Raw genomic sequence first — 144,179 nt, 5'->3', positions numbered from 1 at the left:
CCATCCACTGATTTTTTTCTAACCCCTACAAAAATGGCCAAGAGACATTGAAGATTGAATTAAGGGTTGAACATCCACCAGAAATAAAAGACAGATTTACCACCTAAAAACCACTTGGCAGGTGCCCAGGTGTATTGGTACACAGCAATAATACTATGTACTCCCCAGGCAAGGCAGGAGGCTTATTGGGGCCCCTGGCAATGGAACTGACTTTGTTTCCTAAAGAGCAGGACATGGGGTGGGATGAGAATATGGTTCAGTGGTAGAGCGCTTGGAGAGCATGCAGAAGGCCCCAGTTCAATTCCTAATACCAACAACAACAAAAAGCTGGACTTGAGCAGAGCAGTGGCAGCTCAGGCCTTTAATCCCAGCACTTGGGAGGCTGAGGCAGGTGGATCTCTGTGTGTTCGAGGCCAGTCTGGTTTACAGGATGAGTTCCAATTTAACACCCAGCTTCTGTACAAACGTGGGGTGATAAAGTATGTCTCCTAAAACCTGGCTTGCCAGCTGCGGTGTTTCTGCTCTGTGATCCAGCATTGAAAAGACTGAAACTCACCTCTCAGGGTCAGCCTGGTTTACATAGCAAGTCCCACACCAGCCTAGATTGCTCATCCGAAGCCTTGAGTCAGTAACAGAAATAAAGAGAAAAACCGCAGTGGCACTGGTAACAGCGTTGCTAATGTTTTCTGTGGACAGGATCTGGCTGTCCTCCTTAGGCTGCCTCACTGCGCAGTATCTTTGTTGTTTTGAAGTGGCCAAAGAATCCTGCAGGAATGATGTCAGGTATACACTAGTCATTTCTGAGACTGGGTCTCATGTAGCCTAGGTTGGACTGTTAGTGTGTAGCTTGGTCGGCCCTGGATTCTCTTTCCTCTATGTAGCAAAGAATTCTGTCACTGTGCCTGTAGGTTTTTCCTTTTCTTTTTTTTTTCTTGCTTTTTCAAGACTGGGTTTTTTTGTGTAATAGCTGTCCTGGAACTTACTTTGTAGACCAGGCTGGCCTTAAACTCACTGGGATCCACCTTCATCTGCCTGAATTAAAGACAACCACCACCACTGTTTTTCTGCGTACTTTTTCTTTTCTCTTTCTTTCTTTCTTTCTTTCTTTCTTTCTTTCTTTCTTTCTTTTTTAACTTTTATTATTTATTTATTTATTTTTGGTTTTTCGAGACAGGGTTTTGCTGCAGTTTTAAGACTGTCCTGGAACTAGCTTTTCTAGACAGGCTGGCCTTGATCTCACAGAGATCCGCCTACCTCTGCCTCCAGAGTGCCTGTATTAAAGGCCTGTACCACCACCTCCAGGCTTCCATCTTAATTCTTTACCTTGGGTATCACAGATAAGGTTCAAACAGTGCCTGTGCCTTTTCTCACCTATGCGCATGTGCAATGCTTGTTCACAGAGCTCCTCCTGCCTCTTATTCCTGAGTACAGAGATTAAAGGTGGGTACCGTCCTGCCCCCTCCCTCCTTTTTATTAAAGACAGGGTTTCATCTAGGAGGCCTGGCTGGACCCTGGAAGCCAATATTTAGTTAGAGCAGGCAGGTGTCAAAGTCGCAGATACCCCCAGCCTTGGGCTCTGATGTTAAAAAGGTGTTCTGCCAGCCAGGCGTTGGTGGCACACGCCTTTAATCCCAGCACTCGGGAGGCAGAGGCAGGCAGATCTTTGTGAGTTCGAGGCCAGCCTGGTGTACATAGCTAGTTCTATTCTATTTGTAACAGGCTCCAAGGCTTCAGAGAAACCTTGTCTCAAACAAACAAACAAAAAAATAAGGTGTTCTGCCACAGCTGGCTATAGACATCAGTTCTTTGGGGATAAATCAAATTCAGATGAAGTGGGTGGAGACTAAAATAGCCAATCAAGTGGCCGTTTGTAATGCAGTCTGAGCTTGCTTAGGGGGGTGTGGAATCGAATGCTGCGGGAGCTACTTCTGCTACTTCAACCAATAGACTTTGAGGTACCAGCCCACTGGGGGTGTGGTGTCTTTTACTTTAAACATAAGTGGCGGCAGCCCTCTCTCTCTCTCTCTCTCTCTCTCTCTCTCTCTCTCTCTCTCTCTCTCTCTCTCTCTCCTACTTCGGATTCCACTTCTGACTATCAGACGCTTTTCCTGTTCCTGCAGGAGGCTGTTGTCTAGGACGGTGATCTGTAAGTTTTTCCTTTTAAATAAATAACCCTTTTATTAACCTTAATTCCGAGTTTGCGTGGGATTTTGTTTTGTGACTTACTCCATCAATCGAATGTTCTGTCTAAATATCAGCAGCCCATGGAGTGCCCGAGGTTGGTGGGCAGGTCGCTGTGAGTTTGAAGATAGCCTTGACTACGTACTGAGTTTCCAGCCACCAGGTCAACAGAGGAATCAAAGCAAACAGACCTCGAGGCAGGAGTCACTTCTTTGCCCTGCTGTGGACCTCTCTCTTCTGGCCAACTCTGGTAAATTACTTTAGCCCGGCAGTGGCGATCACGCCTTTAATCCCAGAAATCGGGAGGCTGAGGCAGACAAGTTTTGGTGAGTTCGAGGCCAGCCTGGTACACAGTTAGTTCCAGGACAGCTAGAGCAGTCACAGAAAAAACGCTGTCTCGAAACCCGACAAAACAGAAAATGAAAAGAACTTAGTGGTAGCAGACCATGGTTTCACCCACTCACTTGTACCATCACACTGGGTAGCCTGGAAGTCTTGTAGATCCCACTACCCCAGCTTTATGAGTGTTTGGGTGAGGGTGTGAAGCTTCACTCTGGACTTTCAAGAAACATTTTGCTCCACAGAAATTCAATCCTTGGCATTTAACATACTAGTTGGAGTCCGGTGGTGGTGGTGACACACCTTAAATCTCAGCACTCAGGCAGAGAGCCAGATAGGTCTGTGTGAATTGGAGGCCAGCCTGGTCTACACATTAAGTTTTTTTTTTAAAGACATTCATTTTATGCATGAGTGTTTTGCCTGCATGCGTGTGTTTATATGCGGCTCATGCGTGTTTGGTGCTCTGAAGTGGGCATCAGAACTTCATAACTGGAATTATGGATGGGGTGAGGCACCAGGTGGTGCTGGGAAGCTGAGCCCAGACCCTCTAGAAGAACAACATGTTCTCTTCTACACTGAGCCAGCTGTCCAGCCTAAATAGTGAGTTGAGGCCAGCCAAGGCTGCATAGGAAGGCCTTGCTTCAAAACAGAAGCAAAAATTCTGATGCTGACATCCAACTGCCAGTGTGGATGCGGTAGTTGCATTTTAGGATACTGATGCCATTGAAGTAAGGAGTTCTCAGCCTGCATCATTCATTGCCAGCAGCCCCCAGGGTGTCTGAGCATAGGCACCAGGGAAGGTGAATGTTCCCTGAAACAGAGTATGGATTTATAATGCTTTATGTTTAGGATTTGAGATAAGGAAGTTTTTTGTTTGTTTGTTTGTTTGTTTTGAGACAGGATTTCTTTGTACAGCTTTAGAGCCTGTGTTAGAACTCTCTCTGTAGATCAGGCTGGCTTCAAACTCACAGAGATCCACCTGCCTCTGCCCTCCCAAGGGCATGGATTAAAGATGTGTGACACCACCTCCCAGCCCTGGCTGATATTTTTTATTTAAGACTGGATCTGATGTAAACTGAGCTAACGTCCTATTTTCTATGTAGCTGGGGATGGCCTCAAACCCTTGATCCTTCTGCCTTCCAAGGGCTGACAGGCCTGTCACAACTCTCAGTTAGTACCACGCCTTCCTTCTAAGTTATTGCTACCCCCCTCTTCCCTGCCTCCTGACTTCAGGGATGGCACCTGCATGCCAGCACTCCTGGCCGACAAGGGTATTGAATGACACACATTTCCCTGAAGCTCCAGTTTAGCTTCTAAGACGTGCAGGACTCACTTCCCACTGGACATGAAATTCAGTGCACAACCTGGAAATGGGTAGTAATGAGATGAGCTGTGGCCATGGATGCTTGAGAGACCATTCTCCTGGGACCAGCAGCAAGTTCGAAGGCTGTGTGGTCCATTGGAGCATTGAGTGGAGTGAGCTAAATTGAAGTCTCTGCCACTTTCAGAGCAGTGACTGTCCCTGGGTTGGCTCCCCTCATGGATGAGAATAGTGTCTCAGCACTCATTTGATAGGATGGGTTTCTTTCTTTTTTTTTTTTGGTATTTCAAGGCAGGGTTTCTCTGTAGCTTTGGAACTTGTCCTGGAACTGGCTCTGTAAACCAGGATGGTCTCAAAATATCTGTCTGTCTCTGCTTCCTGAGTGTTGCGATTAAAGGAGGTGTGTGCCACCACCACCTGACTGAAAGAGTATCTTTCTAATGTTGCTCCAGGAACCTTCTTACTGAAGATTCATCAGGATGAGCTTGAAGCCCCCACTCACACTCCAGGAGCTGGCGGAGAACAGCCTCCTGAGGAACAAGACCGTGGCAATCTCTAATCTGGACAATATACCCTCAGTTTTTTTTTTTCCCATCACTGTTCAAAAAGGCCTGAAGAAAGAGAAAAACTAGCATTGTGAAGGCAATGGTGCAGGCCTGGCCCTTCCCCTGCCTCCCACTGGGAGCCATGATCAGGAGGGATGATTCCTACAGGACAATCTTAGAGACTATCCTGTTTGGGCTTGATGGCATGCTGTGCCAGGAGGTTCCTCACAGGTGAGTACACCCTGATGCCCTGAAGGAAGGCCTTGGGAATTAAAAAACAGAGACAGCTGGGGACAGGTAGAATCAGGTGAGAGAGTGGACATAGAATGGGGTGGAGGTTTTGGGGGGACCAACTTGGAGAACTCCATCGCTGAGCCCTCTGGGAAAGGGCTGTTGCTTATGCAGGACTCATGAATCAGCAGAGACTGAAGGACCCAGTCACTGCTCCCACAGACACTAGAGTGGACTGGCTGGACTTAAGGAGAAGCTGTGGGAAGAGGGCAGTGGTTAATGCCTCCATGCTGATGCTCTTCCCTGCTCTACCCCAGGAGGTGCAGACTGAAAATGCTGGATCTACGGATTCTGCCTTTGAGGATGTGGGACCAGTGGTCTGTGTTCAAGGCTCCTGACTGGAGTGAGAACCAAACAGTGGTGGGTCTTTCAGAAAAGGAGGTGAAGCCACGGGTGAAGGTGGCTATAAACCTGGTCCTGCAGGAACGCCCATTAAATTCCTTGGAGTACTTTGTCATTAAGTGGGTGGCTCAGAAAGAAGGTCTGAGTCTGTGCTGTAACAAGCTAGAGATCTGGTCCGTGGCCACTTATTATCACAAAGATGTCTTGGAGACATTGGACTTGAACTGTGTTCAGCACCTGGGTTTGTATAACATGAATGATCTTACCTGTCTGCTTAACTTGTCCCCTTACCTGGGTCGAATGAGGCACCTGCGCAGTCTCCTCCTCTACTGCTTCTGGCTGTTTGCCTGTCTCACGCCAGTGGAGAAGCAGCTGTTTATGACTCACTTCACCTTGAAGTTTCTCAAACTGAAGCACCTCCAGGCCCTGATTCTGGATAATGTCTTCTTCCTAGAGGATCACCTAGACCAGCTCTTCTGGTAAGGAGGGGTGTCAGGCAAAGCCTTCTTCCTTTAGACATTAGCGACCACCTGCTCTCTATAGCCCTGGTAGATTAACCTTGTCAGAGCATGAGACTATCAGGGCATTGTTCTACATCTGCTGTTCTGGAGCAGGGTCTCACATAGGTAATAATCCAAAGGAGTAGGGCCTAGCTGGGTTTGGTGGTTTAGAAAGAGAATCCATGCTAGGAAGCCTCTCAGGGATGAGATCTAGTAAGGATGGGGTCTGATTTCTTTCTTAGCAAGTGTCTAAGGGGAACAGGAAAAAGGAAAAGGAGGAAGGCCGTGTAGTGGGGAGCACTGTACATTGAGCACGCTCAGCTTGCTTCCAGCTCTCTATCTAGGACAGGCTGGGTTTGGAGATGAGGTGTATGTGGTCCAGATGGGGAACAGGGTTGGCCGGTACTCTCCCGAACCCTCCTCTTGTCTCAGCACCCTAGGAGTAGCACAGGTGTGGACCACCGTACCCAGCTTTGTTTGGACCTCAGAGGGTGAGGAGATGAGAAGCGTGAAGTCAGAGTTGAGAATCGGGGTCATGGTGATGCTCTGTGAAGAGGCAGGTCTGTGAACCCATAGGCAGATCCTGCCTGCCTTGGTCCTCCCTATGTGAACTGGAATTGCAGTCTTGGGTTGAGCTGATCCTACCATGATGGTGAAATGCCTCAGTACAGGTTAGAATGAGCAGACTCTGTCATGGCGCATGGTGGCTACTGGCTTTTATCGTGTGATTAAAAGGATCTTGGACCACATGCATGTTCCCAAAACTGTCTTCTTGTTTTTTTTTTGTTTTTTTTTTTTTTTTTGTAGGTGGCTAAAGACTCCCTTAGAGACCCTGTCTCTGACTAACTGCTTGCTCTCAAACTCAGACTGGGCCCATATGGCTGAATTCCCGTGCACATGCAAGCTAAAACATCTGAGTTTGAAAAGGGTCAAACTGACTCATGTTAGCCTAGAGACCCTGCAAACTGTGCTGCGAAAATCTGCGTCTACTTTGCTAACTCTGGACTTGGAATCCTGTCATTTGCTGGACGGCCACTTTGGTGCCATCCTGTCCTTCTTGAGGGACTGTACCCAGCTTATCTCGTTTGTAAGAGTCTGCTCTTCCCAATGGATACCCACACCCGGTTCAGGCTGCGCGCTTTCCCGAACTCGGGCCCACGAGAATGGACGATTGTCCTGAGCGTTGGAAAAGAGACACACACACAAAAGAGACCTTTGCTCATTTACCAGAGTAAATGGCAACTTTATTAAACTCAAGTCAAGTATTTATACCAGTGGGCTAGAAGGATGAAAACGCAAGGCCTCCTCCCATCCAGGAGCAGGAGAAGAAGATTAAAGCTTCCCGGCCCCTCCAGCAGGGTCAGCTAGGGGAGGCAGGCTATCGGCCCACTGCTAAGACCTTGAATACAAGTGGAATCACCATAACAAAGAGAACCAGGTTCTTGCTAGGTTATCTTCTCAAGTCAGAGCTAGTGCAGAGTCTCCAGGGAGCCGGAGGTCACACGGCCCTGCGAATCGCCAGGAGAGAAGGGAAAAACCTTGGCAGCTACACTCGTTTAACTTCTCTGGAAACCATTTCTCAGGGAATTTCTTGAGGGAGTTGAGAGATCACGAGATAACCTTAAGATCTGAAGGGTCAACGGTAGTCATCATGCCTAGGTGTGATGATCTGTCACCAGAACTTTGAGGTGGTTGTCCAGCCTTGTTTTGAGTGTATAGATAAGGGGAGAACTGTTGAACAACCAGTGCATTGTCTTCCAGCTTTGAAGGATGTGTGTTGTGATGTGCACATGATGTGCTGGAACTTGTTGGGCATATCAAGCACATATTAAGCTTGCTGCACATATCAAGCTCTCCTGTGGACACTTGGGAGGAAAAGGCAATACACAGTTGTCAGAGAAAATACATAGCACATGGCTTGAGACTGCAACCATCAGTTAGTTCTCCCTGGAGGATTAACCTGTTTTCTACCTTTAATCTAATACAGTCCTATGACTTTGGGTTGTCCTGCCTTTACCTTCTTAGTGCTGAGAATAGGCTTGTACCGCCAGACCTGGTTATCTGTCTTTTAATCGATTCTGTGGCTGTGCCTTGCTATATAAAATAGTAACTTTTTATATAGCAGCTGTTGTGGGGGCTGGAGAGTTGGCTCATCCGCTTAGAGCACTTGCTGTTCTTGCAGAGAACCTGGTTTGATTTCCCACATGCCTCTGATGTGGGAATCATTCATAACTCTAGTTATAGAGGTCAGATGCCTTCTTCTGGCCACCGGGGCATGAGACATACATGTGGTGCATAGACACACATGTAGGAAAAATTCCTTATAACATATAGACATAAAAGAATTTAACAATTGGTTTGTACTGCTGAGGCTGGATGACTGTCTTGTCTATGAGTCAACCGCCACACAGCATTACTGTGACATACATGGTAAATCATGTATTTACACTCCTAAGAAACTGTCACCTATAAGTTTATGAATGGAAGCAAGGCAAGTAGATGTTAACCCTAGTAGGTTTTTTTTTTCCCGGGGGGGGGGGGAAGAAACCCATAATTTTTCATTTCCATAGTGTGTGTTTACATGTACAATGGTTAGTGTTGATGTGTTTGAGGGTTTGAACCAATTTTTATGAGTTAGTTGTATAGGGACCTAGAATTGATCTTGGTTGTCAGTGTCTACCTAGTAAACCAATTCCGTGGCCTGAACTTATAGCTTTCTGCTTACCAGGCAAGCAATCTACATTCTACTCACCAAGCTACATCGACAGCCTGCCTCTTTAATTTTGTAGCCATTGGTGTTTGAGATTGTCTTTTTTGGTAGCCCTGTAACCTGGTATGCAACCAGGCTGCACTCAAGTTACAGAAAACCATGGCCTGCCTCTGCCTCTCAGTGCTGGAAGTAAGGCCTGCCCCACCAAGCCTGGCATCTTCAATTCTTCACCCTTAGCTACACTGTAGCCTGCATTTCATTGTCTGAAGTGTAATGCGCGATTAAGCTTGGAACAATTTTTGGATTTTTAGTGGCTATGATTCTCAAGTGACATCATAGTACTTAGTGAATTGTAGACAACAAAATTGTTGTAGTATGCAGATTCATTGTTATTTAATAAATTCTGATGTGTTCTAAAGATGGTGTGTATCTGTTTCTGAAAAGTATGTTCACTGCACTTGAGTGTTTTACCTGCTTGTCGTGTACCATGTCCATGCAGTACCTGCGAAATCAGAAAAGGGTGTCATTCCCTCGAACTGAAGTTACATGTGGTTGTGAGCTTCTGAGTGGGTGCTGGGAATCAAATCCTGGTCCTCTGCAAGAACACAAGCTCCCTTAACCACTGAGCCATCTTATAGTTGTTAGCCAGGCACAGTGGTGCACTCCTTTCAAATAAAGGCTATAACTGGAGTCTCTTCAGCTTTCTGTTGAGAGTGCTCCAGAACTTATTCCATATTCCAGGCAGGCCTTGAACTTGCGATCCTCCTGCCTCAGCTTCCTTCCTATATTACAGCCTGTCTCTCTGAGTCCTGCTCTCATTAACATTCACTTGTGTTGTGAATGAACCAGTAGGTTCATGGGCAAGAGACTCATGCCTGGGGACCATCCCTATGGGGCCAAATCTGAAAAGGTACCAAGTAGTGGCCACTATAGTGCCAGGGATACATTCCTTGCCTTGCTTCCCTCCAACACTCCAAATTGCTGCAGCTGGCACTCTCCAGAGCTTTCAAGGCTTGGACATAATTCGCTTCCCAAAGGAGTCATGATGCTCTCTGTTCATGAGCCCCGTGGTTTCATCTTCCAAGGGATGTCCGCTGAGCTTAAAGTGTCTGTAACTTTCCTCTACTTTCTAGGGAAACCAAGGTTGTATTCTCTTTCTGACACAAGGACAGAAGGCTACAGCAATTCTACTTCAGTCTTTTGAATGACCACTGCAGAGTTTTGAAATTTTTTTTTGTCATGGCCTCTATATAACCCTGGCCATCCTGGAACTCAGTATGTAAAGAATACTGACTTGGAAGTCAGAGTTCTCCCAGTCTCTGACTTCCTAGTGCAAGTATTAAAGGTGTGCACCACCACCACCCAGCAAATGATTAGTTGGTTATGTTTTGAGTGAGAGCTTCCCTTCTGCTTTGAAACTGATGAGCTTATAGGTGGTAGCCAATCAAAGATCTTGAATTGGGGTTTGTTATTTATGTCATGGCGGTTTTTATTTGTTGGTTTTTTGTTTCTCTGTAGTTTTGGAGCCTGTCCTGGAACTAACTCTTGTAGATCAGGCTATCTCTAATTCACAGACGTCTGCCTGTCTCTGCCTCCCGAGTGCTGGGATGAAAGACAGGGTAGTAGGGTCTTGGTTCTTTGATTTTTTTGAAACTGGGTCTCACTATCTAGGCTAGACTTGCATCTAGCTCTCAAATCTACTGCCACAGCATCAAAACTGTTGGGATTCTTGACAACACCACCTGCTACTTTATTCCATAAAGTCTGCTGCAGTGTCCACGAGTCCAGCCCCTGCAGTTTCGATCACTTATTGATAGAACAGGATGGCGTCTACAAATGTAAGTAATTACCCAACATCCATTCATTTCTTATTCAATATTACAGATGTAATGGTTAAGGCTGATTGTCAAATTGACAAGATGTGAAACCAGAGATATGATGTGGGAGGGGGGAGAAGGGGGAAGGAGGAGGAAGAGTCAGGAAAGAAAGAAGGAAGAAAGGAAGGAGAGAGACATATGGTGGGATAGCAGGCTAGATGGTATCAGCTTGTAGTACTAACTACTTGGGAGCCTAGGATAGGAGGGCCATAAATTTCTTGGTCTACAAAGTTCAAATCATCCTTTAGGAAACCTATAGAGAGCCTTCTCTGTTTGTTTGTTTGTTTGCTTGTTTGTTTGTTTGTTTGTTTTTAGCTACAAAGAGGGTGTTGCCCCGGAAACTGAGTTAGAGATGATTTCCGGCTGCCATCTGGGTGTTCCAAGCAAACCTGGATCCTTCTGCAAGAGCAGCTAGTGCTCTTAACCATTTCTACAGCCCACAGCTTTCCTTTTCAACTACTACCTTCCAGTCCCAGGGATGACTGACCACACTCCTGAATCCCCACCCAGCACATCCTCATGGGGTCCTGGATGGTTCAAGGAACTGTTTGTATCAAACGCGCCATCCTGAAATGGCAGAAGTTAGGGATGCGGTGAAATCTGAAGCTCATTCATGACCTACTTCACAAGCATTGGTGCTGACCAGAGACCACATCATCCTGGACCCTGGGGGTCTGCTAAACTCACTGATCTCTGCGTCACTTCAGCCTTTGTCCCTGTTTATAATGCTTTTCTGTACTGTCCCTCACCAAGATCAGTGTCTCTCATTTCCCATGAACAGAAAACAGCCTTTGACCCATAGAGAATTCCTCCGGCTGGTGCTTATACACACAAGCCCTGGCCACAGTGCAGGTGAGAGACCCCCTTTCTTCAGTGTCCCCATTCCTTTCCTGTTTCTATCCTTTAGCTCAGACACACTTCCTGTGGAGGAAAACACGACCCAGCCTCTTTCAATCTGGCCCACCTACCTGGTTGTCTAGCATGGCAGTGCTGCACTCATCCCCTACCCCAGTTCAGCCCTCAGCTTCCTGAGTGGACGTCTGAGACCTCAATTCAGGGAGAGTGAAAACAAGACTGTGCATCTGGAAAGATCCATTCTCAGCAGGAGATGCTGATGTATGTGTGACACAGGACATTTTCTGTGCTACATCGGGGTCCGGAAAAAAGAAAGAGGAGGAAAAACTGTGGCTATACTTTTCAATTATTTGTTTTTTGAGATGGCAAACACCAAAACAAACAAACAAAAAAGAATAACAACATTGGTTAAAGACACTTGCTCTTGCAGAGGACCCAGGTTTGAATCCCAGCACCCACAAACATTAATAAGTTCACTTCCAGGGAAGCTGACATGCTCTTCTGACTTCCAAGGGCACCAGACAAGCATGGGGTCATGTACAAACATGCAGGTAAAACATTATCTACATAAAATGAAATATATTTTTACTTTATTTTTAGTTTTTGGGTTTTAAAACCCTTTATTTAATGTGTATGGATGTTTTTGTCTGTGTTCATGTCCAATGTCAACAGAGACCAAAAAGAACTTGGAACTGGTATTTCATATGGTTGTTAGCTGCTATGTCTGTGCTGAGAATTGAACTCAGTTCCTATGGAAGAGCAATCAAGTGTTCTTAGTAATGGACCATCTCCCCAGCTCCCACCCCAGGTTGTTTTCGTTCATTTGTTTTCTTGTTTTTTGTTTCTGAGACAGGATCTTATTATGTCCTGTCCTGGAACTAACTTTGTAGACCTGGCTGGCCTCTAGCTTACAGAGATCCTCCTGAATCTGGCTCTGGAATACTGGGTTTAAAGACCTACACCACTATGCCTTTTCAAACAAACAAAAATACAATCAAAAAACAAAAGAAACACAATAATAAAGTGACTGGAGAGATGTTCAGGTTTTAAGATTACTGGCTATTCTTTAAAGGACCTGGGTCAACTCGCAGTATCCATATGATGGCTCATGCCTGTATGTTTCCAGTTACTGACCCTCTTCTGACCTCTATGGGAGGTCAGGAATGCACGTGGAACACAAAAATACATGTAGGCAAAAAAACACATAGCTTATTTTTTTTTATATTAAAAAAATAAGGTAAGTTTTATCTATGTAGCTTTGGCTGTCCTGAATCTTGCTCTGTAGACCAGACTGGTCTCAAACTCACAGAGGTCAGCCCACTTCTGTCTCCTCAGTGCTGGGATTTGTTGTAGGAGGCCACTAGTTAGTTCCCAACCCCTTCGCCCTGAAATAATCACACAGAAACTGTATTATTTAAATCACTGCTTGGCTCATTATTTCTAGCTTCTTATTGGATAATTCTTACATATAAATTAGCTCATTTCCATTAATCTGTGTATCGCCCGTGACTGTCGCTTACTGACTAAGGTTCTGGCATCCCTCCATGGAGGGGCTACATGTCTTCTCTCTGACTACTCCTAAGTCCTCCCAGCATTCAGTTTAGTGTTCCCTACCTCCCTAACTTCTGCCCTGCTATAGGTCCAAAGCAGTTTTTTTATTAACCAGTGATATTCACAGCATACAGAGGGGAATCCCACATCAGGGATTAAAGGTGTTCCCCATCACTGCATGGTAGTTTTGTTTTTTAAAAGGTGATTTAAAAAAAGAGAAGAACCCACAATATTTTTTAAAGATTATTTTAAGTGGAAATAAACAAAAGTACAACTCAGTAGTTGATGTTGTTCATGCCAGCTACTAGGAAGTTAAAGTAGGAAATCCAAGGCCACCATGGCTACATAATGAGACCCTGTCTCAAAAACTACACAAAAAATAATAAATTGATATGAACCCAGGCATGGCAGCACCCACTGATAAGCCCAGCACTCAGGAGGGTGACACAGGGGGATCTTGTGTTTGAGTCTAGCCTGAACTACATGACCAGTTCTAGGCCAGCCTGGGCAACACAGGAAGACTCTATCTCAAACAAAACAACAAATTCCCAAGTGGAAAGAATGGATTTTTGAGATAATGACCAAGATGCACTTGGGGTCAGCCCAGAATCCTCAATCTGCACATTTGAAGATAGAGAAGTCAGAGTTCCCTGTGCTGTCTCAGATCTAATGTCCCCTGAATCCCTGACTAGGCTGGTCAAGATGGGGTGTTCTGATGAAAGTGAGGTACTTAGTGGAGATGGACAGTGGTGACGGGGCTCCTATTCAAAGCAGGAAATATGGATATGATAGCTAATTCTCTGGACCACACAAAACATGGATGTGGACTATTCTCAAAATGCATACTTACCACAAAATGTTATATAAATGCATTATTACGCGTAGTTGACAAAAGCTAAAACCTAATTTGAAAAGCTTTACTATTTGTTTTTATTGTATATGTAGTTGTGCTTTGTTTGCATGTTTATCTGTGACCCACATGTGTACTTGCTGCTCAAGGAGTCATAAAAGTGTGGTGTGTTGTAATTGAAAAAGTGCTGCACAAGAGAAAGACGCCATGGAACACAACTCACATGCAGGGTTTTTTTTTTTGTTGTTGTTGTTTTTAAATTAGGTAAAATGGAACCTAAAAAGGCAGGGGAGAGTCTGGCCTCTGGGGACAGGAACAGTAAAAGAGAAGCGAGAGCGAGAGTGAGAGCAAAAGCAAGAGAGAGAAAGAGAGAGAGAGAGAGAGAGAGAGAGAGAGAGAGAGAGAGAGAGAGAGAGAGAGAGAGAGATAGGTGGGCAAGGCCCACCTGTTAAAAGGGAATGTACCCCAGCGCTGGTGGTGCACATCTTTAATCCAAGCACTTGGGAGACAGAGACAGGTGGATCTCTGTTAGTTCGAGGCCAGCGTGTTCTACAGGGTAAGTTCCAGGAAGGCTCCAAAGCTCCAGAGAAACCCTGTCGTGGGTGGTGAGGAAGGAACGTAGTGAATGTGCACATGAGGTGCTCTTAGTGGCTGCAGCTGAGGATGTATCCTGTCAGGACCCCGAGGGCATGCCAGTGCAGATGCCTGAATACTAATGTGGTGAATTCTGCAGAACTACAGTTTAGAATGGTAGTGAGTCACTAGGTGCTGAGAATTGAACCCCTGTCCTTTACAAGAGCACCCAGTGTCCTTAACTACTGAACCATCCCTCCAGCTCCAAATTAGAGAAACTTAAAAATGAGAAAGCAAGCTGAGGGTTCTCGATCTCAGTAGCTGGGAACAGAAGCAGTTTTTTATGTTCACTCTTGCAAACAAAAACACTGCACTGGTGTTGCCATCTCCAGAGTTCGTTCCCGGAGAGGAAATGATCAGAGAGTTGTTGGCCTTCTGAATTTAGCTCTCAGTGTTTCGGGTGGAAGCAAAAAGCGCCTCAGCTTAAAGCTTAGGAAAAGCCAAGAGCAGAAATCCCCTCTGTGTCTCAGACATGTTCAGCATCGTGATTCTGAAACCGGGTGTTGCCCACTAAAGTGTCGTGGAATACCAAGGATTGAGCGAGGTGTAGGGGCCCACTCTTTTCATCCCAGCACTGGGGACACAGAGGCAGAGGAATCTCTCCTTATGGAAGGCCAGTCTGGTCGACATAAACCACCACAATCCAACTCCTTTTCCGTTGTTGTTTTTTGTTTGTTTGTTTAATCAGTTTTAACCTGTGTCGTCTGGAGTTGATTCTTTTAGATTTGATTGTTTTGTTTTCAGACAGGGTGTCACCTAGACAGTCCTGGCTCTTTTGGAACTCCAACTGTGGACCGGACTGGCCTTGAACTCATAGAGATCCACCTGCCTCTGCCACCTGAGAGCTGCAATTAAAGACACAGCACCACACATACCTTAAACTTGGGTTTTTATATTTATTAGTAGACGAGCTTTTGTGAGTAATACTGAGACAAAGATGGGATGTTACAGGTTTGAAAGTCTCAATGGCTTTGACTGTAGTTCTCTACACCTCTATGATTCACTTAGTGAATGTACATCAAGATTCAGAGCAGGAATTGAGTCTTACTCAGAGCTACCTATGTTAACAGCGACACAAAACCCTCTCTTTGCTCTCTCTGCCCATGTAAGATATTTTTGTTATTGCTTTAGCCAGTTCTCACGCTCTGAACTCTGATCCTTCCTTTAGCTCATCAAACATATAGTTAGTTGTCTGAGGGGTGTGATTGCAGGTGAGAAAAACAATGAAGTGAGAGATATAACTAAAACAGGTTCTAACTAACAGATTTCTAGGGACAGTTTTGATGACTCCTTTCTTCACTTTGCAGGTCTGTTTCATCACTGTGTTCCAAATACGACATCCACATAATCTTAAGAGACTAAGGAAACAGAAGTATATTACCCACTGTAAGGAGATCTGTTATCATATGAAATATTTTCATGTATTGATGATTGATAAAAATCAGAACCATTGAATGAAGCTTCAGTGAGCACCATGGTGAACATGCTAAGTGAGGTGACCTTTACAGTACTTCACCTTACAAAGTAATAAATTGAGATACTTCTGGTGGCACAAGCCTGTAATCCCAGAACACAGGATGCTAAAACACGAAGATTATGAACTTTACACCACTGTAAGCTCCAAAATAAAATCTTATTTCAAAAGTACATAAATTAATGAAAATAAATACAGGAAGTCAACAAATGAAGCGGCTAACTGATCGATGGGATGAATTACAAATGAGAGAAAAACTTGTGAACTATTCATCTGACAGAGGGTTGAATCAGTACACAGTAAAATAATCAAGCAAAAATTGAGCTGTGGAACTCAACAGAGAGCTCTCAAAAGAAGAAATGCAAATGGCCGATAAATACAGTATTGAACCTTATTAATTGTTAACAAAATGGAAGTTAATCTAATTTGGTACTTCAGCTCACCCCATTCAGAATACTATCATCACATAATCAAATGACAGCAAATGCTGATAAAGAAGTAGGGAGTCTTCATTCACCCTGGGTAGAAGGATAAACTGATGTAACAACTATGAAAATCAGTATGAAGCATTCTCAGAAATCTAAATGGGTATGTCATATATGTTCCAACTATGTAATTCCTAGATATATTTCTGGAGGACACTTTATCCAGCTACAGAGATAATTGCTCAACCATGTTTGTTGCTGTTCTAGTCAAAATTTCTAGGAAATTAAGCCAGCCTATATATTCATCAAAAAAATAATGAGTAATGACATTCTGGTGAGAATATATATATATATATATATATATATATATATATATATATATATGTCAAAGAATGGCATGCATTTTGTTGGCTGGATTGTGCTTGGACATGATTTCCTGCCTACTCTGTTAAATATTTACACTCAGTTTATAAGGCATGTTTGCATCTTATATAGCTATAGAACCCAGTCTGGTCAGTGTACCTTGAATGAATCAGGACATGGGCTTCTACCTTTTATTTTTCCCAGTATAATCTATAGCACATGCCAGGAAATTGTGTTTAAATAGGTCTGTACTGAGAACATTCTGGGAAAGGACTGCCCTGTTAATATTTACTAGGGGTTTACAGATGTTCTCTTAGATGTTTTTCTTTCATGTTTTCCTGACCTCAAACAACCTTGATTTGATCATTGCTTTCTTTGTTATGTTTTTATATAAAAGTAAAATGAAACTGAAGTAAGGTAGTCTATGTCATTAGACTACAGTCCAACCTATTCTTTCCAGTCCTCTAACCCCAGGTCCAACAGACCAGATCTGCACAGGTTGGCTGGAAAGGCATATACATACATATGAAAAGTATTCACCAATTAAGAAAAATGAAATTAAAAATGAGATGATAAAATTTGCATGAAATTGGATGCAGTAGGAAAATACTATAGTGAGTTATCCTACTTTCAGAAACAAACACATGCAAATCCTAACTTGCACATTTTATTAGTATGTACTCATGTGACTCCGAGTATGTATAGATGCCGGAAAGCTAGACAGCTGCCCACAGAAGGGAAAAGACATTAGGAAAGATGAGGGTGAAGATTATAGAACACGTTATATGAAAGTAGTAGGAGTGGTACTGGGAGCTAGAAGGTTTCAATAAGAATGGGGACTAGAGAGGTGGTGGAGAGGATTAGCTTGTGCCAGGCTCAACCAAAAGTATATATATTAGAAACTGCAACAGAGAAAGGGGGTACTTTATAAGCAAGTTTTTCAAAATTAGAAAATAAATATTTTAATGGAAAGATTTCAAAAAGCAAGCAAGTCACAATGCTATAGAGGTGGTGGTGGTCTTTATGACATGACATGAGGTGAGTCTCAAGGCCATGTGCATGTCTTCCATCTCAACAAGGCAGGCACATAAAGAGTGTGTACATTGTTGTAGAACCATCAACATCAGAGAAGTGAAAAGTGGAAAATGCTTCAGTCAAATCAGTAGTGTGTCTTTCCATTTAGGATCTGTTATTTTCAAAATGTCAAAATCCTTTCCTGTTGGAATATGGGTGTGGGTTCGTGCAGACCTGTGGGATGAAGACACAGCTCACCTTTAGGATGTCTCTAGTCTTTCAGGTGCAGGAGGAATCAGCAACTCCAGGGACTGAGTCACCTTTCCTAAGCCAAGGGTGTTTTTCTTCTTCTCCATATTTACTCCTAAGCAAGTTGATTTCCATATCCTCAAAGCAACCTGACTTAACCCCCAAAGGGACAATGCCAAATACAAATACATGATATAGGAATATTACCATTTCCCAGATTTTTTCCAAACTAGTTTTGCATATGTCTTGTCCCCCTGGGAAGGGCTCAGAGAAGATTCACATAGAGGACAACAAAAGAAAGAAAAGGTAATCTAGAAAAAGAGATGGATTAGAGCACTCTGGAGCCGGACCAGGTGTAGCCCAGTGAGAGTTCTCCCACACTTTCCCAATCAATCAAGCCCTCTCTACTCTTGCTCTTAATTACCATTGCTTAAAGGATTGAAAGAGAACTTTGCACCCTGTGGTCTGTGCTCTAACTCAGGTCTTGACACGTCCCACTAAGTTTGGGTGCAGGTTGCAGGTGCCTGGGGAGCACTGTGTGTTCCCTGCACAGAGGTAGACAGCTGAGTCACTGGGCTGGGAGTCTCTGATGTGCAAGGAAATATGCAGGTTGTCTTTGCTGAGCTGAACTGTGAATCTGCCTTCTTTCTTTTCACCACTGGAGGAGATGGACATCAGCAAAGTGGGGCCTTTCCTGGGATGCTGTCTGTACCACCAGAAGTACAGAAAATTACGATCACTGAAAGTACAGTTGAGAGAGGTCATGGCTCCCTCTGAGACACTGAGGGATTCTGGGTTCTGTTGCACCTTCTGCTGGCTGTTCACTCCTACGCAGAGAGACAAAGGTCAGACAAACAGGACTGGATGCCTATGGATGCTAAAACCCCAGAATGACTTTTCCAAGGGCCTCCCACCTGCTTTTTTTCAGCATGAGAACATTAGTACTTCTAACCTCCCATCTAATATATGTGAGGCAATGCTCTCCCATATTGTATCATCTCATAGGAATGGTCATACTCACCCTTCAGTTGAAGCCAGAGTACCACTAGTGAAACACTTAAGGGATGCATTATTGTTTTCACTGAAGATTCACACTTCAACCATAACAAAAGGACTGACACTTAGGGAGTTCAAATTCTTCTGCTATAAGATGCATGAAAAAGAAAACCCCAAACTGTTCACCCAATCAGAAAGAAGGTTCTAGTTTCCACTGCTACCTCAGAATCTCTCCTCCTCCCTCTAACCACCCCACAACACACAGACACAAAGGACCATGTGAGAAATTGCCTCTGAGTCTCTGAGAAGATGCTGCCCTCCTGTGGATTCACCTTAGTGTCAAAAATATTTTAACTGCAGACTCTTCTTATGTGACCTATTAAAACAAGCAATAGTTTAGTCAGATGAGAAGTTTGAGACATTTGTTCAAGTTCAAGCAAACACTTTTCACCAAATGACAACTTGTTTTCTGCAAATGGCAAATGAAAGTTATTCCACTCGTCACTTTGCTGTGATGTTTCTGAAGAATCTCTCACACTCAAGTAACAGTTTATGTTCTTTATGTCTTCTCAGGATCAGCTCATACACCTTTATATTGTTCCTTCATCATCAATGTTTATATAAATTCTCTACAAACAAAAATATCAGTTTAAAATAAAATAGATTTAAATGTGACTTTACATATATGGTTCCAGTTCACAGCCTAGTTATATTTATTTATGTGTTTGTCTATTTATTCATTTATTTATTTTTGTACAAGTTATGTATGTGTATGTGTGAGTGTATGAAAGGTGAGAACACATCAGTGCAGGTGATTTACATGTTGAAAAGATCAGAGGTTGTCCTTGGTTACTCTTCACCTTATTTTTATCATTTAACATACACTAAAAAAAATTAGAAAAAACTGTTCTAGATTTCACTGCTATGTCAACAAGCCTTTTCCTCCTCCCTGCCCATCCTCTCTCACACAGACACAAGGGGATACCTGAGAAACTGCCTCTGGGTCTCTTACTAAACCCAGCTGATCATCCCAGGCTGCCGTGTCAGTGAACTCCATGGACTGGACAGGCAATGTCCTCACCAGTGCTAGGGATGCACATGTGGGTGAAGTACTAGATAGTACATGTCTGGGGAGCTGGACACAGTTCTTTATGCTGGTGAGATGGCACTTCCCTGATTAAGCCTTCTCTCCAGTACCTATTTATTTTGTTAGTAGTAATAACTACATATTGTTATAAAAATATTAACAAAATATTATAATATTTTAATGCACATATATCATATATGTTACTCATATTCACTTCCCATTTCCACCTTTTGTATGCAGTGATGGACAGTTGAGCTAATTCCATAATTTGGTTAATGTGAATAGTACCAAAATAGCATGCTGTGCACATATCCTTATTGTCTACTGAGTTTGATTCCTTCAGGCATGCAGCTACGAGTGCTAAAGCTGGATTATGTGGAATCTTTGTTTTTTATTTTATTAATTTTTAAGTGTTTTTGGCAAGAAAATATTGCACTAAATTTCATAATGGTTATACTAATTTATATCCTGATAAACTACATATAAGGGTTTATTTCTCATCGTGTTCACAATATCATTGCCTTTTGTTTTATGATGATATTAATCATTTTGGGTATAAGATGGATTCTCAGCATAGAATTTATTTGGTCAGCTGTTTGTTTACTCTGATGGTACTAGAAGTGCTTGAAAATTCAGGAACAAACATCCATGACAGAGATACTGGGGATTATCTAGAGCAGTACTGTGCTCCATCCATAAGACGGATAAAGAACAGAACATCCTAGAAAGACAGAAGATGGAACTATGAAGAAAGCAAAAGTATAACCCTTATCTGTTGGAATGGGGAGACTTGTAAATCTAACATAATTGGGATTTGCCTAGGGGGTTTTACTGAGCCCATGTGTCTTCTCCTTTCTACTATTCATCTTGTTAGGGTACCACCCATGCCTTCTCACCAGTTCAACTCAAATTGTCTTCTAGGAAAAAGGAGTTGCCATCTCAAGGAGCTTAGTTTTTCTTTCCCATCTGTCTGTAATCCTATAACACTTTCTCAGTCCTACCCTCTCAGAGATCAATCGCAACTGCTGTCAAGGATGGAACCTTGATTGCTCTAGATAGTTAATTAGGAGATGACCTGGAACTTAGGAGAAATCACACTGGGTCTGGTTCACACTTTAATTTGGCTTAGGAGTAGCATCATAAGCCTCTGTCCTGCATCTCCAGGAGAAATTCTCTGCAGTTATTTGAGATCAAAGCATTCTGCTCCATGGCAGCCCAATCCTCTACTCTCCTTATTTCCAGTGATGATAGGGTCTCACTGCATCTCATGATGGTAGCCATGGTCAAGGGATGGGAACTTTCACTTGTAAGTGGACTCAGAGTGCTGGATGATCACAGTCATTTCCAAGTCCTTCTCTGTTATTTTTAGTCAAGTAGAATTTTTCTCTCATACCAGATGAAAATCTCAAAGAAATAAAATGGGTATGCTGTCATTCACCAAGGGGATCACCTTTGTCACTGGGATGGACAAAGAGCTGAGCATCCTGGACAGACAGAAGACCAAGCTGTGAAGAAATCCAATATCCCTTAGGGATATGAGGAATACTAAGACTAGGAGGCCACTTAATGTTCTAGGAACTTGACAAGAGATTTGATGCTATATTTCAGGAGGGGGGAGTAAAGCCCTCTTAGAGAAGGCACACAGCTCTCCCTTGCAAGGCCATTCCCCTCAGCCCTCCTGCCCCCTTGGTTTGTGTGCAGCTTCCTCTGCAGACTCCCTCACTGTGTCACTCACAGCACAATAGTACAGCACAGAGTCCGACAGCTGCACTGAGGACTTCTGCAGGTGGAAGGAGCTGCTGCTCTTATGGAGAGTGGCGTGGAACCCTTGTTGCTCTGTCCTCTTGTTGTCTGTGATGCTCCTCAGGAGTAGATGAGGGGCTTTGACATATTGCACATACCAGAAAAGAACAGGAGCGGAAACAGTGGTCTGAAAGGTGCAGTTCAACTTCACAGGCAATCCCTCTGTGACAGTAACCAGGCCTTCTGTCTGGGTCACTGAGTCTCCAGTGACCTTTCCTAAAAATCAAACAGTCATCAATCAATCAATATGGAGGAATCACTTTACTATGTGACAAAGAAGCTAAAGATGTTCACAGCTGTAAGAAAATGATGTCATCACCACTTAGGGTAAATGTACTTACTGAGAATTAACAGGAGCCCCAGGACTGAGCAGGTGTCAGGAAGCATCTTTATAGAAGCCAATGTTCAATGACACTTGGCTCTTGAGTTCACCAAACTCACAGGACAAATCTCCTCGGGACCTTACTGAAACTCCTCACTCATAAACAAGGACCTTTTTATGCACAATGACAGTCTGTCATGTGAAGCCACCAACTGGATGCAGACCTTAACCACATCTGCAGAGGCAGTGCCCTCTGCTGATTTTCCTTCAAACTGCACCATAGATGTCTGCACAACATATTGTGAATAAACTTGAAACCTCACCCAAATGAGGAAGGTCTCCAGTTGATAGTGAAATTCTCCAGTTCAGGGTAATTGAACTATATGTATCCTATGATATCTAGTGTGATGAATGCAAATTTAATAATATACACATGCCTCTGATAAAATTTATCTACTCTTTGCCATTCTATTAGTTCGTAGAGAATGCTATACAATTAATTTGGATTATATTCACCTGCCCCCTCACCCTGCCAGATCCTTACACTTTTCTAATCAATGCAGTTTTGCGCCCCCTGTCCCCAACTTAAAAATAAAATCAGGTTTGCATTAGAATTTGTACAGCCCATATATTCTTGGATGTGTGGCCTTCATTGGAGGTTTATCTATGTACCAGGAACTGCACAAATAAAGAAACCGAATCCTCTTCCCAGCAGTTACCAACTTCTTCTCACTCCTTGACTAGGTGTGGTAATGCCCACATTCTCTCTACATGCTGGAATTATGTTTGCCATGATCCTTTGCAAGTCTTATGTGTGCTGTCAACCCCTGTGAGCTCATGTGTGCAGCTGTCCTGCTATGTCCAGAAAACAATGTCTTCTTATAGCCACCCCCCACAATGGCTCTCACATTATTTCCACCCGCTCTGTCTCACTGACCTCTCTGGGAGAAGGGTGTGTGATGATGATGTCCCACTAGGGGCTGAAAGTTCTGGAGTCTCTTCATCTCTACAGCATCGTGAGTTCTGGTTTACTGTGACAATCACCATTTACTGCAAACAAGGAAAGGAATGACAAAATTGTATTTCAATTTTTGGAATAATTTTTTAAAAAAAGAAGGAAGGAGAAAACTGTCTAAAATGATTTTGAATGAGTTAAAGCTAACTTTTCTTATTTTATATTTTTAATTTCTACACTATAGTTGGTACTTGCCAACTAACTACTGGCATATTCTGCAATGGAATGCCTATTAGGAAGGATGTTGATGGGGTACAGGTCCTGTGGCAGGATTAAGGAGAGGCTTCAGGTGTGTGGGGAGCAGTGTGCCCTTGCAGCACAGAAGTACATGGCAAAGTCTCCATGCTGGGTGTCTGTGATGTGCAGCGAGAAGTGTTTGGTTTTCTTATCCAGGAGAAGTATTAGTCTTTTACCACTCTTTTGTTTCCATATATGAATGAATATCAACAATGAGCTTAAGATGCTCTCCAGATTTTTGTTTATACCAAGGGAAGTAGGACAAGGCACTGTCTACGTATGTGCAGTTGATGACAGTGCTGTCTCCCTTCTGGACTCTCAGGCTAGAAGGATGCTGCTACATCAGCTCACTGTGGATCATCCCAATGCAGAGAGATGAAAAGAAAAGAGAAGTGTTGTCAGTTCATCACTATCCAGGATTCTCTTTTTCTAAAGTCAGTAGAGAAAAGCTTGATGGAGGAGGGTTAACTGTTTATGTGTTACTTTCATTGGTTAATAAAGAAACTGCCTTGGCCTTTTTGATAGGCCAGCCCTTAGGTGGGTGGAGTAGACAGAACAGAGTTGTAGGAGAAAGAAAGCAGAGGCAGTCAGTTGCCATAACTCTCCTCTCCGAGACAGCCACAGGTTAGAATCCTCCTGGTAAGCCACCACCTCGTAGTGCTACACAGATTATTAAAAATGGGTTAATCAAGATGTGAGAGTTAACCAATAAGAGGCTAAAACTAATGTGCCAAGCAGTGTTTAAAAAATACAGTTTCCGTATAATTTTTTCGGGGGTAAGCTAGCTGAATCCGGGTGGGAACACAGCCCACCTTTCCATATTACTACAAAAGCTGAATAAAATAGAGTTCCTCTTAGATACCTCATAAATACTCACAGAATATTATGTGGCCCTAGAATGTTAACTCACCATATAGCTGCAACCAAACAAATATGAATTAATGTGTCTTCATTGTTCTTCCAATTAAATGAAGATCCAGGATGCAATCGTGATGACTAGCAAGGCAGCTGAAGCTGGCAGGGTGTTTTTCTTTATCAGTAACAATTCTACCTCTTGTCATCTACTCAATCACTGAGAAAAAGGCTGTGCTTCTGCCCTATGCCTGCACAGTCAGCATGCACAGAAGTGAATCTTCTGCATAGGCCCCAGCAACCGAGGTCTACCACCACCTTGTGGTTGCATTCTTAATCAGTGAGGCCTCTGCTTAAATGTTCTCTGACCTGTGAGGGACTCAGACACACAAAACAGCAACACGTTATATCGAGTGTATCCTAATACTGAGAGATCAAGGATGGTATTTGTACACACCAGTGACCTCTTTCCTACCTTTATAGCTAAAAGAGCATATATATCATTCTTCTTATTTAAATGTATATGCAATGTGTTCACATACAAATATATATGTGATGTGTTCATGTGTATGTAACATCATTTCTTCTGTTAAAAACTCTATTTACTAATACACTCCCATGTTCCAGAATGTTCAGATCATTCATTAAGCAACTATTCCTTTCCTTGGAGACAGAATCTTAGGTCAGCACTTGTCCTTGAGAGTTATGGCACTCAGTAAAGATATCCAGGTCTCGCATGGGCTTTGAGTTGCAAGAGAACATTGTTCTTTCTATTTTAAGTGAGTTCTTGTTGATAATACAGAGATGATGTTTCCATATCATTATTTCCAGAATAGTTGGCCAGGAATCAAAATTATACATAGCTACCCTTTGGAAAGTTCTAAGAAAACATTTGATCTTGAGGATAACAACGTCCATTTCACTCACTCCCACAGCATCTACACTGAATTACTGTTATAAGAGCTGTGCTGGATTCCATGAAGAATCTGTCAAACCTTGCAACAAACCTATCTGTCTTCCTTCCTACGAACCCTCCTGTCTCTCACCTGTTTCCCTTTCTTTGGGTCAACTGTAAACAGTTATAAACTTTCTATCTGAGAATCCAGTGTACCCCCAGACTTGGGGATCATCCAGGCCAGATTCATTGTCCTTCAGGTTCCTCACTACAATCCCCAGTCCTGTAGCAGGCCACCTGCCTGTCCCCTCACACTTGCTCCACTCACTGAGGACTCAGCAGAACCTTGCTGCATTTCCTTTCCTTCCTCACTGCCACTGCTTGGTGTCCAAAGCCAGTAGAAACACTCCTTGTGGCAATGTGGTGGCCATACATTCCTGGGAAGCAGGTAGTCCGTCTTCAGTACCCTTCCTGTCCTACACTGCAATGCCCCCAGTTTTATCCCCAGACTATAGCAGGCTATCTGCAGAGTCCTGTTCTTGACCTCTGTTTCCATTCCCCAGGGACATCATCACACCTTGCATAGGGCCCAGCTTCCATTGTTACCATCAACACCCCCTCCAGTCCATCTCTTTTCTTTCTTGTTACCCTGCAGTACATAAAAACATATTCTACCATAGTGACCACACTGGTAGCAACTCACACAAATTGCTCACACTATCCTTTTTGTCTTGTTTTACCATCTCTCATTCTCATGCTCACCCTGGTAACAGCTTGCTTACAGGTCCCTTCCTCAACTCTATTCACTGGACACTTCAGCTCTTGGTTCAGACCCAGGATCCCTGGCCCTTCCAATCCCACCTCTCCACTTAATTCCTTGCCTTACTGCAACCTAATTCAGGATTCTCTCTTCCCACCACACCGCAACTCCCTATGGATCCCACCTCTAGGTGTGAATAGGATTTCCTTAGCTTATTACTGAAGCATCTTTCAGCCTTTTCTCCTAGCTCACACCTGCCACACGTTGGCCAAACTCACTCCCATGCCATAACAGCCATACTTTAGTCAGTTCCAGAGAGTTCAGCAGAAACCAGGGAAGGAAATACCCATTGAGGAAGGACAGTAGAGATAGAAAATCAATCATCCTAATCCCAGACACCAAAGTGAAACTTAATAGCTAATCATTAATAGCCAAGACAATATGTCTCCACCAGAACCCAGTAACTCTAGTAGAATATGCCTAGAAAAAGTGACATAGCTGATGCACAAGACAAAGACATCAAAGCAGATATTATGTATTTGTCCAGGGAGCTTTAAAGAGGATATGAATAAATTCCTTAATGACATCTGTTAAGATATAATAAAACAGTAGGATAAAATGTTGAAAATAGTCCAAAACATGAAAGTAAAAATAAAATAACTTAAAAAGCAACAAAGATAAAACTAGAAATTAACAATTTAGGAAGTCAAATCAAATCCTCAGAGGTATATTTCACCAACATAGGAGAGGACATAGAAGAGGGAATCTTGGGCTTTGAAAACAAGGTACCAAGAATGGACAACCCAGTCAAAAATGATTAAAACAAAAAAGAAATCAGAAAAAAATAGGAAAACAGCACCCATGACAATAGCTCCAAAGAAAAATAAATACCTTTGATAACCTCTAACCGTGCAAGTGAAAATCTTGTAGAATAATTTTATAACACCAAAGGAAAACTAGAAGGCATTAGAAAAATGAAGACTCGCATGTGCATGATTGATAGATTAATACAGTGAATGCAGCGACCTTCCCAATAGCAATTGACAGGTTCAGTGAAAGCTCTGTTAATTCCAACACAATTTCATACAGTAACAGAAAGTTAGAAAACAAAATTTCAGCTTCATATGGAGACACAATCAACTTAGGATATCTAAAACAGCTTTGAATAATGAAAGGACTGATTAATGTATCACCACCCACCTCAGATTTCAAGCTGCACTACAGAATAATAGAAAAACAGAAATGTCAATCAGTGGAATAGAACTGAAGACTCAGACATAAGTCCACACATCTATGAACATCTCATTTGATAAAGAAGCCCAAAATACACGCACAAAAAAGACAACATCTTCAACATATGTTTCTGGTCAAGCTGAATGGCTTCGTATAATAGAATGCAAACGGAATAATTTTTATCACCCTTTACAAAACTGAAGTCAGAATGGATCAAGGACAACAATATTCATCCAGATACTCTGAATCTAATAAGGAGAAATGTGGGATAATCTTAAACTCATTGACACAGGAAAAGACTTTCTTTTTTAATGTTTATTTATTATGTATACAGGGTTCTGTCTGTCTGTATGCCTGCAGGCCAGAAGAAGGCAGATGGTTGTGAGTCACCATGTGGTTGCTGGGAATTGAACTCAGGACCTCTGGAATAGTAGCCAGTGCTCTTAACTGCTGAGCCATCTCTCCAGACCCCCAGAAATATACGTTCTTAATAGAACAGTAATCCCATAGTCTCTGTCCATCAGAGCATAGAAAGATAGAGTAAGCCTTTTCTTAAATTCCAGAATTTGACTTAATTTGAGTAACCAGTTCTATGAAGATTCTGATAGAAGAAAATTCTTCAAATGAGTGCAATGTGTGCTTTGGAATAAATAAACTTTCTTGAAATCAGTAGATCAACATTTGAAAAGAAAAATTTCCAATAAAATTTCTGTTTGTTGAAACAATCAGGTTATGCATACTGAAGTCACCCTAATTCATTTTCTACCTCTATCATTTTTTCTCCAGTCCTTCCCTGCATCCTGCAGACCCACACATAGATGGTTAAGTTCAATGGTGATCTCTATATTTTCTGCATCTGTTTGTTTGCCTTATTACTTTTCTTTTTCTCAACTAATTACTCTTATTTGTCTTTGTCTCAGAGACAGTAAAAATTTGGCTATCACTGGTGTTGGAAAAAATCTGGAGATTTTCATATTAAAAATTTAAAACTTGAAGTCATGAAGTTAGATGTTTATTATTGAGCTTCAGACCTCATGTTGACCAGTAGAGAACTCTTTCCTTGTGTCTTCTCAAGAAATCATACTCATGGTGTATTTCCAGGTCTCTCAAGTTTTAAAGATCCACAGAAAAGCCAAGCTAACGACCAGAAATAAACTTTGCTATATGAGACTGATAGCTTCACATATTCTCTAATCTCCTAACTGCCCAACCCTTAAGTCATTTCTGGGAAGCCTGCAGTGCCTGTAGAGAACCAACACCATCAACAGAGGTGACTTCAGACCTTCACAGGAAACCAGCCCCCTTTACTGCTTTAGTTCCTGATAGATGAAATGCAAGATGGTCAGAAGACATGTTAGTCTAGATGGAATGGGGGTTAAAGTGAACCACTTAAAAAGTGATTAATCATGAAGATTAAACTTCTAAATAAGCCTATATTTCTTATCATGTATTATGTATTAGTTTTTTTATAATTTGGTTCAAAATAAATTTAGAAGCACTGATAAAAGTTTTAGTGAAAATGACTAGTAAGAACACATAAAAGGGAGGAGACACTGGTTTACACAGTAATGAACAAGACTAAAATACATGAGCTTGAATAAAAGAAACAGCATCAGAGCAGAGCAAAACCAAAATTGTGTGATCCTAGAAACTACAGGCAAGTAAAGATGTGTGAGTCAGAGAAATAGTATTCCCAAAAGAATAGGGCAACAATAGGTTATCTAATACTATATGTTCAGCCCTGAAAACATACATGCATGTAGTATTATATAAACTGAGAATGTTATATTTAGAAATACACACACACACATGTACAACAGATCTAAGCAGCTTCACGTTACCTCACATACATGCATTTAAAGTCTGTCAATGTGTCTCTGAGAGCTGATCTGTGTAGGACTTTGTTCTCTAAGACAAATCCCACTGGTGTCTAGAACACTTTGAGGTACTTTCTACAGCTAAAAGAGTCCTGTAGTTATTCTTTACTCTATTTCCAGGTTTGGGAGCATCTATTGTTTTCACTTATGCCCCCACCTCCATATACACCAAGATTCAGGACAGGAATTGATTTTAATATAACAGCAATACAAACGTTTTATTTGATCTCTCTGCCCATGTACATTTTGTTCTTGTTTCAGCCAGTCCTCACACCCTGACTCTATCCTCCATTCAATCCATAATCCAGACAGTTGTTTAATGTAGGAGTGTGGCTGCAGCTGAGAAAAGCAATGCAGTGAGAGGTATAACTGAAACAGTTTCCAACAACTTTCTCAAGATGCTTCTGATATCTCCTTTCTTTCCTTTGCAGATCTGTTTTCTTTTTTTTTTTTGAAAGTAATTTTATTAAATTATAAAAGTTTCCATTTACGCCCCTCTTCCCAACACCCTCCCACTCTCCCCTCCCTCTCCTCCTCCCTCTTTGTCCCTAAGGGCAGTCAGAGTTTCCAGCCCTGTGGGAAGTTCAAGTTCCTCCCCCCTCCCTCCAGGTCCAGGAAGGTGAGTATCCAAACAGACTGGATCCCAAAAATCCAGTATATGCAGAGGAAACGAGGAAACTAGACGGAGACCCACATTGGAGCACCGGACTGAGCCCCCCAAGGTCCAAATGAGGAGCAGAAGGACGAAGAAAATGACGAAGGACTGCGAGGGATGCTATCACCCACTGATACAAGGGGTCGGATCTAATGAGAGTTTACCAAGGGCAGTGGACTGCGACTGAAGGAGCACGTGATCCAACCAGATTCTCTGAATGGAGCCGGATTCTCTGAATGGAGCCGGATTTTCTGAATGTGGCTGGCCCGGAGTCTTTCTGAGAAGCCATTGACAATGACACTGGGACTAGTTTCCTCTGCCGATCTGTTTTCACATTACAGTTAAAATGTGACACCCAAACGTCTTGAGGGACTAAGGAGAAATAAGTATAATACTAATTCTAAAGAATGTCTGTTTATATATAAATTATTTTCAGGTATTGATGCATGGTAAATATTAGAATAATTTAAAAAAACTTGTGGGAAGGCTTCCGTGAGCACCAGAGTGAATATGCTAAGTGACAGGACCTTCTCAGCCTTCAACACAAAAGTAGGAAGTGGAGATACTTCTGGTAGCACAAACCTGTAACCCCAGAACTCAGGTTGCTGAAGCAGGAGGATCATGAATTTTAGACCATCTTAAGTCCCAAAATAAAATCCTGTCTCAAAAAGAAATGAGTAAATAGAAATAAATGCAGGAAGGCAGTGAATAAGGCCAATAACTGAGCAAAGAGACAAACTACAAGTGAGAAAATCTTGTGAGTTGTTCATCTGATAGGGGGTTGAAACACTAAACAAAAACAATCAACCAAAACTGAGCTATGGAGCTGAACAGAGAGTTCTCAAAAAAAAAAAAAAAAAAGAAATACAAATGGCCCATAAATGAAGCATTGGACATTCTTAGTCATCAGGGAAATAGAAGTTAAACTAATTAAATACTTTATCTCTCTGATTCATAATAGCTATCATCAAGTAATCAAATGACAGCAAATGCTGGTGAAGATGTTGGGAAGCAGGGAACCTTCATTCAACATGTGTGGAAGCACAAACTGATGTAACAACTACAGAAATCAGTTGAAGCATCTGAGTAACCTAAAAGAGGAAGTGTCATAGGGTCCAGCTATGTACTCCCAGGATATGTATCTGAGGAACTCTGTATCCCACTACAGAGATAACTGCCCAGTCATGTTTATTGCTTCTCTAGTCAAAATTTCTAGAAAATGAAGCCAGCCTAGATAGATGTTTATCAGCAAAAGAATGGGAGATGAAATTTTGGTGGAGATTTTATACATACATGGAAGACAGCCAAGAGAATGACACTTGGTGAACAATGCCTTGAGGAACAGTGAGAGAGGATCCAGGGGAAAAGGCAGAGGACATTTTACCTCAGGTGCATCTTGTCATTAGATTGTTCTTAGACATGATTTTGTGCCTCCTATTTTAAACATTTTTATACATTTTAAGAGACATTCGTGTTTTATAGCTATGATATGGATGTCAGATCATAGCTGGAGAACACAACCTGGTCAGTGTACATAGAACCTGGATATGGCTTCTGTCTTGCTTTGGTATTTCTGAGAAATAATCTGTAATACATGTCAAGCAATTGTGTTTAAATAGGTCTGTGCTGAGAAAATTCTGGGAAAAGACTGCAATACTAGTATTTAGTATGTGGTTATTGGCATTATTTACATATTTTTCTCAATTCAAACAACATCACTTGGATTATTGCTTTCTATGATACATTTGTAAATGAAACTGAAATAAAGTTGTCTACAGCATTAGACTGTAACTCACCCCATTTTTACAGGTCCTCAGTTCCCAAGTCCAAAAGACAAAATCTGCACAAGTTGGCCAAAAAGTGAACAATATACATATATATAAAAATATTATTCGTCAGTAAAGAAAAATGAAATGATAGAATGTTCATGAAAATGGAATTATGAAAATATTGGAATCATAAAATACTGTGGGAAATGAGTTATCCCAGCCTCAGAGAGACAAACAAATGCAAATCTTAGCTTCTACATTTGGTTTGTATGTACTCTTGTGACTGAATTTGTGTAGAAGTCAGGAAGCTAGACAACTGACCCAAGTGTTAAAACGAATCATTCATAAAGATGAGTGGGAAGGTAATAGATCACAGGCTGTGGAGGTGGAAGAAGTGATACTGGGAGAAAGAAGGTTTCAGTAAGAATGCAGACGAAGAAGACTGTCGATGGGTATGCTTGGGGAAGGGTCAACAACAATAAAAATATATATTAAATTGCCAAAGAGAAATGAGCTACTTCATGAGCTCATTTTTCAAAATTAAAAAACAAATATTAATTTAATTGATGACTTTAAAAAGTCATCAAGTCACAGTGCTATAAAGGTGATAGTGTTATTTATGACATAGTATGAGGCGATTTTCATGGCCACATACGTATTGTCCAGCTCACCAAGACAGGTTCAGGAAGAGTGTGTACATTGTTGTATAACCATCAACTTAAAGAAGAATGGAAAATACTTCAGTCAAAAAATAGTGTACCTTTCCCTTTAGGACTGGCTATTTTCAAATTGTGAAAACACTTTCCCAAACAGACAGCCCTCTCTACTTTTGCTCTTATTTCCCATTGCATAAAGAATAGAAACAGGATTTCTCCACCCTGTGTTCTGTACTCTTTCTAAGTCCAAGTCAAGGTACAGTAGATTTGCATGCAGGCTTCAGGTACCTGGGGAGCACTGTGATTTCACTGTATACAGGAAGACAGCTGAGTCTGAGTCACTGGGCTGAGAGTCTCTGATGTGCAGGGAAACATGCAGGTTGGCTTTATTGAGGTCAACTGTGAATCTGTCTTCTTTCTTGTCACCACTGGAGAAGATGGACATCAGAGCCTTGGGGCTTTACCCAGGATGCTGTCTGTACCACCAGAAATTCTGAGTAGCACTATCACTGAAAGTGCCTTTGAGAGGCCATGCCTCTGTCAGAGACACTGAGGGATTATGGGATCTGCTGCACCTTCTGCTGCTCACCCCTGTTCAGAGAGGTAAATATCAGACAAACAGGACTAGGTGCATATGGATGTTAACACCCCAGAATGGCTGTTCATAGACCTCTCATTCCATAACAAGAGATTAAATCATCTGTATTTCTACTATTAGACTGGATGAGCAACAACTTTACATATAACATGTGTATCCCTAAGAATATCCCAAACTTACAGTCTAACTGAAACCACAGAACCACTAGGGAAACACTCAAGGATTTCATTCTCTCTTCCCCATCTTCACTAAGGATTCAGTTCTCAACTCTAAACTCACATTCAAAAGGGTCCACACATCCTGCTTAAGGAAACATGTAAAGAAGCAGCTTTGTTAGCAATCAGAAAAGTGACTCCTTTCCCCACCTCAGCAGCATCAAACCTGTCCTCTCCCCCTTCTCCTCTCCCTTTCCTCCCTTCTTCTTCCTACTCTCCCACTTGATAACTTTGCTCAGGAGCCCTGAGAAAATACTGCTCCTTTGTGGGCTCATAATAGTGACCAAAGAAATGTTCAAACTGCAAACTCTTCTGGCCTAACAATTAAAGGGTAAAGAACTTGAAAAGTCAGTAAGCATTTTTAACAGACCCGTAGTGCAGGTCACGTGAGAGAGAGGTGAGCACGACTGTGCACACACAGCACATGCTGTCTTCTTTCTCAGTAATAATAGGTCTCACATACAGCACTTTTCTGCGTTACTGTGAACCTGAAACAGAGCATCATGTGTGGCTCATGGGTAAGATGAGCAATAAGCAACAGTGTTAGTGTCCCAAAGTAAACAACAGAGCCAGAAGAAATCCAAAATCATTAAACTTAAACTATAAAAGAAAATAAATGAGGATACTGACATTGAGTGCTGCTAACACAATAGGGGAGGAGAGACTTCCCTTGATTGAGCCTAAAACAAAAGTCTCAGTGAGACTCACAGAAGTACAATCTTACTTTCCACAAAATATAACTTCAGAAGAAAGATCTGTGACACTTCTAGCAAGCATTAACTGTACAATAGTGCCATGGTGGGGATTCTTCTTTTAAAAGGTTTACTATTGATATTTAACCTCAACACTTAGACCAGTTCTTATGCACCCACACAGCACACTGAGTGTGCCCAACACTTTCTGTACCTTCCCTAATCTCCAGACCTACCCCATACCCAAAAACAGGGACATAGTTGTTACTGCTGAGTCTCACTTGTGGAGATTGAGAAATAAACCTCTGAAATATGCAGAATTTGCCTGTTTCATCCAGCAAGCTCAGTTTAATGTATGTTCAAATGACTCACAACCAATAAAAGAAATCAACAGGCCCAAGTCTAATCGCAAAACACAAGCAATGTAAGACAGTATGCTACCCATCCCCCAAATATAGAATTGCCTAAATAAACCTCAGAACATGGACAGTAAAAAAACTCTCATAAACTTCATTAAATAATGCAAGGAGTTTAATGATGACACAGTTCAGTGAGTTTAAATAAAATGCTCTTAAACAAGAGAAATGCTTGAGTGATGTCCACGAAAACAAAGCATAAACCTGAACGAATTGATGAGAACAATATAGGATTTGAAAACCCAAAGCAATGAGACATAGAAATATTGATGAGAACTCAAGCTGAAATGAAGATGGAATTAAAGCTTAACAGTCCAATGAGAAAACTCTGGAGGAAGCCTTACAATTAGAACACATGAAAAGAAGATAGAATATCGGGGCTCAAGGATAAAGCAAAATATATTAAAAAATGTTCAAACTCAAGAAAGGAACACACAAGGATAGCAGTACACCATAGAAAGGGCACATTTTGAAGGGTGTAAAGATGGCTTTATGGTTAAGAGTATTAACAGCTCTTCCCTATGATCTTGGTTCAATTGCAAGCACCCTTATCATGGCTCACAACTATCTGTAACTCCAGTTTTAGGGGATGGAAAAACCTTCAAGGACCTCTTCTGATATCAGACGTGTATGTGATATACAGACACACATACAGCTACAATACATACATAATAGTAATACAGATAATAATAATGATAACAATAATAATAAGCTTTAAAAAATCTATGCAAATTATAGGCATAGATGAAAAAGAATCCCGAGTCAAAGGTGCAGAAAGGCCCTTAAAATGATTATAGAAGAAAACTTCCCTAAACTAAGAAGAGGCACATCCCTATAGAAGAGGAACCACATTGAAGGAGTACGTCACAGACAATCCCACACCAGTTTGGAATTAGGATTAATAGAATGGTTATTTATTCAAAGGGGAAAAAACTTACAGATTACCGTCCCAGACAACAGCCCCTCTGCGTGAACAGGAAAGGAATCTAGGAGCCGGAAGCAGAGCCAGAAGCCAGAGAGGGAGAGGAGGACAACCGCTGCTTTTTTTTTAAAGAGAGAGAGACCAGGCCCCAGTGGGCTGGTAAATCAGCGGCGATTGGCTGAAGGAGTGGAAGGAGCTCCCACAGCACCACATAAATACCAAATAAATAAGAAAATTAAAAGAAATTCCACCTAGAATATCACAGTTAAAACACAAAACATACAGAACAAAGGAAGAACATGGGATCCTGAAAATAAAGAAAATAAACACGTTATATATAAAAGAAAATCAATCATAATAGCACATGATTTCTCTTGGAAACTTTGAAAACTATCAGAGACCGGAACAATGTATGCCAAATTCTAAAATATTCTACATGATAACCTAGACTACAGTACCTAGCAAAACTATCTGCCATAGATTAAGAATAAAGAAACATGATTCATGATATACATAGATTAAAAGACTTCAAGACCATGAGGCCATTCATACAGAGGATTCTAGAAGCAATACTTTAGGCTGAAGAGATGTATAAATATGGCCAAGAAATATAGAAAATAATGAAGGGATAATCACTGAAGTGCAAAATATGCCTAAGAACACAAATGGTTAAATACAACAAAATGACTGAAGCCAATACATACCCTTCAATGACAACTCTCATCCAGAAAGACAAATGTCACATGTTCTTTCTCACGTTGTTTCTATCAAAATCAACAGGTGTGAGTTAAAAACTGAAGAAAGAAAACAGTGTGGTATTGGCACTAAAACAGAAATGTTGACCAATGGAATCAAATCGAAGACCCAGATATTAATCCACAAACCTATGAACACCTGATTTTCGACAAAGAAGCTAAAATTATACAATGGAAGAAAGAAATCATCTTTAACAAATGGTGCTGACATAACTGGATATCAACCTGCAGAAGAATGAAAATAAATCCATATCTATCACCATGCACAAAACTCAAGTCCAAATGGATTAAAGACCTCAATATAAATCTGACTACACTGAACCTGAGAGAAGAGAAAGTGGGAACTAGTCTGCAACACATGGGCAAAGGAGAGGACTTCCTACATAGAACCCCGGTAGCACAGTCAATAAGAGCAACAATGAATAAATGGGACCTTCTGAAACTGAGAAGCTTCTGTAAGCAAAGGAGACTGTCATTAAGACAAAAAGGCAACCTAAAGAATGGGAGAAGATCTTCACCAACCGCACATCAGACAAAGGTCTGATCTGAAAAATATATAAAGAACTTAAGGAACTAGACATTAAAACTCTAATTAACCCAATTAAAAAATGGGGTACTAAAGTGAACAGAGATTTCTCAACAGAAAAAGTTCAAATGGCCAAAAGACACTTAAGTTCATGCTCAACCTTCTTAGCGATCAGGGAAATGCAAATCAAAACAACATTGAGATACCATCTTATGTCTGTCAGAATAGCTAAAATCAAAAACACCAATGATAGCCTATACTGGAGAGGATTGCCTTAAGGGGATCATTCATCCATTGTTGGTACAACCACTTTGGAAATCAGTGTTGCGATTTCTCAGGAAACTGGGAGTCAACCTACCTCAGGACACAACAGTTCCACTCTTGGAAATATACCCAAGAGATGCCCAATCAAACTACAAAAGCATTTATTAAACTCTGTTCATAGCAGCATTATTTGTAATAGCCAGAACCTGGAAACAACCTAGGTGACCCTCAAGAGAAGAATGGTTAAAGAAGGTGGGGCACATGTACACATTAGAGTTTTACTCAGCAGGAAAAAAAAAAACAATGACATCTTGAATTTTGCATGCAAATTGATGGAAATAGAAAACACTTTACTGAGTGAGATAACCCAGACCCCAAAAGATGAATATGGTATGTACTCTCTCGTAAGTGGATTCTACCCATAAATAAAGGACATTGAGCGAGTATTTCGTGATCCTAGAGAAGCTAAAAAAGAAGGTGAACCCAAAGGAAAACATATAGTTATCCTCCTGGATATTGGAAGAAGACAAGATTGTCAGGCATATGTTGGGAGCACAGGTGTGGGTTTGAGGTGGGGGTAAGGGGAGATGGGGAAAGAGAAGGGAAAAGGGGAGGATTGGGGAAGCTTGGGGGAATGGGATGGTTGAGATGGAGGAAGGGCAGATATGGGAGCAGGAAAGTAGATATCTTAATTAAGGGAGCCATTTTAGAGTTGGCGAGAGACTTGACTCTAGAGGGGTTCCCAGGTGTCCAAGAAGATGTCCCCAGCTTGTTCCATGGGCAGCAGAGGAGAGGGTGCCTGAACTCTCCTTATCCCATAGCCACACTAATGAATATCTTTCATATCACCATAGAACTTTCATCTGGCGATGGATGCAGATAGAGACAGAGACCCACATTGGAGCACTAGACTGAGCTCCCAAGGTCCAAACGAGGAGCAGAAGGAGGGAAAACCTGATCAAGGAAGTCAGGGCCACGAGGGGTGTGTCCACCCATGGAGACGGTGGGACTGATCTAATGGGTGCTCACCAAGGCCAGCTGGACTGGGACTGAATGAGCATGTGATCAAACCGGACTCTCAATATGGCTGACAATGATGTCTGGCTGAGAATCCAAGGATAATGGCACTGAGTTGTGATTCTACTGCTTGGACTGGCTTTGCGGGAGCCTAGTCTGTTTAGATGCTCACCTTTATAGACCTGGATAGAGAAGGGAGGACCTTGGACTTCCCACAGTGCAGGGCATTTGACTGCTCTTAGGACTGGAGAGGGAGTGGGAGGGGGAATGGGAGAAGTGGGAGGAAAATGGGAGGAGAGGAGTAGGTGGAAATTTTTAATAAATAAAAAAAAAGAAAATGTTCATGTTCACACAAAACACACATACACCTTAAGCGTATTTGGGCCACTTGTACATACTATGGTCCCCTAAACAGCCATAGACTAACAAACAAAACTCAAATTGGTTATTTCTTGCCATCTATACTTTGGTCGCTATTTCTTCCTTTTGTGTTCTAGAGCTATCATGTGTGCTGTTAAGTTGGTAATACAAGATCTCTTCATTATTTTCTTAGGTGGACACTTAGTGCTTGAACTTACCTCAGAATTCACTTCCCTATGTCCATTTGGTGTGGGCATGTAGTGTTCCCATAGTTCTTCAGTTCCAGAAAGATTTTCATTTTTATTCTTGACCATTTTTTATTTTAGTAGTACTTGTTCAGTTGTAATCAGTGTGTAAATTATTCTTTCTGTTGTTGGTGGCATTAATGGTGGTAAGAAAGTATGGAATATTCTATTTCTATTTTGCTAAATGTATTAAGACTTGTGTCCAAGTCTATGGTCTATTTTGAAGAAACTTCCATGAGGTTCTGGAAAGAAGATATATTCTGTTTGGGAGAAATGTACTCTAAATATTGGTTTTATCAATTTATTTTGTGTTGTCAGTTAGCTCCAGTATTTCTGTTTAGTTTATGTTTGGAGGACCTGTCTATTGGTGAGAATGGGATATTGGAGTCTCTCACTAACAGTGTGCTAACTGTCAATATGTGATTTATGCTGTAGCAGTGTTTATTTTACAAACTTGGGAGTCCTAGTTTTTGGTACATACATTTTAAGAATTACAGTGTACTCTTTATGATTTTTTTCCTTTGATGACTATGTAGTATCTTTCCATATCTCTTATGATTAGGTTTGGTTTGAGGTCTGTTTAGTCAGACGTTCAAATGGCTACACTGGCATGCTTCTTAGTTTCATTTGCTTGGAGCATTTTTTCCTATTCTTTTATTCAAAGGTGAAGTCTGTGTTTGATGTTAATGTGTCTGTCTGGAATGCAGCATAAGAATAGCTACTATTTTATTAGGAAATTTAGAACATTTTCCTTGAGAGTTTTTGAGTGTTTGTTTACTTGTTTTGAGGTACTGGCGGGGGGTTCCCCTTTTTTTTTTGATTTGATGGTTGACATTATTTATTCTTTGTGTTTTCTGTGGTGTGGTTATCTTCTTTAGGTTTCAGTTTTCCTTCTAGTGCCTTCTGTAGGGCTGGATTTGTAGATAGATTCTGTTTAATTTGGTTTATCATTGAATGTCTTACTCCATCTATGGTAAATGGAAGTTTTGTTGGGTATAATAGTCTAAATGGCACCTGTGGTATCTTAAAGTAGTACAACATCTGCCCAGGGTCTTCTAGACTTTAGATTGTCTATTAAGAAAACTGGTATTATTTAAGCTATTATTAAACTATGCCTGCCTTTGTTTTTTCCCTTGTACTGTTCTATATTCCTTTTTGTTCCATACATTAACTGTTCTGAATATTAATATTAAGTGCCATGACAGCTTTTTTATGGTGCAGTCTATTTGGTGTTCTGTATGCTCCATGTATCTTGATAGGCATATCCTTTTTGAGGATTGTGGTAATTTTTATCTATGATATTGTTCAAATATTTTCTGTGCCTTTGACCTGAGTCGCTTCTCCAGATTTTGTCTTTTCAAAGTGCCCTAGGTTTCTCCAATGTTTTGTGCCTAAAAATTTTTAGATTCAACATTTTCTTAGACCAAGGTGTCCATTTTCCTATCATTATCTCCATTGGTTTAGATTATTTTATTTCATCTCTTATAATCTCTTGGTGAAATTTGACACTGAGCTTCCTGTTTGAGTTACTAAACTTTGTTTTCCATGCTTCCCTTACTTTCTGTTTTCCTTATTGATTCTTTTTCTTCTTGCAAGTCTTGAACTGTTTTCTTCACTACATCCCACTGCTTCTTTGTGCTTTCATAGATTAATTAGGGGGGTTATTCATTCTGCTTTGAACACCTATAGCATATTCATAACATCTATTCTAAACTTATTGTATTGTGTTCCAACTATATTGTTTTTCTCAGGGTCTACTGTAATAGTGTTTCTCGGTTTTACTGGAGACATGTCATGTGGCTGTTACTGACTGTTTTTATGCTGGAATCCAGGCATTTGGGTTTGGGATCACTGCAAACCCTGGTGCTGATATCTGATCTTGTCTTTATTGGTTGTTGCTGTTCTTTACTTTATGTTGCCCTCTCTGGTTATTAAGAGAGTGTAGTGACTCTGGTTTGCCTGGTAGGCTGATACTCTGCCAGATGTTGCAAGTAGGCTTTCTGATATAATAAGGTTCTTCATATTGGATGCTGACACTTAGGCATGGAAATTGGCTAGAAGAGGGTTGGAATGAAGAAAGCAGGGAAGAAATCAGGATGTACCAATAGAAACTCCTTAGTGCTCTGGGAATGGGGGCAAAGAGGGAGGAGAGGGCATAGCAGAAGTCTTGTATAGAAAGATATACCAAAGATATACCCAGAGATGTACTGGGGATGAGACTTGGAGTTTTGATTTAGAGAGGAGGAGGGACATTGAAGATCACCTACTTGCTCCTGCATCCCTTTGTTCTGTCCATCCTACCCACATTACTTTATTAGAAATCGTGAGGTATGGAAGGGTTGTTACCCTTAGATAATCTGTCCTTCTATAGTATTAAATAGACATAATCTAGATGCCACCTTTTCTGCCATATTTAGCTCATTGTGAATTACTTGAGTGAAGACAATGGCTTGTATATGGAGATCAAGGCAACTGAGAACTTCATTGTTTCCATGATCATCAGAGGCCAAACTTTCTTTTGCTCCTCTGAGTTTGTACTCAGCTCCCCCTGCAGTTTCTGTCACTGTGTCACTCAGAGCACAATAGTACAGAGCTGAGTCTGACTCTTTGACAGCAGCTTTCTGTAAGTGGAAGGAAGTGGATTCTTTATCATATGTAGCTTCAAAACCTCTGTTGTTTCCCTTGTTGTTGGCTGTTGTGACTTTCAAAAGCAGCTCAGGACCTTCTCCAGGATATTGGACATACCAGAATAGACTTGGGTACCCTGTGGTTGAATAAGTGCAGTTTATAAATAGGAAGTCATCTTCTGAGAGGGTGACTTGACCTTGTTTCTGGGTCACTGAGTCTCCATGAGTTCTTCCTAAAGAAAGAAGAGGATATGTGTTACATTAATAACAAAGTTCTTAGATAATTAAATGTTTTTCTGACATCATAGAAGAACGATCATAAATTTTAACTCACTTCACTTACCAAGTATGAATAGCAGCATCATAGTCACTAAAGCTGGAGAAGTGTTCATCTTTAGTATCACCCAAGTAATGTTCTTGACTCTTCACACAAAGAAATGATGAAATGACATCAAATGATGAACTTATGTAGCTTTTACTTCTCACAGATAATGATCTTGTGTCAGGAAACTCCTCCCCTTAGATGACAGAGACAAACTAGGGTCTCTTACCTCCCAGAAGTCACTAACGTTCTCATACTTGAAATCATTCATAAGGCACATGTCAATTTTAAGTTGCCTTTAAGGATATAAGTAATGGTCATTAATATATCCAAGGTTGTCATTCTTAGGATTCAATCTGACATGAAAATTTTATAGTAGAATAATTGATGTGTTCTCTGTTTTGGTTTTTTACCATACTATGAATTAAAGGCAAGAAGTAGATTTTACCAGTTTATCCAGTTTATATTCACTGATTTGAATTTGGAGTAAGATAATATTCAGGCCTAAATTGATGGCTCAGGACCAGAAAGCACTTATTTATTGTGCTTTTGATTTTCAGAACAAAAATAGTGTTCCTCAACTATCTGTAGCTCCAGTTCCAGGGTAAATGACTCTCTCTTATGATCTACTTGAGCACCAGTCACATACATGGTATGCAATTACAAATGCAGGCAAAACACTCATGTACATAAACAAAATAAATAAATATTTAAATTTTCCTAACATTATTGTGTCATGGTAATTAGAAACTGTATTTTGGATTGTGTGATCATTAAAATCTGTTCTTTATATCTTCTAAAGATTTAAATGATGGGTTTACACTGTCCATTTACTTTAAAGGTCATTGGTGTCTTGAAACAATGTTTGAAGGTTAACTGTACAGGACAGCAATAACAAAGGAAGAAATTTTGACTGGCATGTAGAATTCACGTGTTATGCCATGCTCTACATCACATGTAAACTACAACCTTTTCCTTAGTTCTTTTCTGTAAATGTCATTGTGACCACTGATACTTGTTGTTAGAAAATGCAATGTTAGCTATCATTTGGAAGTGGGGAGATAATCTGGGACTCTTCCTTACAGACCTGAAAAGAGCAAACAGCCAGCTTACACAAGCGTCTTCAGAAAAACTCCTTCCTCCAAATGTCAAAGCTTCCACTTATGAGTCTTTCTTCATGACTGCCATGTTTCTGTGGGAGCTTCTTTTATTTTTCAATTTGTCTTAGTAGTATTTCTTTATTGACAAAATTTGTTTCTCAAAATGCTATTCTATTTTTTATATAATTCAAAAAAATTTTATTAGTTCCACCAGTAGGTATATACCCTAAGAAAAAAATCAGAAAAATGCACTAAATATTTGTTCCAGTATTATGTATAACACTTTAATAAATAAAATCTAAACATCTGAGACAGAACTTTGTATTTACAAATAATAATTTTAAAAAATTTATTAATAACTTTTTTATGAATTATAGTCTAAAGCATATAAAGTAGCATTCAGTTATATAAAAATATTAATGGTGGGGAAAAGAATAGATACTTTGATCATGGAAAAAGCTTAAACCCTAAATTCTGAATTATGTTTTTAAATTATATACTGAGAAGATAATTGGTAACTATGAACTCCTCTTATGTGTCATTATGTTTCAAGTACTATTCTAAGTGATAATTTTATCATCACAACAATACAATGAGGCAGTTACTATTATTACTCCTATTTTTTAAAGTTTTTATGAAATATTAAGAGGGATAGTGTATTAATCGGTAATACAGTATAAGTGTTAACTAACACGCTAAACACAGGCAATAGAATTATGGATGATTCTTCTTTGTACTTTTTCTAATTTTGGTGTTTGGTAGAATTTTTTTCAAGTTAATGTATTGTCTCAAAGCTATTCTTTCTCATCTTTGTCTACATCAGTTCCATAATTGTTGTTGTATTTAACATATAAATATAATTTGCAAATGCCAACCTTTGGCTCAGAACCTTTGTTTCTTACAAGTTCAAGGTAATGAATATTGAGTCCGTCAGAACTTCCCTCACTCACAACTTCTATAGTTGTTTCAGAATGTGTTGCTCATACTGTTTTCCTATATAAGATGTATAATCATTTATTAAAGCAGCATTTTCTCTCTTTTGCAATTTCACAGCCTTAGACTTCTGGACAGATTGACATACTTCACATGTACCTCCTCCTACAAAGCAGGCGTCAACTGCAATGAGAAAGTAGTTGGTTACTCCAACAAATTGTCAAGTCACAATTGCAGCAGTGGGGCTGCCTTGCTTGTAGGGTTGGTCATTTAACACATGATTTTGAAACAAACCATCATAAATCCCTGTAAGAATCTGTTACACAGAGCTTTTAGATTGCTGAACACATGGAGATGCTAGTATCAGCTCACATAGAAAGAAGATGAAGGTTTACACGTTACTTCAGACATTGCTTTGTGCACCTACTCACCAAACTATTCATTTCCCTATGTTTACTTAAACCAAGATATCATAGTACACAGTACACATTTAACATGTAGAACACATATGCATTTAAAAATAATCATTAAGCAACAATCAATAATATAACCTAAACTTGCTGGGTCATCTTGGGCCTTATCATACATGCTTTTAATATCTATATATTAGTTTCTGCTCTCAAACAAACAATGTGACAAAAGTTGTCATAAAATATCTGACACAGCACAAAGAGTGTCACCCAGTCCTGGTGGCAGGTTTGAAGACAGACTGCAGGGGCCTGTGGAGCAGTGTGTATCTGCTGCACAGAAGTAGATGGCTGAATCTCCAGGCTGAATGGCTGTGATGTGCAAGGAAAGGTGTTTGACTTTCTTATTTAATAGAAGGGTGAGTCTTTGGCTCTGCTTCCTTTCCACATTTGAACGAATGTCAATGATGAACTGAGGCTGCTTCCCAGGCTCTTGTTTATACCAAGGGAGGTAGACTGAGGCGCTGTCTGTGTAAGTGCAGTTGATGACAGTGCTGTCTCCCTCCTGGACACTCACGGTGGAAGGCTGCTGCTCCACATTCTCGCCTTGACTCTCCCCTATGCAGAAAGATGGAGAGAATGGAGAAACATTGTTAGGTTATTATGCATCCCTGTTTTTTTCCCTATGGTAAGAAGAGAAAACATGAACAAAGTTGTTCTTATGAACATTTAATGTCCTCCTACTAACATTCTCCCAGTCATCTCACAGTCGTCCACTCACAGTTCATCCAAAGGCAGAAAAGAATGAATAAAATATGAACTGCTGCCTTCATTGTGCTTCCTGTGCAGATCAATTGTACGTGCTCAGTCTTTACCCAGCAGCTTCTAGCAGGTTCTCTTTGACCATTGTTGTTATAACCACACATGCTTAGTTATTTGCTCAGCCAATAAAAAAAGGCCTGTTCATTTGAAATTCACTAAGGTGGCCTTCTTGTGCATCAGCTGAGGGGTCCTGCCACCCTGTGGTCAGATTTCTAACTGCAGAAATCTAGTGTGTTTTCCTCTTACTCTAGGAAAGATTGAACTCAGCCCACAACTGCCATCCCTACAATTTCAACCTAGCTGTGCTCACAGACTATGCACCTGCTCAACCAGGTGAGTGTACTAGCTTCCTATTCACCCACGTGAGTATCACATTTTCATACCTAGCTGGGTCACATAACCTGTGAATCAACCTAACCAGGTGAGTGCTCCAGATCCCCACTATCCACACAATCTGCATATTCCCAGACCTACCTGTGGTTACATCTCTTGTGCACCAGCCCAGTCAGGTGAGAGCCCCAGATCCCATCTACTCACATCTTTCCCACACCTCAGAAGGCATATTTTGGGTTCTGCAGCCATCATACCAACCCAGACCTGTAAGTTTCCCAGAACCTCAGTGCATCATCCCCACACTCCCAGGCATAGCTGGGCATAAACAAGTTTTTCATCAGCATGCAGACATAGACCTGAGCCATATCAACACACTGTTTGATAACTACTGAATTAGAATCCCTCTCACCCTGCCCTCAATAATAAATATATCTGTCTGGAGAGCTGATCTACCTATCTACTGACCTTCCAACTCTTCAACCTGATCTAAAACCAACCAAGCTTGAACAAAAGCAAAAACAGAAGTAAAATTCTACTCAACAGAGCAGGCTACAATATCAGACACAATGAAAGAAGTCTGAATGCCTATATTTTATCACAAACACACAAACATCAAGAAAGGCCAAAATAATCCCATCACCCCAAAACCCACAAATTCTATAAAAATGTTTTTCAGTAAATATTACCTAGATTAATCCTAGAACATGGAACTTAAAAGAATCATCATAAACATGATGATCTAATTAGAGAGGATTTGAAAGGACAACGATATTTGAAGATGCAGGATCTAAACACCAGAGGGAAATTTAAAAAAAAATAAAAATATAGAGCTGAGAAAATAAGTAAGAAAATTTATGATTAGAAAACTTTATATAATAAAGAAATAAAATGCTGAATAAAACTTAAGCTGAAATGAAGATCAACAGCACATTTAGGAAAGTCAGGTGAAAGACTTATATGTATAATGAAGTAAAAGATAAAATATCAGGACGTGAAAACAGAGAAAGTGCACCAATAATCAAAGTCATGTTAAAAAATATTAGGAAACCATTCCTAATATTAAAAGACTATCTACACAAATTTTAAACATAGAAAAAGAAAAGAAACGCCAAGTCGATGACATAGGACATAGGCTCAGTAGTGCTACAGCAGAAAACTTACCTCAAATTCCAGAAAGATGCACCCACTCAAATGTGATGATTGAAAAATACTTCATGACATAAACAGCCTAAAAGAATTTTATATGCAACAAACCAGACCTGAGAAAAATAGAACCATTGTTTCAAACTAAATAGGAATAAGGATAGCAAAGAGACTGAGAGAAGAAATAAAAAAGTCATAAGTATAAAAACACAAAATACCACCGAGGACACAAACAACAACAACCCAATGACCACAGCTAATATACTCTTCAACAACACTGAAGAGCAACAGTCTTAAATCTCCAAATAAAAGACACAGACTGAAAAATGGGACAAGAAACAAAATATAACTATATACTGCCTTCAATAAACACATTTGTATTTCAAAGATAGGTACCACCTTATAAGAACATGATAGACAACAGTGCTTCAAGAAAACCAGAATATGAAGCAAGCAGATATCACTATCCTAAGAGCTGAAAAACTGACTTTAAACTAAAGGAATAGAGATGCTTCATTTAGAAGAAAGTAATATCCTAAGCATGGTGCACCAAACTTAGGGAAATCCAATATCTTATTAAATCTAATATTGGTTTAAAGACACAGATTGACATCTCTCCATTAACAATTAATAGTTTACTTCAGTATTCCATTCTCTCACTTAAACAGGTAACCTGAACAAAAAAAAAATTAAACAGAGAAATACCAGAAGTATTTGACATCATACATCACATGAACTTAAAAGGTATCTATAGAATATTTTATTGAAACTCAAAAGAATACACACTCTACTCAACAACTTTTCTAAAATAATCCACAACCTCCAACACAAAATAAGAACAAAAATAAGAAGTCTGAGTTAATAGGCCACATAGTACTGTAATTAATAAAATTTCTGTGTAATTATTCTGGTCTGGCTGGCTGAGAAATAAGTTGAACTCTCTGGTTAAACAAATATTTGTAAATAAAAAATATTTTAATCACTCCTTAAAGCCTATCAGATCAAAGTGCAATAAAACTTAAAAACAGTGAGTTAAAGAAAAAAATCAAGAAAGAAGTAGAAAATACTCAATAAAAATCTTGCAGACAGAATAAAGACATACATCAAAAAGACTATATCCCATGTCAAAGTAGACTTTATCCATGTATGTAGGGATGCTTCAAAATATGAAAGTCAATAAATGTAACAAATCACATAAACAGACTTAAAGACGAACTTTACATGATCATCTCAATGGTTGCAGAAAAGGTCATTGCTAAAATCCAACATATCTTCAGCCCCCAAGGTCTAAATGAGGAGCAGAAGGAGGGAGAACATGAACAAGAAAGGCAGGACCGTGAGAAGTGCGTTCACCCACTGATACAAGGGGACTGATCTAATGAGAGTTCACCAAGGCCAGATGGACTGGGACTGAACGAGCACGTGATCCAACCAGATTCTCTGAATGTGACCGGATTCTCTGAATGTGGCTGGATTCTCTGAATGTGGCTGGCACGGGGTCTTTCTGAAAAGCCATTGACAATGACACTGGGACTTGTTTCCTCTGCATATACTGGATTTTTGGGATCCAGTCTGTTTGGATGCTCACCTTCCTGGACCTGGAGGGAGGGTCGAGGAACTTGAACTTCCCACAGGGCAGAAAACCCTGACTGCTCTTAGGAATGGAGACAGAGGGGGAGAGGGAGTTGGAGGAGTGGGAGGGTGTTGGGAGCAGGGGCGGAAATGGAAACTTTTAAAATTACTAAACGTTTATAAATTAAAAAAAGAGAAAAAAAGAGAAAAAAATCATACAGAACATAGGTATAAAGGGAACATACCTAAACCTAATAAAAGCTATATACAAGAAACCCATAGGTGCACCATAATACTAAATAGACAAAAGCTTGAAGCAATATTACCAAAGTCAAGAGTGAGACATGGATATGTACTATCCCTATTCCTTTTCAATGCTGTGCTTAATGTACTATCTGGAACAAAAACGTAAGAGAAGGAAAGTAGAGAGGTAGAAATAAGGAAAGTAGATATTCTTACATGCAGATATCCTTATATGCAGATAATATGACACTGTACAATAGAGATGAGAAAACTTCTAGTAATGATAAAAATAATTCAACAATGTAACAGGATGCAGAATCAGTTTGCACAAATCAAAGCTGTTCTATTCACCACCAACAAACAGCCATAAAAAGAAACATTGGACTCATTCCTATTTGTAGAATTTTCAAAGATATTAAATAACTAGGAATAAACCCAACCAAGAAAGTGAAATTCCTCTTTAATCAAAACTTTAAACCTTGGAAGAAAGAGAAAAACACTGGAAAGTGGAAAGATATCACATGTCCTTGTATAATCATGTACAGTCAATATGGTGAAAATGATCATTCTACCAAACTATTTACAGATTCCATGCATTCCTAATCAGAAAAAGATTTAAAGAATCCAAAAATTTATATATGGGACTACAAAATACCAAGTGTACCCAAAACAATTCTGAACAGAAAGAACTACACTGGAGGTACTACAATTGCAGATCTTAAAGTATGTTTAAAAACCAAAGTAATAAATACAATATGGTACTGGGCCAAAATAGACATGCAGACCAAATACACAGATAGGATATACAGTATGTTGTGAGCTCACACAGTGGTGCTGGGGACAGAATGGTTTTCTCCCAGAACAGTGCATGCTGTTAATCGCTTAATCATTTCTCCAGCCTTGACCAGGGATATTATTAATATTCCTGAGGCAAATTATTAATATTCCGTCTGGAGAAGGAATAAGGTAGATTTGTGTCAACAAGGAGAACAGAAGGATATAGTCAGAGCTTCTTGTAATATTGTGTTTCCTAACCTCTGCTGACATAGACTTAACATGAAGAAGCAGAAAGGCCAATGGAAATGGAACGGCCATTGAGTGCCCTATAAAGAAGATAATTATTAATTACACAGACAGGAGAGCCACTGAAGGATGTTGTGCACAGCACAGATCTGGTTGTTATTCTTTATATGAGGACACATTAGTTTTCAGGGTACAGCATAAGTTATGGGGAAGACTCCCTGGAAGAAGGAAAGGCACTAAAACAATGAAGTAGAAAACCAGGTCTGAGTCACTGAGAGCAGACTGGAAAATGAAGTTCAAGTGTAGAGCTTGTACTGTACAGTTCAACAGTAGAGCTTGAACAGAATACAGTATTAATGTAAAATTGTATAAAAGTACCTGTTCCTTAGGAAGTGAACATTTGGTAATTAGAAGGTAGACTGAATATAATCTATGTTCTGTACATGAACTGGATGGGGCAGGTAAGTTACTCTCAACTGTTGTTTTTCCTGTGTATTAGAATATATTACACAAGTGTGTTAGCTTGTTCCTATCAATGACAACCTTCATCTGGCAATGGATGGAGATAGAGACAGAGACCCACATTGGAGCATTGGGCTGAGCTCCCAAGGTGCAAATGAGGAGCAGAAGTAGGGAGAACATGAAAAAAGAAGTCAGGACCATGAGGGGTGCGTCCATTCACTGAGACGGTGGGACTGATCTAATGGGAGCTCACCAAAGCCAGCTGGACTGGGAGTGATGGAGCATGTGATCAAACTGGACCCTCTGAATGTGGCTGACAATGAAGGCTGACTGAGAAGTCAAGGACAATGGCACTGGGTTTTGATTCTACTGCATGAACTGACTTTGTGGGAGCCTGGTTTGTTTGGATGCTCACTTTTATAGACCTGGATGGAAAAGGGAGGTCCTTGGACTTCCCACGGGGCAGGGAACCCTGACTGCTCTTTGGACTAGAGAGGGAGTGGGAGGGAAATGGGAGGCATGGAGAAGGTGGAAATTTTTAATAATTAAATAATAATAATAAAAGAAATGAAAGTCAACTAATAGGAGGTACTATTTATCACCTGACCATGCCTTCAGTTCAGGGTACATGTATTTCTTACTTATCCCAGTACAGCATTTTCCTTGAGCTTTCTCTTGTGTCCACGTGTCATAATTTTTTAGTTATTTCTGTCATTGACTCTGTGACTGAATCTTTTAATTAAATAGCAATAAAGTACCCCCGGTGAGGTTGTTCTATCTATGTGCTCCTTGGTGTGGGGTTATCCACTGGAATGTGATTGACTTATGAGTAGTCAATTTCATACTGAAAACTGAGCTGGGTGTGGTCACACACAACTTTAATCCCAGCACTCAAAAGGCAAAGGCAGGTAGATCTCTAAAATTTCCAGCCAGTGCTGCATAGTGACAGGCTGTATCAGAAGAGAGAGGGAGAGAGAGAGACAGAGAGAGAGAGACAGAGAGATGACCACCTCCTTCCTCCAGAAGTCACCAACAGTCTATATTCTCTCTGATTTCTCATATTGGAAATCCAGAAGAGAAAGCTTCAGTTTCCCACTTAGTTTTCATAAGAGGTTTTACCAAGCAAACAATCATTAGTGGAGAGTATTTCGATCTTCTCTCTTTAGACATCTCATCTCGTCAACATTTAGCAGACATAGATTTACATGAGAAATCATTGATCTTGATAAAAAAAATCCCCTCTGGAGCCACAGTCTAGACTCTGTCTTTTCTTCAGCAGTAATATTCTGTACATGCTCAGTCCTGGTTTTATTGTCATTGTTTTCTGGGTTCATACTGAGATTTTTGGGCATGTCTTTTGGTATCTTCCATCAAATTTGGAAAGATTTGTTGTGAAGATTTCTTCATCGGCAGGCAGGGAGACTTCTGACCAGCAAGTGGCTCTGATCCTGTAGCAGAAGATACAATGGAGGGGTAAGTGTGTTCCTACCGCCACACAAGTCCGGAAAGGGAACACACAATCTTCCCGCCACCCTTATCTCCCTGGCTACTCCAAAGGGGCGGCTTCCCCCAGCTAAACTCCCTCTCCTCCGACGCCATCACAGCTTTCTACCCAGAACCCCTACTCTCCAACTCAGCCTGGGAGGTCACTGCGGACAGGACGGGCAGTGAGTGCAAACGGGAGGGAGTTCCTTTGTTTTAATAGCCTGCCTGCAGCAAAGTAGGACTGCAGGCAAAGTGATTCCTGGATAGCAAGGGGCACTAATCCGGTAGCAGAAGACCCAGTGGAGGGAAGAGCAATTGGAGAGCATCTGAAGCAAGAGATGGGCAGGCACCAAGGCAAGAATTCCTCCAACAATCTGAAAAACAACATGAAAACACCAGATCCTAGCGATCCTACGACAGAAGGACTTGAACACCCTATTCCGGAAGAAGTGGAAAACAGTGTCATTATGAAAGCAATAGAGTCTCTTAAACAGGGTATGAATAACTCACTTAAAGAAATAGAAGAGAAATATAACAAAAAGATGGAAGAAATGAGTAAAGAAATGGAAGAGAAATATAACAAAAGGTTTGAAGAAATGAGTAAATTCATAAATGATAACCTGGGAAACCAAGAAAAAACAATCAAACAGGTAATGGAATCAGTTCAAGAATTGAAAACTGAAATGGAAGCAGTGAAGAAAACACAAACCGAGAACAGGCAGGATATGGAAAATCTAGGTAAACAAACAGAGACTTCAGGAACAAGCACAACCAATAGAATACAAGAGATAGAAGAATGAATCTCAGATTATGAAGACACCATAGAGAAAATAAATGCTCTGACCAAAGAAAACAGCAAATCCAACAAATTCTCATCACAAAACATTCAGGAAATATGGGACATAATAAAAAAACCAAATCTAAGAATAATAGGAGTAGAAGAAGGAGAAGAATTGCAGATCAAAGGTCCAGAAAATATATTCAACAAAATTATAGAAGAAAACTTTCCCATCCTAAAGAACGATATTCCTATGAAGGATCAAGAAGCATACAGAACACCGAATAGACTGGATCAGGAAAAAACATCCCCTCGCCATATAATAATCAAAACACAAAGCATCCAGATTAAAGAAAGGATATTAAGATCTGCAAAGGAAAAAGGTCAAGTAACTTATAAAGGTAAACCTATCAGACTTACACCAGATTTCTCGATGGAAACCATGAAAGCCAGAAGGTCCTGGATAGAGGTACTGCAGAAACTAAGAGACCATGGATGCAAGTCCAGACTACTATACCCAGCCTAGCTATTGTTCACTATCAATAGAGAAAACAAAATATTCCAGAATAAAAACAAATTTAAACACTACGTAGCTAATAATTCAGCCTTACAGAGGATATTAGAAGGAAAATCACAACCCAAGGAATCCAACATTCCCAAAACTGCCTACAATAACTCAAACATCTAGCGACCCTTCACAAGCACAACTCAAAGAGGGAAAACACATATACTCTACACCCCCCCAAAAAAAATGATCGGAGATAACAACCACTGGTCATTAATATTACTTAGTATCAATAGACTCATTTCATGGATAAAGAGGCACAGACATAGAGATTGGATACAAAAACAGGATCCAGCATTCTGCTGTTTACAAGAAACACACCTCAACCACAAAGACAGACACCTACTCAGAGTAAAGGGTTGGGAAAAGATTTTCCAAGCAAATGGACCTAAGAAACAAGCGGGTGTGGCCATTCTAATATCTAACAAAATCGACTTCAAACTAAAATCAATCAGAAGAGATGGAGATGGACATTTCATACTCAGAACTGGAACAATTCATCAGGAAGAAGTCTCAATCCTGAATATCTACGCCCCTAATATAAAGGCACCCACATATGTAAAAGAAACTCTTCTAGAACTCAAGGCAGTCATCAAACCACACACACTAATAGTAGGAGACTTCAACACTCCTCTTTCACCAATGGACAGGTCAATCAGACAAAAACCAAACAGAGAAATAAGAGATTTATTGGAGGTATTTAATCAAAGGGACTTAACAGACATCTATAGAACAGTCCACCCAAATAGGAAAGAATATACCTTCTTCTCTGCAGCTCATGGAACCTTCTCAAAAATTGACCACATACTCGGTAACAAAGCAAACTTCCACAGATACAAAAAAATATTAGTAACCACCTGTGTCTTGTCAGATCACCATGGAATAAAGTTAGAATTCAACAACAATGCTATCCCCAGGAAGCCAACAAACTCATGGAAGTTGAACAGTCAACTACTAAATCACCCCTGGGTCAAGGAAGAAATAAAGAAAGAAATTAAAGTCTTCCTTGAATTTAATGAAAACAAAGACACAACATACTCAAACCTATGGGACACTATGAAAGCAGTGCTAAGAGGAAAGTTCATAGCAATAGGTGCCCAATTAAAGAAAATGGAGAAAGAACACATTGGAGACTTAACAGCACACTTGAAAGCTCTAGAAAAAAAGAAGCTAGAGAGGTGAGTGGGTGCTAGCCTGGGCAGCCTGCCTGCCTGTCCGGGAAGGGAGCACAGCCCTTCTCCCCTCAGCTTCTGCAGCAGGGTCTTCGGTGTTCCAAGGGACCCCTCCCCTCCCCCCACTGCTGCGGGCCCTTTGTCTCCTGAGTCCTGGGAAGACCAGCTAGCCCTGTTGCCCTGCTGAGCAGTTCTTCCCAGAGCGGTGAGTGGGTGCTCACCGGGGCAGCCTGCCTGCCCACAAAGAGAGCACAGCACCCCCCACAGCTTCTGCAGCAGGGTCTTTGGTGTTCCAAGGGACCCCTCCCCTCCCCCCACTGCTGCGGGCCCTTTGTCTCCTGAGTCCTGGGAAGACCAGCTAGCCCTGTTGCCCTGCTGAGCAGTTCTTCCCAGAGAGGTGAGTGGGTGCTAGCCTGGGCAGCCTGCCTGCCTGTCCGGGAAGAGTGCACAGCCCTTCCCCCCTCAGCTTCTGTGGCAGGGTCTTCGGTGTTCCAAGGGACCCCTCCCCTCCCCCCGCTGCTGCGGGCCCTTTGTCTCCTGGGTCCTGGGAAGACCAGCTAGCCCTGTTGCCCTGCTGAGGAGTTCTTCCCAGAGAGGGCTGAGGAGCTCTATCCAGAGAGTGCTGTGAAGTCCTACCCAGAGAGTGCTGAGGAGTTCTATCCAGAAAGTGCTGAGGAGTTTCATCCAGAGTGGGGAAGATGGGCAGGCGCCAATGCAAGAATTCCTCCAACAACCTGAAAGGCAACATGACATCGCCAGAATCCAGGGAGCTCGAAACTAAAAGAATTGAACACCCTACTCCAGAAGAAATAGAAGAAATCGACTCTAAGCGCTTCTTTATGAAAATAATAGAGGAACTTAAACAGGAGGTGAAAATCTGCCGTAAAGAAATGGAAGATAAGTATAACAAAAAAATTGAGGAAATGAGTAAAGAAATGGAAGAGAAATATACCAAAAAGTTTGAAGAAATGAGTAAATCCGTAAATGAAATTCTGGGAAACCAAGAAAAAACAATCAAACAGGTAATAGAAACAGTTCAAGATTTGAAAACTGAAATGGAGTCAATGAAGAAATCACAAACCGAGGGCCAGCTGGCTATGGAAAATCTGGGTAAACGATCAGAGACTTCAGAAACAAGCTTAACCAATAGAATACAAGAGATAGAAGAAAGAATCTCAGACTCTGAGGACACCATAGAGAAATTAAACACTCTGTCCAAAGAAAACAGCAAATCCAACAAATTCTCATCACAAAACATTCAGGAACTGTGGGACACAATAAAAAAACCAAATCTAAGAATAATAGGAGTAGAAGAAGGAGAAGAATTGCATTTCAAAGGTCCAGAAAATATACTCAACAAAATTATAGAAGAAAACTTTCCCATCCTAAAGAACGATATTCCTATGAAGGTTCAAGAAGCATACAGAACACCGAATAGACTGGATCAGAAAAAAACATCCCCTTGTCATATAATAATCAAAACACAAAGCATTCAGACTAAAGAAAGGATATTGAGAGCTGCAAAGGAAAAAGGTCAAGTAACTCATAAAGGTAAACCTATCAGACTTACACCAGATTTCTCGATGGAAACCATGAAAGCCAGAAGGTCCTGGATAGAGGTACTGCAGAAACTAAGAGACAATGGATGCAAACCCAGACTACTTTACCCAGCCAAGCTATTGTTCACTATCAATGGAGAAAACAAAATATTCCAGGATAAAAACAAATTTAAACAATACGTAGCTACTAATCCAGCCTTACAGAGAATACTAGAAGGAAAATCACAACCCAAGGAATCCAACATTCCCAACAATGCCTACATTAACTAAGACATCTAGCGACCCTTCACAAGCACAACTCAAAGAAGGAAAACACATACACGCTACTACCCAAAAAAATGACCGGAGTCATCGATCACTGGTCATTAATATCACTTAATATCAATGGTCTCAACTCACCTATAAAGAGGCACAGACTTAGAGATTGGATAGGAAAACAGGATCCAACATTCTGCTGTCTACAAGAAACACACCTCAACCACAAAGACAGACACCTACTCAGAGTAAAGGGTTGGGAAAAGGTTTTCCAAGCAAATGGACCTAAGAAACAAGCAGGTGTGGCCATTCTAATATCTAACAAAATCGACTTCAAACTAAAATCAATCAGAAGAGATGGAGATGGACATTTCATACTCATAACAGGAACAATTCATCAGGAAGAAGTCTCAATCTTGAATATCTATGCCCCTAATATAAAGGCACCCACATATGTAAAAGAAACTCTTCTAGAACTCAAGGCAGTCATCAAACCACACACACTAATAGTAGGAGACTTCAACACTCCTCTTTCACCAATGGACAGGTCAATCAGACAGAAACCTAACAGAGAAATATGAGATTTACTGGAGGTACTGAATCAAATGGACTTAACAGACATCTATAGAACACTCCACCCAAATAGGAAAGAGTATACCTTCTTCTCTGCAGCCCATGGAACCTTCTCGAAAATTGACCACATACTTGGTAACAAAGCAAACTTCCACAGATACAAAAAAATATTAGTGACCACCTGTGTCTTGTCAGATCACCATGGATTAAAATTAGAATTCAACAACAATGGTACCCCCAGGAAGCCAACAAACTCATGGAAGTTGAACAGTCAACTACTAAATCACCCCTGGGTCAAGGAAGAAATAAAGAAAGAAATTAAAGTCTTCCTTGAATATAATGAAAACAAAGACACAACGTATTCAAACCTATGGGACACAATGAAAGCAGTGCTAAGAGGAAAGTTCATAGCACTAAGTGCCCACCTAAAGAAAACAGAGAAAGCACACATTGGAGACTTAACAACACACTTGAAAGCTCTAGAAAAAAAAGAAGCTGATTTACCCAGGAGGAGTAGAAGACTGGAAATAATTAAACTGAGGGCTGAAATCAACAAAATAGAAACACAGAAAACAATTCAAAGAATCAATGAAGCAAAAAGCTGGTTCTTGGAGAAAATTAACAAGATTGACAAACCCCTATACAAACTAATCAAACGGCAGAGAGAGAACTTGCAAATTAATAGGATCAGAAATGAAAAGGGGGACATAATCACAGACACGGAGGAAATTCAGAGAATCATTAGATCTTAGTACGAAAGTTTATATGCCACAAAGTTGGAAAATGTAAAAGAAATGGACATTTTTTTAGATAAGTACCATATACCAAAGTTGAACCAAGACCAGGTGAACAATCTAAATAGACCTGTTAGTCGTGAAGAACTAGAAGCTGTTATCAAAAATCTCCCTACCAAAAAAAGCCCAGGACCAGATGGTTTCAATGCAGAATTCTACCAGAACTTCCAGGAAGAGCTAATACCTATACTCTTTAATGTATTCCACAATATAGAAAAAGAAAAGTCACTGCCAAACTCCTTTTATGAAGCTGCAGTCACCCTAATACCAAAACCACACAAAGACACAACCAAGAAAGAGAATTACAGGCCAATCTCACTCATGAACATCGATGCGAAAATTCTCAATAAAATACTGGCAAACCGAATCCAAGAACACATTAGAAAAATCATCCATTATGATCAAGTAGGCTTCATCCCAGAGATGCAGGGATGGTTCAACATACGCAAATCTATCAATGTAATCCATCATATAAATAAACTGAAAAAAAAAATCATATGATCATTTCATTGGATGCTGAAAAAGCGTTTGACAAAATTCAACACCCATTTATGATAAAGGTGTTGGAGAGACTGGGGATACAAGGATCATACCTAAATATAATAAAAGCAATATACAGCAAGCCGACAGCTAACATCAAATTGAATGGAGAGAAACTCAAAGCCTTTCCACTAAAATCAGGAACACGACAAGGCTGTCCACTCTCTCCATACCTCTTCAATATAGTGCTTGAAGTTCTAGCAATAGCAATAAGACAACATAAGGGGATCAAGGGGATTCGAATTGGAAAGGATGAAGTTAAACTTTCGTTATTTGCTGACGATATGATAGTGTACATAAGCGACCCCAAAAACTCTACCAAAGAACTCCTACAGCTGGTAAACACCTTTAGTAACGTGGCAGGATATAAGATCAACTCCAAAAAATCAGTGGCACTCCTATACACAAAGGATAAAGAAACGGAGAGGGAAATCAGAGAAACATCACCTTTCACGATAGCCACAAACACCATAAAATATCTTGGGGTCACTCTAACCAAGGATGTGAAAGACCTATTTGACAAGAACTTTAAGCCTTTGAAAAGAGAAATTGAGGAGGATACCAGAAAATGGAAAGACCTCCCCTGCTCTTGGATTGGGAGAATCAACATAGTAAAAATGGCAATTCTACCAAAAGCAATCTACAGATTCAATGCAATCCCCATCAAAATCCCATCAAACTTCTTCACAGACCTTGAGAGAACATTAATCAAGTTTATATGGAAAAACAAAAAACCCAGGATAGCCAAAACAATCTTATACAATAAAAGAACTTCTGGAGGCATTACCATCCCTGACTTCAAACTTTATTATAGAGCTACAGTATTGAAAACAGCTTGGTATTGGCATAAGAACAGAGAAGTCGACCTATGGAATCGAATAGAAGACCCAGATATTAACCCACAAACTTATGAACACCTAATTTTCGACAAGGGAGCTAAAGGTATACAATGGAAGAAGGAAAGCATCTTTAACAAATGGTGCTGGCATAACTGGATGTCAATCTGTAAAAAAATGAAAGTAGATCCATATCTATCACCATGCACAAAAATCAAGTCCAAATGGATTAAAGACATCAATATTAATCCGTCCACTTTGAACCTGATAGAAGAGAAAGTGGGAAGTAGTCTACAAGATTTAGGCACAGGAGGCCTCTTCCTAAGTAGGACCCCAGCAGCACAGACAATAAGAGAAACAATGAATAAATGGGATCTACTGAAACTGGGAAGCTTCTGTAAAGCAAAGGACACTGTCAGTAAGACAAAAAGGCTGCCTTCTGACTGGGAGAAGATCTTCACCAACCCCTCATCAGACAAAGGTCTGATCTCCAGAATATACAAAGAACTCAAGAAACTAGACACTAAAACTCTAATTAACCCAATTAAAAAATGGGGTACTGATCTAAACAGAGAATTCACAACAGATGAACTTCGAATGGCCAGAAGACACTTAAGGTCATGCTCAACCTCCTTAGCGATCAGGGAAATATAAATCAAAACCACTTTGAGATACCATCTTACACCTGTCAGAATAGCTAAAGTTAAAAACACCAATGATAGCCTATGCTGGAGAGGATGTGGAATGAGGGGAACACTCATCCATTGTTGGTGGGAATGCAAACTTGTGCAGCCACTTTGGAAATCAGTGTGGCGGTTTCTCAGGAAACTGGGAGTCAACCTCCCTCAGGACCCAGCAATTCCTCTCTTGGGAATATACCCTAGAGATTCCCAAACATACTACAAAAGTGTTTGTTCAACTATGTTCATAGCAGCACTATTTGTAATAGCCAGAACCTGGAAACAGCCTAGGTGCCCCTCAATAGAAGAATGGTTAAAAAAGGTGTGGAACATATACACATTAGAGTTTTACTCAGCGGTAAAAAATAATGACATCTTGAATTTTGCATGCAAATGGATGGACATAGAAAACGCTTTACTGAGTGAGGTAAGCCAGACCCAAAAAGAGGAACACGGTATGTATTCACTCATAAGTGGATTCTAACCATAATTTAAGGTCTTTGAGCCTATTATTCGTGATCCTAGAGAAGCTAAATAAGAAGACAAACCTGATGAAGATTATTTAGCTATCCGCCAGGAGGTAGGAAATAGTCAAGAGTCCCAGGTAACCTTGGGTGCATGGGGGGTGGGGGGGTGGGAGGGTTGTTGGAAGGGGAGAGGGTTAGAGAGAAGGGAGTAGGGGAGGAATGGAGAAAGCTCGGTTGACCGAGATGGGGGGAAGGGAGGAAGGATGAATGTGGGATCAGGGAAGAATATATTTCAACTAAGGGAGTCATTTTAGAGTTTACAGGAAACTTGATTATATATGGGATCCCAGGTCCAAGGAGAGATCCCCAGATTGTTCTCTGGACAGAGGAGGGGGTGCCTGAACCGGCCTTGGCCCGTGACCATACTGATGAATATTTTGCTTATCACCATAGATCCTTCATCTGGCGTTGGATGGCGATACAGATGGAGGCCCACGTTGGAGCACCGAACTGAGCCCCCCAAGATCCAAATGAGGAGCAGAAGGAGGAAGAAAATGACGAAGGACTGCGAGGGATACTATCACCCACTGATACAAGGGGTAGGATCTAATGAGAGTTTACCAAGGCCAGATGGACCGTGACTGAACGAGCATGTGATCCAACCAGATTCTCTTAATGTGGCCGGATTTTCTGAATGTGGCTGGCCTGCAGTCTTTCTGAGAAGCCATTGACAATGACACTGGGACTGGTTTCTTCTGCATATACTGGATTTTAGGGATCCAGTCTGTTTGGATGCTTACCTTCCTGGACCTGGAGGGAGGGGGGAGGAACTTGGACTTCCCACAGGGCAGGAGACCCTGACTGCCCTTGGGGACAAAGAGGGAGGAGGAGAGGGAGGGGGGAGTGGGAGGGCGTTGGGAGGAGGGGCGTAAATGGAAACTTTTTATAATTTAATAAAATTACTTTCAAAAAAAAAAGAAAGAAAAAAAGAAGCTGATTAACCCAGAAGGTCTAGAAGACTGGAAATACTCAAACTGAGGGCTGAAATCAACAAAATAGAAACACAGAAAACAATCCAAAGAATCAGTGAATCAAAAAGCTGGTTCTTGGAGAAAATCAACAAGATCGACAAACCCCTATCCAAACTAATCAAACGGCAGAGAGAGAACATGCAAATTAATAAGATCAGAAATGAAAAGGGGGAAATAACTACAGACACAGAGGAAATACAGAGAATCATTAGATCTTACTATGAAAGTTTATACGCCACAAAGTTGGAAAATGTAAAATAAAGAAATATTTTTTTTAGATAAGTACCATATACCAAAGTTGAACCAAGAACAGGTGAACAATCTAAATAGACCTGTTAGTCACGAAGAATAAGAAGCTGTTATCAAAAATCTCCCTACCAAAAAAAGCACAGGACCAGATGGTTTCAATGCAGAATTCTTCCAGAACTTCCAGGAAGAACTAATACCTATACTCCTTAATGTATTCCACAATATAGAAACAGAAGAGTCATTGCCAAACTCTTTTTATGAAGCTACAGTTACCCTAATACCAAAACCACACAAAGGCACAACCAAAAAAGAGAATTACAGGCCAATTTCACTCATGAACATCAACGCAAAAATTCTCAATAAAATACTGGCAAACCGAATCCACGAACACATTAGAAAAATTATCCATTATGATCATGTAGGCTTCATCCCAGAGATGCAGGGCTGGTTCAACATACGCAAATCTATCAATATAATCCATCATATAAATAAACTGAAAGAAAAAAAAACATATGATCATTTCATTGGATGCTGAAAAAGCATTTGACAAAATTCAACACCCATTTATGATAAAGGTGTTGGAGAGACTGGGGATATAAGGATTATACCTAAATATAGTAAATGTAATATACAGCAAGCCGACAGCTAACATCAAATTGAATGGAGAGAAACTCAAAGCCTTTCCACTAAAATCAGGAGCACGACAAGGCTGTCCACTCTCTCCATACCTCTTCAATATAGTGCTTAAAGTTCTAGCAATAGCAATAAGACAACATAAGGAGATCAAGGGGATTCGAATTAGAAAGCATGAAGTTAAACTTTCGTATTTGCTGACGACATGATAGTATACATAAGTGACCCCAAAAACTCTATCAAAGAACTCCTACAGCTGATAAACACCTTCAGTACATGGCAGGATACAAGATCAACTCCAAAACATCAGTGGACCTCTTATACACAAAAGATAAAGTAGCAGAGAGGGAAATCAGAGAAACATCACCTTTCACAATAGCCACAAATATCATAAAATATCGTGGGGAACTCTAACCAAGGAAGTGAATGACCTATTTGATAAGAACTTTCAGTCTTTGAAGAAAGAAATTGAGGAGGATACCAGAAAATGGAAAGACCTCCCCTGCTCTTGGATTGGGAGAATCAACATAGTAAAAATGGCAATTCTACCAAAAGCAATCTATAGATTCAATGCAATCCCCATAAAAATCCCATCAAACTTCTTCACAGACTTTGATAGAACAATAATCAAGTTTATATGGAAAAACAAAAAACCCAGGATAGCCAAAACAATCTGATACAATAAAGGAACTTCTGTAGGCGTTACCATCCCTGACTTCAAACTCTATTACAGAGCTACAGTATTGAAAACCGCTTGGTATTGACATAAGAACAGAGAAGTCGACCTATGGAATCGAATAGAAAACCCAGATACTAACCCACAAACCTATGAACACCTAATTTTCGACAAGGGAGCTAAAGGTATACAATGGAAGAAGGAAAGCATCTTTAACAAATGGTGCTGGCATAACTGGATGTCAATCTGTAGAAGAATGAAAGTAGATCCATCTCTATCACCATGCACAAAACTCAAGTCCAAATGGATTAAAGATATCAACATTAATCTGTCCACTTTGAACCTGATAGAAGAAAAAGTGGGAAGTAGTCTACAAGATATAGGCACAGGAGGCCTCTTCCTAAGTAGGACCCCAGTAGCAGAGACAATAAGAGAAACAATGAATAAATGGTACCTACTGAAACTGAGAAGCTTCTGTAAAGCAAAGGACACTGTCAGTAAGACAAAAAGGCTGCCTTCTGACTGGGAAAAGATCTTCACCAACCCCTCATCAGACAAAGGTCTGATCTCCAAAATATACAAAGAACTCAAGAAACTAGACACTAAAACTCTAATTAACCCAATTAAAAAAAATGGGGCATTGAACTGAACAGACAATTCACAACAGATGAACTTCGAATGGCCAAAAGGCACTTAAGGTTATGTTCAACCTCCTTAGTGATCAGGGAAATGCAAATCAAAACCACTTTGAGATACCATCTTACACCTGTCAGAATAGCTAAAGTCAAAAACACCAATGATAGCCGATGCTGGAGAGGATGTGGAGTGAGGAAAACACTCATCCATTGTTGGTGGGAATTCAAACTTGTGTAGCCACTGTGGAAATCAGTGTGGTGGTTTCTCAGGAAACTGGGAGTCAACCTCCCTCAGGACCCAGCAATTCCACTCTTGGAAATATACCCAAGAGATGCCCTATCATACTACAAAAGTATTTGCTCAACTATGTTCATAGCTGCACTATTTGTAATAGCCAGAACATGGAAACAACCTAGGTGCCCCTCAAAAGAAGAATGGTTAAAGAAGGTGTGGAACATATATACATTAGAGTTTTACTCAGCGGTAAAAAACAATGACATCTTGAATTTTGCATGCAAATGGATGGAAATAGAAAACGCTTTACTGAGTGAGGTAACCCAGACCCAAAAAGAGGAATATGGTATGTACTCACTCATAAGTGGTTTTTAGCCATAGTTAAAGGTCTTTGAGTCTAGAATTTGTGATCCTAGAGAAGCTAAATAAGTAGGTGAACCTGAAGAAAATCATATAGTTATCCTCCTGGATAGTGGAACTAGGCAAGATTGCCAGGCAAACTCGGGTGCATGTGGGGTGGGGGGTGGTAGTAAGGGAAGATGGTCAGAGAGAGGGGGAGGATTGGGGATGGCTTGGGCAATTGGAGAGGGGGGAGGGAGCAAGGATGGTTGTGGGAGCAGGGAGGTTTATATCTCAGCTAAGGGAGCCATTTTAGGGTTTGTAAGAGACTTGATTCTGGAGGGGTTCCCAGTAAAAATTAAATAAAAAATAAAAAAATTAAAAAAATAATTAAAAAAAAGAAAAAGAAAACACTCTCTTCGGGGACAGACTGCTCAGGCAAGCACCCACTCACCTCTCTGGATAGAACTTCTCAGCACTGCAGCAGGGATATCTCTCTGTGTGTGTTTTAATCAAGAGCTAAATTTTTACTGTTTCTTCTCCATGAGGAAAGGTGGAAGGACAGCAGTTATTAATCATCACCAACTGTTGAAGAATGAATTTAGAGTTATTAGGCCGGGCCTTGTTGCCCATGCCTTTAATCCCAGAACTTGGAAGGCAGTAAACACAGAGATCTCTGATTTCAAGACCAACATGATGCATATAGTGAGTTTAAAGTCAGCTGGACGCCTAATGAGATCCTGTTTCAAAAAATTATTTGTATGTATCTAATGTAAGCTATATTAGGGACTCAAAAATAAAAAAAATTAGAAAACATGCTAAGTGTTTTTATATGAATAGTTAAATGATGATCACTTTTAAACATATGTCACAGTGGAGAAACAGCTGCAGCAGAATCTGAACAAACCAAGAAACAGTGTGCTAACATCAGCAAAGGTAAGAATGACTTCAACTGCTCCTGCCTTCCCTAAAGAAAATAAGGAAGAGTAAAGATTTTAGATCCCCTAAAGGAGTTAAGGAAATCAAGTATAAATGTAGTTGTCTGGTTTTCAAAAATTCTGAAAATCAGAATTAATTAAGAAACTATTTCAAATAATTTTCAATTGTGAAAGTATATTGTCAAAACTCTGTTTATTTTACATTAATGCTGATATCTGTACTGCCTTTGAATAAAGGAGACATCAACTTCACGCAGCATGTGTCCCACATAGTCACATTGCAGCAAATAGGATAATTAGAAATACATATTCTTCTTTAGTTTTATGACAAAAGCCTTGTAATTTGTACTGCATATCAATACACAGGCAAGTGTCACTAGAATGTAATTATGTCACAAACAAACCTCAGTAATCAATAACTTTCATTAAATAATTTTTCTACCTTATGATATAATTAAAATCTTCTGATCTCTTTAATGTCTGTGCAATTTCTCAATTGGGACAGTTTTGTCCTACTGTATAATTGTTTTCTTTAGAAATCTCCCATTTTAGGGTGAAAGCTTTGTTCTGTAGTGAATGTATTGTTTTTATGAAGATTTATCAATTCTAACATGTTTTCCTTTTCCCTTCCTTCCTTTCTTCCATTATTTCTTTTTTCCTTCCTTCCTTCATCCCTTCCTTCCTTCCTTCCATCCTTCCTTCTCTTCTTTCCTTTTTAGTTTTTGTTTTCTGAAGTGCTAGACATTGAACACAAGGTTTTGGGAGCATTCTACACAAGCACCCTACCTGTTATCTCTGCCTTCAGTACTTTTCTCTTTAGTTTTTCTTAACTAGAACACGGTAGGTGTGTGTATCATTTCCATGCTGCAAGGCATGGTTCAGAAATAAAAATTGGAACAAAAAGCAGAGTGAGGAAAATGACATCATTCTGTATTTCAAAGAATTAGCTGCCTCTCCATTGAGTCTGGAGAGCCTTTGTGGCAGTGGAGGGAACACCATGTAGTATTTACTTTCAGCAACTGTCATCACAGTGTCTTTTATATCTAACTTGGCAGTGGCAACCACACTAGGTCGTGAATCCAAAACCCTCTTCCCACAAGAGTAAGATGAAGAGAATCAATGTGATAGTAATGGGGACAGCTTTGTGTCACTTTATTATGAAGTTAGTTGTTCATGGCATTTGTGGTGGTGAGAACTGACTGAGGCCTCCTGCATAATAAGCATAGGCTTTCCTACTGAGCAGCAATCCCAGTCCACTAGTTAGTGGCCCTACTGACCTTCCTGAGTCACCATAGTTGGTGAGTGAAAGCTTTGCGGAGTGTAGTAGTCTGGGCTTGCATCCATGGTTTCTTAGTGTCTGCAGGACATCTATCCAGGACCTTCTGGCTTTCATGGTTTCCATTGAGAAGTCAGGTGTAATTCTGATAGGTTTACCTTTATATGTTACTTAACCATTTTCCTTTGCACCTTTTAATATTCTTTCATTATTCTTATGTTTTTTGTTTTGATTATTATAGGGCTAGGGGATGTTGTTCTTTTGATCCAGTCTATTTGGTGTTCTGTAAGCTTCTTGAACATCAAAGGGATATCCTTCTTTAGGTTGGAAAAGTTTCCTTCTATAATATTGTTGAATATGTTTTTGTGCCTTTGAGCTGAAGTTCTTCTTCTTCTTCTACCCCTATTATTCTTAGTTTTGGCCTTTTCATGGTGGCCCAGATTTCCTGAATGTTTAGTGTTAAGAATTTGTTGGATTTAATGTTTTCTTTGATCAAAGAGTCTATTTTCTTTATAGTATGTCCAGTGCCTGAGATTCTTTCTTCTATCTCTTGTATTCTGTTGGTTATACTTGTCTCTGTAGTTCCTGTTCATTTACCCAGATTTTCCATATCCAGGATTCTTTTGGTTTGTGTTTTCTTTATTACCTCTATTTCAGTCTACAAGTCTTAAACTGTTTCTTTCACCTGTTTGTTTTTTTCATGGGTAGTTTTGGGTTTCTTTGTGGGATTTATTAATTTCTTCCAACTTTGTTTGTCTTCTCTTCAATTTCTTTAAGGGAGTTTTTCACCTCCTCTGTAAAGGTATACATCATTTTCATAAAGTTACATTCAAAGTCATTTTCTTCTACTTCTGGGTTAGGATGATCAAGTCTACCTTTTGTGTGTCCACTGGATTCTGGTGTTACCATGATTTTAGGATGTTGGAGGAATTCTTGCATAGGCACCTACTCATCTCTTTTTTCCCCATCTCTTCCTTCAAATGGGGCCAGCAGTGTCTTGGCATGTTGGTACAATCATTGCTGTGGCTGTCCCTTAGGTCTCCTCAGTATTGGAGCAAGCTGTGTTTCAGAGTTCCACAGAGCTCACAGGCTCTTAGGTCCCCTCAGTATTGGAACAAGCTGTGTTTCAGGGTTCCACGGAGCTTGCAGGTGAACAGGAACCACCTTGGATTTTCTTTGTGGTGAAGAGGGTTGATGGAGGTCTCCCACATGCTAAGCCTCATTGCAACCCATTTGTTGGTGGGACCAACACTCTGCTTCAGCCATAGGCAATGCCAACGAAGTTATATTACAGTTTATATACTGTGAATAAAATAAACAAGAATTGCGGGGCGCCATCCTGTCCCGCAGGAATGAACGCCACCAAAAACGAGAATTCCTTCTCTGGTCACATCTTTATTTGGAGCATTCCCTTGAGGAAAATTGGGGGAAGGGACGATAGAGCAGGGACGAGAGAAAGCTTAGAGAGAGGAAGTAGGGTCCCGAGGCATCTGCTTTTAAACGGTGGAGCGGCTTGAACGCTGTCCTGATTGGTTAATGCCATTCTGCTGGTCTGAGCATGTGCAGGCAAGGGTGCAGGCAGGGTTGCTCAGCCCCACGTGGCTACCTCCAAACTGCAGGACCACCTGTGCCTCCAGGTGGCTCCCAACATCTCCCCCTAATTATTGTCTTTAAGAGCAATAAGGCAAAACTATTTTCCAATCTGGTCCCCACCTAGACGCAGCATGCCAAGGATATCTCTGCTCCCACCCATTCCTAAGGAAGGAAAAGGCAAAGTAGAGTAAGAGATAAGAGGTTGCACAGGGTGTTGCTCAAGTCGATGGTGTGAAACAGCTGCTCTTGGCACCGCCCAGAAGGTCATCTCTGCTGCCTCCGCACGAATCTTCCACAGCAGGACACTCAGCATCCACTGGGTCGTCTTCTTTATCTCTCTGGTCAGTCTCGCTGGCATCCAGATGTATGTCAGCATTCCTAGAAAAACATAAACAAAACTCTCCTCCCAAATAAACATTTAAGAGTATTAAAAACTCTCAGTGTAAAAATTCAGCACAATCAGTACTGGAAGTAGGCTGGTTTTGAACTTAGAGATCTGCAGGTCTCTGTTTCAAAAAGCAAATCTTGTTTGCCTGTACCAGCAAAATTTTGAATTAAAAATTAAGTGTATAGAATGCAAGAGAAATCCTTTCTCTGGGGGAAGCTGTCACTGGTAGTGTAGTCCCCCTCTATTGTTTAAAAACCAAAGCAGTTGTCATTGGGAATTGAACTCATAACCTTTGGAAGAGCAGGCAATGCCCTTAACCGCTGAGCCATCTCTCCAGCTCCCCTATTTAGATGGAAAAACCTCTAGGTAGCATTTTACCTCACCCGGTGCCTCAGGCAAAAGGTCCGCCTTTCTTTGTTACCTAGGATACGGTAACCAGGTAAACATGCCTTTATTATGATAATCACGACCAGTTCTTTAAGGGAGAATGGGCGTAGCATCGATCATCTTACTACTTCCTGCTGACAAAGGGACGTTGTTTAGGGGATAAATGTTTTTATCTGACTGAATTTTTGGCGACAAATGTTTTTATCTGACTGAATTCTTGGCGACCTTGACTGAGGGCGGCAGCAGCAGCGGAAGGCGGCTCCGTCTCTGAGGCGCGGCCCACCGTGGCGCGCTCCGCATGGCCCAAAGGCATGGCTCCGCCCCGGGCCGTGCGCGGGCTCGCCGGTTATCCCGTAACTGCGAACTGTACCTCAGCCTCACCTCAGGCATTGAATTCGCACCGCCAAGCTCCGGCGAGGGGGGGCATCCGCCCACCCGTGGAGGGGCTTCTCCTGCCCGGTCCGCCCGCGCGCAGAGCCCCGTTCTCTGGGAACTCACCTCCCCGCTCGCCCATGTTGCTATGGAAACACAGTTTTTCCGCAGAGCCGATTCAGCTCCTCTTTGCCTTCTATGGCGCCGCTGCTCACCACGCAGCTTCCGCCTCAGTCAGGCGAGTCCGCTCAGGTGCTGAAAAAGTCCTCCAAAAACCATAGCCCCGCCAGAAGGCCTCTGATGTCACACGGACTTTAGCCCGCCCGCGACCTGGCTATTCGCAGGCCTCTGCGGACTCCAGCAAATTTCCCGCCAGCAACTGGTTAGCATGGCCATGCCTCCCGAACGAGCTAGCACTGGAGAGTGCAATTTTGCGTCTCCCTCCTGAGTAGCTGGGATTACAGGTGTGCACCACCGTGCCTGGCCCACTTCCGTGTTTCTAATCAGGCATTACCGCTCAAAGGCGGGCCGGCTGCCGCCAGCACTCTCAGCACGATCAAGCAGCTTGTCTTTCTCAGTCAAAAATTAAAGTTTTTTGTACGTGAGAGCCAGAGACTGAGCTCTCTTAACAAAATTAGGCGAAAATCACCTCCAAAAGCTCTGTGGCTCTTTAAGAATAGGGAAGGCAGTGATCAAGCTCGCCTCCCTACGAGACTGTTGCCTCCAGTCTCTATCAGCGAGTATGCACGGAGGAAGCCGCGGATCTCCCAACCGTAAACCTCGCTTTTTCTCAGCTCCACCTGCACTGAACTTAAGGGATTTTTCTTCCCCGTTGCTTTTTGTACCTTCTTTCAGATACCTTAACTTTGATTTTTTTTGTATTTTTTTTTCTATTTAGGCCTATCCTTTGAAATTCCTTTTTACATTTCTTTTCCTCCCCTTTCTGGGGATTTTAACCGACGTCACTCACCGCTCCATGTTCTCAGAGTTCTGAAATTCAAGGCTCTCTGTGCTGGTGTCTGATCTTGGCTTTTTCTCCCGGGCTTTCTCAGGGTCCCCCGGCGTAGTTGTCAGGGTCCCTCAGCGTCCCGGAGTTTCGAGCACCAGTTGCGGGGCGCCATCCTGTCCCGCAGGAATGAACGCCACCAAAAACGAGAATTCCTTCTCTGGTCACATCTTTATTTGGAGCATTCCCTTGAGGAAAATTGGGGGAAGGGACGATAGAGCAGGGACGAGAGAAAGCTTAGAGAGAGGAAGTAGGGTCCCGAGGCATCTGCTTTTAAACGGTGGAGCGGCTTGAACGCTGTCCTGATTGGTTAATGCCATTCTGCTGGTCTGAGCATGTGCAGGCAAGGGTGCAGGCAGGGTTGCTCAGCCCCACGTGGCTACCTCCAAACTGCAGGACCACCTGTGCCTCCAGGTGGCTCCCAACAAAGAATTTGCTTTATTCCTTTTCAGAGGGCGGACTTTTAGCATGCAGTGGGAGCTTGATGCCTTGTCTGTGGGAACTCCAATGTTTCCTGGAAGGGACTACTACCATGAAGTTGCTGCTTGGTTCCCACGTTTCTTCCATGCGTCTCACCCCAGAGATAGAGTTTAGTGTGCTTAACTACTGCAGGAGGCTTTCCAATAGCTCTTACCATGGTAGGTGATAGGTACTGGTGCTGAACTTCTTTCACTGCCCATGAGTGAGGGACCAGAAGCTAGAACTGAGGGACTTCTGCAGTTTCCTCAGAAGCACTTGAGGAGAGTACATACCTTGCCCCCTCTCTGGTACTTTGCCAACCTCTCAGTTAGAAATTCTTTGCAGGGGCCTTTGTACTTGGTCTGCTTGCGGCTTGTCGATTTTCATTTTGTTATACTGCAAAGGGCAGTCACCATAGACATTGCTCTCTTGTGTCTGGAATTTTCATCTTCAGTGGAATAAGTTCAACTCAAACCTTTGAGAAACTCCTTTCACTTCCATTCAAGATGAGTATGCTCATTTACAATTCTCCTAACACTATTACTCCAAAGACAAAAGCAACAGCAGCAACACTGTGCTACCACTTTAACACTTCGGCTTGTGATATTGATTCTGGTTAAGATGCCTTATGGTGCTCAAGATTATAGGTGTTTTATACACCAATTTATTGTAAGTAGTAACTTTTCATTAATTTGTCTGTATTTGAAACATACAAAGAAGTCTCAATTAAGAGTTATCCATATATTTGTTGTCTATAAATCAATATTCACTTTAAATTTTATCCACATTTGGGAAAAAAGTATATGTAGTAAAAAAATATTGGGCTTGGCATTTAATGCTCTTATATTTTACAATTGATTATAACATACTTTTTTCTATCTATAGCTAGTCGAAAACTTAAATACCAGATCTCACACAGGTAAGAATGTCTTTTATACAATACACTTAGTATGTAGAGAATATAAAGTTCAGAAGCAGCCAACATGTTTTTCTCTGTGTAAGACAATTTCAGCTTCTTGATTAGTTGCTAATCAAAGCTGAATATTTATCTGTGGTGCATTTAGTTTTTAAATAACTGATTATTCTTCTGATACAGCATGAAATGCTGTTAGGACCCCTGTCTGTGGATACAGTGGGTAAAGTGCTGCCTGTGCATATGGGAGATTGGGAGATGGAAGCCCAGGGTCCACATGAGGCCTGATGGTCTTGTGTGCTTCTAAAGTACTGGTGAGCTTTGGTGAGATTGCAGGTGGAGACAGAGCATGCCCTGACATTTTCTGGATTGCTTGCCTGAGGTTTGCATTCATGAGTGAGAGACCCAGCCAGAAAACTAATGCTTAATGGTCATTTCTCAAGTCTATATTTCAATCACCACACCTACACACTGGCATGTATGTACCTTAAATCACATATACATAGAAATACACAGCACATAACGTATTTTGCACATGTATGTAAAAGGATCTATTTTCAAGTCATTGATCCTTTTCACTAACTTGTTTGGCTGAGTTTTCTGTGGGAAGAGTGTGAGTAATATGGCAAGGTTCAAGACTCTCCAAGGCTTTGCTAAAGATCACCTCTACATACTAAGTGTATTGTATAAAAGACATTCTTACCTGTGTGAGATCTGGTAACACAGATGGAACTAAGGATATTCTTCCCTCAAAGGGGATGAGGAGTGGAAGCCTGTTGTCTGCCCTCCCTTGAGCTGTTATGTAAAGATCTTTGTTCCTCTTCTTTCTTTCTGGCAGGTTTCATCCTGATACAAAAGACAGAAGCCATACATATAGTCCCAGTGGTAGGAATTTTCACGATAAAAGGAACAATTTTAACTAAAAGGCTCAACCAGGTTCTTTATTTCCTTGAAGAACAAAAATGTGTATAGGCCCATGGATTTTTTTTCCATTTTGAATCTGTTGGTTTTTTTTGTGAGACACAGTTTTATTGTTACATAGTTCTGGCTATCTTGGGAATCACAGGGTGATTGTTTATTTTTAGGTATTATGCTTGATAAGTTTAAGTCTTGTTTGATTTGAAATAAACAAAATGGATTAGTTCTACATGAATAAATTTCCTACAAAAGAACATTTACTCTAGAATAGTCTAGATTAGTCTCAAAAATGAATACCATGTATCTAATCTGTAGGTACCAAGGTCTTTTTCCCTTCTCCTGGTGATTCACAGGGCAATGTGACCTCCGGCTCCCTGGAGATTCTGCACTAGCACTGGCTTGAGGGGTTAGCTTAGCAAGAACCTGGCTCTCTTTGTTATGGTGATTCCACCTGTATTCAAAGTTCTAGCAGTGGGCCCATAGCCTGCCTCCCCCAGCTGATTCTGCCTGAGGCGCCAGGGCCTTTATTCTCCTTCCTGCTTCTGTTGGGAGGAGGCCTTGCCCTTTTGATCCCGGTTGCCCACTTCTATAAATACCCGACTTGAGTTTAATAAAGTTGCCATTTACTCTTGGTAAATGAGCAAAGGTCTCTTTTTTGTGTGTGTGTCTCTTTAAACCCTCAGGACAATCGTCCATTCTTGTGGGCCCGAGTTCGGGAAGGCGCGCGCCTGGATCGGGTGTGGGTATCCACAGGAAGGCGGGGTCTAACAGATGGCGTCCCTGGGTGGGCTTTGAAGAAGAACTGAAGAACTGCGTCCTGCCGTCAGTGGATCCACCATGAGAAACCCAAGAGGTGAGGTTTCCCCCACGATCCGGAATCTGGCCAGTTTTATAATGTGCAATTGTACACATGTGATAAGGGGGTGAATAGCTTGATGTGAAGTATGGGTGCTGAAAGGTCTGATCCAGAGCTGAAGGCCAGTGGGCAAATCAGCTGCTAAATTTCATAAAGAGACTAGGCACCAGGATTAGATGACACTGCACTAGAGACTGCTTAGATGATTTTAAAACTCAGTCCCTGGCTCTCACATGCAGGGAACTTTAATCTTTGCCTAAGAGTACAGGCTGGGCGCAGTTAGCTCCCAGCAGGAATCCGTTCCCAAGGCAACAGGGTCAATGTAGCTGGCAACTAGCAAAGTAAATAGCCGAGGGCCCATATAGGTGCGGGCCTCGGGCTGAGAGAGGATTAAAAGTATATTTGTAAGTTCTATTAAGAGTTTTTCAGTAACAAAAGAACAGCTTCACAGAGCTTGCCTTTCAGGGAGACTAGAAAGCTCCCATGCATGTTTGAATGCGGGTCATAGGACCGCACTTGGCCCTTCACTGTGGCTGAGGTTCTGCAAGGTGCACTTAAGAACAGAAAAACAGGCTGCTGGATGGCGCAGGGAGAAGCGCAGGCAGCCGCCAGGCCCTGCCTGTGAGCGGCGGGGCCATTACAGACAGGCCAAGGAGGGTAAAACGCAGCGGTGTGCCAGTACACTCAGTCGCGGGTGCAAACTCGTCCGGGAGACACGGTCGCGCTGACCAGACGCAGAAAGACAGTCGCAAAAGGCGACGCAAGAGACAGTCGCATATGCTGGATCCCTAGCCCAAGGCGGCCAGTGAGCGGCGGGCTGCAGGAACTGGGGGCAGGGCACAATGCTGGTTACGGCGGCGCCCGAGCAAACAGATAAAAAAGAGAGTGCTAGGTGGCCGAAAAAAGCGGCAATAGCCAGGTCTTGGTGGTGCAAAGAATAGTTAAAAATCCGCCCGCCAAAACTCAGGTGACAGTTTGCAAACAGAGCAGAGCAGGTCTGTGTCCCCCCCCCCCCGCTGTGCAGCGCAGCTTCAGCAGTTTTAAGTGGAGACTGTGATAGATTCAAAGGTTTTACAGACTCAAAAGGGGTTAGCTAAATCTTGGGATGGTTTGTTGCCTAATTTTATAAAACTCCAAACTGTGCCAGTTTGCATTTCCACCAATGGTGGAGGAGTTTCTCTTAAGTATAAGTTTAAACAGTATTTGATCTTGACCATGTTAAAGGGATAAAATAGAGTCAAAAGTTATTTTGATTCACATTTCTCCTATGATTAAAGATGTTATATTTGAGACTTTTTAAAATGTCTTTCAGTCATTTTTGAGTTTGTTTATTGAGAGTTTTCAGTTTAGGTCTGTTGCATATATTTTTATTTTATTAATTGCTCTTTGGAGGACTAATTTATGGAGTCCTAATGTTTTTTATATGGATTGATGACTGACAAAAGATTTCCAAATCTGTAGCCAGATATGTCGATCCTATTAATTATTTCTCTAAATGTTGGTGGGAGGCAATGTGCCCCCATAAAGGTAACAATTTTTATAATTCTGTCCAGTTGTGTAAGTGTTCACGTACTGGATCAGATAATTATTTCTGCTCCTAGAAAAGTTCCAAGTGGAGCTGATTCTAAAAGATGTTTTGGGGCTGACCATTCAGCCCAGTTCAAGACCTGCTATGATGATGCAGGCCAATAAAAAATGATGTTTTGAGGTTGGCTAATTCAGCCCAATATTTAGGCCGGTTACAGTGGCACAGGCCAATAGAATTTGCTCTTTGGAGACAGAGACCTACAGATCTCTATATGTCCAAGACCTGCTTGGTTGTAGTTTAGATCCTAAACAGCTAAGTTCATCGCTCCCAGAGACCGACGAGGGGAGCCAGTTTCAATGGCGCACGCAGGCAGGATGTGCCTCAGCTAGCCTCTGACAAGGTCCAGGTCATGTACTGATGTATATGGTCTGGACCGGGTTTTGATTTGGGGAAGAGGAGTGGTTTGTGTATTTTCACAGGATGCAAAGCACCCCGTCCCAGAGCGATTGGTGCGGACCGTGGATTCCTCTACTCAGAGACCTGAGGACGATGCGAGATCAAGAGATCCCACGGACACGGCGGCGGAGGTGGCGGCGGAGTTGACAGATTCCTGAGAGATGATCCAGCGCCTGATTTTACCCCTTTCCCAGCTTTCTGTCTTGCTCTGCCACGATCTGTTCCTTTCAGCCAAGGCTGCTTGACCCCCTGAGGGGAAAACAGCTACTTCCCCTGCCTTGTTTGCAGTGTTGGATGCTCAGGGCTAAAACCTTGCCAGATAGACAGAATTACCATAACAAGTAATTTAAATTCACAATTGGACGCTGTAGTTAATCTTTACAACTAGGTGTGGATTTTGACCTCTGCTGGTCGCAGGTTAAGATTTTTCTGCTTTTTCTCGGACCATGGAATACAAAATTACTAATTGGCTCTAATTTAGTTTGACTAGTCATACCAGGGGTCCCATTTGCCGGTGCTGTAGCCCTACTCAGGGGCTCTATTCTGAGCCAACATTTCAGATATTGTGCAAGCACTGTCTCTCCCAGGTATGCTTATGTGTACGTATGCTGGAGCGTCTTCACCTGGCCAATGGCTTCAGGTCCGCCATGGCCTGGCCCTAGCAGGCGTTCGCCTTGGAGTATCTTTCAGCATAAAACCGGCTGAACGTGTTGGAGGATGGCATTAACCAGAGACGGCATTAACCAGTTCGGGAAGGCGCGCACCTGGATCGGGTGTGGGTATCCACAGGAAGGCGGGGTCTAACACTAATCATCTTATATGTTATTATAATAATAAATTATAATTTAGCATTATAATGAATTTATTTTGATTTTTTTAGAATTCCATTATAACACTGATCAGAAGCTTTTTTGCAGGTAAGGTCTAAGAATACAATACCACTAAGGAAATTCAAAGATAATAAGCCAATTATTGGTTGTATTCTCAGATAGATAACTGATTTATACACTCAATTTTTGCTTTGTTTTACAATCCCCATAGTATTATCAATGTATTTTAGCTTGAAATATTATTGTTTTTAGATCCTGGATATGAGGTGTATACTCAACCATCATTTCCTAAGTACCAATTCTGTGTTTTGAAACACACACAGTGTCCATCTGACACTCCTTGCCTTTTCAAAATTTTTCTGAAATCAGCTAGTGTACTAGACCTTCATTGCACTTATCTTTCTGAGAGCTGACAGAATTTGGGATCTCTCTGTGTTATCACATAGTATTACAAGAAGCCAACAAATTGCTTTCTTCCTTTGACACCATCTCCACAGAGGCCCTTTGGTCCTGTGTAGCACCCTTTCATGGGTGGTAGAAGATCCCATGCCTTCTTCCTACCACAGTGCTCCATCCATCACTTGTCCATTTATGTGAGGTATTTTCTACAGTAATGAAGTCTCTGGATCTCAGTAGATTATCTGAATGTAGAGAGTCAAACCATAGCATGACTATTCTTTTGTGTCTACGAAAGTGGGCTTTGTCTTCCCCATCAGTAGGACATGAACATAGAGTAGAAGGCCCTTTCCTTCAGTGATCTGCTCTCTCAGACACTGATTTGACAGAAAATTAAAGGTGGTATTTCAAGCTACTCCTGTGTTCATCTTAATTGATTACTTCCATAATAGAGGACAATTGTGTTATCATTTATGGGGCCATCTACATTGGATGCACATTAATAAATTGCTTATTTACTCCATGTTAAAAGATCCAAAGGGCATCACAGTTTATGTCCAAAGTGCAGATTCATAATTTACAGTATTTACAGCTGTTCCAAGAAATACCTTGCAAAAACCATGTTACTTTCTACTTGGAATTCTAAACTGTCTCAAGCTAATAACCTGAAATTATCCACCGAGTTTTTTTGTTGTTCATGTTTTTAATCTCATTAAATTAATAGCAATGCTCATTTGGCATAGAAACAGGCTGATTGTGGTTTCAAGATTCATGAATGGACTACTCAGGGAGAGCTTCAGCATCTCCTAGGCCATGGTATTTTGTAAGAGTGCTAGCAGAAGCAGGAATCTATTCTATGGTCCACAAACAAACCTTATGGGAGATAACATCACATGCATTGAGAGCCCACAAAGTAACATGACAGAGAGGGGTTCTGTGATGCTTTAAGGGCAGAGGATGATTTGACAAGTAGAGTCAGGGTACTAATTACACTGAGCACAAGAGTGACCATCAGTTACTACAGTATTAAAAAAGTACTAGAGAGAAACTAGTGTCTTTGTTATTCTCTCTCTCTCTCTCTCTCTCTCTCTCTCTCTCGTGTGTTCCTATGCTTTTGGTGGACTAATTTTTGTGAACTAAATTCTTTCCTTTCTTTCACATGGGTAAAAGTTTAAAAGAAAGTGTCACCAAACCTAATCAACTGATTGAAGGACAAGGTAATGCTTGACTGTAAAGCTCTAATGAATGTTAGGAAATCAAACAACAAATAATCAAAGCATTTGGTAAATGTTTTTATATGAATATTGAAATATTACTTTTTTAAAATATGCCACAGTAGCATACAACCACCTGCTGGAGAGCTGAAATCAATACTTAAGAAGTCTATTCAGATCAGTGGAGGTAAGAGTAATCATGAATACTTTGCTGCTACTTCCCTGATTTCAATAGCATCTTAATTCGTTTGGAAAAGGAACAAAATAAATAAGATATAAACCTAATTTTATTTTTTAAATTTGCCTTCTAATGTTCTTCACATTCAAAATTATTTAAGAAATGGTTTTCTGAGAAATTTCAGTATCAAACTATATTATCTGATTCATGTTTGTGTATTTAACATGAGCCTCTGATGCACACAGTATCTTTGTAAAATAAAAGGATCTCTAACTAGTCCACAGTATGTGTCCTCTAGAGTTATGTGACAGAAATTTGGCTTGTTATGAAATGAATTTTTCTTTCATTTTTGTAATAAATACATTATATTTATCCTATCTACATATCAGTGTCAATAGAACATGATCATGTATAAAACAGAAATACAGTGTTCAATTACTTTCATTAAGGATTTTGAGAACTAAATTTAACTACATCTTATGGGGTTTGTTTTTTTCTATAATTTCTCTATTTAGACATAGTAGACAATTCACATATGGTCTTATGTTTATCTTTAATTATCTGCTATTTAATCTGACTATTTCATGGTATAAAAAATAATAGGCTTGCTCAACTTTTTTAGAAAATGGACTTTCAGTCTTGTATGCAGTGCTGCGGATTGAACATTGCCATTATAAGCATTGTAGACAAGCCCTCTCCCTGTTGGCTATACCACCAGCACCTTTTTCCTTTGGTTAATTAGTGTAGGGTATGGTGATACTTGGTTTATAAGCTGATAGACATAACTTCCAGAACAATTTGCCACAGTAGGAGGAAGGCTGAGAAAAGAGCATCATTCTGCAGTGGACAGCACTGACTGGTCCATTGAGTCTGGATAAGATTCTAAGAGTGGGAGAAACACTACAGAGTTTGGGCTTTCAACAGCTGCCACCACAGTGTCTTTCACACCTACCTTGCCTATTGAGAACACAGCATCAAGCAAATAAGAGTACATGGAGTGTAGAGGGTCTGAAAGAGTCAGTATTATTGTAATGTGGGTGACTGTCCTTTACATTATTTCCACACTGGATTTCCTTTGTGGTGAAGAGGGTTGATGGGGGTCTCCCACATGCTAAGACTCATTGACAGTCTATTTGTTGGTGAGAAAAATGCTTTGCCTCAGCCATTGGCAATGCTGAGGACGTTATACTGCAGTTTCCATACTGTGAATGAAATAAATAAAAATTTGCTTTATTCCTTTGTAGAGGGCGGGCTGTTAGCATGCAGTGAAGGCTACTCACTTGAAGCTGTGTATGTGTAGACACAAATGTTTCCTGTTAGGTACTACTGCCATGGAATTGCTGCCCTGTCCCCACATTTCATCCATGGTTCTCGCCCTCAAGATACAGTTCAGGGTGCATAACTACTTCAGGGGGCTTTCCAATAGCTCTTACCATGGGAGGTGATAGCAGCTGGTACTGAACTTCTTTGCACTGCCTGTGGGTGAGGGACCAGAAGCTAGAACTGAGGGGCTTCTGCAGCTTCCTCAGAAGCACTTGAGGAGTGTACACACAGTGCCCTCTCTCTCTATAGCCTTGAACCCTGGCATCTGGAGATTCTTTGCCCTTGGTCTACCTGTGTTTTTTAAGTTTTGCTATGCTGCAAAGAACGATCCTCATAGACTTAGATTCCTTGTGTCTGGAACTTTTATCTTCAATGGAATAAGTTCAACGCAAACCTTAGAGAGACTCTTTTCACTTCCATGCAAGATGAGTTTGCTCACTTACAATTCTCCTAACAGCACTTTTCAAGAGACAAAATCAACAGTAGCAACACTGTGCTACCATGTTAACACTTCAGCTTGTGATATTGATTCTGGTTAAGATGTCAGTTTCTCTGTTTGATAATGCTAATGCTCATGATCATAGATGTTTTGTACACCAATTTATTATTAGTATTGACTTTTGAGAAAATTGTCTCTGTATTTGAACCTTACATGAGGTGTAAATTAAGAGTTATCCTTGTATTTTTTGTCTATAAATCAGTATTCACTTTAAAGGCTACAAAGATTCAAAGTATATGTAGTAACGAAGTATTAGCCTCAGCATTCAATGCTCTTTTTTCTACAGTTGCTTATAACATATTTTGTGTTTCTGCTCTGTAGATACTGGAGGAAATAGAGACCATCTTTCACTCGGGTAAGAATGTCTGGATTTTAAATACAATGAGTATGTAGAGACTATAAAGTTCAGAAGCTGGCACCATGTTTTCCTCTGTGTAAGACAATTTTAGCTTCTTGATTAGTTGCTAATCAAAGCTGAATTATGCCTCAGATACAGCATGAAATGTTGTTAAGACTCCCTGTCTGTGGAGGTGATTCATCGGGTAAAGTGCTGGCTGTGCATATGGGAAAATGGGAGAAGGAAGCTCAGGGTCCACATGAGGCCTGTTGGTCTTGTGCGCTTCTAGAATCCTGGGGAGCTTATGGTGAGATTGCAGGTGGAGACAGAGCATCTCTCACATTGTCTGGATGGCTTGCCTGGATTGCTAGCCTGGGGCTTGCATTCATGAATGAGATTCAGTCATATAACTATGGCCAAGGGTGAGGGTCGACTCCCAAGTCTGTACTACAATCACCACACCTACACACTGGCATGTATGTATCTGAAATCACACATACTTACAAATACACTGCACATAACTTATCATGTACATATATATATATATATATATATATATATATATATATATATATATATATATTAGTTTTCAGGCAATTAATCCTGTTAACTAGTATGTTTAAGGCAAGTTGCTGGGAAGAGTGTGGGCAAAATGGCAAGGTTCAAAACTTTCCCAGACTTTGCTGAGATGATCATCTCAGAATGGCCTTATAGACATGCTTCTGTTCAGCAGGTTTATTTCCCTCTTAATGAGTTCCACCTCTGTGGTGAATCCCAAGGTAGGTGAAAGTTAGAAAAACAAAGTGTTTGGTCCAGAGTTTGCCAATCAGAAACCCTGGAATTTGGAGCTTTTAGCTGTAGTTCAGATGAAGCAGAGCTGAGGGGACAATGTTGCTCTCCAGTGTCCTATAAAATGACTCAAAAATACCCTTGACTATAAAGAGTTTCAACATATGCATGTGGACATACTATCAAAACATAGCTTCAAGGCACCAAAATATGGTGACTTTTGAGACTGATGGCAACTTAGTGCTTAGACAGAGTACATTTCATGTTTTCCCAAAGCAAGCAACTCCTTGGGAGAGTGAGATGAAATGAAATGCCTAATTTTTTTATTACAGAAAACAGGCCATGGTGCTTTAGGTTTCGGGGAACAAATGAAATGGGAGCATTAAGTGCTCATAACAATCAGTTACTGCAACCATCAGAACAAGTGTTTGCAAAACCCACCATTCCCCCCTCTTATGTGTTTGTGTGTGTGTGTGTGTTGCATGTGTGTGTGTGTGTGCCTGTTGCATGCTTTGCATATTTTTCTGTGCAGACATGAAGGAAAGAGGAGGACATTGGTGTCTTGTATCATTCTCTAACTTATACACTTGACAAAAGATCTCTGACTGACCCTGGAGCTGGTCTGGCAGCCAACAAGCCCAAATGGTACCCTGTCTCTTCCATCCACAGTACTGGGGTTACATGCATGTGTCCATGCCCAGTTTTTTATGTGGATGCTGAGGATTCAAACTCAGATTGATCTGTGTTGGCAGCAAACATTCTTATTGACTGAGCCATCTCCCAAACCATTGGCTTTTTACATTTTTATTTTTAAATAGAACTATGAGTGAGTCTTCACTGAATGTTACATAGATTGAGACAAGTTGAAACTGCAAAAGCAAAAACTTTTTAAAACGGGGTCAACGTTGAATTACATAAATGCAAAAATGTCACTTAGTACACAGATAATAAATCTTTCAACAGAGATGCTCTAAGGACCAAACTCACCCCTCACTGCATGTTTTTATTCTAAAGGCTCTCTGGAAAGGCTCATGTTCCAGCATCTTCAACAGAGGACAAGGCCAATACCTCTGGTATTAAGGTAAAATTCTCCGTTGTGAAATTTGTTTTCTTATGAATTTTGTTAAAATGCAGCAGTAGTCTACCTATCACAGTTTTATATTGAAATTTGGTCAAAGAAAAGTGTTTGGTATCAGTGAACCATCCTTTCTATAAATTTCAGTGAGCAGTAAGTCCTTGCAGATAGCAATGACCCAATAAGAGAATGAACTGGAAACACAGAAAGTGCCTTGTGCTTGACCAAGTATGGTTTGCAGAAATAAATACACATTACACTGATTTTGAAAACAACTGTGGTAATACATCTGAATACATTTTAAAGAGTCCAGTTATTGAAGTGGTCCAGGCATCACCCAGGTACCTTTTCTCTAAGCATAATTGCAGTAGGTTTTCTCTTCCCTTGGATATTCTTATTTCAGGATCACACAGAAGAGCATCGCCTCTGTTTGTCTCTTTGCTTCTATATTAACACTAGCAAGAAACTGTGGAAAGTTAGCCATTTGTAATCTGTTCAACCAAGTTTACATTATGAAGAGACTACAGTGTGTTTTCTATTTGATTCCACTAGGAGGATATTCAAAACTCTTCCTCCAGGTACACAGTAAGTATTTTTTCCCAATTAGCCAGCAGTTGTAGATGTTAAGATTCAATTACCATATCGTAACATTTTGATTTCTGGTTATTTGCTCTGTATTTGACAATAATATACACTCTTATTCTCTGTATCACATTCACACATTTAATATTTTAGGGTTATATTTAGACATTAATGTGTTCATAGTAAAGTGACCTCATCACCGTGAGCTGCTGGAGCTTAGGAATCCTGTTTGTAACCTGGAGCCTTAGAGTTGTGTGAATCAGAAGTTGATATTAATGACTTTTGAATGTGACTCAGCAGAAAAAAATGGGTTTCTATAAAGTAGTTTCACAGATACTATGGTATGGAGGACACTAGTAAGTGAGAATTTGTTAATAAGTGGAAAATAATATGCATTTTGCCTCCCAAACATAGAAGAGAAGTACTGATGAAAGGAGGGCTATTAAAATTAATAATCATCTTATATAAGATTCACAACTTTTAAAATATAGTGAGTTCAGTTTAGTCTCAGTCACAGGGAATGGCCAAATTTTTCAGTTCATGATTTTCTCAATCTAGCTAACAAAAATATTTTTTTAATTATAGATGATACCTTAGTAATTTGTAAATAGCTAAGCATAGTAGAAGATATTTCACTTTTAAGTAATAGTTTCTACTTTTCATGTTTCAACACCCTGTCCTGGTAAGGAATAAAGTAGTTTTGAAACTGTGCACCCCAAATCAAGAATTCATTTCCCAATCAAACCAGGAAAGTTGATCTTCTGTCTTTTTATTGAAGATCATACAGAAACAAATGTTGTATTCCAACAAGATTGCCTCAAGAAAAAAGAGAGAGCAAGCAGAGCAAAGTAAATCAGTGATGGACTTTAGTTCCCCAGGAGAGGCACTGCCTGAGTTCTCTCGAAAAAAATCATGCTTGATGGTAATTCCTGTTAATTTGAAAAGTAACATATTTGCTTGTGAGGAGAATGATGACTTTGTGTTTCCAATTTGCAAATCATGTCAGAGAAGACAAACAAATCCTTGAACATACCTTTCACCTCCTTCAACTCTCATTCCTGGGAATATCCATGCTAGCCTGTCACCTTCTAAGGCAGTAGTTCTCAATATTTCTAATGCTGTGACCATTTGACACAGTTCTTCATGCACTGATCCTGACCGTAATACAATTTTCGCTGCTCTCTCATAACTGTAATTTTTATAATGTGACAAATCGTAATGCTCATATCTGTGTTCTCAGAAGGCCTTAGATGACCTCTGTAAAAAGGTCCTGTGATCCCCAAATGGGTTCACAGGTTGAGAATCCCTGTTCTAAGGGGTGAGTGATAACACTTTAGACCATGGAAACAAAAATCAGAAAGTGAGTAACTTTTATCACAGTTGTGGAGGACTCATAGAATACAGAGAAAAAATAATAAAGACTCCTGGAGCCATAACTGTCAACATGAGTGTATCTAACATACATACAATGGTTTAAACTGATTTACTTTATGTGCATAAATATTTTGCATGCATTCTCTCCATTCACCTTGTGTGTGTGTTCTGCCCACAAACACCCAAGACAACATTCAATCCCCTGGAATTGGTGTTCCAGAGGGTTATCAGCCTATGTGTGGTTGCTGTAACCAGAGATCAAGTCCTGGTCTCTGCAAGAGGAAAAGTGTCATAAACTACTGAGCCATCTTTCCTGTCCCCAGAATGAATATGTTTATACACAAATAATTAAGAGTATATCATAAGTAGAAATGAGTGTCAGTCTCAGGATGTTTGCTAACTTCCTAGCCCAGGCCTCATCAGTCTGCCAGTTTGACACATTGAAATCCAGTGAACACAGAGGCAGAACAAACAGCAATAGGAGGCTGGGCATGTTGGTGCACACCTTTAACACCTGCACTCATGAAGCAGAGTCTGACTGTTCTCTGTCAGTTCAAGGACACCCTGGTCCCTATTTATTTGAAGTATGGGGGAGGCAAGGAACATGTGCACCAAGCAGAAGGGTGGAATCATAGGATAATATATATATAGGAGTCAGTTTTCTTATTTCAGGCTCAGGTATCAAATTCAAGTTGTCAGTCATGCTGGCAAGTGCCTTCACCCATTTAGCCATCACACTGGCTCTCTGATTTACACTTTGACTGAAATTTTTTACCATTCACACACACACCACCACTAGCACCATCACCACCACCAGAACAACAACAACAAGAAGAACATCAAGAAGAGAAAGAGAGTGACAGAGAGAGAAGAGATATCATGTGTTTGAATACTTTGTTACTATTTAGGAGATTGTTTAACCTTTGGGATATGGTCTGGTTAGCAGAAGGTTTTCTGTGGTGGGTCTTAATGGTTATCACTACTTCTGGAACCAGTTCTGAATTGTCTGCTTCCCTGTCTACCAGCATGTGAGAAGCAATAGACACACACAGACAAAGTCTCCCTGGTTGCTTCCCTACTTCAACTGCTGCAGGGAAAGTCAGTCAGTTAGAGCAGGGAAGGCAAACAATAGTTCCCTGTAGCCATGAGCCTTCCTTCCTTCCTTAAATAATCTCTGTCAGATATCTTGTCACAGTAATTATAAAAGTAATAGCCTTCCTTGTTTTTTATTCATTTTATTTTTTCTTTTTTTATTTTACATACCAATCCCAATTCCCTCTCCCTCCCTTCCTCCTGCTTCCCCCAACTCCCCACCACTCCACTCCCCACCACCTCAATCCTCATTCATTCCTCAAAGAGGATGAGGTGTCTCCCACAGGGAGTCAACAAAGTCTGTCATATCTTTTGAGGCAGGACCAAGGCCATCCTCCCTGTATCTAGGCTGAGCAATGTATCCCTCCATAGGGAATGGATTCCAAAAAGCCAGTTCACACACTAAGGGTAAATAAATCCTGGTCCAAATCCTGGTCCCAATGCCAGTGAACCCACAAAACTGACCAAACCATAGGACTGTCACCCACATTCAGAGGCCCTTGTTTGCTCCTATGCCGGTTCCCTAGCTGTCAGTCAAGAGCCAGTGAGCTCCCACAACCTTGGGTCAGCTGTTTCTGTGGTTTTTTCTATAATCAACCTCATACTTGATCACGAAGCAAATCTCAACGGATTAAAAAAAAGTGTAAATAAGCCCGTGTCTTCTCGGATCACCTATAGGTTAAAGTTAGAATTCAACAATACTAATTGCAAAAATTCCTCATACTCATGGAAACTGAACAATTCTCAACAGAATTTCCTGAGTCAAGGAAAAAAAAAATAAAGGAAACCTTCCTAGAATTCAATGAAAATGAATGCATGACATACCCTATTCTTTGGGATACTTTGAAAGCAGTACTAAGAGAAAAATTCATAGCACTAAATGCCTACATAAAGAACCTGGAGAAATCTCACATTAGCATCTTAATGGCACACCTGAAAGCTCTAGAACAAAAAAAGGAAACTCACCCAGAAGGAGTGAACCCCAGGAAATAATCAATTTGAGGACTAAAATCAATAAAATAGAAACAAAGTAAACGAAACAAAGTGTCACTGGAACAAAGAAATGGTTTTTTTTTTTGAGAAAATCAGCAAGATAGGCACACCCTTGTTCAAACCAATCAAAAGAAAGACAGACAAAATCCAAATTAACAAAATCAGAAATGAAAAGGGGGACCTAACATCAGACACTGAGGAAATCCAGAGAATTATCAGGTCTTACTTCAAAAATCTGTATTCAAGAAAAGTGGAAAATGTAAAGCAAATGGCAATTTTCTTTTGTGTTTTAAACCCCTCAGAAGGTATAAAGCAAGCAGAAGAGCTAGCTCTGTTTGTAGATGCTACTTACACCAATTGCCAGTTTCCATTACAAATGGCTGATAACTAGCTAATTACCTTGAACCATCTAAGTTCAACATTAGGAGAGACAGGGGCAGACTTGACATAATTATTACACTTAATGAAACCATTAGTACCTAATTTTAATTTTGTCAGAACCAAACTCAAATGTTCTTTCTTTTAAGCCTAATCCAATTTGGTTTCTAAATTAATATTAGCTATTATGTATGATCAAAGTGAGTAATTGGTCAAGGGAGGTCTTAACAGGGAGACAGATCTCAAGTGATTTTAATAAACAGACATTCAGTTGCCAGACATCTTCCAAGATTTCAGTGAAAAAATCATTAGCATATAAATTGACATGATTAATACAAATGGAAATTTTAGACTAATGTAGAAATTTTAGGCTGATACAGAAAGTAAATGGTAATGTGACGAGTGTGGCGACCATGGAGTGTTGCCCTTGGTATGAAGGGAGCAACATCTTGGATATGCCAAGGACTTAGAATACAAACCACAATATCGTTAACAGAAGTGAGATCTTAGCATATTCTTGAGGCAAGTAAAGCAAAAGGGCAGTTCTTTCTATCCTTCAAAGATGTGACTGAAATAAAAGCAGACATCACGTTTATGGTGTTAGATTTGCATAAAACCATATTAACACATGAGTTTTCCAGAACCCATTACCTGGTGATTGCAGTGTAATGAGTATAAAATCACCACTTGATCTAGATAATGTTGGTTCCTCATGATAACAGAATGTTAAGTAGAAATCTTCATGAAGAGCTACAGTCAGACACTCTGATAAATGACATAGGCCCCAAAGGCACAAAGATGATGCTTAGCTTAGGAGAAAGAAAAAGCTCACATCACAATGAGTTTTTCTCTATTTTCTTTCTGAACTGATAAAAACCAATCTCTACCTATATCTCCGTTTCTTTCTCCTCTCTCTCTCTCTCCCTCTCTCTCTGTCTCTCTCTCTCTCTCTGTCTCTCTCTCTCTCTCTCTCTCTCTCTCTCTCACACACACACACACACACACACACACATACTACTTTTCATTACAAAGCTAGAACACACACACAGACACAGAGAGAGGCATACACACACACATGCCAGCAGTTCAGAGTCCTTACATTGAAATCCTATTGATCTGAGTTCCATCCCTGAGAAAACAACAAACAACAAGTGTCTCACATATGTAATCCCAACATCCCTAAATCCAGATTGGAGGCTGAGAGAGTAGAACAGCTTTGAAACCTACAAACCAGCCAGACTGGAATGCACAGAGGCTCAGAAACATTGAGAGACTCTGTGTCACCCAGTGAAAGCAGACAACCACCTTCTGAAGGTTATCTTCTGCCCTTCACACACACACACACACACACACACACACACACACATACACACACACACACTCTAGCATAGCACAAACTGGCATATTAAATCAAGCACATAAGCACACACACACACTCCAAAAATAATTTTTAGAATGATACAGAATTTATTATTCAGATAATAAACAGTGTTGATATATTCATTGGTGCTCCTGTTGTGTAACCAGCATATAAGGAAAATATTTTCAGGGTCTTCTCAGTCATCTTCAGAGTTTCTGTTTTCCGTGTGGCATGTATCCGGGAAAACTATACTTGTACCATGTGGCCCTTTCATTCCCTTTTTATAACTGACTTAAGCATACTTAGTTAATGATGGAGCAATGAGAGAAACATATGGCATGTGAAAATGTGTCTAAGGCTCACAGATATCTCAAGCTTTGATGTGTTCAAGTTCATCATTCTCAAGGAAACCAATGAACTGAACATTTTCACATGATGCACTGAGCAGTTTGGACATATATGTAGGATGTGTACTTCCTCATCTGTTTTCCTTTGACAAACGATGCTTCTTAAGCTATTTTGTTTAATTATCTCCATGTTACATTGTTTCATGATGTTGGGTAAGCCTTGGAACGTTTGAGTTTTTCACATAAGAAGCACAAAGTCTCTTCAAACCTGGTACAGAAAGGTAAACATAGACTGCTAAGTTAGGAATCTCCCTGAGATGTCATGAACGATTACGAGGTACCATCATTATTTGTAATTGAAATAAAAGTCGGTGAGGCTCCCCTTCTGACAAACAGCATCAAATGCATTTTCAAAACTGGCACTTCCTAAATGTATCTGATTAAATCAGGTGGTGTTCCATGTATCCTATCTAAGCAAGCATTATGGAATTGTCTCAATTCTTTCGGCATAATCCACTGCTAAATACCCATTCAGCCCTTGAAATGGATCCTTCAGGCTCTGTCCATGTCATTGGATGATGGTTATATTATTTTCTATTGCTGTAATAAAACACCATGCCCAAAACAACATCTAGAAGGAAGGGTTTATTCAAAGTGTGGCACATGGTTCCAATGGGATACAGACAGTTTCATCACCACCATGATTCAGGCCGGCAGGCATGGTGCTGTAGCAGCAGTTGAGAGTTACATTTAGCTCTATACAAGAAACAGAGAGCTCGCTAGAAATAGTACCAGTCTTCTGAAACCCAAGACCACACAACTACTCCAACAAGGCCACACCTCCTAACCTTCCCCCCAAATAGTTCCACTACCTGGAAACCAACATTCAAATATATGAGCCTATGAGTCTGTTCTTCTTCAAGCTACCATAGAGATGCTGGAACAGGCCATTATGTTCATCAACCATATATAAAAAACAGTCCTAGCTAAGGAGTAAGAATTTGGATGGCATCTCCCAGAACCCTTACTTCAGCTCCATAGTTCCCATCTGCTGTGGGTAGTGGCACACTTTATTCCTGCATTTCAGAAGTTGCCCTCACTATTCTATTATCCCAGGAACCTAATGGGCAATTGTGAAAGGCCATGGGGAGAGCATTAGTGTGGTGCAGAAGAGAGAGCTTCTTTTTGTTTCCAAAGCCCCGGATTGTCACGCTATCTTAATCTGGATGGAATGTAAAATCCTTGTCATAAAGACAGGAGAGGACACATTGTGTCTTTTTATTCATCTTCCCAGTATAGAGAGGTAGCAAAGAACAGTAGAAAAGAAGGCATAAAGCTGAGCAGGTCCCCTTTCAAGATTCTAAAACTCTGGGCCTTTGACTAAAACAGAATGGAAACAAAAGTTTCAGGATATCAGCGGTTATAGTGATAAAATTAGCCTGAGCAAACAAACATTTGGGGACTATAAATTAAGACCCCGACATTAACAGATAAGATCTAAAATGAATAAAAATAAGTGAAATTTTCAATGAAATCTAACATCTCCAAATTTCCTTAAAGGTTGACAAAAAGAAGGAAAAAAGTTTCCTTCCTCCAGTTTATGAGCATAATGTCGTGCCCCAGCCTCCTGCCAACGCTGGCTCAACATCAACATCACATGCTACTGACAGAGGTGACAATCTTCAGGCATCTGAGGAAATTACTGTTCACAGTACCACCGTGAATCACACACGTTCTTTAGTTACTTACACTGGGCATGCAAGGGGGAGAACACATGCTGACCCTGCGCTTGCTCCTGGTAGCCACACTGGTGACACCATGGACCCTGTGCAATATTCTGACCCTGTTCTTGATACCTGCTTAGAAGAGAACAGTGTCTTAGCTTCACTACTGATCAGGAATCTGCTCTTGTCTGTATCCCAGGTGATGCACTGGACCCTTCTCAGAACTCAAATATGCGGGTTTTTGATGCAAATCCCACTGACGTCCCCTGTTATGTAATAATTACTCACCCCGTGGTATTTTTAATTTGGGCAGTGACCACACCATTGCTCCTCCTCATAGCATCAATATTGTTGCTGAAATTTGTGACTTTGGTGATAACGTGGGTATTGGACTTTATTTAGCAATCTTGCACAGTTAAAGTTACAAGGAGCTTAACAAGGTAAGTTAGACCATAACAATGGCTTAAAATAGATAAATATTTCTGTGCTCAAATTCCAATTCTCTTTGTCTCTAATATGTATGATAAATGCATTTCATACTTTGTATAGGACTCTTTAGATATTACCTAAAACTAGAAAGAAATGATTACCTTTTCCAGTCATATTGAAAATGCATCACATAAAATTAACAAAATCAATTTATTCCAACCAAAATGATCAAGTAAATTTGATAAGCTCACAGTTGTCTCTCATGTTGGAATGAGGATATGATTTTCACTCTTAATGTGAAACTTGTATTTTCTGAATATCTAAGCTGGGAAATGTAACTGTTAGATATTAGTTTCTATTTTTCTGTGTTCATACACTATGACTTATGTGGACAGCATCGTTTTGTAAACAAACACCCACAAAGAAACAACCTCTGAGAATAAAACCAATGAAACAAGACTCCACCTTCTCACCATTCAAAATACAATGATATTCATTGTGACATGACACTACATAGGATTCTACTGATGATGCCTCTGTTACTGCTTTCTTGACGATGCCACCCATGATGTTCTTGATACTACTGATCATTCTTGTTTTTCTTTTTAGTTTCCACTGAAGCACCTACCAGGAGCTACTGATATCTACTGACAGTCTGTCAGAAATACTTTATGAAATTTATAAATTTTAATGTTTAGTTTTTTTGAAAATTGCATTATATATATATCACTTTGTAATATCATTTCATTAAAGTCTATTATGAAAATATTTTAAGCTGTTTCTTTGTGTTCTGCAAGCTGATGGCATGACCTCTTGGTGACATGTTTAAGGAGAAAGCATCAATTTTAGCTCTCAGAGTTAGAACAGAAAGAGGCATATCAAATCACCCAGAGCAGAAATAGATGTTGGCTGAACATAGTCAACTGCACCTGGCTATGACAGAAGCAGAAGCAGAGCAGAGAGCCAGAGGGAGAGACACAGAGGAGACACAGAGAAAGCAGAGGAACATAGAGACAGGAGGAGACAGAGAGATAGCTTTAGAAAAAGAATGAGAAGCTGGGATAAGGTGCTTCTGAATTAGAGGGAGTTTAGGGTAGGGGAGCAGGGTAGAAGACCTAGAACACGAGCATGGACTCTGAAATGTACAGTGGGTACTTGTGCTCCTGGAGAAGCCGGGAGGCTAGTCTGTACCTTATTATAGTAATAGAAACCACAGGTAGTCAATTTTTCCTACTGCCAGTGAGAAGAGAAATGACCCCTTTGAGAAGAGGAGGTAGCTTCACAAGTTTTTAAGGAATGTTGGATTTATCTACCCTCCAGAAATCCTCCAAAAGTCCAGGTTGAGGCCATTTCTGGGTATCCGGGCCAGCAATGTCAGTTTTGGAAACTGGACAATTTTAGTGGATTTTGCCAAGGCACAAACCAGCCTTGTTGAGGTTTCCATACTCAAATTGCTCTCACATGAGTAAAAACACCACCCAAACTGTTCTATTGGCCTTAAAACCCATAGAGTTAAAGTGTGACATCTTACCTACATTACCTTTTTCTTTAATTTTTATGACATCCCATGACCCAGCACACATTAAGTGAGCAAAATCCCTCACTGAGGGTGGGACCTTATGAGCCCCTTCCTGTGTATGATGATCATTGTGTCCTGGACACGGTTTCACAGAAACCATCTACAACCTCTAGCTCTCTCTTCCAAACTAGTCCCTGGGCCTTGCAGCATGTTATGGTTCAGATGTCCTGCTGAGGTCTGAGAACTGCACAGTTGTGCATTCTCTAAACTTTGGCCAGGTGTGAGTCTGTGCATTCAGCAGAGCCCACTTCCGAAAGAAACCTCTCTCATTAGGCATCACATTTGCTCGAATGTATAGGTGTCAGCGAGAGTGCTTAGAAGGCAGCTTGATGCCATATAATTTTAACAAAACAACAAAGGGCCTATTGTGTGGCTTCAACACATCAATGACTAACTCAGGCTCACCAATACCACATCAGTGTGGCCATAAGAGAAGAAATAAAAGCACTTCCACTGGATGCCATTTCCAGGTTGAATTTTCTCCATGTTTTCTGTCTTCTCTCCTCTGTTTGTTGCATGTTTCCAAAGCCATGTCTTTCTGAAGTCTGTCTGTCCCTGTGTCCATTTTTTGTGTCTGAGTCTGTCTGTCCCTATGTCTGTCTGTCTCTACATCTGTTCTTATGTGTGCATTTTTGTATCTGCCTCTTTTGTTGCTCTCTCTTTTATTGAATTTCCCCATAAGAATCACATGGGGAAGGAGTGGGATACTTTACAGAAATCATTCATGGAGTCTTACAAGGGATTAAGTTAATGAGCACAACTGAACTCAACTCACCCAGACAGGAAAAAAAATTACAAATACCATGATTGCCCAGTAATGCTTCCGTGCTCAACTGTTTCGGTGGATAGTCATTTAAGAGTGTTTTCAACCTCTATGTTTGCTCTTTTATCCAAGTGATTCACATGCATTGTTCTGGATCAGGGGCACAGAAAAAGACATAATTTAGCATGACAATTAGTAATTAGTTTAGTTTGCAAAAGGTGGCATTATAGAAAAATCAAGGAAAGTGGTCGTAATTGTTACATTTTTCTCTTAAAAGTGGGCTAAACAATCAATTTGAGTACACAGTAGGAGAGTAGCTTTATGTCTTAAGTGACCTAAAGGTATGTTATGAACTCTGGCTGTGATGTCCAGCAAAGGTTCCAGTCTCTAGAATAAGAGATATTTTCATATTACATCACCATGGCCTCAGTCATTAGGCTCTTAACCAAGTTTACAGAACCAGCCAAGAGCTCCCTACTGTGTGGTAGACCTAAAATCAAATCACAAAATTCATTGTTCCTATAAGAGTCAACACACTATCACATGGAGAATGACTTTCCAGGTAGTTATAACATGCAGGGTCTACAGATGGGTAGAATCATTGCCAACTTTCCTCATCCAGTAGCTTGAATAGAAGCTCTAGTACTGCAAAAGCTGGCCAGCACAGATACAACATGACTTCTAAGTGTCCTATATCCCAAGGGTGTAGTGTGTTCAGAAGAGTCATACAGTCTAACTCTCATGTGTAAATGAGGACTTGGGCAGAAGCCTGTAATGTTTGAAAGGAGCCCCCATTACTTCACAGCTCAGAGGGAACTCTCTCACAGCATTGGAACCTTTGCTTAGTTAACTTAATCTTCTGCGAGGAACTTTATCCATGCATGCAGGGTTCCATCATTCAGCTGTTTTACTTTGGATTCCAAGGATGTAGCTCCATTCATTAGGCTTGGTGACAAACCATGATCCATGTGTGGAGGTCAGAGGATCATTTCCTGGATCATTTTCATACCTTTCACTATGTGATTTCCCAACATCAAGCTTAACATTATATGGTTGGCATCAAGCACCTTAACATGCTAAACTATTTAATCAGTCCCTCAAATGTTTTTAAATGACTTAAAATGTAACATTTTTCCAAAAGGATTTTTTCCTCTATGCTGACTTTTGGCTAACCCTTTGATCACCAACACACATCTCCCATCCCTGGTTAAACCTTTCCACTTGCAAGATTTCCTTACCCCGTCCACAGTGCATTTCTTCTGCCATCCTACTTCCCTCAAGGCCTGTTTTCCTCTAATGATCCATTTCATGATTTCTGTTTTTTTCAGTCACTCTAAACTAAAAACATTAATCTGAGGATTCAAGGCTTGGAACCACATGCAAGACAGAAGGGGCACAGAAACATTCAGTCCATACAAAGAACCAGGGACATCATTGGCTGCATGACAGCTCCTTAATTACCAAGGCGTCTGGGGCAAGCTTAAATTCAAGGGCATATGGGCCACACTCTCATCTCATTTGACCTAGAACAATCCTAACCACAAAGGATCCAGGACCACAGCATGGAACGAAGCAAGGACCCATTTTAATGACCAAACAACATGGCTTGCCTTAATACAAAGAGTGTATAGGCTGTTCCAGACCGTATCCTGACATCAGATGATACTTTTTTGTCAAATCAGATGCTTTTTTGCTTGAAAAAATGTTGTGGATATCTAAGCTGTGAAGAATAAATAAACTTTGGAACATTAGAGGAAAACAACATGAGAGAAGTTGTTACAATGGGCTGGAAGAATAACGTCATGCATGAGAGAATTAGGAGGGAAACACCAAGAGTAAAGATAGAGGAGGGTAACAAAGGAGCACCCTGAAAGCACCATGAGAGAATACAGAAGGAATCCATCAGAATAAGTCTGAGTGTACATTTCCTAAGCCCCTCAGATAAAGAAGTTTCAGTTTGTGCTACACTGTGGACTTTCCCTTCAGTGCTGTCAGCAGCCTGGAAACTGGTTCTTTCAGACTGTTACAGGCATCTTGCAGTGCACATGCCGCGCTTGCTGTTATACAAGTGTCAGTCTCACACAGGATACACATCATGAGTGCTGCTACAGTTGTGTCAGCCTTCTGCAGTGCATGCAACGGAGTGCTGGGTTACTGGTTGCATTTGGGGCAGTGCGTTCACAATGAGTGGTAGGATATAGACACGAACCTCTGACAGTACTTGCCCCATAAGTGATATGTTAGCTATGTGAGTCTCCATCCACACAGAAACCATTAGTTCTTCAGTCTCACTCAGCACATTCACATTATTGCTGGAGTTTAGGCACAATCCTCCCATATTACATGCATTATGATTACCGTGAGACACACTTAAGTCTCCCACAGTACATTCACAATCAGTGCTGGTTTCCACCCCTAAGCCCACAATAATTCATGAACAATGAATTCTTGGTTTTAAGTAAGAGCTTCCAGCAGGACATGAACCATGAGTGCTAGATACAGCCATAATCCCAGCACGTTACAGGGAGTCACATGCTTATAATCCAGCACTCATTGTGAATGTAATGTGTGAGACTCAAACAAGTAACTGAGCACTAATGTGTATACAACAAGAGTCTCATGCCTATATCCAAGCCTTTACAGTGCAAGCACCTTCATGGGCTGCTGGTTGTATCCTGACACTCAATGTGCATGTACTGTGGGAGGCTGACACATTTCCAACCACTCATTGTGCATGTACTCTGACAGGGTCATACATACATCCCAACATGTCCTATGGTGCTCTTATGGCTAACACTAAGCATTAATTGTGCATTTACAATGGGGGCTTGACAGTTGTATTGCAGCACTCATGGTAATCTACTGTATGAGGCTCAAACCATTAATCCAACATTCTTATTGAACATACTGTAGTGGACTTTTGGCTGCAACCATGTTCTCATTGTGAACGTGCTGTGCCATAATTAACTCCAAACTAAAGCTTCATGCTCTGTGGGTTGCTCATGTCAATAACCTGGCATTCATTGTGACTATACTATGGTGGGCTGACAGTTATAACCACAACTGGTGGTGTATGTACTTTTGGATAGGATTCCCTATTATCCAGAATTCATGGTATATGTACTGCTGTGAGCACATGGCTGTAACCCAGCTCTCAAGGTACATACTGTGGGATTACATGTCATGAGATATGTATCTCACCTCTCATGGTACATATACTATGGTGGGCTCATGGCTGTCACACATAACATGAGGGGCCGGCTTGTTGGGGTATCTTTCCCGCCCAGTACCCCACAGCCGCCGGCAAGCCCCAAAGAAAATCACACACAGGACTCCATAAGATTATAAACTGATTGGCCCATTATCTCAGTCTTCTTATTAACTAATCCTTACATGTTACAGTAACCCATAATTCTTGTCTGTGTTAGCCATGTGGCTCAGTACCTTTTTCAGCTGTCAGCTCACATGATGCTTCTTCAGTGGTCTGGACAGGAATGGCAAAGGGAACTTCCTCCTCCCTAGCCTTCTCCTATTCTCATTGCCCCACCTCTCTTTCCTGTCTGGTTGACCCACCTTTACTTCCTGCCTGGCCAATCAGCGTTTTATTAAAATATATGATTGATAGAATACAGACAATTCTACCACACCATGCATATAATGTGGAAGGCTGATGATTGTATCTCAGAAGCACTTGCATGGGAAGGACATGCTGATATAACCCAGGACTCATTGTTATTGTACTATGGAAGGCTGACACCTATATCCCAGAACTCCTTTGATGTGTTCTGGGTGACCACCAACAAGTAGCTCAACATTCAGAGTGCATACACTGTAAGAAGCTGATTAATGTTTTCCAGCACTCATGTTGTAGATACTCTGGGAGTCTGAAATATCTGATGAGAGGTGTGTATCTCACCTCTCATCATGCATGTACTGCGATGGGCTCATGCCTACTATAGCACTCACGGTGCAGGTATACTAGATAAATTTCTAAACTACATATGTATTCAACTCCATTAGATACAAAAATGTATCAATATCAAATAAAGTGATGCAGAATTTGATCTCATAGCCATCTGTTTTGTCACTATGAATGCATTAATTTTGCTCAGGCTTATTAGAACTGATGGACAATCTCTCTTCCAGAAAGTGACTAGGAGTTTCCCAATGTACTTAATATAAAAGCAAAGTTCACCATAAATTTAGAAGCATATAAATTACAATGTGAGATCTATACTATAATATTCACATAAGGTATTATATTATGTAAAACAGAAGAATAGAGAGTGAATAGTAATACATAAGTAGATAGGTTTGCATTCTGCATTTTTAGGGAGATCATAAAGAAATGTACTTCTAGCGTTAAAGCAATGCCTTATAATTGGATTCAGTTAGTTTCAGCAGTCCTGGATGATGGTCCTCAATGTTTAAAATTTATTTCAGGGAAGGAGTAAAAATTTTGGAACAACAGAGAAAAGAAAAAGGCCTGGAGACTTCCCAACATCAGATTCTTGGTGAAGGCCCTTTTGCTGACCCACAATTTCAAGCTCTTTATGATGAATAAATCTTGTCCTTATGCCACAAAGCAGCCTTGAATGCTTGGGACAGAATTCAAGAACAGAAATAAAGTTTGAATCATATACCAGGGTTAAACAGGGCCACAAAGAAGCCTTTACTGACTTTTTACAAAGAATATTTGAGGCTTTACAATTCATAGTGAGAGACCTTGAAGCTAGTTGTGTACTAACTGAATTCTTGACTTTTGAAAATGCCAAGTTAGAATATAAGAAGATACATGGGCTTTTAAAGGTTAGATAAGCACCTATAGATGAATAGATCCTGTATACAATGAGCATTGAGGCATTTGACTATAATACTGTATCTTGGTTAGGAGAAGCAATTTCCAAAGGAATGTGGAGACATCAAAATGTCAAATTTTGTAATTGTGTTAAAATAGGATATCTGAGAAGGGATTGTAGACAAGGAATTCTGACTAATATCTCCTCTGGGAATGGTGAGAATAGGAGGAGTCAGCCTTCAGGTATATGTAGAAGATGTGACAAAGGCTGACATTGGACCACTGAATGCAAATCAGCAAAAGACAGACAAGGAAAACCAATATTATCAGGAAACTCCTTGAAGGGCCTCTCAAAGGCCCCCAAGCCAGTCACTGTGGAGGACATGTCTCAATAGGAAAATTAAAAAATCCATATCCTTCTATAAAAGATCATACTGCTTTAGATGATGGCATGTACATGAAGGGTAAGTCAAATTTCCAATAGGATATAGGAAACATAGGCAGACTTCTATAAATGATCAAAGACCAAAACAAAGAGTGCCTATGAATGGCATTGTAATTGTTGGTTTGATAGACACAGGTGGGGATGTGAGTTTTATTACTCCAGAATCTTGACATCAAAATTTACTTTTTCATGAGGCAGGTGTTCAATTACTAGGAGTTGGAACCATATCTCAAGTTAAACAAAACACAAAATTGGTTGACTGTATTGGACTAGAAGGTCAAAGAGGGAAGCGGAGGCCATATGTGGCTGATATTGCAGTAAATTTATGGGGTCATGAACTGTGGCAGCAATGGAATACCCAGATTAACATTCCTGCAGTCCGAGGAACTCATAATTCTGGGAGGAAGAACATGAAAAAGAAAATCAGGACCGCGAGGGGTGCGATCACCCACTGATACAAGGGGACTGATCTAATGAGAGTTCACCAAGGCCAGTTGACTGGGACTGAGCAAGCACGTGATCCAGCCAGATTCTCTGAATGAGGCTGGATTCTCTGAATGTGGCTGGCCTGGAGTCTTTCTGAAAAGCCATTGACAATGACACTGGGACTTGTTTCTTCTGCATATACTGGATTTCTGGGATCCAGTCTGTTTGGACGCTCACCTTCCTGGACCTGGAGGGAGGGGGGAGGAGCTTGAACTACCCACAGGGTGGGAGACCCTGACTTCTCTTGGGGATGGAGAGGGAGGAGGGGAGGGAGTGGGGGGAATGGGAGGGGGTTGGGAGGAGGGGCGGAAATGGAGATTTTTGTATTTTAATAAACTTTGAGAAAAAAAATAATTTTATGAATATAAACAAAAAAAGGAAGGTTTTAACTTTAACATAGCAAAATTACATATAACAAAAGTGAGAACTGTCAGTTGTGATGAACTGCCAAGGTTGGGTGACTGGTACGACCTCTTCCAAACACCTTTCTTCTCTAGTTAAATTATACCCATTTTGTTAAAAAATTAATGAGACATTGGTGTAGGAAGTCCTTCTGTCTATGTGTTGCGATAGTCTGTATCTATCATACCTATTTAAGCTTCAGCGATACAATATCTATCTTTCTATCTATCTATCATCTATCTATCTATCTATTTCCTATTTTTACTGATAGCAAGATCTTTTGGCTACTTTTTAAAAACACCTCTAGGCAGGATGAGTTCTGTCACACTGTTCACTCAGAAAACTGTGTTGTTACTGAAGTATGTTTGCATCCCATGTAAATCAGAAACTTAATTCCTCAGTTTTCATGAAAAACTTCCCTAATTTCTTTCTTAGCAATTTTGGGTTGAATCTTTGAAATAATCTGAAGGAAGTCAAAGCTTGTGAGTGTTCTAAGTCAATGACATGACATACCTTCCCAGTCATTAAGCTTTCTGTAAATCATTAGCTTCACTGTCAACTGTTCTTCAATAAAGAGATAAAGAGCGACACTTTGATTCAATCAAGTATAACCATGAAGACATTATTATTCCAAACATATATGCACCAAACTCAGGGGCAATGTTTTCTAAAATATATTTTGTATGTAAAGACATAGATAAACATCAACACATTAGTAGGGGTTTGTTTGAAAACCCCACTTTCTCCAATAGGCAGGCCATTAAGACAAAAAGTAAACAGAGAGATATCAGAATTAAAAGATATCATATTTCAAATTGACTTAATAGATATCTACAGAATATGTCACTCAGATTCCAAGGAATAATATTAAACTCAACAGCACATAGAGGTCTTTCTCCAAAATCCAAATTATCCTGTATAACAAAATAAGTCTCTTAAATTATTTAATCTTCTCCTATATAGCACATCCCAACTTCAGTTTCCCTTCCCTTCACTCCTCCAACCCCCTCCAACCCACCAACTCCCCTCTTCCTCAGATGCATGGTTCCTTCATTTTCCTTCTGCAAAGAGCAGGCCTCCCAGGTATATGAACCAAGCATGGCATCACCTCATATTAGGGCTGAGCGAGCCAGATCAATAGGAGGAAAAGGGTCCCATGAGTAGGCAAAAGAATCAGAGACACCCTTATTCCCACTGTTAGGAGTCTCACAAACTCTAAGCTAACAATGATAACATATGCAGAAGGCCTAGCTCAGGCTCATGCAAAATCTGTGATTGCTATTTCACTCTCTGTGAGCCCCTATAAGCCCTGTGTAGTTCATTCTGTAGATTGTGTTCTTTTGGTGTACTCAACCCCTCTGACTCTTACAATACTTCCTCCTCCTCTTCTGTGGCATTCCCTGACCTCTAGTTATTATTACCAAATGGAGATCTCTATTCGTGTTCTGTGGGAGACTCTGATTACGATTGGCTACTGATCTATAAGTATAGCAGAATATCATCAGGAATTATCTATATCTATATCTATATCTATCTATCAATCTATCTGTCTATCATCTATCTATCTAATATTCTAGGTCTCTGTACTATCTAGCCTCTAGTTCCTGATTACCCAGGTAGTATCAGGCTTGGGCTTTCTCTCATGGCATGAATTTCAAATTAGACCAGTCATTGGCCACTCCCACAAGTTCTGAGCCTTCATTGCCCCAGCATATCATGCAGGTCAGATACATTGCAGATTTTGCAGCTGTGTTGATGACCCAGTCCAATCACTGGGAGTTGTCAGATTAAAGAATATGGCTGGTTTTGACTCATATCCTCCATTAATTGGAGGATCCACCTCGCCTGGGTCATCTTCATAGCATGCATGGAGGTTTCCACATCACTTCCCAAATGCCCTCCAAATCCAATAATCTTTCTACCTCCATCCCATATCCACCTCATCCCTCTTGTTCCCATTCCCATACTTCCCCAGCCACAGTGGATTTATTCATATTAGCCAGAAACTTTAAAAAATCTAGAGGTCTCTCAACTAAAGAATTGATAAAGAAAATCTGGTATATTTATACAATAAAACATTACTTAGCTGTTAAACAAATAACATAAAATGCAGGCAAATGAATAGAGCTAGGAGAAAATCATCCTTAGTGAGGCAACCCAGATACAGAAAGAAAATGTTATATATATATATATATATATATATTCATCTATAATTGAATATTAATAGTCAAGTAAATTATAATAATGTTATAATCCACACACCCCAAGTGACTTAGTAACAAAGATGGCTCAAAGTGGGAATGCATGGGTCTCCCTGGGAAGAAAAATAGAACAGAACAGATCTTAACAAATTTAAAAACATTCAACTTCATATGTCTTGTCTGACCACAATGCATTAAAACAGAATTAACAGCAACTAGATCTCAGGTAAATACACAAAACCATGGAGTTTAAACTCTTCAGCACTGAGTAAAGAGAGACTGTACTTATGTTTACTGGCCACCTATACCAAAACAATCACAAAAAAAGTATATTAATTACAACACAGTTTAGCCAATAGTTTGGGTATATTCCTTTCTAGCTCTTACATTTTAAATTAAAACATTTCTGGTGATGGGACGGGGTGGTGAGTGAAACCGGGCAGGTGAGAGTTCCTTTGTTTCAATAGCCTGCCTGCATTAAGGTAGGCCTTCTGTCAGTGAGATCCTGGCCAGCAAGGGGCACTGATCCTGTAGCAGAAGATCCATCAGAGGGGTGAGTGTGCTCTTGATCCAAGGCAGAAGCCCAGCAATGGAGCACAGACATTCCCTCATCCCCTTAACTCACTGGTCATTCTGCAGGGGCTGCTCCACCCTGCTATGCCCTCTCTCCTCCTCTCCCATCCCAGTTTTCACCCAGTAACCCCTTCCCAACTTCCTCCCTTCCTTGGGGCCATAAAATCCCCCAGCTAAGCCTGTTTGGGCACTGGGATGGATTGGTGAGTGCAACCGGGCAGGCGGGAGTTCCTTTGTTTCAATAGCCTGCCAGCAGGAAGGTAAGCCTTTTGTCAGCAAAGTCCCTGGCCAACAAGGGAACCTGACCCTGTACCAGAAGATCCAATGAAGAGCATTTGAAGGAAGAGATGGGCAGGTACCAAGGCCAGAATTCCTCTAACAATCTGAAAAACACCATGAAAACACCAGAACCCAACAATCTTACAAAAGAAGGACTTGAATACCCTAATCCGGAAGAAGTGGAAAAAGATGATATTATGAAAGCCATAGAGTCCCTTAAACAGTATATGAATAACTCCCTTAAGGAAATGGAAAAGAAGTATAACAAAAAGTTTGAAGAAATAACTAAATCCGTAAATGATACCCTGGGAAACCAAAAATAAAAAAAAAAATCAAACAGGTAATGGAAACAGTTCAAGAATTGAAAACTGAAATGGACGCAATGAAGAAAACACAAACCAAGGGCCGGCTAGATATGGAAAATCTAGGTAAACGAACAGAGACTACAGAAACAAGCATAACCAATTGAATACAAGAGATAGAAGAATGAATTTCAGATTCTGAAGACACCACAGAGAAAATAAATGCTCTGATCAAAGAAAACAGCAAATCTAACAAATTCTCATTACAAAACATTCAGGAAATCTGGGACACAAGAAAAAGATCAAACCTAAGAATAATAGGGGTAGAAGAAGGAGAAGAATTGCAGATAAAAGACTCAGAAAACATACTCAACAAAATTATAGAAGAAAACTTTCCCAACATAAAGAACGATATTCCTATGAAGGATCAAGAAGCATAACAACACCGAATAGACTGGACCAAAAAAAAAATCCCCTTGCCATTTAATAATCAAAACAAAAAACATACAGATTAAAGAAAGAATATTAAGAGCTGTAAAGGAAAAAGGTCAAGTAACTTTTAACGGTAAACCTATCAGACTTACACCGGACTTCTCTATGGAAACCATGAAAGCCAGAAGGTCCTGGAGAGAGGTACTGCAGAAACTAAGAGACCATGGATGCAAGCCAAGACTACTATCCCCAGCCAAGCTATCATTCACTATCAATGGAGAAAAGAAAATATTCTAGGATAAAAACAAATTTAAACAGTACGTAGCCACAAATCCAGCCTTACAGAGAGTACTAGAAGGAAAATCACAACCCAAGGAATCTAACATTGCCAACACTGACAAAAAATAACTCAGACATCAAGCAACCCTTCACATGCACAACTCAAAGAAGGGACACACACAAACTCTACTATCCAAAAATAAATAAATAAATAAATAAAAAAATAACCGGAGTGAACAACCACTAGTCATTAATATCACTTAATATCAATGGACTCAATTCACCTATAAAAAGGCACAGACTAAGAGATTGGATACAAAAACAGGATCCAACATTCTGCTGTTTACAAGAAACACATCTCAACCACAAAGACAGACATCTACTCAGAGTAAAGGGTTGGGGAAAGGTTTTTCAAGCAAACAGACCTAAGAAACAAGCGGGTGTGGCCATTCTAATTTTAAACAAAATTGACTTCAAACTAAAATCAATCAGAAAAGATGGAGATGGACATTTTATACTCATAACAGGAACAATTTATCAGGAGGAAGTCTCAATCCTGAGTATCTATGCCCATAATAGAAAAAAGCACACACTTATTTAAAAGAAACACTTCTAGAACTCAAGGCAGTCATCAAACCACACACTTGAAGTAGGAAACTTCAACACACCTATCTCACCAATGGGCAGGTCAATCACACAAAAACTTAACAGACATCTATAGAACATTCCACCCAAATAGGAAAGAATATACCTTCTTCTCTGCAGCTCATGGAACCTTCTCAAAAATTGACCACATACTGGGTAACAAAGCAAACTTCCACAGATACAAAAAAATATTAGTAACCACCTGTGTCTTGTCAGATCACCATGGAATAAAGTTAGAATTCAACAACAATGCTACCCACAGAAAGCCTACAAACTCATGGAAGCTGAACAGTCAACTACTAAATCACCCCTGGGTCAAGGAAGAAATAAAGAAAGAAATTAAAGTCTTCCTTGAATTTAATGAAAAGAAAGACACAACATACTCAAACCTATGGGACACTATGAAAGCAGTGCTAAGAGGAAAGTTCACAGCACTAAGTGCCCAATTAAAGAAAACGGAGAATGCACACATTGGAGACTTAACAGCACACTTGAAAGCCCTAGAAAAAAAAGAAGCTGATTCACACAGGAGGAATAGAAGACTAGAAATGATCAAACTGAGGGCTGAAATCAACAAAATAGAAAACAGAATACAATCCAAAGAATCAATGAAACAAAAAGCTGGTTCTTGGAGAAAATCAACAAGAGCGACAAACCCTATCCAAACTAATCAAATGGCAGAGAGAGAACATGCAAATTAATAAGATCAGAAATGAAAAGGGGGACATAACCACGGATACAGAGGAAATTCAGAGAATCATTAGATCTTACTATGAAAGTTTATATGCCGCAAAGTTGGAAAATGTAAAAGAAATGGACATTTTTTTTTGGTAAGTACCATATACCAAAGTTGAACCAAGTACAGGTGAACAATCTAAATAGACCTGTTAGTCGCGAAGAATTAGAAACTGTTATCAAAAACCTCCTTACCAAAAAAAAAAGCCCAGGACCAGATGGTTTCAATGCAGAATTCTACCAGAACTTCTAGGAAAAGCTAATACCTATACTCCTTAATGTATTCCACAATACAGAAACAGAAGAGTCATTGCCAAACTCCTTTTATGAAGCTACAGTTACTCTGTTACAAAAACCACACAATGACTAAACCAAAAAAGAGAATTACAGGCCAAGCTCACTCATGAACATTGATGTGAAAATTCTCAATAAAGTCCTGGCAAACCGAATTCAAGAACACATTCAAAAAATTATCCATTATGATCAAGTAGGCTTCATCCCAGAGATGCACGGCTGATTCAACATACGCAAATCTATCAATGTAATCCATCATATAAATAAACTGAAAGAAAAAAACCATATGATCATTTCATTGGATGCTGAAAAAGCATTTGACAAAATTCAACACCCATTTATGATAAAGGTGTTGGAGAGACTGGGGATACAAGGATTATACCTAAATATAATAAAAGCAATATACAACAAGCCGACAGCTAACATCAAACTGAATGGAGAGAAACTCAAAGTCTTTCCACTAAAATCGGGAACACGATAAGGCTGTCCACTCTCTTCATACCTCTTTAATATAGTGCTAGAAGTTCTAGCAATAGCAATAAGACAACATAAGGGGATCAAAGGGATTCGAATTGGAAAGGAAGAAGTTAAACTCTCATTATTTGCAGATGATATGATAGTGTACATAAGCGACCTGAAAAATTCTACCAAAGAACTCCTACAGCTGATAAACAGCTTTAGTCCTGTGGCAGGATACAAGATCAACTCCAAAAAATCAGTTGCCCTTCTATACACAAAGGATAAAGAAGAGGAGAGGGAATTCAGAGAAACATCACCTTTCACGATAGCCACAGATAGCATAAAATATCTTAGGGTAACTCTAACCAAGGAAGTGAAAGATCTATTTGACAAGAACTTTAAGTATTTGAAGAAAGAAATTGAGGAGGATACCAGAAAATTGAAGGATCTCCCTTGCTCTTGGATTGGGAGGATCAACATAGTAAAAATGGCAATTCTACCAAAAGCAATCTATAGATTCAATGCAATCCTCATCAAAATTCTTCACAGACCTGAGGGAACAATAATAAACTTTATTTGAAAAGACAAAAATATTAGCCAGGATAGCCAAAACAATCTTATACAATAAAGGAACTTCTGGAGGCATTACCATCCCTTACTTCAAACCTATTACAGAGCTACAGTAATGAAAACAGCTTGGTATTGGCATAAAAACGGGAAACACATAGAAGAACAGGATATTAACCCATAAACCAGTGAACACCTGATTTTCGACAAAGGAGCTAAAAGTATAGAGTGGAAAAAAGAAAGAATCTTTATCAAATGGTGCTGGCATAACTGGAAGTCAACCTGTAGAAGAATGAAAGTAGATCCATATCTATCACCATGCACAAAACTCAAGTCCAAATGGATTAAAGACCTCAATATTAATCTGACCACATTGAAAATGATAGAAGAGAAAGTGGGAAGTAGTCTACAAGACATTGGCATAGGAGACCACTTCCTAGGTAGAACCCTAGTAGCACAGACAAAAAGAGCAACAATGAATATATGGGACTTCCTGAAACTGAGAAGCTTCTGTAAAGCAAAGGACACTGTCAGTAAGACAAAAAGGCTACCTTGTGACAGGGAGAAGATCTTCACTAACCCCTCATCAGACAAAGGTCTGATCTTCAAAATATACAAATAACTCAAGAAACTAGACATTAAAACTCTAATGAACCCAATTTAAAACTGAACATAGAATTCTCAAAAGAAGAAGTTCCCATGGCCAAAAGACACTTAAGGTCATGCTCAACCTCCTTAGTGATCAGGGAAATGCAAATCAAAACAACTCTGAGATACCATCTTACACTTGTCAGAATAGCTAAAATCAAAAACACCAGTGATAGCCTAGGCCGGAGAGGATGTGAAGTAAGCGGTACACTCATCCATCTTTGGTGGGAATGCAAACTTGTGCAGTCACTTTGGAAATCAGTGTGGCAGTTTCTCAGGAAACTGGGATTCAGCCTACCTCAGGATCCAGCAATTCCACTCTTGGGAATATACCCAAGAGATAACCAATCATACTACAAAAGCATTTGTTCAACTATGTTCATAGCAGCACTATTTGTAATAGCTAGAACCTGGAAATAACCTAGGTGCCCCTCAATAGAAGAATGTTTAAAAAAGGTGTGGAACATATACACATTATTGTTTTAGGCGGAGGTAAAAAGCAATGACATCTTGAATTGTCATTGCAAATGGATGGAAATAGAAAACGCTTTACTGAGTGAGGTAACCCAGACCCAAAAAGAGGAATATGGTATGTACTCATTCATAAGTGGATTCTAGCCATAACTAAAGGACATTGAGCCAATAATTCATTATCCTAGAGAAGCTAAATAAGAAGGTGAACCTGAATAAAAATCATATAGTTATCCTCCTGGATATTAGAAGTAGACAAGATTTTCAGGCAAAACTTGGGTGCACGGGCGTTTGGGGGGTGGATGTAAGGGGAGATGGGTAGAGTGAAAGGAGAAGGGGAGGATTCAGGAGAACTTGGGGGAATGGGATGGGCAGGATGGAGGAAGGGTGGATATGGGAGCAGGGAAGTAAATATCTTAATTAAGGGAGCCATTTTAAGGTTTGCAAGAGACTTGACTCTAGAGGGGTCCCCAGGTCCAAGTAGAGGTCCCTAGATTGTTGCTTGGGCTGCAGAGGAGAGGTTGCCTGAACTGGCCTTGTCCCATGACCACACTGATGAATATCTTGCCTATCACCATAGAACCTTCATCTGGCGATGGATGGAGATAGAGTCAGAGACCCATACTGGAGCACTGGACTGAGTTCCCAAGGTCCAAACAAGGAGCAGAAGGAGGGAGGACATGAGCAAGGAAGGCAGGACCACAAGGGGTGTGTCCATCGACTGAGAGTGGGACTGATCTAATGGGAGCTCACCAAGGCCAGCTGGACTGGGAGTGATGGAGCATGTGATCAACCTGGACACTCTGAAAGTGGCTGATAATGAAGGCTGACTGAGAAGACAAGGACAAAGGCGCTGGGTTTTGATTCTACTGCATGGACTGACTTAGTGGGAGCCTGGTTTGTTTGGATACTCACCTTTATAGAGTTGGATGGAGTGGGGAGGACCTTGGACTTCCCACGGGGCAGGGAACCCTGACTGTTCTTTGGACTAGAGAGAGAGGGGGAGATGGGGAGGGGGAGGGAAAAGGGAGGCGGGGAGGAGGTGGAAATTTTTAATAAATAAATTTAAAAAAAAGAAAAAAGATTCCAGCATATACTGCAGACCAGCTGAGACATCAGCTTTGTGGAGTGAGAAACTACTTGATTCTAGGACTTTCGATTAATAGCCAGTCATTGTTGGATTAGCTAGAGCACAACCTGAAAGCCATTCAAACAAATCCCCTTTCAATATATGGAGAGATCCATTTTATAACTTCTGCTACTCTAGAGAGCCCTGACTAATACACAGGCATGGAGAGAGGGCAGTCTAGAGCAGTTTGGGTCTGATAACAGTCTCAGCTCACTTACAAATTATCAACAGTCACTTTCCCATAACCTCAGCCTTCCCCAGGTGCTTTTTCACTTCAGAGGACTTAACACTCCTCTTCCACATCATTCTGACTTAATTTTTTGACATGCTTTATTTCTTATATTATTGGGTATGGATGTTCAGGAGGGGAATGGACATTCTTGGTCAGTGCTTAATAAGCCAATTCAACTCTCCGTGGGTAAAGCAGTGAAAAGATTCTAATGAAGCAAAGAAATCCCTAGTGTTGGAAAAAGGAAGTGCTGAACGGCTTTCCCTGTGTCACAGGAGAGACTCATGGAATTGAAACTTAGCTTCTGCTCAGTTCAGGGAGAAATAATTACCAAGAAGGCAAAGGCTATGCCCGTGACATCAGCAACCCATCTCTGGAAATTCTACTGTATCCTGGAGAGCTCTTGGAATCCTGTGATGTCACTTGTGTTGTAGCAACACCAACTGCCCTCAGGACATTCGATCAGTGGCTATAAGATTCGCTTATAGACATGTTGTCTAGACTGAGGCACCTATTTGGGAGAGAGAATGGACAGCGTGGAGACACCACAGTGAGGCAGAAGGAAGCAGGCCCTAGGTCTCACTGGAAAACAGGGAGAAGTAACTTGTTCCGGGGAAGATGCAGTGAGTTCAGGGAAGGGAGGTGGGGCACTTTCTGGATGTGGTGGGAGCAAGCCCCTATCAAGGATTCATGATGATTAGTTTGGCTGAGTCATGAATTAACAAGGCTATAACTGTTTTGTTGGGTACCCTCTGTTTTCATTCTGAGTGAGGAAGGAAGCCCAGAGGACTTAACGAGATTTCAGGTCCATCACTGCACTTCACCCCTTCTGCGGTCCTTTAGGTTGCATGTCACTAATACTAGGGAAAGGAGAGTGCCCTGGTGAAGCTTGAGGTTCTCATACTTTACATCACATTCACTATCAGGGCAGGAGCCACCAAGTAGGGCTGTCTTCCTGTTAGCTCTAAGGTTTCCAACTTACCCCCAGTGGGTGGCACACAGGTCTCCAGTTCATCCTGAGAAATTAGAGCTAACTAAACTGGGCAGGGATCATTCCCATCCTGCCAGCTCTGGTTGTCCTGGGCTGCCAGTGAGGATGGCTTTGTGGATCTGGTGACTATGTTCTGCCCCTGCCTGACTTCCCTATTAACATGCAAATCTGAAGCTCCCAGAGTATAACATGAGAAAAAAGTGGATCTGGGGAAGGCATGGTGTGTGCTAAACAGAGAACAGAGGGCTTCCTGGAGGAGGTGAACATGAGCTGGGCACTCTGGTAGTGGACCTCACCAGCTGGGAGCTTCTGGGAAACAATGGACCTATACTGCTTCTCTGAGATTCCAAAGAGCAGACCCAGACTCTAGAGTTTTTGATGGTTATTTGGGAGAATAATGAATTGCCCAGGCTGCAGATTCTTTTCTGGGAGATCATTCATTTCATTCTGAGTGGAAAAGAGGACAGGAGGAAAAGATTGACTAATGAGGGTCTCTCTCTAGCTGGGATGTTGCTGTGCACTTCATCCTCAGTGGATTCCTTCAGTTTCCATGGGAATCTGATGCCAATAGGAAGGGAGGGAAACTCCCCTGGCCATGCACCAAGGCTTCAGTCATTAGATGCTTTGGTGCTGGACATATGTGATCAGGATTCGGTGCTGCTAAGCACTAGGGACAACAGAACTTACCTGCATCACATCAGATGTGAGCTGACACTGTCCTCCAATTCTACTTGGCTGGGCTAGCTTATGCCTGCCAGGGCCAGGGGACAGCAATAGGGAGTGATGCACATGATTATCCAGAGGTTGATGATACAGAGCTCAGGGGTCCCAGACTGATGAAAGTTGCCCTGCTCTTTGGAAGTTTCTCTGGGTTTTTAGCATTTTCTCATCCTTATGCTTCTTTGAATTCAACATGGACTCTCCTGGCCCTATGCCATTTAAGAATACAAGTTTATTTGTCTTTATCTGCCTGCAGGGATTACTGGGGAGGCACCATCCAAACTCTCCACCTTCACTGAGAAGGAGCAGCAGATGAAGAAGTTGGAGAAACTCACCAATCAGTTACATCAAATGACATGTGAGGCAGATGAGCTGCGTGAATTCTTGGCCAATTATACCGACAAGGATTTGAACAACAGGTAGTCACCATGCCCAGTTCTCTGCTGACCATCTTGACACTGCAGAAGCAATCACAGGTTTTCTGAATAACAGGAGACTGAAACTCCAGGTTGTTCTGGTGCCTAATTTTCCTAAGTACATTCGAGATGTAGAACTTGGAGCCTTGGTCGGAGTAAGATAGGAACAGAGGCTGTTTTGCTTCCTCCAAATGAAAAGCAGAGCCTATGGCCTGAATCATTGTCTGTAGCTAGAGACTGCAGTATGTGAGCTCTTCATATGCATTTCAAGAGGCCTTGACAGGTGTTGGCTTGTGGGAGATGCAAGGCGCTGTGAGTTTGTGGTGAGTCTTTGTACTTGACCAGCAGACAACTGTGAGCTAAAGGCTCCTGGAAGCAGCTAGAGAGACCTGGTCCCATTCATCCATCTGAGTGTGATGCCGGAAGACCTGGAGCCCATCACTGGTCCTCTCTGGTCTTGATCTTTATGCTCTGAGACAATGCCACCTCCCTGTATTTCTTGGGCATCCTGATTGCATGTGGTGTATGTGTGTGTATGTGCATGTGTGAATGTGTGTGTGTGCATGTGTGTATCTGGGAGTCTGGGTCTGTGGCATGGCCTGAGGATTTTGAATTCTCCAAGTTTTGAGGTGATGGCACTGCTGAGGCCAGGGAAGCCCATGTCGAGCAGCACACCTCTTAGCCACTGTGCTGCCCTTGGTGGAACACTGAAATCCCTTGTGGAGTTTAGAAAGTCATTCTAAAGTTGGGACTCCTCCCTGGAAATACTGATTATGTCCTCTGGTCCTTTGTGCAGCAATAGACACCCAGGAATTAGAATTCAGGAATTAGGCACCCGGTTCTGAAGACAGGAGAAATGTGATCATAGGTTTCTGGTGGACCTAATTATGTGGCACAGATTCCTGGGATCTTCTTAGAGTTTCAATTTAAGCCCACTGAGGGTGCTCATGCTCCCTCTCTTTAGACTCCTGACTCTTCTGTTCTGGGGGCAGGATAGGAAGTATAATAAGCACCAGAAGGTCCCAGTGTATAAGTGCCAGGCTGTGACATGCACTGGGCTAGGGCAATGTGTAACACAAGCCTCATTCATGTGATCCTAGCTGATGTGTTCATGGTATTCTTTTCTCCTGGGCCCATGCCCTACCACAGGCTGAATTTTGAGTTTGAGATGCTCAAAATGGAGCATAAGCAGGTGGTGAATGACCAGCTGAAACTGCCCAGGGAGGTCAGTAAGGCCGTGGACAAGTGCAATCAGCTGATGGAGGAGACCCAATCGGTCAGGTAAGTGCCTGATTAGCTTGAGAGGGACCGCTTCTGCCCTCACTTGTCTTGACCCAAAGTGAAGGCTCTGGTTCCAAACTGTCTGCCTCTTAGCAAGCAGCCTAGCCTGTGGCCATCAGATTTGTGTCTCATAGACTCGGTTTTGATAAGTGTGAAAAGACACTGAGGCCCTCCCATCCTTGTCCTGCCAGCCTTCCAGGAGCCCTTAGAAAAATGGTTCACATCATGAAGAAGATATTTGGCAGTCCAAGGCCTATGGAGCTCTGGCAGGGGCTTCATAGAGCTGGTTTCCATGGGTTCCATAGACAAAGTTTACTCCTGTTGAGAGTTCTGCGCTCCTTCAGAGAATGTTTGTCCTCTTCCTGTTGAGGCTTTCCTAACACCATGAACAGTTAAGCACAGGTGGGGCTGCACTCTGTTCTCTTCTCAGAGGCACAGTATATCTTTTGGTTACCAGGGCTTTCAGAAGTAGTTTGAATCTTCCTGGAATTTGGTTATTCTCTGGATTTGGCCTGCCTCTGAGTGATGCTGGCTTGGCTCCTGAGAGTTCCAGTCTTGGGCTGTGTGGGGTTTTCAACTTTTCAGTGCTGATAGCATATGGACGTAGGCATGGCAAACGGAGGCTGGCTGGGGCTCATCATATTTTGGTGTTGGTCCAGTTACCGCCATGGCCAGGTCCGACGAGATTGGACTCTGCTGAAAAAACAAGTACATGTGTTGAGACTGAAGAACAGGTTGCTGCGGAAGGAGAAGACTGAACTGCAAGAGTCCTGTGAGGAGGTGAAGAGGCTCTTGAAGGAGGTCCATGAGAAGATCTGTGGCCCCTGTACTGAGCAGCAGCAGGTAGGCTGTGGCAGGGGGGCAGGCTGCCCACCTGTCCAAACATAAACATACAGACACCCATGTAAAGATCCATCCACCCATCTAGTCTCCCACCTACATCCAGTTGTTCTTTCTGTGTTCATGTACAAGGTTCTCTGTAGAGCTATCCTCCAACAAGAAACCAGATGTTTGGCCAGCAAAACCTCCTGTTCTGTTAGAAGCCAGGGAACATTCAGAGATGCGTCAGGCACGTATCACACCTCCATGACATTATGTTCAGAGGGCTGCTATGCAGGGAGCTACTTAGGGAAGAGCACAGAGCTTTCTTTGATGAGGTCAGCACACCTGGCTCTTTTCCTGTTCAAGGGTCATGTGAAATCACAGGCGGGAAGCAGCTTGCAAGGACTCGAGCCAAGTGAGTGGTTCTCATTGTCAACTTTTTGAGCTACGTATGTTCTTCTTTCTTCCTGCACCCCAATGTGTTCTCTTCCTTTTGCAAAGCTCTTGGTTCACAACAACAGAAGCCTGAGTAGAACCTTTCACTCCTGTTTTCTGTGGGTGGTGCTTGACATTTCTCCCATCCTGGAGCTTCCAGTCTGGTGCTGACTGGATGACCATGGATGTGGGATGATTTTGACAGACTGGGGGTTGGGGTGATTTGAGGCTTCAAGAGAACATTTTCTCCAATCATCTCAACATAGGCTGACTATGCTGTATGCTCCCCTAGGCACTTTTAGACCCCAAGGGATGGCTAGCAATGTTGAGGCTCTCAGTTGAGCATACTCTAAATTCAACTGTACATTCACCGTGACGTCCTCTTCATTTTTTCTGCTCACTTCTGATTTCTGGGGTCTGTGGGTATCTATGCAGGCTTGTATAAATGGGTGCAATGGTGAGTTTGTTTGCAGGCTACATAATGAAATCTGGTGCTGTCCTCTGTTGTTGACTCCCTTATTCTCTTGAGCCCAGGCATTTCACTGTACCTCAAATTTTCTGTCCATGTTTCATGTCCACCTAGCTGTCTAGAACAAATAGACAGAAAACTTCTGTGACTCAGTGGTTGTTAGGTATTAGCAGAGGCAAAAATATTTATCTGCAAGAAATCCTTGGAGCAAACCAAAGAAATGTGGTACATGAAGTTTCGGCGGCCACTGTGGCAAATCAAGGTGTCTGAGAGGCAGGAATGGCTGGATGAAGGTTTGTGTCCCTTCTCTGCTCTGGGTGAGTGGCGACTGCATCCTTAATGGTCAGGTGGCTCACTATGTCTTCTCTGTCCCTTTTTATCATTATACATATTGTCTCTTACCATTTCTTTCCACCTTTGCCCAACCTTGGCTCAGTTATCCTTGGCCTTGGAGCTTGGCCTGGATTTTATTCCATGAGAGATTCTGATGTGCAGTGTGCTTCCAGCATAACTCAGTCCAGCAGAGTTCCACACCCATGCCGTGACGTCAGAATGTCTCAGTGCACCCACTTAGGCTCCCGACGGTCTAAAGCACTCACCATGTGCTGTGTCTGCAGCACTCAGTAACTGCTCTTATTCAGAGTTGTTCACTCTGAGTTAAAATCAGCCTCATGGAGGACTGAAAGAAATGAGCACCCTCAGACATTGCTGGTGCTGTAAAATCATACAGTGCAGTGAGAAGTCACACACAAGTCTTCAGAAAGTTGAACTGCAATCTCCAGGTGACCCAGTGAGTCCAGAACATGAAGTAGGTCTCCACAGAGAAGCGAGGGGACTTCCGGATCTTAGCAGCATTCCTTAGAGCAGCCTTGAAGGAGAAACTACCCAGATGTCCATCATTCAAAAAGTGAAAATGTATCATGTTGCTGAGCCCTTCTATGGAATATTGTTCAGCATGAGATAATACATGTAATCACTTGGCACTGACTTAGTCAGACATTTGTTACTCAAAGAAATCGCACCATGTTCTTCCTTCTTCTGACAAAAGTTAACTCCTCAATAATATCCTGGTGATTGATTGTTCCTTATACTAGCATTAACTGGGCAACTATACATGTTATTGTGTTACACTATGTTTGTATGTGTACATTCACATTCCTGTCTATATTCATGAGTGTATGTGTGTACATGGGAGTGGGCAACCCTCCAGTGAGAACACAATCTTCTAATGAACAGGAGGAAGAAAGCCTGGATGAAGGACTGAAGAATGTCCTGAAGCAGAAGGAGCTGGTGACCCAGCATGGGGACTTGGCAGAAAAGCTGCAGCCTCATGTCAGTGTCCCTGAGATGAGGTAGGAGCCCAGCTGGGAGGAGCAGTTAGAACCAGGTAGCTCACCTGTACCTGGATTCTGTCCTTTTGGGGACTCTTTCAAGCTGGATGTCTCTCAGTCGCAGTCAGGGAAAGATCACCTCAGGGTATTGATTGTGCTAGACCAATCAAGAGCTTCTCCAGAAAACACTATGTCTGATCCTTCGTATTTCTGGGAATTGTGTACCCTTATTCCCTTCTGAGCTCTCTGGTATCTTCTTAGTCCCTTGTCCCCTGTGTCTCCCCACAAATCTCCCTATGTAGTCCGAACCCTAGAAGCAGGGGAGTTAGTTGTGGAGGACACTGTGTGCTCCTGCTACTCTATTTTCCTTCCAGAACATCACCTTTAGACAGAAGTTCCTGCCTCTGGGCAGATCTGCATGCAGCACACTCCTGCTCATTACAGGCTCTCTGCCGTGTGCATTGGTTATAAGAGAAGATTTAGGAGTTGGGGAGTTGAGTGCAGGAAGGTTTTTATGCTGTGGGAATAATCAGAGCCTAAACTGTAGTGCTGTGTAGGCTCCCCTAGAGGGTCTACATTGAGTTTCCCAGGTTGTGCCCTCTCACCTGGTATCTAATCAAGGCCATGCAGATCTGCCCTGATCTGTTACTCAGGCATTGCTAAACTGTTATTTTTCCCAAAATAATGTATCTAGACAACAGGAGAAATGTGCTGTATTTTCTTGCCCAGGACAGTGTAACTCTCACTTCATCTTCTAGAAGATTTTAAGAGCTGAGGAAAAAATTCCAGGCCCAGGTGCACTCTGACCCTTCTCCCTTGGGGAATGCAGGGAACGACCTCAGCTGGAAAGTAATGATGGATTGTCCCGCTGAATAGAGCTGGTTCCGGCTCAGTAGCTGACTTAGCAGGACCCCACCAGGCCTGCTCCCTAACTGCCTTCCTCCTCTAGGTTGGAAAATCTCCAGGCAGAGCTGGAACAGGTCACAGCCCAGGATGAGAGCTTCCTGCAGACAGAGCTGCAGCAGCAGGAGCACTAAGTCTCACAGGCAAGTGAGCCACCTTTGCTTCTCAACCCATGCAATGGCATTCATAGGGGGGTGGGAGGCTTTGGACTTTGCCTCCTCTCTGTGAATAGGCCATGATTTTTTCTAGCCTGTGATTTGCAAGAATGCTTCTGGGACTGACTGTCTTTTCTTCTCACACAGCTGCTCTTGAGAGAAATGAGGAGGTCAAAGAAGCCACAAACAACTTGTGTCCATGGCGTTCTTCACCCTGGCATCAAGGCCTCTTCCTCAGAGGACACCATGCAAGGCCCTGAGAAGGCATGGCTATACTAGCTTTGAAAAGGCCTTGCACAATTGGTACATGCCTTCCTACCATGTTTCCAAGGTCAGCCACAGGCTGTAGGACTGCACTACAAAATCTACAGCAAGACATAGCTAATAGTTTAATTATGCAAGCTGCTAATTTGTTTGTTTGCTTTTTTGGTGGGTTTTGTTTGCTCTGGATTTTTTTTGCTATAGTTTGATGTTTTGAATTCATTTTATCTATCTTTTGTTCCTGTTGTTCTGGTATTTTGTTAGGATATTTAGTGTTTACATTACTGAGTAAAATAAATATATTTTTATTAATAAAAAAGTTATCTCCCACTCTTCGCTCTTCAGACCAATTTTTTTGGTCAGTATTGCTCTAGGCCCTAATTTTGTCTAGCCTGTGGTCCAGCCAGGCTGCTCTAGGTCTGGTTGCCTTTCCTTTTCTGACAGCCACTCTAGAGGGAAAACTGAGGAGGCTGAAGAAGCCACACATGACCACATGACATGCTCCACCCTAGGATCATGGCCTCCTTCTCAGAAGACACTCCTTTCCAGCTGTGAACTCACCAGTGAGGCAAATACCAGCTCCTCTCCAGGTGATCTCGCCCCAAACAGATCCATGGGTCTGTTGACTCAGTAATCCTGCGGAAAAGAAAGAATCAAAAATGAGCTTGAGATACAGAAATTCTGAGACAAGAATTACTGAGAACCCTGACATTCAACATCTTGGGGCATAACAACATCAAGGATAGAGATGTTGGTGAGCAGGACTTTTTCTGACAGTTTAATGTCACTGCCTCGGCAAGCTGAGTCCTCAGCTCTCCCTATGTGGTGGAGATTCTCCTGTCATGGAAGATTGCGTTGATGTCCAGTTATTCCAGACAGACAGATTTCCATTTTTTTTTTTTTACTCTGAAGACCAATTTCTTTGGTCATGTGTAGTGTTTCATTCCTGTAGCCCCAGAATGTCCTGTGACCCCAGAACTCTTGGGTGCCCAGATTAGGCGATATAATAAGTTCTCAGAAAGCCAGGGCTACACAGGTGGACTGTGTTTGTTTGTAGATGATGTTACCAACTTCGTGTATACCCATTTCATGACGGATATGTGTGTGTGTGTATGTATGTACATATACATACACTGCATCTTTATTGTCATATATTTAGCTATCATTAAACTATAGCATTCTGTTTCATGAAATGAACATGTGGAACAAATGAATGAGAAACACCACAGTATTGTTCTAATGCCTCTCAGGATACACAAACATCTACTAAGGTCGTGTGCAAAAACTTTGTGTTCCACTTGCTGCCTGGGCCATGGTGTTGTCCCTGCCTGGGCTGCTGCCAAAGGCCATGGCCCTGATAGAGTTGTGGGCAGCAATGCTGGCATCTGTGACTTCAGTTACCACTGAGGGCTCTGCAGCTACCTTCAGTCTGGGCCACTATGCTACTGTCACAAGAATATACTCCCACAGCGGCCATGTGTGTCTTGACTGCTGAGCTGCCACTCAGGACCATAATGACATTTGTGCCAGGACTGTTGCTGAGAACCAAATCTCAGTCTATGGCTCTGCTGAAGCCAGGATCTGAGCATTTATGTCCAAGGTTCATGCTGCCATCAAAGACAGTGCAGAAGCCTGGAATGTGAGCCATCACCTAGGCCCACCTGGGGTCTGCTGCTGGGTCCATGCTGATCTGAGTGACATGCATTGACAACCACGGCCATGGTAACATCTATGCCAAGGTTGAAGCCTAGGACCATGTCTGGGTCCATGTTACAAATGCAGCCAGGGTCTGTGTTGATATCCATGGCTTATGTTTCTAATCAAGAGACACACAGAAGTAGAGATCTAAGCCACCACCTAGGACCATGTTAGTCTCTGAGGGCTACACTTCTGCTGGGGCCACACAGATCTGAGTGACCTATGCTGTCACCAGTGGCCATATGTGTCCTCTGGGCCTGGGCTGCTGTAAAGGCCATGTCTGCATCTATTGCCCTGCCAGTGCCTCTATCCGTGTTGATGTCAGTGGCCCCTGTGACCACTGAAGACAGGACACGGATGCACAGATTAAGCCCACTCTTCACAGGTTGCAACACTAGGGAAAACTGGACCTGCCTCTCCCCAACTATAATAATCGGGATGCAGGGTCCTACACCTGGACTGAGCAGCACAGTAGAGCTGATTCTGTTAGCAGCAGTGCAGGGAAGCTGGCCCTTTGTGGTCTGAGTGTGTGAGAGCCCGATGGGAGGGCGTGAGAGCAGGATACCTGGCCTCTCTGCATTCTGCTTGCTCTATTGGGAGACCTAACTGACGCAGTGCTGGAAAGCTTGCATGGGTGGTGAAGATGAGGGAAGCCTGGCAGGTTAACTAACCCAGCTACAACGCAGGCCCAGAACCAGGGCTACAACTTATCCCACCCCAACATCCTCTTCATCTAGGAACTGCTGGAGCAATGAGGGCCTGGATCTGCAGACCAAAAGCTGCAGGAACTCCATGACACAAGCTTCAATAGGATATCCAAGATGAGTCCCAGTGAGGATACATTATTTATAGTGTATTAGAAGCCAAAGGTCTGGGAAGCTTACAGGAAAAGATGTATGGACTAAAGAGTCTACTGTGTGACTCATTGGGCCACACTGCAGAATCCTCACCAAGATTTTGTTTGTTTTTGATTTTGAGTTTTGGGTTTTTCTTTTAAACTTTGTTCTGTTTGGTGGGGAGGTAGCAAGAGCCGAGCACAGATGTGAGGGAATGGGTAGGGGGAAGAGTGGGATTGGACGCATGATGTGAAACCAACAGAGAATCAATAAAATATTTTTAAAAAGAAATTACAATAACAAAAAGTATCTGTCTCTGGTTTCCTTGAAATACAGCATCAGGGATAACTACACAGCAGACAGAATGACTTCTAAGATATGTTGGGCATTTTTTCCTGTTTTGGTGCTGTGCATTAACTATGCTTTGGTTTAATTTTTCAGATTATTTAGTAGACATATATGTATGTATGTTTTACCTGCTGAAGGGCGGTGCATCACATGCATTCAATTCCACCAGCGGCCAGAAGAGAGCATCAGATTCCACCTGAAACTGGAGGCTTTTTATCTGCACTGTTGTTCCTTTGTGAAAGAAAGAAATACTGAAAATTATGGCACCATCTCTTCAGCCCCTACAATTGACTTATATCCATCTAGCCATGTGTGATGTATTAGTTAGACTGAATCACCCTCAAGCAATAAGAGAAATTTAAGGAGACCAGAAGGTACAAATTTATGATATAGGAATGCAAATTGCCTTAGAATGCCAGACATCCATGCACGGCTTTCGCAGGTTCAAGATCCTGCTCCAGCATCACTTGTTGTCATGGTTTGAGTAGATTTCTCACATCTCGCAGATGTAACTCCAGATGTGGAGTTACAGCGCAGATTAGGGAGATCTGATGAAATGCAGAATTGAGAAGACCCTCCTGGTGGTAAAGCTGTGGTTAGGAGTCTCTCTTGGTGCTCCAACTAAGTGTTGGAAGGAAGCTTCAAACTAGCCAGAGTGGATGGAGCCTGCAGCAAAAGCCAATTGCCTCTGCTGGAGAGCACATCTGTGCAAGGCTAAGAAGGGAGAAGGATGGTTTATTCTGCTGATTTACGATAGCAGAGCTCACTGTATATTGAGGAAGGCTTTCTTCCAGGTGATCTGCTTTATTCTTGTGAAGCTCTCCAGAAATGGGTCTGACTTCTGAGACTGACACTGAGTCACAGTTAATGTGTGGAGGAAGTAATCTTGTGGGTCCACAACTGGTGTTGAGAAAGCTCATATTAGAGACTTAACAGCACAGCTGAAAGCTCTAGAAAAAAAGAAGCAGACTCACCCAGGAGGAGTAGAAGACTGGAAATAATGAAACTGAGGGCTGAAATCAACAAAATAGAAACACAGAAAACAATCCAAAGAATCAATGAAACAAAGAGCTGTTTCTTTGAGAAAGTCAACAAGATTGACAAACCTTTATCCAAACTAACCAAAAGGCAGAGAGAGAACATGCAAATTAACAAGATCAGAAATGAATCATTAGGTCTTACTATAAAAGCTTATATGCCACAAAGTTGGAAAATGTAAAAGAAATGGACTTGTTTTTAGATTAGTACCATTTACCAAAATTAAATCAAGATCAGGTGAACAATTTATATAGACCTATAAGTCGTGAGGAAATAGAAGTTGTCATAAAAAACCTCCCAACCAAAAAAAGCCCAGGACCTGATGGTTTTAATGCAGAATTTTATCAGAACTTCCAAGAAGAGCTACCTATACTCCATAATGTGTTTCACATAGTAGATTCAGAAGAGTCATTGCCAAACTCTTTTGATGAAGCTACGGTCACCCTGATTACAAAACCACACAATGACCCAACCAAGAAAGAGAATTACAGACCAATCTCACTCATGAACATCGATGCAAAAATTCTCAATAAAATTCTGGCAAACAGACTCCAAGACAACATTAAAAAAAATTATCCATTACGATCAAGTAGGCTTCATCCCTGAGATGCAGGGCTGGTTCAACATACGAAAATCTATCAATGCAATCCACCATATAAATAAACTGAAAAAAAAAACATATGATCATTTCATTAGACGTGGAAAAAGCATTTGACAAAATTCAACACCCCTTTATGACAAAGGTTTTGGAGAGGTTAGGGATACAAAGATCATACCTAAAATATAACAAAAGCAATATATAGCAATCCAACAGCTAACATCAAATTAAATGAAGAGAAACTCAAAGCCATTTCACTCAAATCAGGAACAAGACAAGGCTGTCCACTCTCACCATATCTCTTCAACATAGTTCTTGAAGTTCCAGCAATAGCAATAAGACAACATACGGAGATCAAGGGGATTCGAATCAGAAAGGAAGAAGTCAAGGTTTCGTTATTTGCAGATCATATGATAGTGTACATTATTGACCCCCAAACCTCCACCAAAGAACTCCTACAGCTGATAAATAACTTCAGTGAAGTGACAGGATACAAGATCAACTCAAAAAAATCTCTCCTATACACAAAGAATAGGGAAGCAGAGAGGGAATTCAGAGAAACTTCATCTTTTACGATAGCCACAAATAGCATAAAGTATCTTGGGGTAACTCAGGAAGTGAAAAATCTATTTGATAAGAACTTTAACGCTTTGAAGAAAGATATTGAAGAGGACACCAGAAAATGGAAAGACATCCCATGCTCTTGGATGGGTAGAATCAACACAGTAAAAATGGCAATTCTACCAAAGGCAATCTATAAATTCAATGCAATCCCCATTAAAATCCCAACAAAATCCTTCACAGACCTTGAGAGAACAATAATCAACTTTATATGGAAAAACAAAAACCCAGGATAGCCAAAACAATCTTATACAATAAAGGAACTTCTGGAGGCATTACCATCCCTGACTTCAAACTCTACTACAGATCTATAGTAACGAAAACAGCTTGGTACTGGCAAAGAAACAGAGAAGTCGACCAATGGAATCGAATAGAAGACCTGGATATTAACCCACACACCTATGAACACCTAATTTTCGACAAAGGAGCTAAAAGTATACAATGAAAGAAAGAAAGCATCTTCAACAAATTGTGTTGGCATAACTGGATCTCAACCAGTAGAAGAATGAAAATAGATCCATATTTATCGCCATGCACAAAACTCAAGTCCAAATGGATTAAAGACCTCAATATCAATCTGAACACACTGAACTTGACTGAAGAGAAAGTGGGACGTAGTCTACAATATATGGACACAGGAGACCACTTTTTCTGTATAACCCCAGTAGCACAGACAATAAGGGCAACATTGAATAAATGGGACCTCGTGAAACTGAGAAGCTTCTGTAAAGCAAAGGACACTGTTATTAAGACAAAAAGGCAACCTAGTGATTGGGAGAAGATCTTCACCAACCCTGCAACAGACAAAGGTGTGATCTCCAAAATATATAAAGAACTCAAGAAACTAGACTTTAAATTGCTAATTAACCCAATTAAAAAATGGGGTACTGAACTGAACAGAGAATTCTCAACTGTAGAAGTTCAAATGGCCAAAAGACACTTAAGATCATGCTTAACCTCTTTAGCAATCAGGGAAATGTAAATCAAAACAACTTTGAGATACCATCTTACACCTGTCAGAATGGTTAAAATCAAAATCACCAATGATAGCCTTTGTTGGAGAGCATGTGGAGTAAGGGGAACACTCATCCATTGCTGGTGGGAATGCAAACTTGTGCAACCACTTTGGAAATCAGTGTGGCAGTTTCTCAGGAAACTCGGTATCAACCTACCCCAGGATCCAGCAATACCACTCTTAAGAATATACCCAAGAAGATGTCCCCAGCTTGTTCCTTGAGCAGCTGGGGAGAGGGCGCCTGAACTGGCCCTATCCTATAGCCACACTGATGAATATCTTGCATATCACCATAGAACCTTCATCTGGGGATGGATGGAGATAGAGACAGAAACCCACATTGGAGCACTGGACTGAGCTCCCAAGGTCCAAACAAGGAACAGAAGGAGGGAGAACATGAGCAATGAATTCAGGACCGCGAGGGGTGCGCCCACCCACTGTGACGGTGGGACTGATCTAATGGGAGCTCACCAAGGCCAGCTGGACTGGGACTGATGGAGCATGTGATCAAACTGGACTCTCTGAACGTGGCTGACAAGGAGGGCTGACTGAGAAGTCAAGGACAATGGCACTGGGTTTTGATTCTATTGCATGTACTGGCTTTGTGAGAACCTAGTCTATTTGGATGCTCACCCTCCTAGACCTGGATGGAGCAGGGAGGACCTTGGACTTCCCACGGGGCAGGGAACCCTGACTGCTCTTTGGAATGGAGAGGGAGGGGAGGGGAAATTGGGGGAGAGAAGTGGGAGAAGGGGAGGAGGGGAAAGATTTTAATAATAATAATAATAGTTTTAAAAGAAATTATTAAAGAAACAAAAAAGAAAGTAACTGAAAATAGGAATAAGTTTATAAAGTAAAATTCCTCCTTCCTATCCTTTCGGCACCTGAATTTCAAAATGGTAAAAGGCCACTGTCCCTCCATTACCTTATAGAAGTCTAGGTGAGTGTTAAAACCACACTGGCGACCAGAGAGGCAAAGGACAAAAATTACATAAGAATGCATGAGCATACTAGCATACCTCCATCAAAACATTTGCAACCACTTTCAATTTTTTAACTCTATTTCTGTTTTGATATTAGAAATTATCAAATATCCTACTATTTATTCCTGGTTCTGTGGTACTCTAAAATACTTCCATAACTCCTTATAACTACTTTCCTATAAAATATTCTTCCATTAATTTCAATATATAGGACAATCTAAGAGACTTTCACCACCACAAGTTAGTGATCACATTACATTCATGTGGACAATGTATAGGAACACCTGTTCATGTGGGATGGGTAAGAGATCTGAGACCCATTCCAGCTGCTCCACAGCATCACATGGACAGACAAGCTGATGACTATTTTTAGGTTTAATTTCAAGAATCACTAATTTAGCAGGGTGTGCTGGCATTTGTCTTCAGCCACAGCACTAAGGAGGCAGAGGCAAGTGGTTCTCTGTGAGTTCAAACCCAGGCTCCTTGTCTATATAGTGAGCTCTATGACAGGTATAGCTACATAATAGAGACCCTATCTCAAACAAACAAATTACTAGTATACTACAAGACCTAAAATGCATGTAAATTGATATTCTTCTTTAATTTATTCAAATCCAATGTGGTTTTGGACTGCTTATCACCTGCAGAGTTCACAAAATACTATTTTCCGTAAAGCAAATCTTTTTTAAGGGTTTCACAGGGTAACCTTGGCAGTTTTAGAATTCACTATGTAGACCATGCCTGGCTCTGTCACCCAAGTACTAGGATTAAAGGTGTGTAGCACCACACCCAGTCCAGATACCATTCTTCAAACTTGACACATCAAACATAAAACCACTGCCTGAATTAAGACATAAACTCATCCATAGACTTAATGTAATCATAAAACCTAGAAAAGTTTCTCAGAGTTCCATACAATGAAGGTATCACAAATTTTAAAATTAGAAATAGGCGATAACTCATTTAAAGCAGTATTCTAATTTTAAATATGGTCCTTTGACTATTTTCAATAAATAAGTTAATATCCCATATTGTAAGAAGGCAACAAAAGAAACTTCCTTTAAATATTTTAGCATTATTTTCTACAGCTTATTTAGATAATTTCACTCACATAAAGTAGGTAGCTCTTGACTCCTTTCAAAATGCACTTCGGGTACTTACAAGTTATCTACAGGTTTACACTTTACATGATCCCCTGGCTTCATTTTCTAGTGTAAAAGGGGATACAGGATCCAAGAAAAGGTCTGGGTGTTTTTTCATTTGCTTCTGCTTTTTGAGACAGGACCCATGTAGCCCAGGCTGGCCTGGACCTCAGAACCATCACCCTTCCTCATTCTAGTGCTGGGATTGCAAGTGTACCCATCAAGCACAACTAGGGAAGAATTTTAAGTGTCAACTTGTATTTGTCTTTTCTATCTCAAAACAGGATTGACTATTTGTTCCAAACATCTTAGAAATGTTCTTCACTCTGGTTGAAGAGATAATCAGAAGAATACATCATTGTGAGGATCTATTCTTCAAATAGGAAGACTGATCCCAGAGAATGGGATGGTGGGACACGGGGACCTGGGGACATAGACAACAGTGTGATAGTGGTGGAACACAACAGAAGGGATTCCACACTAGTATACTGAAGCATATTTATGACATATTGAAACATATTCATAGGAGTCTTGTTACTCAAGTAAAAACATATAGTCTAGCCAGGCACAGTGAGTATGCCTTTAATTCCAGCACTCGGGAGCCAGAGACTGATGGATCTCTATGGAGTTCAAGTACAGCATGGTCTACAGAGTTAGTTCCATGACAGATAGGAATTTTACACAATAAAAAAACTGTGCAATTTATTCTAATTAAACATTTTTTGGAGATTCAAGATATGATTATTTGTTACCCTTAAAAATATATTTTTGACTGGACTTGGAAGTAGAAGCTCTCAGCAAGGATAGTTTAAGCCTCAGCAATCTCCTCCTGGTACTTTTCTTTGGCTTCCTTGATATTCTTTGCCAAAAGTTTAGCCTGTTCTGCAGTATCCTCCTTGCTTTTCTTAGTACAATGTTTCTTCAGAGCAATATATCAGTATTTTTGGTGTAGGGCACACAGAATAACAAAAGATGATGAGTCTTGGTTAGGTTAGAAAGATTAAAAACCTTTCTGATTCTGCTAGCTCCTTTAGGTCCCATCTGAAGAGGTACAGTAGTATTCGTTAGTCCGGGAGTATCCTTCTCTCCTTTTTTACAATATCCAAGTTGAGAACACTCATATTGGCATCCACACTGCATTCACAAACAGTCTTGCCCTTCCTCTCTCCAGTTCTCCTTGGTCTATAACAGAAATGGCCCTTACTCAAAAGCAGGGGCATGCTGCCATGGGTCACAACACCTTACTTCATGAGAAGACTTTTTGCCACGCCCACCACTGATTCAGACCACATAACCCTTCCACTCTTCACCAGAGCATCAGCAGCTTCTCCGTGGCCCTGCCCTTCCACAGAATGCACAAAGCTTGCATTCATCATGCACTTCCGAGAGTTTCTAATGGCCTGTCACTGGGAAGAAGACACTCAGTTTCATCTTGACACAGACGACTGCCTAAGAGGTGCCACAAAAAAGAGGCCCTCTAATTAAACTCTTCAGGGTGAGTTGAGTAGTACCAGGTCCATTTCTTAGTTTAAACATGTTAACAATGCCTGGGACATAAGCAGAACTAAAAGTTAGTTCTTAGATGTAATTCGCTATCTTACAGACTGATCAGTTCTCATTGTTTTCCTTTCAACCTAAAATTTGTCTTAGTCTTGTCATTTCCATTACCAAGGAAAATTATAAATTTCTTAAAATATGTAGTCTAAGAACAACTATATTACCTTTTATATAGTACTGGTCTGTTTTAATTTAAGAGATGTTTAAGAGCTGAATTTGTAAAGACTGGAAAATAACCAAATAGCTACATTTACACAAACAACTATGCCACTTCCTAAAGAATGCTCTTACTAAACTAGTCAATGGCAGTGCTAACAGCATGTTACAAGCTTAAAGAATCTTAAATAAAGAACAATTAAAACAGATGCTGAAATGCTGACTCCTAACTTACAAGTTTAAAAGAAGAAAAATGGAGTTGTGGTCAGTGCATAAACACTAGGACCACAAGATTCCATGGAATGAGCACTGGGCTCAAGAGGATTCTGGGCGCTTCGGTTGCAGCTTATTTAAACTGGGCTGTGCAATACATGGGGAAGGACTAATTTTGAAGACAAAAAATTCTTTAAATATGCAACCCATTGTATGTAGATAATGCTATGACTATGTATTTGTATAGGCAGTCACTTAATAATTATACTAGGGGCTAGAAAGATGCCTCAGCAGTTTAGAGCGCTGGTTGTTCTTGCACAGGTCCTTTGTCCCCAGCATTCACATGATTGCTTATCACCATCTGAAACTCAAGTTCCAGAGTATCAGACAGCTTCTGCTGGCACCTTGTAAGATATAGTATAATTTTAAAGGAGCATGTATATATAATATGTCTGAATTTTTACTTTTGAAACTCAGGAAAAATGAAAAGCTCCCTGGGTAAAGAAGAAGAGAACAAATGATGACAAGCTTCACTTAGGGTCTAGTAGAATGGACCTACTGGTATCAAATGGGTTCCTTTCCTGGAGAATGACCTTGACACTCTGGCTCTCACACATGCACCAAACTTCCTATAACCATCACAGATGTGATTCAATACCTTTCACATTCAAAAGGCTAGAGGCAAATTACTTAACTTCCTTTTTCCACTAAAACCTACCCAGTCAAGGAAAAAAAGTAAGTACCTATGGCACACTCAATAACCACAGAAGACCCCCAAACTACTATGGTTACCAATCAGGTCCAAGGCTATTACAGAAGAGAGGTACAAGGTGTGACTTCACAATAATGAATGAGGAGCTTCAAAAGTACCTTAATTCTGGGAAAGATACAGTAAATTAATAGAATGAAATAAATAAGAGTTTTATGTGTATAACACTCTGCCCGCATGTATGCCTACACTGCAGGCAATAAGAGGCACACATTATAGATTGTTGTGAGCAATCATGTAGTTGCTGGGAAATGAACTCAGGACCTCTGAAAAGCATCCAGGGCTCTTAACCTCTTAGCCATTTCTCCAGTCCCTACAGAGACAGTTTTAAGAGTCTGAGGGATGAGTAGGAATGCTCTCCTTGGATAGACTCATGTGTTTGAATGCTTGGCCCATACATAGGGAGTGGCACTATTATGACATGTGGTCTTGTTGAAGTAGGTGTGGTCTTGTTGGAGGAAGTGTCAATGTTGGGGTGGGCCTTGAGGGTTCAGATGCTTAAGCCCAGACTCAGTGGCACCCAGTCTTTTCCTGATGCCTGGGGATCAAAATATGGAAGTTTCAGCTCCTTCTCCAGCTCCATGTCTGCCTGTATGTCATCATGCTTCCCACCATGACAATAACAGACTAAACCTCTGAAACTTTAATCCAGCCCCAATTAAATGTTTTCCTTTATAAGAGTTTCTGTGGCCATGGTGTCCCTTCACAGCAATAGAAACCCTAACTAAGACAAAGGGCATCACTGGAGCAAAAAGCCACTGCCTGCTTCAGAGAAGAAAAATAAAAGACAGCAATCACACTCCCGTCAATGACTTTACTAGACAGCTACTCGGAAGCTTTCCCATTTTTGTCCCTCATTTTAAAAACTCTTTCACACAATTTGGAACTTAAGTCTATCAAAAATACAGTTATAGAAATGAATAGGCAATTTACAACAGTTTAAATTTGCTCCAATCAAAGCCTATTTACATAATACAAATAAGAACCATCAGTACTAATTACCCAACAGTCACAGCAGTGCTGACTAGGTTTTCAGGTCACTGCATACAACATACAATAATATCAAAAAATCTAGGCACAAAATTTAAATTAAGAGAGACAATAACAATAATAATGATAATTATAATCATAATAATAATGTTTAAAAAGGAGTTAAGCATCTTTCCCTACTTTGGGGTCTAAGATACTTTTTTACTTTCCATTGCCCAGCACACAAGAGGCCTTGGGTTCAATCTCCATCTCTACCAAAAAAAGAAGAAAAGGTCACAGGGATAGGAGAAGAGGAGAATATTTCTAATATAACCACTGTTTTGTTTCTTGAGACAGGGTTTCTCTGTGTAACAGTCCTGGCTGTCTTGGAACTGACTTTGTAGACCAGGCTGGCCTGGAAGTCACTGAGATCTGCCTGCCTCTGCCTCCCAAGTTCTGGGATTAAAGGCATGCACCACCACCACTAGGCAAATAACCACCTTCTAAATGACAAACAACAGTTTACCAGCTTGCCCTTCAAGTCAAAATGGAGTTCCATAAAGAGAGTTATGGAAAAGAAGTGAGATTATCTGGAAAGAAAATCACACAATGGCTTTCCCCAAACACAATCAAAATATTTTCACATACAGAGTCTTTTGAGTATAATTCCTTTTGGTCATGCTTTTAAAATGTGTGCTTCGAATCTGAGATTTAACAAATTAAATTTTAGCCCTTTATGGGGATGTTAGTGGGACTGAAGAGATGGCTCAGCTGTTACATGCACAAACTCTTCTTGCAGAAGATGCAGTTCAGTTCCCAGTATCCACATCAGGTGGCCCACAGCTGCCCATACTTCCAGCCCCACAGGGTCTGATGCCTTCTTCTGAATGCCACAAGTATATGTATTAACACATGCACACAGACACATATGCACACATATTGAAAATAAAACAGTTTAAAAAGACATTAGTGTTAAATGGCATTATTCCCACAGCGTACATGACTGTTGTGGACACCATGACAACTGAAGTTTTGTAGGAAGATTCCCCCAAATAACTGAAAGAAAGGGCTTAAAGAACTTTTCTATGCCCATGTTTATACAGTTCAATCCCAACAGCCAATAGGTAGAAGCAACTCTAGTGTATATGCACAATGGAATATAATTCTGCCTTATTAAAGATGTAAGTTCTGACACATACATACAACATAAATGCACTTTAAAGACATCATGCAAGGTAATTAAGTCGCTTCAATATGAATGACAGGACGCTTAAGCTAGTTCCATTTGGGAATTAAAACAGAATCATAAGCACAGCATAAATCCAGCCAAGGAAATGCAGTGGAAGGAATCCACCCCAAACTTAAGAAGGCACGTGCTCAATGCAGTTAGGAAGCCCCAAGAAATAAAGGTGTATAAAATGACAACGATTTATCTCACAGATACCTGAACTCATGGGAACGTCTTTACCATTAATGACCTTTAAAAAACTGGAGCACTTCTCCAGACCTGGGCAATCCAAAGGTTTAAAGAAATGAGTAAATGACTTTGGGAAATAAGAGGGTATGATAAGGGGGTGACAGTAGTAACCAAAAAAGACACATCACTGTGGCAATGAAATCCAAAGTAGGTTCATTGTGGAGTGGAAAAGCAAACACCGAATAATAAAATGTTCCTCAATCCAATTTTCATTTGAATTCTTGAATTCACAGTAGAGTCTAGAAACTTATTGTGATCCAGATTTTCAGGCAAGATGGGGTGGAAATGGGGGTAGACAGTTTCTCAACTAGAAGAAAACAGGTTTTTCTACATCAATTGTTTCATGCATCCTGAGAGTCCTATTTAACAAAAGCAGCAACTTCCTGGGTCTGAAAGTGTTGGCCTCTGCACTGGGGCCCTGAAGGGAGGACCTGAATGCAGTTTTCTGAGCATTGGTCATGCCCCCTCCCCCAGAGAAAGCGTGGGAAAATGCCCTAAGACTGCCAGGGCAAGCAGTGCTTACCTGACTGATCCACTGTACCAGGGAGCTCTTTCCTAAGATGTCCCCGCCAAGAACCTGTCCTTCAGAGGAAAGTCCCAGCAGGAGCCACTGAAGCTGGTAGCAGGAGAACGGGGGTCCATGGAGGCTGGGGTTGGCGACCATGCCACACAGCCCTGGCCACGGATGCTCTCGCCTGATCAGGGTCCTGCATCTCGCGCATGGCCGCGGGCAGCAGAGGCAAAGAGGCCATGGCGCGGGACCGGTCCTCAGACGCCCAGACTTCCCTCAACTAAGTTGAGCCCTCACCGGTTGGCTGGCTCCCCAGGCTCACCCGCGGCCAGGTCCAAGCAGCTCCACGCCTTGAAGGTGACCTTAGCAGCAGCTCCTTGGCGGCAGCTGGTGAGAGGTCGAGGCTCTGCGGTGTTGAAGGAGCCCAGAAGCTTAACAGGGGCATCCTTGACTCCCCCTGCATACAGCCCGCCCACCCGCGCATGCGCTGCCTGTGGACCTTGAGTAGACAGAAGTGCCCCCCAGTGAACGCCCCTTCTGGGGGCGGGGCTTCTGAGGAGCTGTTGACAGTTGATCTCTTCTGGGGAAAGAGTCAGTTTAAGAATTGGAACCCCTTTGGTCAACCATTTCTCAGTGGAGGCCCAACTCCCAACTCCTGTCCATATACTGGCAGCAGAAATTGAGCACAGTGAAATATGTGTGTGTGTGTGAGTGTGTGTGTGTGTGTGTGTATACATACACGCACATATATACAGATATATGTCTTAAATATATATATATATATTTTTTAAAGGAGAAGAAGTTGAGAGGGATGGCGTGGATGAATATGTCCAAAATACATTATATGAATATACAAAATTTTCAAAGAATTATATGAACACTTCACCCTCTGATTGCTGGGACTACAGGATTGAATCTGTGAAAATTTTGTGTTTGCTGCCACGGTCTACATGAGTTCATATGTACATCAGTCCTTTTGTGCCTGGAAGTCACTGTTTCCTTGTAATCATGCACCACCTCTGGCTCTTACAGGTTTTCTGCCTCCTCTCCTCATACCTCCCTGAGCCTTGTGAAGAGGGGTTCAATCAAAACATCCCATTTAGGACTCAATGCTCCAATGTCTGTCACTTTTTACACATTGTGCACTTGGGGGTTTCCCATCTACTAGAAGAAGATGTGGATTGGGCAAGGCGCTGATCTACGGGTATAGCCAGCTGACATTAACATACATGTTATTGCTATGTTCCTTTATCAGAAAAATAGTATTAGACATCCCCTAAGACCGTGACATATCAGTTTGAAGTTTTTAGTGACTTTGCAGTGTAGTTATGAGTTCCATCTCAGGGAATCACAAAGTTATTGGTTGCACCCATAAAATTTGTGCCACTATTAAGCTAGTGTGTTATAGAGGCAGGTCACTGCTGTAAGTTACAGGTTTGTAGTTCGGTAATATTGGTGATTACCTTTCTCTTATGGTATCAAGCAGAGTACCTTCTAGAACCAAAATAGCTGATCAATAAAGGTGAAGCTTCTAATTAGTCACATGCTCAGCTCTTCCATATTTGATGATAGAAGTAAATGTTACCTTCAGCAATAGAGCCTTACTATCAGTTTATGGAAAGTGATCAGTAGCATTGGAAACAACCTGTGATGTTTGAGGGTTTCCATGGGGCCTCTTTGGCCAACAGCTCAGCAAGGTGTCATCTAAAGTTAAAAGCTAACATCTACATATGAAAGAAAACATACAATGTCTTTTAGGATCTATGTTACCTCAGCTGAGATGATGTTTTCTAGCTCTATCCATTTACCTGAGAATTTTCTGATTTTTAATAGCTGAATAACATTCCATTGTCGAAATGTATCACATTTTCATTATCCATTCATCAGTTGGTGGACATCTAGGTTGCTTCCAGTTTCCAGCTATTATGAAGAAAACAGCAATGAACATGAATCAGCAAGTATTTTGTATTTTAGGTATATATCTATGAATGATTTAGCTAAGTCTTGAGGTAGATTGATTTCTAGCTTCCTGGGAAACCAACACACTGATTTTCATGGTGGCTAGAGAAGATTGTACTCCCATCAGCAATGAATAAGTGTTACCTTTCCCCTACATCATTGAAAGCACATGCTTTATTTTATTGATCTTGGCCATTAGGACTGGTATAAGATGAAATCTCAAAGTACTTTGAATTTGCATTTCCCTGGTGACTAAGGATGTTGAACATGTCTTTAAAGGTTTCTAATCCATTTTTTGTTTCACTTCTTTTCACAGAATTAAGTTCTGTGCTTAGTTCTCTATCCCACTTTTGAATTGGATTATTTATTTTTTATTTCCAGCTTTATATTTGCATACTTTAAATATCTACCAGATGTCTAATTGGTAAAGAGATTTTCTCATTCTGCAGGCTGCTGCTTTGCCCATATGATAGTGTCCTTCATCATATAGAAGTTTCCCAGTTTCATGAGGTCTCATTTATAAATAATTGGTCTTAATGCCTCTGCTATCAGTGTCCTGTTCAGAAAGTCTTCCTCTGTGTCAATGAGTTCAAGACTATTTCCCTAATTTCTCTTCTATTAGATTCAGGATATCAGATCTTGTATTGTGTTTTTCTGCCAAGGGATAGATAGGTATTAATTTTCATTCTTCTGCAAGCACCCATCCATTTGTTAAAGTTGCTGTTTTTTCTTTAGTATATACTACATATTACCACAATCTCCATCAAAATTCTAACACAATTCTTCAAAGAAGTTGAAGTAAAAATCTCCAACTTTGTATGAAAATACAAAATATTCAGAATATATACAACAATATTGATTTATTGTTTTTATTAAGAATTGCTATTGATAGAAAAACCATTTTAGCATTAATACTACTGATCCATGAGCATGAGAGACTGTTCCATCTTCTGATTTCCTCTTTAATTTCTCCCTAAAATGCCAGGTTTTATTATACAAGCGTTTTACTTTCTTGGTTCTCCAAAATTCTTCTCTCTTTGTCTTAGTTAATTTGGATAAGGAAACTGATGGAAACAGAGGCAGAGACCCACATCGGAACACTGGATTGAACTGTCAAAGTCCAGGTGAAGAGCAGAAGGAATGAGAATATGAGCAAAGACGTCAAGATAATGATGAGTATACCCACTGAAACAGTCAGAGCTGACAGGAGCTCACCAACTCCAGCCTGACTGGGAAGGAACAAGCATAGGACCAAAGGAGTCCCTCTGAATGTGGCTGGCATTTGCATGGCTGGGGCAGACTAAGGGGTCACCTGCAGTGACACCAGAATTTATCCTTACTGCATTCACAGGGTTTTTGGGAACCTATTCTCTGTGGATGATATATTGTTCAGCATTTACATAGTAGGGAGGGCCTTGCACCTTCCCCAAAGCAATGTGCCTTACCCTCTCTGAGGGTTGTACGGGGGTGGAGTTGGAGGGTATGTGGAGGGCATGAGAGGAGAGGAGGGAGAAAGAACTTGGATTGGTATGTATAATGAAAAAAGTTTGTTTTCTTTTAAAAAAATAAAAATGTAATAAAGAGGATATCCACATATATATATATATATATATATATATATATATATATATATATATACATACATATATTTCCAACATTAGAAGTCTCTATAGTTTTTCATACTTCCATCTATTTATGGGTAAGTATTGAGCTTCTTTCTTCTGAAATTCAGGAAATCTATTTACCTGTAAGTCCCTGTCTCACTATTATTATTAGTGTGAGTAAGCTCATACTAATCTATTATCCCATCCAATTTCCCCTTTTTTTTCTCAATGAGATCCTTGAGCCTATAAAATTTCCCCAACCCCCATCCTTATAGCAATTATAATCAACCACTAAATGATATCCCTAACCCTGAGAACAAACTTCCTGGGAGAGGGGACGTCATCTTCTAAAATTACTTCCAATTGTCATGGGGGTGATATTCTTTCTATGGGATCCTATGAAAGAAAAGTGATGGTTAAGTTCAAAGATTACTGTCTGGTTTAATTGCAAATACTTTCTGAGTATTTGTAGGGTTCTTCTGAGCTTCCTATTTGGAGGTCTGTCCAGAATATTGTAAAAAAAGAAAGTGCACCATTTCAGCTAACCAAGGTGGAACTATCTTGAGCAACTGGTACCCAAAAACAGGTCACATAGTAACACTAGCAGCGTTATGACATCATATCAACCAGGTGGAGTTAGTGTTGTGGGGCCCCAACTTCTTCCTGGAAACTTCAAAGATTCCTGCAGGAAAATTCATCTTTCATTGTGGAAAACTTAAACATTAATTATATAGACACATACAAACATATATATTCAATAAAAGGTGTGATAGAGACAAATATAGATATGAAGAAAAGTATTTTTTCTAAATTCTTTTTTCTTTCTGTCTCATACAATTGCTCCTGACATGAGACAGAAACTATGAATTTATATTTTTACAACGTGCTTGGTTGTAGAGAGGGACAGAGCCAGTGTCCAACTCCAAAGCAAGCTCTATGTATTCATATGTATATATATGCATATGTATGTTTATATATATACATGTATATGTTTTATTATCTGTACTTATGAGTCATATTTATTTTTCCTGATAATCCTTATTGGATAGTTATTTTTCATTTTGTCAGCATCCAAACATCCAGGGTCTCATGAATTTTTGAAGATGAGTATTTTCCTGCAAAGACAAGAATAGAATTCTGCCCCAACCCTTATGAGCTTTTCTTACCATCTATATGGTGGTCACCATTGTGGATGAGCTGTCATTTCTCTTTTTCAAGAAGTTTCTCTTTTCAAACCGAATCTTTATTAATTTTGATGGTATCCATAGTTTTTCTGTTCCTGTGGAAACAAAAATCTCTGGTTGATTTAATTCAGGAGACTTCTATTATACAATATATCTCTGCTACTGCTATCCCTTTCTCATTAACATTAAGAAAACTCAGTGTTAATAAAACATTATGCAATCTATTTCTGGGGGCATTTTCCACACCTTTCTGTTTGTTTAACATATCCTTTATAGTTCAATTTGATCTTTCTATAACTGCCTGACCTATAGAATTGTGTGATAAACCTGCAATATGCTTAATATTATAATAAGCAAAAAGAATGCTTCATTTTCCTAGAGACATATGCTGGACCATTATCTGTCTTTATTTGTGTGTGTATACTCATCATGGCCAAAAATTCTTTTTTTTTTTTTTTTTTTTTAGTAAAAACAAGTCCCAGTGCCTTTATCAATGGCTTATTAGTCAGCCTCCATTGTCAGCCACAGAGAGTCGAGTTTGATCACATGCTCATTCAGTCCTGGTCCACCTGTATTTGGTGTGCTTCCATTAGAACAGCACACTGCCTCAGTGGGTGTACCAACCTCTCGCGGTCCTGACTTCCTTGATCATCTTCTCCCACCTTCTGCCCTTCAACTGGACCTTGGGAGCTCAATCCTTGCTCTGATGAGGGTCTCTCTCTCTCTCTCTCTCTCTCTCTCTCTCTCTCTCTCTCTCCATCCATAGCTGAACAAAGATTCAATGGTGATATTCGATATAATAATCAGTGTGATAGTGGGACAAGAAAAGTTCAGGCACCCTCTCATCTGCTGCCCAAGGGCCTAGCTGGGGACAACCCCGTGGACACCTGGGATCCCCTCTAGAGCCAAGTCTGTTGCCAACCCTAAAATGGCTCCCTTAATGTAGGTATCTTCTTCCCTGCTCCTATATTCACCCTCCCTCCATTTCCACTCTCCCAGCTCCCGAAGCTCTCCCCAGTCTTTCCCTTCTCCCTTCCCTCTCCCCTTCTCCCCTTCCCCCAAACTCACCCCTATGCCTACCCCCAACCCCATGCTCCCAACTTTTGCCTGGCAATCTTATTTGTTTTCAGTTTTCAGGAGGATCCATCTATGTTTTCCTTTGGATTCACCTTGTTATTTAACTTCTCGTGGCTTGTGAACTATAGGCTTAATGTCCTTTGTTTGAACCATCCGGAGAGGTCCCTGGCCAGCAAGTGGCCCTAATCCTGTACCAGAAGATCTGTCCAGAGGGCTTACTTCAGGTGGGAGAGGATCTGAGAGACAACTCTAGTGCTGAGAGAACCTAAGAGTGGACAAACCGAGAACCCCCCACCAAGTACACAGATAGCCACAGCAATGATTGGACCAAGCCAACAAGATTCTCCTAACAGCATTTGAAGGAAGAGATGGGCAGGCACCAATACAAGAATTCCTCCAACAATCTGAAAAGCACCATAAGTTCTAATAAATGTGTGAATACTTAATCAACCTTTTTCTGAGCTTAAAGCAGTCACCCACTGAAAGCCTGAATAAGTGTCAATGGTGTGGTGTACATATCTTAATGTTCAAAATTCTGCAAAGTGGAACACATCCTTCTGCCAGATATCATTCCTTTGAGTGCCCTTTGGGTTAGTGCCTGCAGGTTTGGTTATAGAAAGAGCAAGGAGGGCATCACTTTATAATCTCCTTAGCTTGTTTCCATGTAATAGAAAACTCTTTCCTTAAACCTCTGCTATTGAGATGATGTTTTTTAAAATATTTATTTATTTACTATATACATACATATATATACACACATATATTATATATATATATATATATATATATATATATATATATATATATATATATATATATATATTCTGTCTGCAGACCAGAAGAGGGTACTAGACCTCATTACAGATGGTTGTGAGCCACCATGTGGTTGCCGGGGATTGAACTCAGGACCTTTGGAAGAGCAGGCAATGCTCTTAACCGCTGGACCATCTCTCCAGCCCTGAGATGATGCTTTTTATGAAATTCTGAGGCCTGAAACATGCTTCCCATAAATAATTGATCAGCTTCTGCATTGCCTTGTGCTAGAGGACCTAGCAGACCTGTATGAGATCGGATTTGTGTTATGTATATAGGACAAAACTTATTCCTGATTATGTCTTGTACCTGGATAAATAATGAATTCAATTCTATATCATCTGGTATAAATTCAGCAGTTTCAAAATGCAATAAAACTCTTTCTGCATATTGTGAATCAGTAACTATTTTAAGAGCATCATTAAAATCTCTTAGCACCATGAGAATAGCATGTAATTCTGCCTTCTGGACAGAATTATAAGGGGTTTGTTCCACCTTACTTAATTTTTTTGATTTGTAACCCGCCTTCCCTGATTTATTTACATCTGTATAAAATGTACAGGCTCCAGCTATTGGAGCATCACATACGATTCAGGGAAGAATCCAAGAAATTCTCTTTATAAGGTTAGTTCAATAACTTTTAGAATAATTGCTATTAATTTCTCCCAAAAAATTAGCACACACTCTTTGCCATTGTTCACTGTATTTCCATAACCTTTTTATTCCATCAGCAGTGAAAAGCACTATAATCTCTGCTGGGTCTATACCTGCCAATTGATGAAGTCTTAATTTACCTTTTATTATTAATTCAGAGACTTTTTCCACATAAGTTTTAATTTTTTTATTGGTTTACATGGTGAAACTATCCATTCTAAGGTTATATTTTCCCTCAACATTAAAATTCCTGTATGAGAAATTCTGGAAGGCAGTATGACTAGAATACATTTAAGATTTGAATTCACCCTATCCACATGTGCCTCCTGTAATTTGTCCTCAACAATTGTCATTTCTTTTTCTGCTTCAGGTGTTAATTCTTTGGGACTATTCAAGTCTTTATCACCATCTAAGGTTTTGTTTAAGTGAATTATTGGATCAGGTGTTATCCCAAGAGCCAGTCATAGACTGAAAAGGTCTCCTAACAATCTTTGAAAGTCATTAAGATTCTGAAACCAGTCTCTCCTAATTTGTGCCTTTTAGTCATAATTTTCTGCAACCTATTTTATAACTTAGGTAATTGACAGAATCTCCTCTCTGTATCTTTTGGAGCAATTTGTAATCACCAATTTGGCAAAACTTTATTTCTTCAAACATTCTTCCTAAAGAATCCATGTTTTAATCTGATAGCAAAATGTCACCCATGTAATGGTAAATTATAGACTTAGAAAATTGCTTATGTATTATTTCCAATGGTTGACTTACAAAGTATTGGCACAGAGTGAGACTATTGAGCATTCCTTGTGGAAGGATAGTCTCACAATTATTATCTGCTAGTAGGCAGAGAATTATTACAAGTAGGTACTGTGAAGGCAATTTTTTCCTATCCTTTTCTTGTAAAGGTATAGTGAAGAAAAATAATCTTTCAAATCAATAACTATAAGAGCCCATTCTTTTGGTAATAGAGAAGGCAGAGAAAGTCTAGATTGTAGAGGGCCCATAGGTTGAATTGACTTATTGACAGCTCTTAGATCTGTTACCACTCTCCATTTACCAGATTTCTTTTTTGTTTTACAACAAATGCAGGAGAATTCCAAAGGCTTGTTGGAATTATAATACCCATCCGGTGCTCCAATGTGGGTCTCCGTCTGTATCACCATCCATTGTCAGATGAAGGTTCCCTCTGATCTTGCCTTCCTTGCTCACGTTCTCTTTCCTTCTTCTTCTCATTTGGACCTAGGGAGTTAAGTCCAGTGTTCCAATGTGGATCTCCATCTCCATATCCATCCATCGCCAGATGAAGGATCTGTGGTGATAAGCAAAATATTCATCAGTATGGTTATGGGACAAGACCAATTCAGGCACCCTCTCCTCTGTCCAGAGAATAAACTGGGGATCTCTCCTTGGACCTGGGATCCCATTTATAATCAAGTCTCTAGTAAACCCTAAACTGACTCCCTTAGTTGAGATATATTCTTCCCTGATCCCATATACATCCTTCCTCCCTCTCCACTCCCAGTCCCCCCCGAGCATTCCACATCCCTCCCCTGCACCCCTCTCTCTAACCCTCTCCCCTTCCAACAACCCTCCTACGCCCCCCCATGCACCCGAGGTTACCTGGGACTCTTGTCTATTTCTAATCTCCAGGAGGAAATCTACCTGCATTTTCGTCAGGTTCACCCTCTTATCCAGCTTCTCTAGGATCATGAATAATAGGCTCAAAGACCTTTAATTATAGCTAGAATCCATTTATGAGTGAATACATACCACATTCCTCTTTTTGGGTCTGGCTTATCTGACTCAGTAAAGCATTTTCTTTTCGGTTTATTTTTTTTTAATTTTTTTGTTTAATTTTTACTGGGAACCCCTCCAGAATCAAGTCTCTTGCAAACCCTAAAATGGTTCCCTTAGCTGAAACATAAACCTCCCTGCTCCCCCAACCATCCTTCTTCCCTCCCCACTCCCATTCCCCCAAGCCTTCCCCAAACCTCCCCCTCTCCCTTTCCCTGACCAGCTTCCCTTACTTCCACCCTCCCCCACCCCCCATGCACCCGAGTTTGCCTGGCAATCTTGCCTAGTTCCACTATCCAGGAGGATAACTTTATGATTTTCTTCAGGTTCACCTTCTTATTTAGCTTCTCTAGGATCACAAATTCTAGACTCAAAGACCTTTAACTTTGGCTAGAATCCACTTATGAGTGAGTACATACCATATTCTTCTTTTTGGGTCTGGGTTACTTCACTCAGTAAAACGTTTTCTATTTCCATCCATTTGCATGCAAAATTCAAGATGTCATTGTTTTTTACCGCTGAGTAAAAACTCTAATGTATATATGTTCCACACCTTCTTAAACCATTCTTCTATTGAGGGGCACCTAGGTGGTTTCAATGTTCTGGCTATTACAAATACTGCAGCTATGAACATAGTTGAACAAATACTTTTGTAGTAGGATAGGGCATCTCTTGGGTATATTTGCAAGAGTGGAATTGCTGGGTCCTGAGCGAGGTTGACTCCCAGTTTCCTGAGAAACTGCCACACTGATTTCCACAGTGGCTGTACAAGTCTGCATTCCCACCAACAAAGGATGAGTGTTCCCCTTACTCCACATCCTCTCCAGCATAGGCTATCATTGGTGTTTTTGACTTTAGCTATTCTGAGAGGTGTAAGATGGTATCTCAAACTGGTTTTGATTTGCATTTCCGCGATCGCTAAGGAGGTTGAGCATGACCTTAAGTGTCTTTTGGCCATTCGAAGTTCTTCTGTTGAGAATTCTCTGTTCAGTTCAGTACCACATATTTTAATTGGGTTAATTAGAGTTTTAGTGTCTAGTTTCTTTAGTTCTTTGTATATTTTGGAGATCAGACCTTTGTCTGATGAGGGGTTAGTGAAGATCTTCTCCCAGTCAGAAGGCAGCCTTTTTGTCTTACTGACAGTGTCCTTTGCTTTACAGAAGCTTCTCAGTTTCAGTAGGTCCCATTTATTCATTGTTTCTCTTATTGTCTGGGCTACTGGGGTTCTACTTAGGAAGTGGCCTCCTATGCCTATATCTTGTTGAATACTTACCACTTTCTCTTCTATCAGATTCAAAGTGGACAGATTAATGTCGAATTCCTTAATCCATTTGGACTTGAGTTTTGTGCAAGGTGATAGATATGGATCTACTTTCATTCTTCTACAGGTTGACATCCAGTTATGCCAGCACCATTTGTTGAAGATGCTTTCCTTCTTCCATTGTATACCTTTAGCTCCCTTGTCGAAAATCAGGTGTTCATAGGTTTGTGGGTTAATACCCGGGTCTTCTATTCGATTCCATAGGTCGACTTCTCTGTTGTTATGCCAATACCAAGCTGTTTTCAATACTGTTGCTCTGTAATAGAGTTTGAAGTCAGGGATGGTAATGCCTCCAGAAGTTCCTTTATTATATAAGATTGTTTTGGCTATCCTGAGTTTTTTGCTTTTCCATATAAACTTGATTATTGTTCTCTCCAGGTCTGTGAAGAAGTTTGATGGGATTTTGATAGGAATTGCATTGAATCTATAGATTGCTTTTGGTAGAATTGCCATTTTTACTATGTTGATTCTCCCAATCCAAGAGCAGGGGAGGTCTTTCCATTTTCTGGTATCCTCCTCAATTTCTTTCTTCAAAGACTTAAAGTTCTTATCAAATAGGTCATTCACTTCCTTGGTTAGAGTTACCCCAAGATACTTTATGCTATTTGTGGCTATCATGAAAGGTGATGTTTCTCTGATTTCCCTCTCTGCTTCTTTATCCTTTGTGTATAGGAGGGCTACCGATTTTTTGGAGTTGATCTTGTATCCTGCCACATTACTAAAGGTGTTTATCAACTGTAGGAGTTCTTTGGTAGAGTTTTTGGGATCGCTTATGTACACTATCATATCTTCTGCAAATAACGAAAGTTTAACTTCATCCTTTCCAATTCGTATCCCCTTGATCCCCTTATGTTGTCTTATTGCTATTGCTAGAACTTCAAGCACTATATTGAAGAGGTATGGTGAGAGTGGACAGCCTTGTCGTGTTCCTGATTTTAGAGGAAAGGCTTTGAGTTTCTCTCCATTCAATTTGATGTTAGCTGACAGCTTGCTGCATATTGCTTTTATTATATTTAGGTATGATCCTTGTATTCCCCAGTCTCTCCAACACCTTTATCATAAATGGGTGTTGAATTTTGTCAAATGCTTTTTCAGCATCCAATGAAATGATCATATGGTTTTTTTCTTTCAGTTTATTTATATGATGGATTACATTGATAGATTTGCATATGTTGAACCAGCCCTGCATCTCTGGGATGTAGCCCACTTGATCATAATGGATAATTTTTCTAATGTATTCTTGGATTCGGTTTGCCAGTATTTTATTGAGTATTTTTGTGTCAATGTTCATGAGTGAGATTGGTCTGTAATTCTCTTTCTTGGTCGTGTCTTTGTGTGGTTTTGGTATCCTGGTAACTGTAGCCTCATAAAAAGAGTTTGGGAATGATTCTTCTGTTTCTATATTGTGAAATACATTAAGGAATATAGGTATTAGCTCTTCCTGGACGTTCTGGTAGAATTCTGCATTGAAACCATCTAGTCCTGGGCTTTTTTTGGTAGGGAGATTTTTAATAACAGCTTCTAATTCTTCACAACTGACAGGTCTGTTTAGATTGTTCACCTGGTCTTGGTTAAACTTTGGTATATGGTACTTATCTAAAAAAATGTCCATTTCTTGTACATTTTCCAACTTTGTGGCATATAAATTTTCGTAGTAAGATCTAATGATTCTCTGTATTTCCTGTGCGTCTGTGGTTATGTCCCCCTTTTCATTTCTGATCTTATTAATTTGCATGTTCTCTCTCTGCCGTTTGATTAATTTGGATAGGGGCTTGTCGATCTTGTTGATTTTCTCCAAGAACCAGCTTTTTGATTCATTGATTCTTTGGATTGTTTTCTCTGTTTCTATTTTGTTGATTTCAGTCCTCAGTTTGATTATTTCCAGTCTTCTACTCCTCCTGGGTGAATCAGCTTCTTTTTTTTCTAGAGCTTTCAAGTGTGCTGTTAAGTCTCCAATGTGTGCTTTCTCCATTTTCTTTAATTGGGCACTTAGTGCTATGAACTTTCCTCTTAGCACTGCTTTCATAGTGTCCCATAGGTTTGAGTATGTTGTGTCTTTATTTTCATTAAATTCAAGGAAGACTTTAATTTCTTTCTTTATTTCTTCCTTGACCCAGTGGTGATTCAGTAGTTGACTGTTCAACTTCCATGAATTTGTTGGATTCCTGGGGGTAGCACTGTTGTTGAATTCTAACTTTAATCCATGGTGGTCTGACATGACACAGGTGGTTACTAATATTTTTTTGTATCTGTGGAAGTTTGCTTTGTTACCCAGTATGTGGTCAATTTTCAAGAAGGTTCCATGAGCAGCAGAGAAGAAGGTATATTCTTTCCTATTTGGGTGGAATGTTCTATAGATGTCTTTTAAGTCCATTTGATTCAATACCTCCAGTAAATCTCTTATTTCTCTGTTAAGTTTCTGTCTGATTGACCTGTCCATTGATGAGAGAGGAGTGTTGAAGTCTCCTACTATTAGTGTGTGTGGTTTGATGACTGCCTTGAGTTCTAGAAGTGTTTCTTTTACATAAGTAGGATGTTTTATATTAGGAGTGTAGATATTCAGGATTGAGACTTCCTCCTGATGAATTGTTCCTGTTATGAGTATAAAATGTCCATCTCCATCTCTTCTGATTGATTTTAGTTTGAAGTCAATTTTGTTGGAAATTAAAATGGCCACACCTGCTTGTTTCTTAGGTCCGTTTGCTTGAAAAACCTTTTTCCAACCCTTTACTCTGAGTAGATGTCTATCTTTGTGTTTGAGGTGTGTTTCTTGTAAACAGCAGAATGTTGGATCCTGTTTTCGTATCCAATCTCTTACTCTGTGCCTTTTTATAGGTGAATTGAGTCCATTAATATTAAGTGATATTAATGACCAGTGGTTGTTGACTCCGGTTATTATTATTTTTTGTTTATTTGTTTAATAGAGTTTGTATGTGTCCCTTTTTTGAGTTAAGCTCGTGAAGGGTCGTTAGATGTCTGAGTTATTGTATGTATGTATGTTGGCAATGTTGGATTCCTTGGGTTGCGATTTTCCTTCTATTACTTTCATTAAGGCTGGGTTTGTGGCTACAAATTGTTTAAATTTGTTCTTATCTTGGAATATATTGTTTTCTCCATTGATAGTGAACGATAGCTTGGCTGGGTATAGTAGTCTGGGTTTGCATCCATGGTCTCTTAGTTTCTGCAGTACCTCTCTCCAGGACCTTCTGGCTTTCATGGTTTCCATAGAGAAGTCTGGTGTAAGCCTGATAGGTTTACCTTTATAAGTTACTTGCCCTTTTTCCTTTGCAGCTCTTAATATTCTTTCTTTAATCTGTATGTTTTGTGTTTTGATTATTATATGGCGAGGGGATGTTTTTTTTTGATCAAGTCTATTCGGTGTTCTGTATGCTTCTTGAACCTTCATAGGAATATCATTCTTTATGTTGGGAAAGTTTTCTTCTATAATTTTGTTGAATATATTTTCTGGTCCTTTGATCTGCAGTTCTTCTCCTTCTTCGATCCCTATTATTCTTAGATTTGGTTTTTTTATTGTGTCCCAGATTTCTTGAATGTTTTGTGATGAGAATTTATTGGATTTGCTGTTTTCTTTGATCAGAGCATTTATTTTCTCTATGGTATCTTCAGACTCTGAGATTCGTTCTTCCATCTCTTGTATCCTATTGGTTATGCTTGATTCTGTAGTCTCTGTTCGTTTACCTAGATTTTCCATATCCAGCCGGCCCTCATTTTGTGTTTTCTTCATTGACTCCATTTCAGTTTTCAATTCTTGAACTGTTTCCATTATTTGTTTGATTGTTTTTTCTTGGTTTCCCTGTGTATCATTCATGGATTTACTCATTTCTTCGAACTTTTTGTTATATTTCTCACCCATTTCTTTACTCATTTCTTCAATCTTTTTGTTGTACTTCTCATCCAGTTCTTTAAGGGAGTTATTCACATCCTGTTTAAGGGACTCTATTGCTTTCATAATGGCATTTTTTCCCGCTTCTTCTGACTTAAGAGGTTCAAGACCTTCTATTGTAGGGTCATTGGTATCTGGTGTTTTCATGTTGTTTTTTAGATTGTTGGAGGAGTTCTTGCCTTGGCGTCTGCCCATCTCTTCCTTCAAATGCTCTCTATTGGATCTTCTGGTACCAGGTCAGGTTCCCTTGTTGGGCAGGGACTTCAGTGACAGAAGGTCTACCTTTCGGCAGGTAGTCTATTGAAACACAGGCCCTCCCTCCTGCCGGGTTGCACTCACAACCCAGGCCCAGTGAGCAAGGGAGTTGTTCTGGGGAGATCTTGTGGCCCCAGAGGGAAGGGGGAAGAGAGGAAAGTGTGCCTGAATAAAGGTTGGGACAGGAGAGCTCTGCAGGGAGGAGCCGCCACTGCAGGGTGACCAGAAAGTCAAGGGAGGCGGGGAAAGACTGAATTCCTCCTAGCCGAAGCCCTCAGGCCAGGAGAAAACTCACCCCTCCTCCAATGGAAGTCTGCTAGAAGTTCACTCTCTCTTGCTGGCCAGGAATGTGATTGAGCTGAGACAGGGCTTGCCTGTCCTCAGGCAGGCTCTCAAAGCACCAGAGCTGCCCCTGATGGACTGAGCCCACAGCCCAGGCCCAGTGTGCAAGGGAGCAGTTCTGGGGAGATCTTGTGGCTCCAGAGGGGAGGGGGAAAGAGAGGAAGGTATACTTGGATAAAGGCTGGGACAGGATTCGGGAGAGCTCTGCATAAACACAGATTTAAAGGCAAAAGTCACATGATCTCTGTACATGCAGAAAAACCCTTAGAAAAATTCAGATTGCTTTCATGATGAAATCCTAGAGTGAGTAGGACTAAAGTTAATGAACCTTAACTCTTTAAATGCTATGTGAAGATTCACAGCTAACACCATTCTAGACAGAGAAGAACTTCAAGTGAATCTCATTAAAGTCAAAAATTAGAACGGATTCCCAAACATTTCCACTCCTTCCCAATGTAAAACCTGAAGACAAGAGAAGACAATTAAAGGGCAACAATTAGATAAAAAGAAGAAAAGTATTTCTGCTTGCAGAAGATGGGATACTGTACATAGGGGATTCCAGATATTCTAGAAATAAATAATAATTTCAGTAATGTGGCAATATACAAAATCAGCTGACAAAATCAATAGTCTTTATATGCAGCAACAGCATGTGTGCTGAGGAAGAGATCATGAAAACACTTCCATTCACAGAAGCTACGAAATAGGTCTAAGAATAAATCTAACCATGAAGGTTAAAGATCCATACTCTATAAAGAAAACTTCATAAATAAAGATTGAGAAAGACACTAGGATATAAAAATACATATCTTGTTCAGGGATTGGAAGAAATAGTAATGTGAAAATGGATGTTCGAACAAAAGCAATTTACATAATCATTGAAGTCTCAATCAAAACCCCTTTAAGATTCAACACAGAAATATATTAAAAAGCTCTAAAATTTATATGAAACCAGGAAACGTGTAGGATAGCTGAAGCAATCTTCATCAGAAAGACAAACACTGGTGACAGGAGCTCCCCACATCAGATTTCATGTTCCTAGCAGTTGCAGCATTTCAGGTTTCACACTCAGGTTTCTTGATACATTTCAAGTTATTTTGTGAAGGTGATATTTATGGGTCCAATTTCATTCATAGTGATTGAAAAGCAATATGGTACCATTGCAAAAGCAGATATGTAGACCAGTGGAACTGAACCGAAGACTGAATCATGGGCACCTGTAACTATAGCCTCCTGATAGTTGACAAAGAAACCAAGGATACACATTGGAAAAATTACAGCATCTTCAACAAGCGGTGCTGAGAAAACTGGTTGTCCACATATGCAAGAAGGAAATTAGGCCCATGTCTATCACCCTAGAAAAAGGAAACTCCAAGTGAATCACAGATCTAAATTGGAAACCCGAAGAATGAATCTGCTGAAAGAAAACACAGACAATCATAGAAGTGAAGGTTTAGAAAATAACTTTCTACGTGGGACCCCATTTGCCTAGGAATTAACATCAACAATTGACAAAAAGTCCTCAAAAAAATCCCCTGTATATCCAAGGAAACAATAGAGGGAACAAACACCCCACAGAGTAGGAAAGAATGTTTTCAGCTATACATTAGATAGAGAAAAATACACAGAATATAGAAACAACTTGAAACAAATTACAC

At 40.8% G+C, this 144,179-nt stretch overlaps 2 protein-coding genes, 1 pseudogene and 2 gene segments (V, D, J or C); 2 read left to right on the top strand and 3 right to left on the bottom strand.

Moving 5' to 3' along the window:
• The first annotated feature begins 4,937 nt into the window (after positions 1–4,937).
• LOC125397022 (preferentially expressed antigen in melanoma-like protein 1) lies at positions 4,938–9,433 on the top strand. The gene is made up of 3 exons (XM_087895868.1): positions 4,938–5,498; positions 6,327–6,602; positions 9,082–9,433. The coding sequence occupies exons 1-3, from the start codon at positions 4,951–4,953 to the stop codon at positions 9,431–9,433; spliced, it is 1,176 nt and encodes a 391-aa protein (XP_087751994.1). The 5' UTR covers positions 4,938–4,950.
• Positions 9,434–16,294: 6,861 nt separating this feature from the next.
• LOC148120154 (T-cell receptor alpha chain V region 2B4-like) lies at positions 16,295–18,700 on the bottom strand. The segment is given in 2 exon segments: positions 16,295–18,347; positions 18,542–18,700. Coding segments are annotated over 2 exon segments (399 nt in total).
• A 13,089-nt stretch (positions 18,701–31,789) lies between these two features.
• On the bottom strand, positions 31,790–32,504 carry LOC148120153 (T-cell receptor alpha chain V region 2B4 pseudogene; annotated as a pseudogene).
• Positions 32,505–42,144: 9,640 nt separating this feature from the next.
• On the bottom strand, positions 42,145–116,801 carry LOC146892242 (T cell receptor alpha variable 13-1-like). The segment is given in 3 exon segments: positions 42,145–43,694; positions 114,248–114,322; positions 116,697–116,801. Coding segments are annotated over 3 exon segments (483 nt in total).
• Positions 106,331–113,407, top strand: LOC148120152 (disks large homolog 5-like). The gene is made up of 6 exons (XM_087912019.1): positions 106,331–106,525; positions 107,870–108,032; positions 109,179–109,310; positions 109,970–110,153; positions 112,273–112,388; positions 113,317–113,407. Exons 1-6 carry the CDS (start codon positions 106,393–106,395, stop codon positions 113,402–113,404), a joined length of 816 nt encoding a protein of 271 aa, XP_087768145.1. The 5' UTR covers positions 106,331–106,392; the 3' UTR covers positions 113,405–113,407.
• Positions 116,802–144,179: the final 27,378 nt, after the last annotated feature.

The sequence above is a fragment of the Myodes glareolus genome, chromosome 12 (genome assembly GCF_982192425.1).
Source record: "Myodes glareolus chromosome 12, mMyoGla1.1, whole genome shotgun sequence".
In the NCBI taxonomy this organism is placed as follows: domain Eukaryota; kingdom Metazoa; phylum Chordata; class Mammalia; order Rodentia; family Cricetidae; genus Myodes; species Myodes glareolus.
The sequence above is the reverse complement of the archived record's forward strand: the minus strand, read 5'-3'. Positions and strand labels throughout refer to the sequence as shown.

Bases quoted from the DNA above. Each gene is read 5' to 3' on its own strand.
- LOC125397022 (XM_087895868.1), top strand. From the start codon at position 4,951: ATGCTGGATCTACGGATTCTGCCTTTGAGGATGTGGGACCAGTGGTCT. The intron at 5,499-6,326 runs GTAAGGAGGGGT...TTTTTTTTGTAG, and splicing joins CACCTAGACCAGCTCTTCTG to GTGGCTAAAGACTCCCTTAG. The intron at 6,603-9,081 runs GTTTGTAAGAGT...ATGAACCAGTAG, and splicing joins GACTGTACCCAGCTTATCTC to GTTCATGGGCAAGAGACTCA.
- LOC148120152 (XM_087912019.1), top strand. From the start codon at position 106,393: ATGTTGTCTAGACTGAGGCACCTATTTGGGAGAGAGAATGGACAGCGT. The intron at 109,311-109,969 runs GTAAGTGCCTGA...GTGTTGGTCCAG, and splicing joins GAGGAGACCCAATCGGTCAG to TTACCGCCATGGCCAGGTCC. The intron at 112,389-113,316 runs GTAGGAGCCCAG...TTCCTCCTCTAG, and splicing joins GTCAGTGTCCCTGAGATGAG to GTTGGAAAATCTCCAGGCAG.